This window comes from Girardinichthys multiradiatus, chromosome 19, assembly GCF_021462225.1.
Source record: "Girardinichthys multiradiatus isolate DD_20200921_A chromosome 19, DD_fGirMul_XY1, whole genome shotgun sequence".
In the NCBI taxonomy this organism is placed as follows: Eukaryota; Metazoa; Chordata; class Actinopteri; order Cyprinodontiformes; family Goodeidae; genus Girardinichthys; species Girardinichthys multiradiatus.
The window spans coordinates 36,308,579-36,425,289 of record NC_061811.1 but is presented as its reverse complement, the minus strand read 5'-3'; the positions used below and the strand labels follow the sequence as shown (position 1 = coordinate 36,425,289).

General features: G+C 40.4%; 1 protein-coding gene across 3 annotated transcripts; it reads left to right on the top strand.

Moving 5' to 3' along the window:
- The first annotated feature begins 20,494 nt into the window (after positions 1 to 20,494).
- LOC124855725 (protein jagged-2-like) lies at positions 20,495 to 107,021 on the top strand. 3 transcript variants are annotated; one of them, XM_047345745.1, is made up of 26 exons: positions 20,495 to 20,649; positions 22,483 to 22,794; positions 55,163 to 55,220; positions 65,116 to 65,370; positions 66,134 to 66,194; positions 73,814 to 73,944; positions 74,102 to 74,221; positions 74,327 to 74,440; positions 75,415 to 75,528; positions 77,952 to 78,065; positions 80,861 to 80,907; positions 81,840 to 82,013; positions 82,254 to 82,404; positions 82,518 to 82,682; positions 83,088 to 83,201; positions 84,827 to 84,940; positions 85,293 to 85,406; positions 85,531 to 85,644; positions 86,766 to 86,793; positions 89,733 to 89,818; positions 91,975 to 92,052; positions 93,450 to 93,565; positions 93,680 to 93,940; positions 96,243 to 96,374; positions 99,599 to 99,758; positions 104,052 to 107,021. In XM_047345745.1, exons 1-26 carry the CDS (start codon positions 20,581 to 20,583, stop codon positions 104,561 to 104,563), a joined length of 3,714 nt encoding a protein of 1,237 aa, XP_047201701.1. In that variant the 5' UTR covers positions 20,495 to 20,580; the 3' UTR covers positions 104,564 to 107,021. The 3 variants fall into 3 exon arrangements, with proteins under 3 accessions (XP_047201701.1, XP_047201700.1, XP_047201702.1); XM_047345744.1 differs by having other exon boundaries at positions 91,939 to 92,052; XM_047345746.1 differs by lacking the exon at positions 77,952 to 78,065 and having other exon boundaries at positions 91,939 to 92,052.
- The last annotated feature ends 9,690 nt before the right edge of the window (positions 107,022 to 116,711 follow it).

The window sequence follows — 116,711 nt, the reverse complement described above, 5'->3', positions numbered from 1 at the left end:
AGTAAAGGGATACATTTTAGCTTAGTTTCATTGTAAATCCAAGTTGTGTTGCTCAATGGTAGAGTGATTGTCTTCAAGTTGGAACATTTGGTTTAGATTGCCTGTAGCAATTCCTGTAGCAGACTGATGTACTTTTGTCAAACTATGAGCTTAAATTGGTAAAAAAAAGGAACATGTAACGTGTGTATACGTGGATATATACACACAGTACATAAATACCCCGCAGTGCAGTGCTGAGCCTCCAATTCAGACAGCCTCACCCCTTAAACTACAAAACAACTGTGAAGTGCATCAACAGAAAAAAATTTGTTAATGTGCTTAGCTGTTATAATAACTGAAAAGTGAAAAAGAAAATAGAAATTAAATCAAGCTGAGAGAGTCTGTTTGAGCATGTAAAATTGTGAAGAACTGTCTTTGGGTTTTGGTTCATGTTTTCTATGCCCTCTGCATGATTTACATGCGTTTTGCCTCGTCCTTATGAAGGTTTATGCGGTAATTATCCCATTTAAATGTCTAAGCTTAGATGCCTTTCAGACCAGATTGTCTAAACATAGAGGTAATCAGAATCAGAAAAGTTTTATTGCCAAGTACGTTTTTGGACATACAAGGAATTTGTTTTGGCGTAGTCGGTGCAATACAGTACAAATTAAACAGTATAAACATATCTACAATATAATATAAACATATGTGCACAGTTTTAAGTGAGTGAGAGTAAATATAGAGCAGTATTGGGTGCGAGAGCAGTACAACAGTGTAGATGATCAGTGTGCAAGTATGGCAGTGCAAGTAAAGCAGGAGTCCAAGCTGAGCGTTAATGTAACGCATAGAGTTACAAGTTACAAGTGTCCTGTCAGCAAAAAAAAAGGGGGGGAGGGGGGGGGGGGGGGGGGGGGGGGGGGGGGGGGGGGGTGTCAGAGTGGTTTCCGGGCTTTATTAACAAGGCTGGTGGCAGATGGGAAAAAACTGTTCTTGTAGCGTGAGGTTTTGGTCCGGATGGACCGCAGCCTCCTGCCAGAGGGGAGAGTCTCAAAGAACTGTGACCGGGGTGGGAGGGATCAGCCAGAATCTTCCCTGCCCGCTTCAGGGTCCTGGAGGTGTACAGTTCCTGGAGCGATAGTTGACTGCAGCCAATCACCTTCTCAGCAGACCGAATGACACGCTGCAGCCTGCCCTTATCCTTGGCTGTAGCAGCGACGTACCAGATGGTGATGGAGGAGGTGAGGATGAACTCAATGATAGCTGTGTAGAAGTGCACCATCATAATCTTTGGCGGGTTGAATTTCTTCAGCTGCCGCAGGAAGAACATCTTCTGCTTGGCTTTCTTGATGAGGGAGCTGATGTTTGGCTCCCTCTTGAGGTCCCAGGATATGATGGTTCCCAGGAAGCGGAAAGATTCCACAGTGTCAATTGTGGAGTCACAGAGGGTGACGGGGGCAGGTGGGGCTGGGTTCTGCCTGAAGTCCATAACCATCTCCACTGTCTTTAGAGCGTTGAGCTCAAGGTTGTTCTGGCTGCACCAGTCCAACAGATGGTCCACCTCCCATCTGTACGCGGACAAGTCACCATCAGAGATGAGTCCGATCAGGGTGGTGTCGTCCGCAAACTTCGGAAGCTTGCCAGACTGGTGACTGGAGGTGCAGCTGTTGGTGTACAGGGAGAAGAGCAGAGGAGAGAGAACACAGCCTTGGGGGGAACCGGTGCTGATGGTCAGGGAGTCAGAGACGTGCTTCCCCAGCCTCCCGCGCTGCTTCCTGTCAGACAGGAAGTCAGTGATCCACCTGCAGGTGGAGTCGGGCACACTCAGCTAGGAGAGCTTCTCTTGGAGCAGAGCTGGGATGCTGGTGTTGAAGGCAGAGCTGAAATCCACAAACAGGATCCTGGCATAGGTTCCTGTGGAGTCCAGGTGCCGGAGGATGAAGTGAAGGGCTAAGTTGACTGCATCATCTACGGACCTGTTGGCTCTGTAGGCAAATTGCAGGGGGTCCAGGAGGGGGTCGGTGATGTCTTTTAGGTGTGAGAGCACAAGGCGTTCAAAGGACTTCATCATCACAGAGGTCGGGGCGACGGGTCTGAAGTCATTAAATGTAAATTTGGGTTATACAGTGACTTAACATTGACTCATGTATAACGAAGTCTAACATTGAAATCAAGTCTATTGCTTAGTGGGGTATGTTGTCATGGACGTGTGTCTTTGTGGTTTTGGAAGGACTATAAAGACTCCGTATAACTTAGCAAAAACCTGAAATATTTGAGCTACAGATGATTAGTAAGGGGAGAAAAATGTTCGTACACATAGTGCAACATTCCTTCAGGTACCAACATATCCTCCCTCACCTCGCACTGCTGCAAGCAGTCCACACCCATCTCTAACCACAGACACTCAGATGCAGCAAACCTACACAGAGGCCAGAACAGGGCATGTTGCAGGTGAGCAGGTGCCAGGCTTCAGTTCCTCTGACCTCAGGTCAGAGTGAGAACAACAGCAGCAGGTGCAGCTGCCCTAATCCAAAGGTGTGTGTGTGTGTGTGTGTGTGTGTGTGTGTGTGTGTGTGTGTGTGTGTGTGTGTGTGTGTGTGTGTGTCTGTCTGTGTGTGTGTGTGTGATAATGTTGGGGCCATTAAGATTTACAGGCTTTATCAGCAGCAGCTCTTTCCCACCTGTTTCAATCCACACACCTCTCAGGGTGTCTCTTGCTGGCTATGGTGTAGATGTGGACCCACCTTAAGCAGAAAGTTACAGAACTTCAAAAAACTAATGAGTTTCAGAGTAGATAGGTAGAGTTTTGACTTTGAGCTCTGTTGAGTTTTTAGAAAATCTAAAACACACTGGTTTCTGAGGTTAAAGGGAAGAGATGGAAAGTGATGTTGGAATGCAGCTTTTCCTACAAGTGTGTGGAAGTTGATTATACACGGGTTGGACAATGAAACTGAAACACCTGGTTTTAGACCACAATAATTTATTAGTAAGGTGTAGGGCCTCCTTTTGCGGCCAATACAGCGTCAATTCGTCTTGGGAATGACATATACAAGTCCTGCACAGTGGTCAGAGGGATTTTAAGCCATTCGTCTTGCAGGATAGTGGCCAGGTCACTACGTGATACTGGTGGAAGAAAACGTTTCCTGACTCGCTCCTCCAAAACACCTCAAAGTGGCTCAATAATATTTAGATCTGGTGACTGTGCAGGCCATGGGAAATGTTCAACTTCACTTTCATGTTCATCACACCAATCTTTCACCAGCCTTGCTGTGTGTATTGGTGCATTGTCATCCTGATACACGGCACCGCCTTCAAGATACAATGTTTGAACCATTGGATGCACATGGTCCTCAAGAATGGTTCGGTAGTCCTTGGCAGTGACGCGCCCATCTAGCACAAGTATTGGGCCAAGGATATGGCAGTCCAAACCATCACTGATCCACCCCCATGCTTCACTCTGGGCATGCAACAGTCTGGGTGGTACGCTTCTTTGGGGCTTCTCCACACCGTAACTCTCCCGGATGTGGGGAAAATTGTAAAGGTGGACTCATCAGAGAACAATACATGTTTCACATTGTCCACAGCCCGAGATTTGCACTCCTTGCACCATTGAAACTGACGTTTGGCATTGGCATGAGTGACCAAAGGTTTGGCTATAGCAGCCCGGCCGTGTATATTGATCATGTGGAGCTCCTGACGGACAGTTCTGGCGGAAACAGGAGAGTTAAGGTGCACATTTAATTCTGCCGTGATTTGGGCAGCCGTGGTTTTATGTTTTTTGGATACAATCCGGGTTAGCACCCGAACATCCCTTTCAGACAACTTCCTCTTGCGTCCACAGTTAATCCTGTTGGATGTGGTTCGTCCTTCTTGGTGGAAGGCTGACATTACTCTGGATACCGTGGCTCTTGATACATCACAAAGACTTGCTGTCTTGGTCACAGATGCGGCAGGAAGACGTGCACCAACAATTTGTCCTCTTTTGAACTCTGGTATGTCACACATAATGTTGTGTGCATTTCAATATTTTGAACAAAACTGTGCTCTTACCCTGCTAATTGAACCTTCACACTCTGCTCTTACTGGTGCAATGTGCAATCAATGAAGACTGGCTACCAGGCTGGTCCAATTTAGCCATGAAACCTCCCACACTAAAATGATTGGTGTTTCAGTTTCATTGTCCAACCCCTGTATGTCTTCATTAATTGTTGCTGCCAAGGGGTATTGACAAAATGACAGATATTGTACTGTCAGCATGAGTGGAGGATAGTTTCTCCTAAGAGAGAGACTTGTCTGAATCTTTTAATGGAATAGAAGTGTGTTTTGTAGTGAATTGTAGTTTGACAGGAAATAAAGGTTTCATGTGCAGTTTTCAATCTATGTACCTGGGCAAAACACTTTTTAATCATCTTTTTTTCTTTGTTACTGAATACAAATTTGAATATAGTTTATCAAATATGGGGAGAATAGGAAAAGAATAAAATGGAAATATTACAAATAATCTCAGTTTGTATTCAGAGTTGTGTAAGAGTTGTAGAAAATATTTTTTTTCCAGTGCTTTTTATGTAATATTTGAATGAGCAGTTTGCGTTTTCTGCAGTCGCTAAAAGCCCATCTGCAGGTGCCCATTGCAAATTAGTGAAGGCTATAAAAGATATAGTGTTCAGTATTTGTTTAACACACATAAACAATCAAGTTTGTATCAGTACCAGTTCCATTACCTGTAGGGGACCACATTTGGAATTTGTAGAAAAGTGAAGAAATCCTCAGAGTGGTGAAAGGCTACTAGCTAATCAGACAGCTTTTGGTATTAATTTCTCATGGTCCAAACTGTTTGCAAGTTTTTTCAAACAGTGGGAAATGGGAAAAATTCCCCTTTTCTGTATTTTTTTCTGAATTGCATTTTTTCCATTCTGTAATGTAATTCTGAAATGGATGAAAAATAATTCAAAAAATCAACAGCTAACAACTTCTACTGTTATTCAGCTTTGACAAATATAAGAGTGCTGTGGTTCAGGAGAACACTGAGTGCCTTTGCAAGGTTTTTAAAAATATTTCCTCAATGTTGTTTGAATGAACAACAAAAACATTCTTTATGTGCAAACCAAATAATTTCATGTTTCATATTTCAAAAGTCTTTCTTCTAAAATTGCTTTAGAGTTGAATTCAGTGCCAAAATATCTCATAGACATCCAAACTGCAAACAGTAAAATCTTGCACAGTGTCTTGCTGCATTTTCTTATTTGCTGAATCATTGGCATACAGAGTGGTGTCATCCATGTAGAGGAGTTGGCTAATGTTAGCTTCATTTCTAGTCTGTATCGGTAGACACTGTTTGCGAGGATTTGGTTGAGGACATTCAGAGCTATACAGAACAGCATGTTCCGCACTTGGTGTTGACTGGAGCAATTGGATTTGAGCTGGCCTCCAGAGGTGTCTTCCATTTTCCCACTCAGCTCTCTATTACGGTTCTAAGTGCCCTGTTGATGTTGTACAGTCCCAAGCAATTCAGGATCCATGTGTGTTAGTCTTTGGCTTCCTTGTAGTTGGGCCAGGCAGTGCAGAGATTTGTATCTCTGGTACTGCAGTCTTGCTTTGTCAACCAGTAGCTGCTGCTTGGCTCCTTTGTTACTACCCTTCTGCACCTCGCTCATGTATTGACTAATGTCCTTGTTCATTTTTGCTGCTGTGATACATTACAGGACTTTTATGTAGTAGTTGGTAGTTGGATGGGACAGCAACTTTCTGGGAGCCCTTCCTAATCCAGATTATCTGACCTTGGGTCAACCACTCTGGTAGGGTCCCACTGATTAGCAGCTGATTCATCTGCTTCGCTAGTTTCACAGTGAGATGTATATTTATTTAGCCAGTGATGATGTGGTAGAACTTTTGACTGTCACCAGTTGAACTGTATTACTAAGTTATTATTGCTTTATTGAGAGTCAGGACAAGTTCTCTAAAAAAAGCAACATGTAGCAATTTTTAGTACTCTTTGTCAAAGTATGAGAAGTTACAATTCATCCTATTTCCTCAAGCTTGATATGAAACCATGTAGCTTGTTTCAGTTCACTGTCAGCAACAAACAATTATTGCTTTGTAATTATAGTTTTGCCTGTGCAGCTTTTTGATATGAATATTTATTTTATTAGGTCTTGCTTCAACAGGTGCTTCCACGGAGAGAGAGAAGTGCAGGCGTTTTGTAGGCTTGATTTCCTTGTTGGTATGCATAGAGGTGGATAACAGGATTCACCCATCAGTGAGCTGTTAAGTGATCAAACCTTCTCTGCAGTTCAGAGGTGAGAGCAGCTACAGACAGAGGTCAAACAGAGTTTCTTCCTTGTTTGCTATGTCCACCAGCAGCAGATCAAGCCACTCGCTCCCCATTTCAGGTTGCGGGGTTAAGAAGCTCAGAGTAGAAAGCGCATACTCCACACTAACATACCCAGGGTTTTCGGTTTCAGAACATAGGGTAACGCTTGGATTACTCAACTCTGAGTCAAAGTCGCCCGGAATTTAGCACAAGCGCAAATAAATAAGAAGCCCTCATCAATGGAAGGAAGATAACACGATTCACCATAGCAACGGGAGGAAATCGGAAGCCTTCAAGTGCGCCTTTCTCGCCAATAGATAATTAGTGAAGGCATATGGAAAATATCAGCACATATTTAAGAAAGAAAATCAGTAATGTTGCTGCTGCAAATTAGTGAGAGTTAGCGTTGCAGAGACCACCAAGTCAATGCCTGAGTGTGATTTGACAGAGAACTAAAGTTGTATCCTTGACACTACACTTATTCAACATCCAAAAATAAAAAAAACATTAAAAAAACTAAACCTAAAGTATTGGTGTGTGTGTGCAATACATGTGTGTCTAGGTGCAACCCAGTAGTCACAAAAAGGATGTGGCAACAAATCAATATGACATATAAAAACACAGTTAAATTTAGGTAAGATCCAGTTATATGCTTTTGTTCTGTTTACCTTTATCAACTGAATTACACAGCATTCACTGGCTATATTCAACATAAGACATACTCAGATTAATTAAATTAGAGGTGCAGCATAGTCAGGTGACATTGATAACAGCATCAATCTAAACACTTGTTGAACCGATTTAAAACTGTCCAATATATAAAACATACAAATAAAATATAATCTCCTTTATTTAGAGAAGGAGCAGTGAATGTACCTGTCATGTATGCAGCCAATTATGCCAGGAAAGCTAGAAATATGTGAATAGATAATGCTTGATTATCAGAATGTTTTACCCACTAAATTATTGATTGCACAATACCTGTAATTCTGTAAAATATTTCTTTTATTAGTCTTGTGGGCCTGTGACTAGGGAACACCACAAACAGTGGAGGTGCCAACAGTATCTAAGATTGCAAAGCTACTTATAAATGTCCATGTCACAGAGATCTACAGTCCAACGGTGGGAGGGAGGGGCTCCTGTCTAAAAGCTCAGTTTTAAAATTAATTTTAACTAAACATAAGCTATCAGGTAAAAATATAAGCTATTTATACCTGATGCTAATAACATCAAAAAACAGAACTAAACAACATTATCTGTGGGGTATTGTACCCTGCTATCCTGGGTGATAGGTAGGGGTGTGGACCACTCTGCTAAGGAGGACAATCTGACCTCAATAAGTGTTGAAATAAAAACATAGTTGCCTTTGAAGGATTTCTGCATCATCTATGTTATACAAACAGCTGGCGTTGGCATAAAAACGAAGTGCACTTATGGCTTTGAGATAAATTATTGACAATGATGAAAAACGGCAACGTTCAAAAATACGTTTATGCAGAAAATAGTACGACGTCTAATTGCAGTCTAATCACCCCCTCCTGACGGAGATTTCTGAGGAGTATTTGCGCTCCAACATCTCCAGGCTCCTCCAGAAAAGATCACACCATTTGTGACACTGTGTTGGACAGCTGTGTCATCTGTGTCTCGTCTATGCAGCTATACATTACGATTTCACCAGGTAAGGATGAACCCATTCAACCACTTGGTAAATGCTTAGAAGAAATCATTGCATGGATGTGCCAAAAATGTCTTCGGCTGAACCAAAACAAAACTGAAGTAATCATTTTGTTCGGATCAAAGGAAGAATGTTTAAAAGTTAGCACACAACTTTAGTTAATACAGCTAGAAGCCACCAATCAGGCTTGAAATCTGTGTGTAAGGATGAACTCAGACCTGAACCTTAAGAGGCACATAAAGACAGTAAAGAACATCTCCAGGATTAAAAGACTAATGTCTCAGCAGGACCTTGAAAAACTAATTCATGCGTTCATCTTCACAAGTCTGTCTTCACAAGTCTGCTTAAAAAATTGATTAGACAGCTGCAGTTGATCCAGAATGCTGCTGCCTGCGTCCTCACGAGAACTAAGAAAGTGGAGCACATCACCCCAGTTCCAAAGTCCCTACACTGGTTCCCTGTAGCTCAGAGAATAGAGTTTAAAATACATCTGTTAGTCTATAAATCACTGAATAGCTTAGCACCAAAATACATTACAGACTTGTTGTCAGTGTATCAACCACCCAGACCTCTCAGGTCTTCTGGCTCAAATCTACTCTGCATACCCAGAACCAGAACCAAACACAGAGAAGCAGCTTTTAGTTCTTATGCTCCACAAATCTGGAATAAACTCCCAGAAAACTGTAAAAGCGCTGAAACCCTAAGTTGCTTTAAAGCAAGATTAAAAACTTATTTGTTTAGACATTGACAGTGCCATCTAAACATTATTAGTTAGGTTTTCAGTCCAACTTTCCTTTCATTTTCTTATCAATCATTTCAACATAAAGTTTTCATTTTTTTATTTTTTACTATCATCTTATCAATTTAATTTTTATTCTCTTTATCTATTTGTGTTCATTAATTATTTAATTACCTTTATGCCACTGTAACATACTTTTCTTATTATATCTCTTTTTCTTTTTTTCATGTACAGCACTTTGGATTGTCTTGCTACTGAAATGTGTTATATAAATACATTTTCCTTGCCTTGACACTTTCCTTGTTCCAGATCTCAGCGAAAACATAGACCAAACACAGGGTTAGTTCAATAAACCCTTCTACCGAGCAGGGTTGGTTCACAGAGTAAGTTGCAGGGATAACTTGACTCAGGATAATTGCTACATGGCTTTCTGAAACCTAAAACTTAGTGTATGCACATACTTACCCCAGAACTTACTCTGAGTTCTCCCTGACCCTGCTTTCTGAAACGGGGTCCTGGAAAGCTGACAAGACACATTAAGCTGTCATAGGAAGGATACTTTTGAATGTCTTCTTCTTCTTTACCTACACCTTGGAAACTTCAAGCTTGCAAGAACTAACCAGCGGTTTCAAATCCACGTTCCAAAGCATGCAGGGCTCATAGCATAACTGTGTTTTTGTGTTGTTTCTCTGCTTGTGTGGATAACAGCTCTGATGATTACTGGGGTTTCTGCTTCCAGACACTGATTGGCATCTGACTATGACATGTTCACCACAAGCTGCCTGACAGCTTGTTTGACCAACACATCTGCCCCACCCAGTGAGCAACTATGATCTGTCATATAACGCATTATACTGTGTTTCTGATCCCCTGCTGGGAACTTCATGTGAGTCATATTTCTCTTCAAACTCCCTAAATAACAATCATCATGAGGTTCATAAGTGTGTGACCAAAGTGTTTTGTGTGGAAAATACTCCCCTTTAGATTCCATTTTTCTGGGCTTTAAACACAGGGATCCATTCTAGGAGCTATTATCTGCCATGTTGTATTTGTGGCTAAAAGACCACACTGGCAAGCTGGAACAAGACTGTCTAAAGTTTACTTTTTTGTCAGATAAGAGCTCTACTCACTTGTGTTTGCATTCTTCAGGACGGGACTTGTAAACGTTTCCATGGCAGCTCATTCAGCCCTTAGCTTGTTTGTGTACTGCTGTACTTGGCATTATGTGAACAAGCAGAGGGAGAAGGTGAAAGCAATCGTGTCCTTTCTTTGGATTTCCAGTATGAGCCTTTCAAGAAATAACAGCTCATGGATTATAGAGGTAAATAAGATGAGGAGGTTGTGAAGAACCCCAGCCAGAAGAAAAATGAAAATCTGAGGAAAAGTTCTCATTTCCATGAGTCAACAGCACAGCTTCGCTTACAGTTTTTATTTGGTAACACATCTGAGGAAGTAAAGCTGATTTACAAGATTTGCAAAAGTACGTCTCTGAATTCTCTTTGTGTCCTCAGTTTTAAAGATCTTTGCTTTTCCATTGATAGGGGATAAATATTAAAATGAGGCCTCAGCAAGCCATGGTTCTATGAATCTGTCATGTTTTTGTTGATATTGATAAATATACATTGATTTCTCTGTTCTCTGTATTTTGATGACATTTTTAAAAACTGAGCCATAATATAAAAAAACTGTTTTGTTACCCGTTATATTGTGATGTGTAATGTTATATTGAGCTCATCAGACAGAAAAACCCCATGTCAGGTTCATTGGAAATGGATAAAAAGAATCCTCTTCACTGAGTAAAAATATCAGAAAACAAAACCTGAAGATCAGCAATAATTGTAAACTTATTCCATCCTTGTTTGACTAGTTCACAAAACACCTTGATAAAATGTGTCCTAAAGTCTGGTAGTGCTAAAGAGAACTTGCGTCCAGTTCTCCAAATCCTGTCCAGATAGCTGGGAAAGGTTGTTGTAGAGCAACTATTATGTTATCTATTTAGATCCTTTACGGTTTGGTTTTAGACACAACCTTGGAATACTTTTTCCACTCCACTGTCACTACATGCATGCTCAGTATGAGGGATTGCTGCAAAGTCAATGCAAGTAACTGTCCACTGTCTTACATGCTCATCCAAGAGAAGTGAATACTGCAAGTGACTGATCTGCTGGGTTTCCTTAGATAGAAAAACGTTTTCACCAATTTGAATAAATAACTGAATCTGACTGTACTGTTGGATAGTTAAGATTAATTGGAATGTATGTACCTGACTTGAAATCTGTATGATTCGACAAATTGACTTTGCCCATTTTAAAGTTACCCACCTTTCACACAATCCAACGGGAAACAACAATCGCCAATTCGCCAACACTCAAATAACACATCCTAGATCTGAATGAGTCAAATATTCTTATTGAATACTTTGTTCTGTACAAAGTTAAATGTGCTGACAACAAAGTCACACAAAAATCATCAATGGAAATCAAATTTATTAACCAATGGAGGCCTGGATTTGGAGTCACACACAAAATTAAAGTGGAAAAACACACTACAGGCTGATCCAACTTTGATGTAATGTCCTTAAAACAAGTGAAAATGAGGCTCAGTATTGTGTGTGAACTCCACATGCCTGTATGACCTCCCTACAACACCTGGGCATGCTCCTGATGAGACGGCGGATGGTCTCCTGAGGCATCTCCTCCCAGACCTGGACTAAAGCATCTGGACAGTCTAGACAACTCCTGGACAGTCTGTGGTGCAACGTGACGTTGGTGGATGGAGCGAGACATGATGTCCCAGATGTGCTCAATCGGATTCAGGTCTGGGGATCGGGCGGGCCAGTCCATAGGCCCTCCAAAGAAATGCCGCCCCACACCATTACTGACCCACTGCCAAACCGGTCATGCTGAAGGATGTTGCAGGCAGCAGATAGCTCTCCACGGTGTCTCCAGACTCTGTCACATCTGTCACATGTGCTCAGTGTGAACCTACTTTCATCTGTGAAGAGCACAGGGCGCCAGTGGCGAATTTGCCAATCCTGGTGTTCTCTGGCAAATGTCAAGCGTCCTGCACAGTGTTGGGCAGTGAGCACAACCCCGATTTGTGGATGTCGGGCCCTCACTCCATCCTCATGGAGTCGGTTTCTAACCATTTGTGCAGACACATCCACATTTGTGGCCTGCTGGAGGTCATTTTGCAGGGCTCTGGCAGTGCTCCTCCTGTTCCTCCTTGCACAAAGGCGAAGGTAGCGGTCCTGCTGCTGGGTTGTTACCTTCCTACGGCCTCCACCACGTCTCCTGGTGTACTGGCCTTTCTCCTGGTAGCGCCTCCAGGCTCTGGACACTATGCTGACAGACATAGCAAACCTTGCCACAGCTCGCATTGATGTGCCATCCTGGATGAGCTGCACTACCTGAACCACTTGTGTGGGTTGTAGAGTCCGTCTCATGCTACCACGAGTGTGAAAGCACCACCAACATTCAAAAGTGACCAAAACATCAGCCAGAAAGCATCGGTACTGAGAAGTGGTCTGTGGACCCCACCTGCAGAACCACTCCTTTATTGAGTGTGTCTTGCTAATCGCCAAAGATTTCCCCCTGTTGTCTAATCCATTTGCACAACAGCATGTGAAATTGATTGTCAATCAGTGTTGCTTTCTAAGTTGACAGTTTGATTTCACAGAAGTTTGATCTACTTGGAGTTATATTGTGTTGTTTAAGTGTTCCCTTTATTTTTTTTTAGCAGTGTAGTTTAGGTTGAGGTTTAGGTATGTAATGGTAATGGTTAGGTTTAGGGTTAGAGAATAAAAACAAATGAATGAAAAATGAATGAAAGTCGATGCAAAGTCCTTGAAAAGATAGAAAGACATAATACATGTTTTAGTGTGTGTGTAGCGTGGGTAGATGGGTGTTTGCACCTGCCTTCCTGGGCAGAAACACCTGGTCTAGAGTGTCAGAAGCCATCTGCTGCACTTCATCAGGCAGCTAGCTGACTGACCTGTCTGCAGAGCTGGTTCAGTGTCTGCACATGTTTAAGCTGCAGGGTAAAGGTCTGTGTAAGAGCAAACTGCCGTCTCATTAGATTCTGTCATGCCCACCATTTGAGGGCATACAGTTTCACCTATAGGCCGGGGTCGCAGATGGCACTAAAAAGACCTAGAAAGCAACAGGAAATCTTTGCAGACTACAAATTCCAAATGCAGGGTTTTAGATGTATACAGTAAGTTGCAATGTTTTTTCCCTAAAAAAAAAGCCATAATAAGAATTATAACAAAGAGCTATCAGAATGATTCATAACGCAGGTCTTTTTGATCATAACAATACATTATTAATGGATTCCTGCAATTACACACTGCCATGTTTTGGTAGATTTTCAAACAACACAGTTGATGTTCAGAACTAGAAACAAACAGTGACCAGATAATACAGAAACTTTTCTTTCAAATACAGGTCCTTCTCAAAATATTAGCATATTGTGATAAAGTTAATTATTTTCCATAATGTAATGATGAAAATTTAACATTCATATATTTTAGATTCATTGCACACTAACTGAAATATTTCAGGTCTTTTATTGTCTTAATACGGATGATTTTGGCATACAGCTCATGAAAACACAAAATTCCTATCTCACAAAATTAGCATATCATTAAAAGGGTCTCTAAACGAGCTATGAACCTAATCATCTGAATCAACGAGTTAACTCTAAACACCTGCAAAAGATTCCTGAGGCCTTTAAAACTCCCAGCCTGGTTCATCACTCAAAACCCCAATCATGGGTAAGACTGCCGACCTGACTGCTGTCCAGAAGGCCACTATTGACATCCTCAAGCAAGAGGATAAGACACAAAGAAATTTCTGAACAAATAGGCTGTTCCCAGAGTGCTGTATCAAGGCACCTCAGTGGGAAGTCTGTGGGAAGGAAAAAGTGTGGCAGAAAACGCTGCACAACGAGAAGAGGTGACCGGACCCTGAGGAAGATTGTGGAGAAGGGCCAATTCCAGACCTTGGGGGACCTGCGGAAGCAGTGGACTGAGTCTGGAGTAGAAACATCCAGAGCCACCGTGCACAGGTGTGTGCAGGAAATGGGCTACAGGTGCCGCATTCCCCAGGTCAAGCCACTTTTGAACCAGAAACAGCGGCAGAAGCGCCTGACCTGGGCTACAGAGAAGCAGCACTGGACTGTTGCTCAGTGGTTCAAAGTACTTTTTTCAGATGAAAGCAAATTCTGCATGTCATTCGGAAATCAAGGTGCCAGAGTCTGGAGGAAGACTGGGGAGAAGGAAATGCCAAAATGCCAGAAGTCCAGTGTCAAGTACCCACAGTCAGTGATGGTCTGGGGTGCCGTGTCAGCTGCTGGTGTTGGTCCACTGTGTTTTATCAAGGGCAGGGTCAATGCAGCTAGCTATCAGGAGATTTTGGAGCACTTCATGCTTCCATCTGCTGAAAAGCTTTATGGAGATGAATATTTCATTTTTCAGCACGACCTGGCACCTGCTCACAGTGCCAAAACCACTGGTAAATGGTTTACTGACCATGGTATCACTGTGCTCAATTGGCCTGCCAACTCTCCTGACCTGAACCCCATAGAGAATCTGTGGGATATTGTGAAGAGAACGTTGAGAGACTCAAGACCCAACACTCTGGATGAGCTAAAGGCCGCTATCGAAGCATCCTGGGCCTCCATAAGACCTCAGCAGTGCCACAGGCTGATTGCCTTCATGCCACGCCGCATTGAAGCAGTCATTTCTGCCAAAGGATTCCCGACCAAGTATTGAGTGCATAACTGTACATGATTATTTTGAAGGTTGACGTTTTTTTGTATTAAAAACACTTTTTTTTTTATTGGTCGGATGAAATATGCTAATTTTGTGAGATAGGAATTTGGGGTTTTCATGAGCTGTATGCCAAAATCATCCGTATTAAGACAATAAAAGACCTGAAATATTTCAGTTAGTGTGCAATGAATCTAAAATATATGAATGTTAAATTTTCATCATGACATTATGGAAAATAATGAACTTTATCACAATATGCTAATATTTTGAGAAGGACCTGTAGAGGGAGGCTATGACTACAGGGACAATGTCAACTTTAGAACCTTGTGTGTTTAAACAACCATGAAAAGAATGTGCATTTTAGTAAGAGGTGTGAACCTCTGAGCTAAGAGCTGAAGCAAAGTCCAAGCATGAGTCTGTTTAAGAAAAGACCGAAGCTCGTTATTATTGAAAGGTAGAAGGATGAAGAGGGAGGTGAATGGTACTGGTACCTGGATACTGTTGATGGAACAGTGTGTGGTTCATGACATATATACTGGTCTGTATTTGAGTTTGTTCATGTATTTTTTACCCTACATGAAGATTAGCTTAAGAGGATCGCAAACTCACAAAACTATCAGGAAACAGGAGGATTATTCATAATTATGATTAAATGATGGTGAATGGGTAAGATTAAATAGGTTTTACTTCTTCCTACTCCTTTTCACTAATTGTGGTGGTGTGTGTGTGTGAATGTTTGTAGATTAATTTACTGTATGTACAGATATATAAATGCTATGTTGTTATCCATGTATCTACCTATGGTTTATATTCCGCACCAAGGACCATGTTGCATTATTTTGATATTTGGTCACAAGAAAGAAAGAATTATAACATTAACACTGATACAAAAGGACAGTTAGGAGAGGTTGCTTCCCAGGCCACTTATGAACTGTGTCATCATGTTCCCATCATGATGCAATGTTCCAAAATACACTGCTTCATATTAATGTAAGGCTGTTCTGTTGAAACATGCTACCTTGGAAGACTCAGAGGGCTTTGTAGTGAGATAATGTGAAACTGCTGTAAAAGCGTATTGCCGCATTAGCCCAAATTGAGTAAATAAGTGAAAGGCTCCAGGGCTGTGAGCAAACTGAGTCTCATTTTGCTAAGCAGGTTACAGGCTGTAGATTGATCAAAATGTTTCTAACTGATGGCATAAATGTTGACATCCCAAATAAACCAGTAAAGTAAAAGGCCTTGCATAAGTCAGACCCTCCACTGATTAGATGTCGGAATTTGATTGGGAGGGGGGGGGGGGAACCAGTCCTGTCCTGCAGAGCACTCTGCTGTCTGAGTGCCAAGATAAAGCCAAGAAGAACAGATTTAATTTGAGAAGTTGAGCATTACAGCTCTCACTATAATGTTCTCCTTGATATATATATATATATATATATATATATATATATATATAAATATATATATATATATATATATAGAGAGAGAGAGAGAGAGAGAGAGAGAATACAACATAACACACAAGACGTCCACTTCTACACCTGCAGAAAGAGTAAGCCAGGAAAAAAACACCAAAATAAAAAACTTGTTGGCCTGACTTTTTGTCTGGGTCTGACACTATCAGACTAAACAATTTATGTTTATTAGTGAGACACTGGTGCAGGCAACAACTACGGACAACAGGTGAAGGCTTGTGATTTCTTTTAAAATGGCAACTTGAATAAGTCCACCAGGCTCGGGAGTGGATTCCAGGATAACACTGAGGAGGAGACATTGTGATTATTAATCTGAGATTATTATTTAATATTTATTATTTTATCAAATAATATTTTGGTCTGTTAAGGGTTGTCCTGTGAATACCAGCCCAGTAAGGCGATGGTATTAGGACAAAATAGAAAGTTGTGAGATGAGCTGACATTATTGAACAGCATAAACTCTGCACACATGGAATGAATTCACACAATTTCTTAAAATACAAGAATTTAACAAAAATAAGTCAACTCAAAGTCAAACATATTTCAATCAACAAACTCTTTAATATGCTAAAACAAGTACAACAAGTTGATTAAAGTTGATTGAAAACCATGAACGAAAGAGTGATGCAAAATTACCATGCAATGTTATTTATGTTTGAGAACCAAGGATTATCTTGAAGAACCTGGAAATGAAGTTAAGTTAGTCTTGGAAATAACTTAAGCAATAATCAGCAAACGTTTAGACAACCATTCACAATGCAAGATCAGATAAAAGTTTAATAAAATGTCTGCTGAATGAAACCAAAATGTCTGCTGAATGAAACCAACCTTCTAGATGACTAATTCTCAACAGTGTCACATTAGCTGCCTTTACTTATTGAAATAATATTTGAAGAAATATTATTAAGGGAATATTTTGGAAAGAGCCAAATCTTTCTGGAGAAATGGGGCTTAATGATGTTTACTTAGTTATCAGATTTAGTGAAATAATGTTTAGGGACTATTATTCACTAGCTTGAAATTAACAACGTTTCTGTTAAATATTCTGTAGCAGCAAGCACGTGTTCTTACTGGTTAGCGTTGAGCTAACAAAAGAAGCGGATAGCTTAGCACCAGAATCAAACACACACCTTTAAAAATACCGTTAATAAAAGGGTTAAAATGCATAAGCGCGGACGGCGCGTTATGAGCAATCTTCTGTGTTTAAAATCACCCTTCAAGTAAAGTTTGACTTAACTTAAAAACACAAACACAGAACACAAACAGGGCACGTGTGGTGCAGATAGCCTGCTAGCACTAAGAAAGCAGAGTTTCACACAAACAAAACCAAACTTCATAGAATGAAAACGTTCAGATAATTTCAACCAAACTGTTAATCTGCCCAAACCTAACCTCTGACCATGGTGAGGAAATGTTGTCCAAGGGGCGAAGTTTGAAGAAACGTCCACAGCCAACAAGCGGTTAGCTCGGTAGCTTCGCGGGGGGTTGAAGGTGCGTGCGCTCTGTGAACAAAAGGCTTAGCTCCGGAGCTGTAGCTGGGCGGCCAGTCCTGTCCACCGACCACACGGGTTAACACAATGAGGCGGTCTCTGCTGTCTTCCTTCGAGACTGGGTGACCGCGTCTTTGCAGGGGTTTCTCTCAAACACCGTTTGCTTCTGTTGGTCTCGGAGAGAAATCAGCAATGCTTATACCTTAATTTCCCCTCTTTATGAATGAAATCACCGGGTACACAAACAGTGCTTCACTCATACTTAACTTGTGCATATGATCGCGTGATCTTATGACACTCTTGGATCCAGTTTGAAGAGTTTATGTCTTTTTGCCAGCAAAAGACATTAGCGCGCTGGGCCTCTCCTGACCGGTCCCACTAGAGGCCGTGTGGAAAGAGGGCGGATGTAGCAACAGCTGTGCTTTTATTTGGGTAGTGGCATCACAGGATGTCTGCAGTTATCCCGTTTCCTGGCTGTGCCGGAAGAAGGTTAATGCACTTTATTTTGAAAAGTTCCAGAAGAGTTCGTACCGGAGTTTGATGTTGAAATCCATGGCTGGGTCCCAACAAGTGGTTATTGCAGGAAACATTATTTAGATTTTTTGATGAGTTGAGGTTAGGCAGATGCTTACTGTGGATGGAGATGGCGAAGATCCAGGGGAGAGAGTGAATACATCTACAAGATTTGAGGTTGGCAGGTTGGATGTGTGTGGAGCAGTTTCTGATGATAATTGCTTCTTTATTTCAGGAGGAAATGAAGAGGCAGCAATGGAGCGGTGGATCGTTGAAGGGTCGACAGGCAGGTGAGTCATGGTAGGTTTGTGGTGAGGTCCAGGCAGCAGATCCAGGAGGAAGTGACCAGAAGAGTGGTAAGGAGAATTTACGGAAGGATTCCAGAAGCAAAACTGCCAAGGGGTTCCAGAGATTGAGGAGGCAAAGGACTGGAAACCAGATGGAGAACTACAGACTGGAATGATGCTTCTTCCTTGAAAGGCAACACACAGCAGGTAAGCCAAGGTTCATGAGAGGCCTGATTACCACTTTGAGAGTGAGAACTATCTGGTATATGCCTTAGGGAATCCACTCCTCTATAAACTTCTAATTGGCCAGAATGAGCTCCAGATGCGCGGACACACCTGCCAGTCGCACCCTGCAATCAGAGGAGGTGAAGCACACACACGTGCGCACACGCACGCAAACACACACCCGCACACACACACGTTTTGGATTAATTAGTATTACCTAAATTACTTCTTATTACAAAATGTAAAAACAATGAGACAAAGTATTGTTTTAGAAAACCAAATCTCCATGTCACTGATGAGCTCCCAGCTGCAGCAGTGGTTCAAGTAGTGTCTGATCAGAAGTCCACTTCCTGCTTTTTCCTAACATCAAAAGCTTAGTGAACCTATTATAATGTCCACATGCGAAGCATGGTGTGTTTAAAGCTTTGTTAAAATGGTATGGAAATGGGAAGTGAAAGCAAACTGTAATACTGGTATTTAACAGAAGCTTTGTGCTGATGCAAGCTTGTAGCCTTTAACATCTATAGGATCATATATTAGTGCAGTCTGGTCCCTGATAATGAGCTGCTAATCAATATAAAGGTTAATATAAACCCATGTGAAATATTTGTTTTTGGATACTGTTCATGTTTTTTAATGATTATTAGCTATTTTCTACATTGTTTGAAGATGCTCAAATGTATGTTGTTTAAAGCTTCTTACATGTCTTTGCAGGGCTTGTATATAGTTTTCCTAATTGATAATGCCAACTTCAACCATTTTTCTGTCTATAATCTTGTTTTAACGAGGTTTACAGAATATAAATATGTAAAATTTCCTAGAACTCAATTGAGCCTCTTATTTTAGGTCAAATCACTGTCCAGTCCAATCCTGGGCTACTCACATGCCAGCTTAAGAAATATCACATTATCACTGAACAGAAACAATTTTATAAAACTTTTAATTATTGTGAAAACACAAAGATGCCATTTTTAGATCTTTTTCAGTGTTAGGGTTTCAAAGATTTTAGTCCTTCCCAAAATATATCTAAAATCTCATCTGATCTGATGTATCATATCCTGTCGTCTACTGAGCTGAATGTATCACACTGGTCGATCTGAGGTCACAGGTTTACACTGTTATCCTGGTGTTTATGTACTCCTTTTGTTCTTACCTTTTTTCTATTTTCCGATTATTCATTTAACACCAATTCATAAGTGTCACCTCAAGTAAATTATTTATTCTTAGACAAATTATTTTAAAAAGAGAAAATGTAAGAAATGTTGAATATGTACATTTTAAAATTGCATTGAGTGTAATTAATGAATTTATTTTTTACTTGGTAAGCTCATATTTCTATTTAGAAATAGTGATTAAAGTCCTTCTATGTTTGTAACTTTGAGCAAAATTCAAACACGGTTTTTTAGTGTAAATGGTGAGCATTTACATGTACTCCGACTCACATTGTCTTCTATTAAAGCGTTTGCCAGCTGTCAATAGAGGGCGCTATCAGCCGTATTCAGCCTTCAGGAGATGAGAGAAAGGCAGCAACACTGAACTCTACATGTGTTAATTGGTTATTTATTCATTTAGAGGCTGAACCTTTGGTCAGCTTTCTATCATAATGGAAGCAAAGATTGTATTAGAAGCATGCTTAGATTCAGATTTAAATGAATTTTTTTTTTAAAAAGCCCAGTATTGTAAATAAATTAAACTTGACTCCATGCATAGGGTCGTTAAAATACGTGTAGGAACGCATCTGTGAGAGAAAAGTCAACAATAAATCAACTAACAGTCCCTTTCAGAGTTTCTGCTTCTAATTGGCTTCCAGCTGTAGATGTTCCACTCAGCTGTAGTGATTGGCCCGCTGAGCTGTCAGTCACAGCGGCCTCCCCTGATCCTGGTGTGGGCTGCAGAGACGCGCCGCTGCTGCGCTGTCCGACTGCTCAGAGCGCGGAGCAGCGGAGGGAAGCAGACGGTGTGCGGTTCAGTCAGCAGCGGCAGCAGAAGCGCGCTTCTCCTCTTGCAGCCGTGCATGCCCCAGACTATCAGGATACTTCTCCCCCCCCCCCATCTTCGGTATTCTGACCCTCTGAGGCGCACTTTTCCCTGATGATCCATAACACTGAGCGGACGGAGACATGTGGAATAACCTGGGAAAAGCGCATCGGTTCTTAATACTTTGTCTTCTGCTGAGTGTGTGCGCCAAGGTGAGAACCTTATCAGGTTGCTCTCAGAGGGAGGTGATGGCTTTGATTTTGATTCAGCCTATTCTTTGGACCTAGTTATTGTTTTCCATATTTTACTTTTTTGTGTTTGGAGCTTAAATTCCAGGCTGTACTCAGATCTATTATTTCTAAACTTGGTCTGTATTCCCTTCAGTGAATGCAAATGTGTCCCAGCAACATGAACTGTTTGTTATGATTAAGAAACGTCACTTTCAATCGGTAAACTTATTCTCCATGAAGTTAATTCTAAAATAGGAAGTCTGCCGTATGGCCAAAAATAATTATTTATCAATTCAGACTTCTTTTTTGTCCCTTTCTCTCATAATTTCACTGTTTTTGGGAGAGCAAAAAAAAAGTTGTGCAGCTGCAATCTGACCTGCACCTCCACAGAGTGCGCTAAACTGGAGCTTTGGAGCGCCACAACTACGGTAGGTGTGGAATTAATGCACCGTGCAAGTAAAGAAAAACTTAAAAAGGAAATTGCACGTTTTGCGACCACACAGCGCAGCAGGACCCGATTTAAGAAAAACTTGGTTGGTTTGGTGCAATGGTTCCTAAAACTGGGGTTCTGACCCAAGATTACAGGGGTTTCTTTTGAGAAATCTAGGTAGATAACATAAGCGATGAGTGTCAATGCATATGCCTCTCGGGGACAATAAAGTTTTTTGTTTTTTTTTCAGATGTTTAACATAAGAGATAAAAGGTGAATTAAAACATTTAAAACATTATGTATTGGTATGTGATACTGTCTGTTTAATTGACTTACATACTCAACAAATAGCTGTAGTCTTATGTCTCCTCCAATATTAGTTTTGGGTTTGGAAGGTGAAAAGTTTGGGACGGATTTAGAACCCTTTGTGATCCAAGGACCTTTCTGGCCCTGTTCTTCTCTAAATCCAGTTCATCTAGAGCTACAAAACATTCTTTGCTCTTAAAATCTATGTTCTTGCTGATGACAGAAACAGAACTATGCTGATCATCTTTGTTGAAATCAATAAAAGACATAAGGAATGAAACCCTCATACAACAGCTCTATTTTCAGTATAATTCTCAATATTTTGCTCCTTTTATTCTCTCATTAGAAGCACCCATTTGTTTGTCATTCATCTCATAAGGGGGATTCATTTCATAATACTTGATAAACAAAAATCAATTTTTAATAGGTGTGCAAAACATCCATTGCTGTTTCTGTGAAAATAAAGAAATGAAAGAATTATCTTGTTTTATGCATCCAAGCATAAATCTGTAACATTTGACTTTTTTATTAAACTTAAAGGCAAAACCTGATGTGTCAGATTCAGCACTGGGACAAAATGTATTTGGAATGTTTTACAGGCAGCCTGTGCCAGCTTTGTCTAACTGTTGTTATTTCTGAATGGGAATGCCATGCGACACTGGACAGTTAAATCACTTTTAATTATTACAGATGCACTGATCAAGCTTTTACTGACAGATTTCTAGATGTTTTGGAGGTGTGATTTGCCGATTATGATACTGAACGATTCCCATTTTTCTTTCAAAGGTTGATAAAACAAAAACGAAGAAGTGTGTTTCAGATGTTTTGCAGAAAGTGAAGGAATTACTAGACTGTCCTCTGGTGGAAGTCCTTAGGTTGGATGCTTTTAATGAATAACAGAAGCAAACACTTGATTTTTTGTTTTTCAATTGCTGAATCCCAATCAAAGCTGATCAAGAGAAACATGTCTAATTTGTCTGTTCAACCCACACTTTGAAAACCTGGATCTTAGAGTTAAAAAATCCCCAAATGAGAATACAGTTTGCAGCTTCACCCTTTTCACCCCGTCTGCTCCTCAGGTGTGTCAGTCCATGGGTTACTTCGAACTGCAACTCATCTCGGTGGAAAACCCCAGAGGTCAGCTACAAAGCGGTGACTGCTGTGACTCGGAGGGTGACGGGACAGACGGTACCTGTGGCCCAGATGAGTGTGACACCTACTTCAGGGTGTGCCTGAAGGAATACCAGCAGGAGGTGAAGACAGGCGGACCATGCACCTATGGGTTAGAAATCACCAAGGTTATCGGTGGGAATACTTTCCAGTTCAGGGGAGGCCAGAAAGGCGGGCACGACACAGGGAAGATCGTCATTCCGTTTCAGTTCTCTTGGCCGGTGAGTGGATCATGACATGGATCGTTAAATGGCTTGATGTGCATAAGTGATTGTTTCAGTTTGTTCTCCTCAGAGTTTCATTAAAAAAAAAAAAAAAAAAAAACTTTTCTGTAACAAGTTGATGCCCAGTGTTTTAACTTTGTCTGTGTCTTTGGCTTTGGCACCTTTGAATCCATTGGTGATATTTGACATGTGCCACATGGTTCATTGCCCAGGGTGGCAAAGGGTGCTACGAATATTCAGAAACAACTAATAGACTAGAAAGATGTCAGTGGCTTTGTTTCTCATCTGTTCTTGAATTTCTTTAGGTTGAGGCAGGATGTGATGCTTTTTTAAATCTTTCGGCCTGAACAAGGTTTCTATTGCTTATTGGCATACTCAGTCTGACCTGACTGTGAATGCCAATGAGGCCAAAGTATGTATCTGATTTACGTCTGTCTGTCTGTCTGTCTGTCTGTCTGTCTGTCTGTCTGTCTGAACTAACATTGGACAGCCTGTTTTATTAACATCTTAATATTTTTGACAGGTAATAAAAGGTTCTTCCCAGAATAAGTTAGTTGCTGTGTTTGCTTGTGTTGGGGGCTCGCCCAGGGCACCTCTGATTCAACAGCCTCCTCTGTGTGTATCATCAGTTAACTGTTTATCACATACTTCTTTGGGGTCTTTGGAGGTGAAGCTGAATCCCGAGCACACAAGACGTGGAACTTTGATGCTTGCAGTTGTGTCTTGGTTCAGCAATTTGTTTTGTGTGTATCTTCAGTCGCTGATGACAGAGGATGAGGGGCGTTTCCAATGTTTAGTTGAGGGGATAAAGGTTTCTTTTCAAAGTGGTGCTGATTAAGAAGTGGCAGGTAACTTATTATCTCAGCCAAACAGAGCAGCTAGCCAACCAAAACCTGCTCCCTCTCCTTACTTGGCGAGCCAGCGTGGGAAATGGGATCAGAGCTGGCAATCAGAGCTACATGAAACTGTTGTCACATGATGAGATCTTTATCAGGGGAGGTTTCATGGAAGATACGTCATTCATTTGATTCCCATAGTAGCTGATGGCTCTGAGTCATTTTGAGCCCAACTAAGAGGGAAAACAGAAACGATGAGAGTGGGAATAAACTGAGTAATCAGAAGGGTTCTGAAGGGTTCAGTCTGTTAATCAGTAAATCAACACAAAAACAAACTGCTAAGGCTTTTAATGACTGATTCTCTAAACCATCTGATCTGACTTCATACCAAACAGTTTTTAGCCTTGTTTTAAGACTTTTAACATTATTCAATCATTACTTCTAATGCATTCTATGCCAGAGATGGAGCACTGTGAAAAAAATGGCAATATCAGTGTGCAATATCGCAATTACAAAGGACTACTGGGACCCACTAGTATAGAAATATTTTCTATTATCTTGGCGTCAGACATTTACACTCTATCAATTAATAGGTTTGTCACTTGGATGGACTCTGACTGTCCTTAATGTGCAGTTGTGCACATCTGATGGATGTTTTTTCATTGCTGACATACTAAAGCTGCTTACGGTAAAGCAAGAGAAGTGTCTGGAAAATGTTGATTAATTGATTGATTGATTGATTAGTTGATTAATCAATATCATCATCACAATTTTCAGCAACAGTATCACAAATAAATATTTTCCTGAAAGAATGCAGTCCCGCCTTTTTGTCACGCAAATCAAACTACATTAACCAAATGTAAATATCAGGCAAAGAGAAGTGGTGTAAGAACAAAAAGTATTTTTACATAACAGGTAGTTCAATTACAGAAAACAAGTGTTGCATACCATCCTGACCCATTCAGAATTGTTTTGATTCAACTACATTTGAGTGTTGAAAAGGTCATGCCATCCAGACTTTGAATAGGCTATTCCAAAACCTTCATTTAGTGGTTTCTGAGCCTTTCAGAGGTGGACCTGCTGGTGACCTTTGGATCATCATACGGCTGTTTTGTCAGGACCTGAGTGCTATGTCTGTTTGCTGGTGCTGTTTACTGTGCTTAGCCTCTAGATGGCACTGGAGACCGTGAGGAGAGGTGACAGGTGTTCCCTATTTCCTTGATCATCCCTGGAGGGGTATTTAAGAAGGAGGCTGCCAGCAACTCATCGCCAGAGTGTTGCCCTTAGTGGCTGAATTACTTGAACCTGACTTTGCCCTCAGCATTGTGTGCTGTTTTGGATTTTTGACTTCTGGAGATGAGATCTCCAGCTTCATGGAAGAGATCTAAGTTTCCTGTTTCTTCATCTGATACAACCGGCTGACAGCTTCCTGATTCCATCATTCCTCGGACCTCCTCAAGTGAACCCTGTCTACCCTCCACCTACTGCAGCACCAACACCAGAGCCTCAGTACCAAACAGCTTGTATCAAGGACTCACCTTCTCAGGTCTCACCAGTGCACAACTTCTTGGTTTCTCCCCCCTCCTGGCAGATCTCACCACTATTCTAGTAAGACAGATTTATTGTTTAGAATATTTACTCTAGATTTACTCCTTACTTACCAGTTCTACTTACCTTACAGTTGGTATCCCGGTTCTGGTTCCCCGCACCGCCTCGTTTCCTGTAAATAAAATCCTTGCCGTAATTTTCTGTCTCCTGATTGCTTACTGCATGTGGGTCAAATATGTTCCTAAATCTACGACAGAACACTCTGGCCAACCTGACCCAGCAGAGGCAATCAGGAGAACCCTTTCTGAACAGCACAATCAAATTCAAACCCATGACTCCTCTCTTAGTTCCCTCGTTGAGCAGCAGAGACAGAAAAACCTACAAATCGAGCAGTTAGCCTCCTTGCTACAACACACTCTAAACAGTATTACCGCCCCGGTCATAGAGGGAACTACAGCTCCACCGGTTTCTCAGCAGCTTCCGCACTCACGTGATGTCACTTCCCATAACCCTGAAAAGTATTCCAGGGAGACAGTAGATTGTAAGGGTTTTGTCCTGCAATGTGCGCTTGTTTTCAACCGCTCCCCGCAGTCCTTCCCACATGACAATGTCAAGATTTCCTATGTTTTGGGGTTGCTAACTGGTAAAGCTTTGAGATGGGCTGAGGCGCGCTTTACTGACTGCAGGAATTTTAGTTGCACATTCTCGGACAGGTTTTTTTCTTGTGAAATTGACCAGACTGCTACAGCTCGAAAATTGTGGTCTTTAAGACAAAGGAACCAGTCAGTTTCTGATTTTTCTATTGATTTTCGTACCCTAGCAGCAGCCTCTGGGTGGGACGATAGCGCTCTCAGAGCTGCCTTTTTTCAGGCTTTAGATGATCCTTTAAAGGACGAATTGGCCTTAATAGACGAACCCAAGACTCTGAATGAGCTAATCAACTTAGCAACCAGACTAGATAATCGAATTAGAGAGAGAAAAAGATCCAGACTTGAACGTAGCATGTTTAGAACCCAACCCCTCCAGCCAGGCTTCTTTAGCTATTTGTCCCACCTCCTTTGCACAGATCTCTGAGGTTGAACCCATGCAGGTCGGGCGTACTCGTCTCTCCCCCAAAGAGAGACTGAGACGCCGCCAGACCAACCGGTGCGTTTACTGTGGCTCTCCTGAGCATTACCTTGCCGACTGCCCTATCTGCCCCTCTGGACCAAAAACATCGGGTCCGTCAGTAGTAGAGGGGAACCAGGCGGACCGTTTATTGGACCCCAGACTTAGCGTGCCTGCCTCATTAATATCTAACAGTTCAATTCAGAACCTCTCCGCCCTGATTGATTCGGGAAGCGATCAGAACCTAATAGATCTGAGATTGGTTAATGAGGCGCAGATTGAGACTGAGCTTCTTCCCACACCACAGTTAGTTTCAGCCTTGGATGGACAGAATTTACAATGTATAACCCATCGGACCAGACCTCTGACTTTAGTACTGTCTGGAAATCATAGGGAGGAGATATCTTTTTTTGTGTTTCATATTGCTCTGAACTCCATAGTTTTAGGCTTCCCTTGGCTTCAAAAACACAACCCTCATATTAATTGGGCAGATAGTCGAGTTGAGTCATGGTCCACTACCTGCCTTTCATCTTGCCTTCAGTCAGCTGTCGCCCCACTCCCTACTGACATTGCTCCTGCTGAGAGTGAAGATACCGATCTTTCACACGTTCCCTCAGATTACCATGACCTAAAGCTAGTCTTTAGTAAAGTCAAGGCTTTAACATTGCCCCCGCATAGACCTTATGACTGCGCTATAGATTTACTTCCCGGCGCTCCCCTACCGGCCAGTAGGCTGTATAACATTTCAGGACCCGAATGGAAAGTTATGGAGAACTATATTATTGAGTCTTTGGTAGCCGGCATAATTCGTCCCTCATCATCTCCACTTGGAGCAGGGTTTTTCTTTGTAGGGAAAAAAGATGGTTCTCTCCGCCCAAGTATTGACTACAGAGGGCTGAATCAAAGTACAGTGAAGAATAAATACCCTCTCCCACTCCTTTCTTCGGCTTTTGAGCCTGTTCACTGTGCTACAATCTTCTCTAAATTAGATCTTCGAAACACCTATCATTTAGTCAGGATCCGCCAGGGGGACGAGTGGAAGACCGCATTTAAAACTCCTTTGGGACATTTTGAATACCTGGTGATGCCTTTTGGCCTATGTAATGCACCAGCAGTTTTTCAGTCGCTCGTCAATGACGTTCTCAGGGATTTTTTGAATGTCTTTGTTTTTGTTTACCTTGATGATATTTTGACTTATTCAAAGGACATTGAGGAGCACCGCCGTCACGTCCATTGAGTCCTACAAAGACTGTTAGAAAATCGGCTGTTTGTAAAGGCTGAGAAGTGTGATTTTCATAAGGCATCAGTCATATTTTTGGGATACATTCTAGAGGGTGGACAGGTTCGCTCGGACCCAGAGAAGATCAAGGCAGTCTTTGAGTGGCCTGTTCCAGACTTCCGCAAGCAGCTACAATGTTTTTTAGGCTTTGCAAACTTTTACCGCAGGTTCATCCAGAACTTTAGTTTGACAGCCACCCCACTCAATGCCTTGACCTCCACGAACATTGTGTTCACCTGGACACCTGAGGCTGATAAGGCTTTTCTTGCACTGAAGGAGATGTTCTCTCAGACCCTCATATTGATTCACCCAGATTCCTCCCGGCAGTTTATTTTGGAGGTTGACGCCTCTGAAACAGGAGTTGGAACAGTCCTATCTCAGCAGTCCCCCACGGATGGCAAACTTCATCCATGTGCCTTTTTTTCCCGATGGCTTACCAACACTGAACAGAACTATGATGTGGGGGATAGAGAGTTGCTAGCCATTAAACTAGCCGTAGAGGAATGGCGACACTGGCTTGAGGCTGTTTGGTTAGCCGGACAATCTCTCTTATTTCTAGAAGATTTTGGTGGCCATCTCTTTATAAGGATGTCAGCGAGTACGTACAAGCATGCTCAGTTTGTGCTAGGCAAAAATCAGGCATCCAGCCACCTTATGGCTTACTCCAACCCCTCAGCACTCCCAAACGCCCTGGTCACATATAGCCCTTGATTTTGTAACTGGTTTGCCCATCTGTAAAGGGATGATGGCCATTCTTACTATTGTTGACCGCTTTTCTAAAGCCTGTCACCTTGTTCCCTTAAAGAAGCTCCCATCAGCATTTCAGACAGCTCAGCTGTTAGTTCAGCATGTTTTTCGGCTTCATGGCATCCCACAGGATATATTGTCAGATCGTGGGCCTCAATTTGTATCTTGTTTGGAAACAGTTTTGTTTGGCTCTTGGGGCCAAGACCTCCCTGACCTCTGTTTACCACCATCAATCTAATGGACAGATTAGAAGATGGAGTCCATTCTCAGGTGCTTGACTCCTACAAACCCTCTGGACTGGAGCGTTTACCTCCCTTGGGTGGAATATGCCATAAATTCACAGGTTTCATCAGCTACAGGCCTCTCACCATTTGAGGCCTCTATCGGCTACCAACCACCTTTGTTCTATGCAGACGAGAAGGACATAGCAGTTACCTTCATCCTCTTAAAAAGAACCTGTCTTACAGCCTGAAGTAGGCTAAAACATCTCAAAAAGTGACACATCAGGCCACAATCTAAAGAAATTCAAAGCAAAGTCACTAAAATCTATTATTCTGAAATGGTTAAGAAGCCAATTCTAAGGCTTTGGGACGCCAGAGAACCACAGTGAGAACCATTCTCCACAAATGGAAAAAACATAGAATGGTGTTGAACCTTCCCAAAATTACTCCATAAGCTCATCAACGACTCATCCAGGAGATCACAGAACAACCCAGAACAACATCCAAAGCTCCTCAGGCCTCTCTGCCTTAGCCAAGGGTTCGTCATTCAACAATAAGAAAGAGAGACTGGTCAAAAAAATAGCCTCCATTGGAGAGATTCAAGGCCAAAACCCCTGTTGAGCGAAAAGAACACCAAGTCCCATCTCACGTTTGCCAAAGAAAGATATAGATGGTCCCAAAGAAAATATTTTGTTGACTGGTGAGACACAACAGGAACATTTTGGAAGGTATGTGTCCTACAGTCAAACATGGTGGTGGTATGTGATGATCTGAGACTGCTTTGCTGCTTTAGGATCTGGACAACTTGATCTAATTAATGAAACAATGAATTCTGCTCACTAGCAGAAAATCTTACAGGTGAATGTAAATGGACTGAACTTATATAGTGCTTTTCCAGTCATGCAGACCACTCAAAGCGCTTTACACTAGAGCCACATTCACCCAATTGCACTCACTAACACTCACACAATCATTTGCATACGCAGATCGGTAGGCAACTTGAGGTTAAGTGCCTTGCCCAGGGGCACATCGACATATGGCAGGAGGAAGCTGGAATTGTACCCACAACCTTCTGATTGCAAGACGACTACTCTTCCTACTGAGCCTGGAAGGTGCCAGCCAGTTGTGTCAGATGAAGAAACAGGAAACTTGGGTCTCTTCCATGAAGCTGGAGATCTCATCTCCAGAAGTCAAAAATCCAAAACAGCACACAATGCTGAGGGCGAAGTCAGGTTCAGGTAATTCAGCCACTAAGGGCAACACTCTGGCGATGAGTTGCTGGCAGCCTCCTTCTTAAATACCCCTCTAGGGATGATCAGGGAAATAGGGAACACCTGTCACCTCTCCTCACGGTCTCCAGTGCCATCTAGAGGCTAAGCACAGTAAACAGCACCAGCAAACAGACATAGCACTCAGGTCCTGACATCACCCCCCCTCAATGGCCGCCACCTGGCAGCCACAAAGATGTGAAAGGTCGGGAGGAGACATAGTCCTTGATCAATGAAGGATCATAAATAAAACACCGGGACACCCAGGAACGGTCCTCCGGACCATATTCCTCCCAGTTCCCAGCCGGTCCAGGGTGGGTGGCGGGGCCTCGGCAGGAGGGCAAGATGCACTGGAAATGAAGGGCTTTATCTGAGAAACATGAAATACAGGGTGAACACGCAGACTGGAAGGCAACCGAAGACGAAGGGCAGAAGGACTGATGACGGACTCAATGACATGGGGGCCAATGAATCGGGGAGACAGTTTCTTAGTCACAGCCTTTAAAGGTATGTCCCAAGAGAACAACCAAACCTTCTGGCCTGGATGGTACACAGGAGCCGGCCGCCGGCTGCGGTCGGCATACTTCTTGTTTTGGTCTGCGGTGCGAAGGAGGGCTTTGGAAGAAGTACACCAGACCCGTTTACAGCGCATTTTAACCGATTTCCCAATTTCAGTTACCAAACTTTTCTTTTGCTGCTAGCTATAAAGCCAACTGTGATAGCTCTGTGCTACCGCTTATACTGAAGGGCCAGCAAAGAAACCAAGTTTTCGACCAATTAACTTTAAAAAACAAGGTTTTTTCAACTGAATCATTTTGTGTGCTTCGTATTAAGATAGAAACCAATTGCTGTTTCAACATATTTGTTCCTCTGGGGAAAAAAAGATTTGTTTTGAGAGTTTAACTTTGAAGTGCAACCTAATGAATGTTTAATGTTGTTCTGGCCTTTTATAGGTCAGATTTTTTTGGAGGATTTCATACTGCTGTGAAATCTGTGATGGCGAGCTACCCTTGAACAAGATAACTTTTTCATAAAGAATTACCCATGCCTGCTAAGTTGGTAGGAACTGTGGAAGCTTAAACCTCCTCAGCATAACTATCAAGGACTCTGTTGAAGATATTTGATTTGCTTGAACTGGAACTGAAAGAAACAGTGTATTGAAAGGCCTCATCACTTAAATCGATTTGTAGAATTGCTCATATAACAAATTGGTTGTATTTGTTTGTTGCTGTTAATTCCAATACAGTTTACTGCTCCTAAAACTTTGTGGTTGTGGTCGATAGCATCCTAGAATATTTGGTTTCTTCAGAACCTAGACTCTGAGAGTTAATCATTGTGTTTGATTAGGCAAGTTAGTAAGGTGGTGTATGTGGCATGCAGCTGCAGTAAAATCTTGCCTGTGGGTTCATGTCTGATTGTACATATTAAGAGGCTTGTGTGCTTGGCTGGCTACATGGCAGCTCTATTCATCACTCCCCATGGTCAGCTGTCAGCGAAGTGGAAGATGGAAGTAGTAAGTTGGGGCCCTGCGGGCAGATAGGGTTACCACTAAGTTGTATGTGACACAGGCGCTGGCTATCAGTAACACCAACTACTCAAACAAGCGAAGATCCCTGGTGAATGCGGGCTGGGGATGCCTTTACCTCGCAGCCTCTCAGGTTCAGGCTGTCTCTGTTATTGGGTCATTGTCTTGCCATTTTCCACTATCTGCATGGGAGGGGTGAATGCCGCTGTGTGCAGGTGTCAGCAGCCTCTTTTAATGAGGCCGTTAGCACCAAAGCAGATTGAGTTTTATATGTTCAGTGCTTTGCTATAATACTGAATGTAAAAATACTTCTCTTTGTAAAATAAAAATCTGTTAACAGGACAACAGCCATAATTCTAGCATTTTATTGAAAACTACCAGGACGATTGTTGTAGGAAGCAGTTTGCTACAAACCATGAGAATAACTAAATATTTTTGGACTACATGCAAAATAATCTGGGCGACTGAAACTAACTCACTTTCATAACGGTGGTAGCAACATCTTGCTGTGGGGATGCTTTTCTTCAATGTGGACAGGGAAGATTGATAGGAGGATGAAAAGACAATCCTGGAAGAAAACCTATAAGAGATGCAGATGATTTCAGAGATCATCATCCAACAGGACAACGAATGAAAGTTACAAAGCCTAAAAATGATATAGATCAAAAATCCAATAATCTTGAGTTATAAATAGGACTGCAGCATACCGGAAAATCCTGCAATAGCAATATTACAGATAAATATTGCGATCATCTAAATCCAAGTTTTTGTCACTGGTATCTTTGTAATCTGTTACTGTGGTGCTTAAGACTGTGTGTGGTTTAGCGTATTGGGCAGTATCATCTGTGCCAGGTGTGAGGGTGTAGGGGGTAGAGCAGCAAGGCTCCATCCAAAAGACTGGAAAAACTTTTTACATGCTAACAAGAAATCCTGACAGCTTGGAAATAATACCCAACAAATACAGCAATCTAAATGGTCCTTTGCAATAATAATATTGTAGATGTGGATATTAGAATGATTTGCAAAATGTTTTTCTCACAATTCTAATAAAATACAATGAAGTTTGTGGTTTTAAAGTGACAGAATTTGGAATGTTAAAGAGTTAGACCTTTATTAACTTTGCAAGGGACTGTATATGCTAAGGATTTAATTTATTATGTAGACACTTGTTTGTTCAGCTGGATTCTGGAGAAGAGGCTGGCTTATTTTAAGAACATCCTAATGGCTACAGAACATGATCAGGGCTAGGTTTAGAAGTTTGGAACATCTTTGAAGAGGTTGCAGAAACATCTACTGGAAGTCTCAAATGTTCTGTGTCTCTTTAAAGCCTGGTATATGTGTGTCATGTTTCCATCAGTGCTGGTGAGAGCTGCAGAGGGAGTTGATCCTGGATGTTAGTGGATGCTACAAGGTTTTCGTGTTGTTCTGTATGCAAGCAGCTTAAATCAGAACCTTCCTTCTTTTAAAGGAGACCTCATTCCTGGGTGGATAGCTTCAAAGTTCAAATAAAGCAAAGCTAATTTTGGAGATGCTCCAACCCAAATTTTGCGGCTGCTTTTTGAAGACATTTTATTTGAATGATTGATATGCCGATACTGATTCTGTTTTGTTTTTAAGGGCTATAATATAAGAATAGCTCTGAAAATAATGGAGAAGTTAGATATAATGAAGTCTCAAGTCCTGTGGTGGTTTTGGTCTGGCTTTGGCTAACAAGCTGTTGCTAATAGGATTGGTTTAGTAAAGGCCCGTGGCCTACAGCCTGCGGTGCTTTTGGAGTTCACTCCTTTGGTTGACCCCAGAATCTGGGCCAATAACCCTGACATAAATTTGCCACAAAAAGCCCCATTGTGCTTGCCTCCTCATGTCAACTTCCCTTCTTCTTTCTCTATCTCGTTCCCCCTGGCTGTTTGGGTAATAGCTGCATTTTCTATTCCGTGAAAAACAAGATTTTGCTCTACTGAGTGATAGATGAAGAAAAGAAGGGATGACGGTAAAAATAAATCTGAGCGGTTTTTGTAACAGTTGTAGATCTTTAGGAGGCTAGTACTTTTTTTATCAGCTTTGGTAGTTGTGTTACGCCCCTCTGACCCCAGCCTTGCCGCTACGTCTCTGTCTCCCTCTCATCTTATGGAGTATTTTTAGAGCTGCTGTCCTCTTTTCACCCCTCTGTGAGTAAATCAAGGATCAACAGTGTTTACTCCTTGTATACTCTTTCAGTTTCATAGCCCGCATTTGTATTCAGTCTGAAACTTTTCTCACCAAAGTTTTTCTCCTTTGCCTGGCAAAACTGCAAGAACAGAGTTGGGACAGCCTCCTCCTCGTGCTTGGATAAATGCTTTGGCACATTAGCATTATAAAACAGCCTAAAATTACAGCCAGCTGAACCTCCTATGGAGGAATGTCAATGAGCAACCAGAACATAGGACGTTGGACCCAAAGGTCTTATCTTTTAACATCTTTGGTCCTTGAGGGCCAGCGTCCTACAACTTTTAGATCTATCTCGCTGTCAACACATCTGGACCACATAATTAGGTCATTAGGAGGACTCTGTAGAACTTGAGTGCATAATGAGGTGATTCAGTCCTTTGATTCAGTTGTGCTGGACTTGAGACACATCAAAAAGTTGCAAGACACTGGCCCTCAAGGACTGAAGTTTGACACCCCTGTCCTAGTGCATCTAAACTAAGCGCAAAAATAAGAAAATGTGTTTGGTTCATTATATTTTGTTTCAACATTTTTTATGGCAATAAGTGTGATATTATTGGCAAGCCTATTTTTGGTCCAATTGTGCCCCATTTGTAAGGAAAATGCATTTGCAGGTTTAGCAGCAGAGCTGAGTTTGTGGGCTGCCTCTGTGAAAAACGTATTAAATCTAGCAGCTTTTCAAACTTGCCGATGCCAGGTGTAGGCAGTATTATGGCGTGAGACAGCATCTTCCTCAATGGAAAAACAAGGCTAGTCTTCATTGGAGGCAATGTTAATACAAAGAGATATTGAGATGATATTCTGCAACCAGTGCAAATCCCATATCTCCACTATTATGGACCAAACTTTGTTCTCCAAGATGTCCACGCTTACAAACAATTGACCAAGCACAAATTTCTTTACTTTTTGTGTTCTGTTTATGAGTCTGATCACATCTGCAGGATTTCTGCTCCACTACGAGACCTTTTGTAGCCCTGACCTCTCACCAACATATCAGTTCTTCTGATGTCCCACCAGGTTTCCTTGACACAAACTGTTACCTAATATATGACTAAAAAAGAATTACTTTTCCCAATAGTCAAAGGAATCTTTTACGAAGTTGTAAAACATCTCATATATGTAATTTGAGCAACAACCTCTACTCCTTTTCACAAATCAGGAATTTCCTCTTATGGTTTCTAACTGAAAATAGCAACGTTAAGAGAAGTCAACAAAGTAAAAATTATATGTTTTAAAGATGTATCAGCTGTAGAGATGTTTCCACTGTGTAAGTTAGTTATGCAATGACACAAGATAACATAAGTGTAATTCTTACTTTACTAACTTTATTTATTTATGAAGCTCTTTAAAACAAGCACAGCTGCTAGAAAGTGCTGCACATGTAATCAAAGAACATTTAAAACATAATTCAAGGAAAAAGCAATAAAAACAACAATAAAATCAATTAAACAATGAGACGGAGTACAAAACAAAAGGTCTCAGGTTGTGCCTAAAGCCAAGGAATATAAACACATTTTTAGAAGAGTTTTTAGTGACAACAAAGGGGGACATCTGATATGTAAAGTGAGATCATTCCATAAATTGGGAGCATCAACAAAAAAAAGTCTTTGTTGCCTCAGAGCTTCCTTTTAGACCTCTGCACCTCCAGAAGCATCTAATCAGCTGACCTGAGGCATCGAGCAGGAGAATATGTATGAAGCAGTTCGGAGAGGTAAGATGGGGCAACACCATGTAAACTTTTGAAATCAAGTAAGAAAATGTAAAAATGAACTCTAAAATGCACAGGCATCTAGGAGAGGGAAGCCAGAGTGGGGGCTGATGTGCTCCCTCTTACCAACTTTAGTTAGAAGCCTAGCAGCTGCATTTTGGACCAGCTGGAGATGTTTCAGGGAGGACTGGCTGAGTCCAAGGTAGAGAGCATTACAGTAGTCAAACCGGGACATAATGAAAGCATGGATTACTGTTTCAAGGTTTTGTTTTGACAGACAGGGCTTTCTTTACCTTTGCCAGCCGCATAAGATGATGAAAAACTGGACTTGACCACTGCTTCCATCTGGCAATCTCATTTAAAATCACTGTCATTTTTAAAACCTAAATCAGAAACGGTCTGCTTTAAATATGATGACAAGGAGCCCAAATCAGCAGAGGGAAGTTCAAAGGAGTCACCAACACCACCACTTCTTTTTTTATTGTTAAACTTTAGGAAGTTTCTTAAGTTAAGGCTGCATCACAGCATGCTTGAAACCTACAGGGACAATACCTGACAACAAACTGCTGTTTACAATAGAAAGGATCACCTTCCCCATGCTGGGAAAAACCTCTTTACAAAGTGAGTGGGACAGAACCAGAAGGCTTGATGTGGCCGACTACATCATTTAGGATGGTCAGAGTTACTGGTTCAAATTTATCAAACACACCCGGACAATGGATAAAGTAAGAGAGATCATAGCATCTCAGTACTGGCTGAGATGAGGGCTCTTGTGGTAACAATCTTATCTATAGAAAATTGCAGCTCTTGGCAGTTACTTATTGGGATCAATACCAATAGCTCGAGTTAGAACAACATCAGTACACTTCAAAGCATGAAAAATATGTAGTTCTTTGTTTTTATCTAACCAGATTTTGGTTACATTGTGGTTAGTATACTGGTTTAAGTGCAATCAGAAGAAGTTGACTTATCCTTTGCTCATGGTCCCATGTCAGGTCCTGATTAACTAGTTTTAGAGAAATTGTTTTATTATTGTTTTAGTTCACATTTGACAGTGACCTTGTGTGTTATTAAAACTGCTTGTAAATTAAATGTATTATTATTAAAGGTTCAGATTCAGTACTGATGCTTCTGAAGAATTTATCTTAATGTGTAGTTTAGGTGTTTCTAATGGTATCTTTGGGTACTTGCATCACTTTCACTGTTTGATGATAATGACAATCAGTCTTTAATAAGGCGAAGAATTACAAATGAGCTTTCAGTCAGTTTTTTCCTTTAGTAATCTTACCTTCTGGTAGTTTTTGTACCAGATGGGTGTGTAACAGGAAGCAAAAGAGAAAGAAAAACAAACATAAAGACTATGGAAAATACATTATTCCAATATTTTCTGCATGCTGCAGCAGCATGGAGAGTGTGCCTGCTGTTGAAAGGACTCACTCAAGATGAATTGGGTTGGGGGGTTTTGTGATGTTGAGGTAAAGTGGGCAACTCATAGATGGAGCTGTTAGTTCTCCATGCAGCTGTAAGTGGTTTGATTCCCGAGCTTGGGATTTTTGCTGCCTATCTTCTTCCCTTCTGTTTCTTCCTATTTCCTGTCTGATCACTGCAAATAAAGGACACCAGTGCCACAAATATCTTGGAAAAAAAAAGAAGTGGGTTAAGGTTCAGCGGGGTTTCTCAACTGAAGGAGGACTAAAATCTTTGGCAGTAATCTTTGTTACCCAACCTCCCCCTCACAGAGAAACTTCTGTAATCCTTGCAGATTTCAGGAATCGCAATGTGTAACAACTATTATCAGGACTGCTCTTTTTAGGGGTGAGTGTAGAGGTAAAACAACAAAAAAGCTGAGGCGGTGGTTGGTAGATGGCAGATAGATCCAGAGTTTCCCCTGTTGTTATATTACCCTTCCTATATAAAATGGGTCTGTACATTGTGCTTTTATGAAACAACAAAATGATCTTATTTATGTTAACAAGGTAATTGATTAAAAATAACTCCGAGTTCTTTTATGAGTTTTGCTGTTAATTTAAATTAAAATAAACACATGAAAATCAGATGTCCTTTAAGTGTTTCTAACGGTTGCACTCCCCCCCCCCCCCCCCCACCCCCAACCCCCAGACATTTTTTTCTAGAAGAAACGCTGAGATCCATCTTGGTTTGTTTCAATTTAGAAAATTATCTTATTTATTGTTGGAGAATGATTTTATTCAGTTCTATATTGGCCACTTTGTGAAATACCAAATCATATTGATGAAATCAAACTATTGCCTCAGAATTTTAACAGGTTTCCTAAAAAAAAAAAAAGTGGATACATTTAAATTCGTTTCTTTTGATTGAAACAGCAACTCTAAAACCGAGGTCGATACTGAATCATCGAATTTGTGTGCCTTTACACCCCTTTTAAATGTGTCACTGATACCAAAAATAAATAACTTTAAAATTTTCCTCACTCAGTAACAGCTTCCACACCAGTAGCACATTGGCTATGGTGTGTTCACAGCCTGGAAAATGATATGCATTTTGTGTTTTTGACTGACGAGCTCTGCGGTCATGTTCAATCTTTATAAAACTGAGTCGATATATTTCACCAGATGATTTATTAGCATCACCTGTTTTTATATTAGTTAAGTTTTTTAATACTAACACTTTCCCAAGGTTTAGCGTCAACAGAAACTTTTTATAACTGTTAAACTCACTGCATGCCTCCACCTAAACAATAGGAGTCACTGTTGACATAATTATTCGTCTACACTTATATTTTATTTATTTAACCTTTTTTTAAACATGTAGGTCCGTTGATAAATAATTCTCACTTAAAATGAAGACCTGGCCAGGGCCAGCATAAAAGGCAGATACAAATTAAAAACAAAAGAACAAGAGACATAGAATTTATAGATGAGTAAACTACAAAATATATACATACAGATGGTGACATGTATTAAAAGTGACAAATGGTTGAAGGGAAGTACAATGGTCTTGTACTATTGATTGTAAGATATTCTTGAAGGAGGAGAGTGGAATGAATGCACTGAGTTTTAGGTTTTGTTGTAGATAATTCCAGTCAACTGCTGCAGAAAACTGGAAAGAAGTACCACCAAATGAGGTACGGGCTTTGAGGATTGATAAGGCTACTACACTGTAGACTTCGGTTTATGCTATGAAAGTTAAGAAGTGGTTGTAAATATGGCAGGGGTTTTCAAATGAGGATTTTTTTAATGAACATATACCGGTATATTTGCCTACACGAATGGAGAGAAGACCAACTCTACAGAGAGTAGTGTTAAATCAAGCTCCAGTAACAAAGCGCATAACAACACTGTCATTTTGACCTTAAGGTGTTTTGCAGAATTAAAGAAAACCATTTGACCTATGCGAGAAGTATATTTATATGAGTTTCAAATGAAAGTTTACTGCCAGGATGTCCAGACAAGATGGCACCACCCGAGTGGGAGCCTGTTGCAGCAGTTCTGCCTTTATCTGTGTGTTTCTGGCTGTTTCTAGTGTGTTTTCACTTTTTCTGGCGTTGACTTTGCAGCAATCCTTCATACTGAACATGCATGTAGCGACAGCAGAGAGGAAAAACTCCCTTTTAACAGGAAGAAACCTCCAGCAGAACCAGACTCAGTATGAGTGGCCATCTGCCACGACCGACTGGGGGTTAGAGAGAACAGAGCAGAGACACAAAGAGAACAAAGAAGCACTGATCCAGGAGTCCTTTCAATGGGAAGGAAAAGTAAATGTTAATGGATGTAGCTCCATTAGTCGTTTCACCTAGAAAGAAAGAACAGATAAACTCTGAGTCATTTTTCAAGGTTAGAGTCTGAAAGAGAGCACATAGAGTTAGTCACAGTTAAGCTCAGTCAATCGCCATGTCTAGGAGAGAGAAACGGTTAAACACTAAAAGACAGGGCTATGTGGATCATCGATAGAGGGTGAGCATTAAGTTGTTGCCAGCAGAAGCTTGGACGATTCCCCTCTCCAGAAAGGTGTCACAGGTAGACGCAGAGCCAGGCCAGGTGTAGCTTCTAGGAAGAGAATAGAGAGAACAAAGTTAAAAGCTGAAATAACAGCAAATAATGCAAAATTGGAGAGTAGTGTGAGAATGTAGCGAAGAGGGTGCAAGTGGTCATTATGTCCTCCAGCAGCCTAAGCCTATAGCAGCATAACTACACAAATAGTTTCAGTTCAGATTATTTAGTTAAACGGTGCTTATTTACAACAATGTCATCTCAAGGAACCCCACAAAGGGTCCCACTGATGGTCATAGTTATACCAAAAACCACAAGGATTGGGATACCTCCCTCTGTCAGACTAATTATAACCATTGGAAAAGAGAAGGGGTCATACAGGTAGCAGAAATGGAAGGTGTGTTTGCACCTCAACCATAACTGAGCCGGTTTAGGCTAAACCTGGCACTAAGCAATTCACAGATACTCCAACTTGACAGACTGCGCATTCCTGTGGAGATAAAGAGAAGAATTTGGTGATGTAGAGCTGGAACCAAATTATCTTCCTAGATGTGTAGCATTTTATTCTTGTCTTGCTGCTGTGACAATTTAATTTCCCACTTGGGAGATGAATATAGTCTTCTCTCAGATACCCAGATATTTGTAGGTGTCGACATAGTCAACCGCAGAGCCATCTAAAGAGGAAATCTTAGGGGGGCAATCAGGTTGTGTACGTTTTAGCTTAAAATCATACTTTTAGTTTTGTTTGTGTTTAAAACTAAATGAAGGCTTCAGAGGCCATGTTGGATGCTGTGAAATCTGGTCTGCAATGAGAAAAATGCAGTGGTCAGGGAGGTAGTGGAACTATAGACACTGGTGTCATCAGCATATAGATGTATAAGGGAACTATCTGTTGCCTTGCAACAGATGTCATTACATTGTTCTACAGGAAGTACATTTAACATGCAGACTAGAGGTCATTTGATTTAATTGGGCTACCAATAAAATAGCTGAAATTTTTTCACTTTCAGCAATCAGCCTTAATAGCACACACTTGGCTAATTTTTAAACAGGCATGTTTTGGGATGCAGCATTGCTTCAACTGCACTGACACAGTGACTCATAAAGGGTGCTCCTGTTTGTCACAGAGCTAAAGCCAGACATCAGAGGACAGAGGTTACTTGTCTGTGGGCTAACATCGTAACTAGTAGTGGGTCTGACATTAATAACCCCATTCTTGCACCAGAAAAGAAGTGCATGTTGTCATGTTTAAAATAGTTTTGTTGCATTGTCCATGACATATATATAATCTTACTCAGATGGCTGTGTGCCAGGCAGAGCTGCTGCTTAATCGCTTCTCAGTGAAGGGAAAATTGACATGTCCCCAAAGAAGCCACAGACTAGAGCTGCAAGGTATTTCGCAAATTTATCTTTATTGCAGTATCACCTTATGCAAAATCATTATTACAAAGGACTACTTGGAGTGCAATACATAATAGATATTTAACTAATTACCATGCATTCAAGCTCTGTATGCCAGAAATATTTTTGATGATGTTTGTTTATTGCATCATATTATGTCGCAGGAAAGCTTTAGGATGATCTGGTGATGTCTTCAAGAAACTACAGTTAGATTTATGTGAGTCCTAATCATTGTCTGCTCCTCTGTGATATTCTCCTTATTGCTTGTGTAGTTCAACTGTGAGTTCAAAACTAAGGATTTTTTCTAAAAGGAAAAACTGATACAAAGGAAACGATATCAAATGTATGTAAATGTACTTTAACTGAAAAAAGCACATTTCTTCTCTGGGCCTCCCATGATGCTGTCAGAGACCCCCAGGCCATCCCTACACCTTCAGTCCCCTCCGAGTGGTGGTAGCCAGGGCACCATGCTGTGCTCTTCAAACACATCTGTACCCCCCACCATGGTGTTTCAGTGTGTCTCTGTGGTAATGTTGGCAAAATGTTATGAGTGCATTTATAGAAGTCTTTTTGTAAAGTGGTAAAATGAAGCAGGTACTTGTATCTGCCAGCTGGTTTATTTCTTCTGTAATCATACCTTATTAACAAAAAAACAGAAGATAAAAGGCTATTCTTTTAAACAGTAAAGGCACCTGTGATTCTCTATTAATGTCTAAAAGTAAGGGTCCAATGCTGATACCATCCACACATTTTTTTAAGGCTCCTACCTACCTGTGTTAATAGTTGCATGGTGCCTATCTCTAAACGTCAATGGGTGAGAGCCACTGTACAATCTAGACACTTTGTTCCTCTACAACTATTTGCTGGTACACTTGCTATAAAATGATAATTTAGCTATGCTTTTGACTGAACTTTGCTTACAGCTCAAATCTCCTTTCCCAGTTACCCATGCTACTCCAAGAACCATTAAAGGTGGTTGGAACTTCTTCAGACCCTGGCATGATGTCCTCATTTGACTCTATCATCAACTCAAAAACTACTTCTTGTTTGACCTCTTTGGTGGCCCGCTTAATGCAATCACCTCCATATGCAAGGCTGAAATAATACAGTAGCTTAGGGTGACGCAGCCATATGTCCCACAGCTCTGCTTCTCTAACTTTGTCTACCATCCTGTAAACATTCCCTCTTGCTGTTTGTGTTATCCTTCTGTTACAGATCAGCTTTGACACTTCCACTGCCATCCACTCCACCCTGGGCATGCTTTGATCTACCTCTCCTTTACACTGCCCGTTGCTTTAAAAAGTTGACCTGATCCTTGTTCACTACCTTCACTGTTCCACCTGTGTCTGTCTGTATTCACTTACCAGTTCTGTCTTGCTTCTACTTGATTTCATTTCTCCACACTCTCCAGAACATGTCTCCACCTATCCAGAACTTCAGATCACAGTGCCAAATCTGCCAACATGTTCATTACCTCTATAAACAAAAAGGCAAGTAGAAATCCTAAACTGACTAAGGAGAAGCTTCACTCTGAAAAAGCACTATGTACAAATTGAAGCATGCATGTCGGCTCCGCACACATTATCTTTACAAAAACCTGACGACTGGAGAGAGGAATTCAAAGGTGGAGATTCTCTGCTCGTCTTTGCTCTGTCTCCCATCAATAAACAAAAACAATCAGGCAGCAAAAAAAAATGCTCTGAGAAACCTGACAGTTTTAAGAGTTAAAGCCTTCAGTTAAAATCCTTGCATATGAGTCGGAAGCGAATGAGCTAGGTTTAAAGCTAGAGGAGAAGAAGAAGCCTATTACCAATATGGCTGTTCACCAAGCTCTGTTGATTGCTCGCAAAGACACCAGACACTTGAGCACGCTCCTTGTGGGGAACTGCTGCTGTATTTTCCAAAGTTTACTGATAAAAAATATAGAGTTAAATTATGTCCAAATGAGCTACATTGCCTTAATGTTCACTGCTTAAGGAACAGGGTTATTCAGTTTAAAGTTTTCAAAAATGTGATCTCCACTCAGTGATTGATAATAACAACTGTTACAACACATAGTAATTCTCTGTGTTGTTATGGGTGTTGCTGATGTCAAACATCAGTCCATTGGTAACATCAGATTATTGTGATAACAGCAAGAAACAATACATGTACATCAATTTCAGAGGGAGATATAAATATTTCTTAAATGGCTAAACTAATTGGTTTTTAATCCTCCTAGAGAGTTTCAGCAGATCAGAGCAGTTCCAGTAACATATTCTGGAGTGTCTTCTCTAGTTAAAGCAGTTTCTGGCCATGGTTTGATTTTCTTGTGGTCAATATACATGACAAACATTAAACTAATGATGATGTACTTCTCAAAAACATTAGACATGCATACCGGAAAGGCGGCATCATAAATCTCTATATCATTTGTGACAGAAGAAGGTCTCCTTAGCCCTCTTCTCTGTCATTTTCCACTTATCACAATCCCACCTCTAACTTGAATCCATCGGTACTAACTAACCACACACCTCACCATTGTCTCACTTCTGTTGTCCTGCACCACTCTTATTGTTCTTTGGCACCCCTGTCTTCCTCATGCTGCCAGATCTAGTTCAACCTAGAACGTGGAGTCTTTTGCAATCTTGTTCAGCACAGAAACTGATAACATGCTCATTAACACATTGTAATTTTTTACTTGTTACCTTCCAGTCCGGCTCAGTGTTGGCAGCACCTCAGGTAAGGTCTGCTCTAAATTTGTTTTACGTGCTCAGCGGACCTTTTCTTCTAATTTTCTCTAATTGTACTACGTCATTAAGTCTGCACTGTCAGTTGTCAATTAAAAGCTGACTTCCCAACAGTTGTGGTTGTACCACAAGATATATAATAGACCTAGACAGAACTGAGTTCCTGGCAGGTGAATATGATCCATGTTTTTGTTCTGTAATCCCTGGCACTGTGATGAAGTACAAAGTGGTGCCTTTTTTAGAGAACTGGATCTTTTGGCTTGGCTCAGCTCCCAAGCAACTATTCAGATGTTTCTGTTGTTTAAATTAATTAATAACCCACAATAATGTAAAATTATTTGCTAAATGAATTACTAATGTAAAACACATGTGTTAGGTTTTTTTTTTCTTTTATATGTTTATTATATAAATATGCCTTTTTTCCCATTGCCCTGATGGTGTTCTCCTGTACCTGTGCAGGTTGTCTAGACAGTTCAATAAACTATTTTATTCTTGCAGACTCTACACTCTGCCTTTGCAATGTTAATACAACAGAAATGGGTCCAGATTTTACTCCTTTTGCTGCTGTCACTCATGTTTTTAGCTATACCTTTTCAGCTTGTTCGTGTTGTCTCTCCTTCTGGCCCTTTGGTCTTCTTTTCTGTCGACTCCCCATCCCTCCTGTTTGTGTGTGCTGTGTGTAACTACTGACCCCTCCCTCATTTGCCCAACGTACACCACACATATTGACCAATCACGTGTGACTTGCAAAGAAAAAAACAGAGAGAAACAAGGGGTTGAGGGGTGTGTGGAGGGAGCGGCTCCCAATGAGGAGCCGGTTCCCATCGTTCACTACTAAGAGCCGGCTATCAGAGCTGTTTTATTGGCGATGATACATCATTAGTACAAAGTGGCAGCATCCGACTACAGATGATTTAATGACGTGGGGAAAAAAAACTGTTGTGCTTTGATTTTATCTCTATACATGCTAATACTTTGTGGTTATACCCATTGGCTCAGGAACAAACAGTTATGGTAGAGTCTAATATCTGATTCAAACTCCACGTTCTCCATACACACACACTTTGGACCCACTGTAAATTGTCAGCTCACAGAATTTGTCTGTTACCAAAGCGTGACCTGGAGATTTTCACACATTTGGTGTGGAAAAAGTGAATTAGGTCGTTTCACAACTCTACAGCCCTGTTTAAGGACCTGATTAGATTAACTTTGATTAGATTTGTCTCCCTATGGAGGATTGATGTAGCGAGGTCTCCTCAGAGACAAACGGTGCGGATGGGTAGAGGGGCAGTGGGCTGGTTCTGTTAATAACATGCTAAATTAACCATCCGAGCTCCTCTCTGCCGGGAGCGACATATTTTATTCATGTTAATAGACTAACAAGTGTAAGTTGACAGGTGTTGCTGCTGCTTTTTTTTCCTTCCTCTTATCCCACCTGAAAAAAACATGTTAATTGGGTCTCTGGTGCCGCTGTAAGTGTCAAAACTCTTATTTTGAAAAACTATTTTAGTCCAGCTTTGTGTGTAAAACATTTAAAGTGAAATGGTCCCATAGACTGTATGTAGGAAGTGAAATGATTCTATACATGGTCACTTCTGGGCTGGACGCTTGAGTGTCTAAATTATACCATATCTTGACCATGAGGCTTATGTCATTAAATTAATGTCATTATTACTGGGGTAACCCTAAATGACATCATCAAAATGAGTTACAGTCAAATATATTTACATCTGGTTTCCTGAGACAAATTCTGCTACTTAAAACAAATCCAACCTCAAAAGGTTTAGAACAGTTTATGCTACAAAATTTCATCAACCTGTGAGCAATTGTAACATTTGTATTGGACTGTTATTTACACAGAAGTCAATACTTTTTTACACGGAAATGGAGGTATAATCTTGAGCTCTCTCCACAGATTCTCTATCAAATTTAAGTCAGGATTCTGGCTGGGCTGCTCTATAATGTTAATATTACCTCTAGTCAGAAGAAACATGTTGGTCACATTAAAAGATGAAATCTTCCAGAGGTATGAGTAGTTTTGGATCAGTGAATTTAAATTTGAATTAACTTTAGGACCGACGAGGTGATCTGCAATGCTTTGCTTGTCTGTATTTGTAAACTACATGAAGACACCAGGATGGTTCTCTGCTGTAATGTTTTAACAGAACATTATTTCATAGATTTTGAACTTTAATGATTTGTGTTAAGTTAGTTCACTTTTTTAATGGCATCATCTCATTGTCCATCTAGCTATATCCATTTATTTTAGTCCCAAATATTGTCAATGTAACAGTTGTTTCCCTTGTCTCCATGTAAACCTTTATTTTTTTTTAGGTAAAAAGGCTTTCCAAAGCTCAGAGTGTAAAAGTGTATGTAGCCTTTTTCACACATGCCAATTAAAACTTTACTCACTAGAAACCACAGCTTATAAGAGATGCATTTGATTCCCATATGTCACACTTTGTCCTGACCTTGTTGCTTTTAAACTATAAACAAAATCCTAAAAATGTAAGAATTTAGGAAAAATTGTAAAATATCAACACAAACTAGTTATTTTAGAGAAATCTCTCAGTGCAGCTAAAATCTCTGCAGACCCCACACACCCTGCACATAAACTGTTAGGCTTTTACCTTCAGGGCAGTGCTACGGAGTGCTGTTGGCTAAAACCAGCTGCCACAGAGACAGTTTTTTCCCCCCAGACTGTTTCTCTGATGAACACTTGACAGTCAGAGTTCCTGAACAACACCATGCATACTTGGACTGATCGAACATTATCTTCTCTTGTAAAGTAACTTGTGTATATATGTACATTTAAAATATTTTTTTATATATTTTTTCCATTTATATGGAAAAAAATAAGGTCCTCAACACTTCCCCTGAGATTGTGCATCTCGCTCACAAAGGTCTAAATACCAAAACTAAACACAAAAACTAAGGATGTTTGTGTTTTGCCAATTATTTCTTTGTTGTAACAATGCTTCTTAGTAATACAATATTATATTGTTTGGTTGTTGTCATTTTTTGGATTGAAAGATTGAAGAATTAAGAAGCCAGACATGTTGGCACTTTAACAGTGTATTAATTTAAGAAACAGGGGCTTCAGTGGTGTGTGGGAGAACCGTACACAACCACAACAGCTTGGCATCTCCTCCTCATGCTGTTCTTCCTTTTGGTTGCACAATGCTGTGCAATTCCACTGTCCATACAGCTAATTTATTCTTGACAAGCAGAGTTTGAAAGCATGGCAATTGAAATGTTATAGCGCCTCCAAGCGGGAACTTATAAATTGCATTACTACACAATTTGATTTTGCGACAAAGTGCGATTCAGTAAATTGCACACCAATACTTTGGACTCAACAGCTGTGAATGCTTGTGGTTGCTTCTTTATTCTACAGATGCTAAAATGTTACAACATCAATGTTTTTCTCATTACTGATTGAGAACTTTAAAACTACAAGCTGAATCCCAAACAGTTGACATGGGGTCAACCTCCAACTAAGATGTTGCTACACTTGATCTATGACTAGGAATTCAAAAATTGTAAGAGACATAGATGTCGATGACCGACTTTGCTAGCTCAGTTTTTTTTTTTTTGATTAATGTCGAATGCTTTTGTTGGCAATTGAAGGATGGCAGGAAAGCAAGCACTGGTATTCCTGCTCTTATTAAAATCAGGCTCAAGAAACTGAGAAAAAAGGAGGAGCTCTTGGAAGTTTGTAATACTGCTAGATTGTGCTTAGTCAGGTGACTCTCAAGGGACTCAAATCCAAGTTAGAGAAGGACGCTGTCATGTAACTTTTAGACGTCTCCCAGGTCCAACATACCTGAATAAAATGGCTGACTAACCTCCTCAGCATGCAGTGAACCTTTGGAGTCGTGTTCATGACTAATTATTTGATGTTGGTGAGTTGAGGCAGAGACATATCTAGGACCTAAGATTCATGTCTGTGATTTATTTTGTGTAATTGAATGTTATTTAGATGTGATAAGAATAAAGTAAAGTTGGAGAGGTTCCACAGAGACATTAACCTATTAACGTGTGACAAACCAAATCTTCCTGAATGGGAAGCAGCTCCAGACTGCACAGTATAATCCATGTAGAGCTGTTTGTTGCCGGTTGCTCGTCCTGCTGAGTTCAAATCAATAATTTATTCATTGAACAGGTGAAGGCAGTGGATTGGTTTATCTTCATCTAATGAAAACTTAAATCCCTCTGACTTCTGCAAATTGGTTGTGAGGTGTCAAGTTTCTCCTGGCTTGCCTCGCCTTCTCTCTCTCTCACATGAACTGTCGCACTGTGAATAATATGGACTAGATGCTTTGTACCATTCTAATGCTAACTAGGGCTGCATAATGTTAAGAAAAACATGATATGTGATAAAGTTGGGTCTCAATGATGGAATGACCTGTGATAATGATGGTTGATGTCTTTCTGCTTTGGGTTCACTGCAGCCATTGACCCCAGCTAGTGAGTGGTTTGACAAGCAGGCATTCACACCTTCCACCAACTCGTCCACATCACATTCAAATACAAAAGTTTCCTATGCACCAACCAACCTCCTCTCCTCAGTTCCCCTGCCTGGATTCAAGATCTCAAAGGGAGATGTAAATAGAAGGTCACCCAGCTCACAGTGCCATCCTCCACCTATCAGTGGGTCTCTAGTTTCCTGACTGGCCAGTAGCAGCAGGTGAGACTAGGGAATATATTCTCCCACACTAGAATCATCAGCTCCTGAAGCTCCATCAAACTCCTGAAATTGGAAGATGACACCACTGTTATTGGTCTGATCCAGGAAAGTAACACGTCTGCGTACAAACAGAAGTTGGATCGGCTCGTCCACTGGTCCGGTCAGAACCACCTGGAGCTTAACCCACTCAAGACTGTGGAGATGAAGGTGGACTTCCAGATAACACACCCCACCCTCCCTACCCTAACCATCCTCAACAACAGTGTATGTGTGGATCACTTCCAGTTCCCAGGAACCACCCTTTCATGGGACTTGAGGTGGTCTTCACAAATAGACAAGGTTCGGAAGAAGGACCAGCAGAGACTGTACCTCCTGGGGCATCTCAAAAAGTACAACCTTCCACGGGAGGTGGTGGTCATCTTCTACACTGCCATTATTCAGTCTGTTCTGTGATGGTGTGATACTTTATAATATTGATTTTGTTCAGTACTCTTAAATATTGAATAAAAACAGCCCGAAAATTAGGCTTTGGGGAATTTACCAAATGATACAAAGTCACCCCAGTCTGCAGAGTAACATTTGAACCAATTTACTACAAGCTGGCAGTACTAACACCAGTACAAGGCCAAAGAATAAGGATGGATATGAACTTATGTTCTTGTAATGATGAATATAAATTTTCAGTTGAACTGGAACTGTGCTTTTTTCAAAATCAGGTATTAAACATTGTATAAAGGAGAGGTCTCTCTTGTAAATGAGAACTCATGTCTCAATGAGACTACCTGTCTGAATAAAGGTTAAATAATAATAAAAATAATGATAATAATAATAATACCACATACAGACAATGAAAGCTTTGTAGCTACCCTCATTGGTCCTTATGTTAATTCAAATTCCCTGTTCATGCTCATTTAAATATTAGACAGTTAAGCCCAAGATTAAAATAACCAGTGGCAGATCAAGATTTAGTCATGTTGTAATTTGACCAACATGTTTCTTCTAGTAGTAATATTAATGTTTTGAGAGGCCCAGTCAAAGTCCGGACTTGAATCTGACAGAGATCTCTAACAATGTCCTGTCACAGTGTTTCAGGTAGACCATATAGAGCAGATGGTTGCATATATCTGCCAGGGCAGTGTACTTCAAGAAAGTATCCTAACTGCAAGCAGTGGAGATCCCCCAGAGCCCCCAACACATCGGGCAGGCGTAAGCTCACTGCAACAGCTGCTGCCCCCGCCGCCCTCAACCAGCCCAACACACCTCTGGGAGCCATAGGCCACCAGATGGGGGCCCACCAGAAGGGGGCCCACCTCTCTGGGTGTGTGCCATTCTGACCCTAATTTTTCCAGTTGAGAGTTGTACTATGTTCATGGGTGTTTAGTTACTTACTCTGCTTGATGTTGTTGACGCATCCTTAAGCAACAAGTACTAATATCATGAGCTCATATTTGGTTTAGGGCTCTTTTCAACATATGTGAACAGTTTCCAACCACTAATCTGTCTGTACGTAACATTCCTGGATTCTCTGGTCTCTGTCTCTGACATCAAGCAGCTCAACTTTGTTTCCTCCTCTGCAGCCTTCAGTCACTCTGCGTCAGACTTGGGTCATGGGAACTCACAGCTGCTTGTGTGACCCCATGCAGCTGACAGACAGCGAGGTCCATCTTAAGCTTGTTTGCAGATGCCGGTGAGAAAAAAGGGGAGAGATAAAAAGGCCTGCACCTGAATCAATCTAGAGTTGTAAGTTTGTTGTTGGTCGATGGTGGAGTGCATCTCTGGAAAGTAGGGCATAGTGTGCAGCCATGCTGGGCTTCAGCACAAAAGATAAACATAATGTTGTAAAGATAACTTCTTGTTATGAAATACTGTAAAATATGATTGTATTAAAACAACCCTGTGTCATCAGGGAATAAACATTAACATGCATACAAAAATTTGTACTTCACCAGCATGATGGGATTGTACAGTAAATAACAGACTGAAAGGTTAATGTGAAAATGCATGCAATCCTTGCATTGTTTTAAATTGAACAGTGTTTGCTAAAAATCTCTTACAATGAGCCTTGCAAAAATATCCCAAACATTTCAACATTTTGTAATGTTTCAACCACAAACTTCAGTGTGTATTATCACAGTTTTATGTCATAGACCAGCACAAAGCAGCACATACTTGTAAAGTGGAAAGAAAATAAGTGGTTTTTGATATTTTGTATAAATAAATCAAATTGCATGCATTTGTTTTCTACCCTCCATAGTCAATACTATTAGCTTTGGTTTAAGTTTAAGTTTTTGCTCATTCTTGATAAAACAGCTCAAGCTCAGTCAGATTGGAAGGAGAGTGTCTGAACAGTTTTCAAGTAATGTCTCAACTGGATTGAGGTCTGGACTTTGACTGGGCCATTCAAACGCATATATGCTTTTATCTAAAAAACAAAATCTATGGCAATTCTGGCTGTGTGTTTAGAGTTTAGAGTTGATGTCTCAAGTGTCAGGAGTGTCGTCCTCCATCCATCTTCCTGTTAACTCTGAAGACAAGCATCCTGACACTATGATAAAACCAACATTTTAAAAATTCCAGGAGGTATTAAGTTATGTTTCTGTTTCTGCATTTGGCAGAAACTTACAAATTACGAAGTAATAATACAGTTAAAATCAAAGCTACCAATTAGATACTTAGAAGGAAAACCACTAGTCAGTTTCTGTCAGAGGTGACAGTGTAGAAGTAGACTGCAGGCATAGACAAAAGTGCAGAAGGAGAACGTGCAGTAAAGGGGGTAGGAAAGTACAAGGTAGGTGCTAGGGTAGGAGATGCTCTCTGAAGAGCTGGATCTTCCAGAGTTTTATGAAAATAGACAGGGACGCACGCCCCTGTTCTGGTTGCACTCACTAGGTCATTCCACCATCATGGAATGACACAGGATTGTCTTAGGCAGGGTGTAGGCAATAACAACCGGAGTGTCCGAGTTGTCATATAAGCTTTCTTGAGAGCATTCAAGTAAATTCAATTCAATTTAATTCAAAAATACTTTATTAATCCCAAAGGGAAATTAAATGTTGTTGTAGCTCATTATGAAGGTTTCCTCAAAGAGCCGTTGTAGATGCTGATGGCTGTGGGCAGGAAGGATCTCCTGTAGTGCTCCGTCTTACAGCAGATCTGAAGAAGCCTCTGACTGAAGACACTGTTGTTGTAGGACAGTCTCATGAAGAGGATGCTCAGGGTTCTCCATAATGTTCTTCATTTTATGAAGAATCCGTCTTTCCACAATGGTCTCCAGAGGTTCCAGAGGAGTCCCCAGAACAGAGCCAGCCTTCTTTATCAGCTTGTTGAGCTTTTTTAAGTCCCTGGCTCTGATGCTGCTTCCCCAGCAGATGATGGTAGAAGAGATCACACTTTCCACAACAGACTTATAGAAGATATGCAGCATCTTGCTGCCATCACCAAAGGACCTAAGCTTCCTCAAGAAGTACAGTCTGCTCTGTCCCTTCTTGTAGATGGCTTTACAGTTGCATCTCCACTCTAGTCTGTTGTCCAGGTGAACACCAAGGTATTTATACTCCTCCACCACCTCCACTTCTTCTCCCATGATAGAAATAGTTTTTGACTTATTTCTGTTTCTCTTAAAATCTACAATCATCTCCTTTGTTTTAGTCACGTTGAAGATTGTTTCCACACCATGCCACAAAGCGGTCCACCACCTTCCTGTACTCAGCTTCTTGTCCATCTCTGATCCACCCCACAACTGCAGAATCATCCGAGTATTTCTGCAGATGACAGGAGTCTGTCTTGTACTGGAAGTCTGAGGTGTACAGAGTGAAGAGGAATGGTGAGAGTACAGTCCCCTGTGGTGCTCCTGTGCTGCTGACTACCTGGTTAGACTCATAACCTTTCAGTCTCACAAACTGTGGTCTGTTTGTCAGGTAGTATTTGATCCAGGAGATTGTTGAGGCGTCCACCTGAGTCTTCTGGAGTTTCTGATAAAGCAAATCAAGTTGGATTGTATTAAATGCACTGGAGAAATCAAAGAACATGATCCTCACAGTGCTACTGGCTTTGTCCAGATGACAGTGGGTTTGTTGAAGCAAGTGTATGATGACATCTTCAACTCCAACTCCACAGCGATAAGCAAACTGAAGGGGGTCCTGATGGTTTACTGTTTGCTTACTCAGGTGGGCCAACAGGAGTCTCTCTAGGACCTTCACGATATGGGATGTCAGGGCAACAGGTCTATAGTCATTGAGGATTGATTGGTGAGTTTTCTTTGGTACCGGAACAAGACAGGAGGTCTTCCACAACACCGGAACCTTCTTCTGGGCCAGGCTAAGGTTGAAGAGGTGCTGCAGAATCCCACAGAGCTGCTCTGCACAGGCCTTCAGGACTCTAGGGCTGACATGATCTGGACCTGCAGCCTTATTCCTATTCAGTCTCTCCAGTTGTCTCTTCACCTGACTTCTTGAGACACACAGGTGGAAGGGGGAAGCAAAGGAAGTATCAGCATCTTCTGATATGGTTGAAGGCAAACATGTAGAAGCAGAAGGGTCTAGGGCTGAGGTGGAAGATACAAAATGTGAGGTGTTACTGGACAGCTGTGGGTCTTGTGGGTAAAAGGAGGGTGGGATGTCTGTTTGGCTGTGAGCAGGAGAGGAGGATGCGAAGCTTGTTTCTGAACTGAACCTATTGAAGAATGTGTTCAGTTCATTGGCTCTGTCCAGACCTCCATCGGTCTGATCATCCTTCTGCTTGAAGCCTGTGATCTTCTTCATCCCTGACCACACGTCTCTGATATTGTTTTGCTGGAGCTTGCTCTCCTGCTTCTTCTTGTACACCTCCTTGCTGTCTCTTATCTGGACTTTAAGTTGCTTCTGTAAACTCCTCAATAATTCTCTGTCTCTCTCTCTGAAGGCTCTTTTTTTCTTGTTAAGCAGGTCCTTCAGGTCACTGGTGATCCAAGGTTTGTTATTGGGGAAGCATCTCACGGTTCTGGTGGGGATTATGTTATCCACACAGAGGTTTATATAGTCGTTACACACTCAGTCATGGCATTGATGTCCTCTCCATGTGGTTGGCACAGTGCGTCCCAGTCTGTAGCCTCAAAGCAACCTTGCAAAGTTTCTTCAGCTTCCTGTGACCATTTTCTCACAGTCCTCTTCATTACAGGTTGCCTCTGAACAAGGGGCTTATTTTATATTTTTAAATGGGAGCCGTTTCATTAAGTACTTTGTATGCTAACATCAGTAACTTGAATATGATGCGGGAGACTAAGGGTAGCCAGTGGAGCTCAATGAACAGAAGGTGCTAATTAAAGACGAGACTTGCCATTGCTGCTGTGAAACCTTTGGACAATCGAGCAACAGAGGCAACATTATCTTTAAAGGCGAGCTCATCATCGATGATGACAACCAAGTTTCTAGCTCCCTTTGATAGTGCAGGAGGGAGCGAGTCTGTTTAACTGAACCAGGCCAGGATATGTTGAATAACCAACTAGTGAGGTATGAATTAAACCAGGAATGTGTCCTCCCTGTGATGCTCATGCTAGATAGTATTGACAAAAGGATACTGTGGTTGACAGTGTCAAACGCAGCTGATAAGTTGAGCTGGATAAGCACTGAGGACATGGCTGTCCGTCTGGCTTCTTTAAAGGCTTCTGTCAAAGTCAGCATAGCCGTTTTGGTGGAGTGGCCACTTTTGAACCCAGATTGGTCTGGTCAAGGAGGTTGTTTTGTAAGAGGTATTCTGTTACCTGCTTGAAGATCTTCAGGGGTTTTAGATATAAATGGGAGGGGAGCGACAAGCCGATAGTTCTTAATTTGAGTCAGAGTAATGGAAGGTTTCTTGAGCAGTGGTGTTACTCAAACATGTTTGAGTGTGGTAGGAAATGTACCTGATGTTAGTGAAGCATTAATCACAGATGGTACTGCTACAGTTATCATAGGAGCTATGGATTGGATTGGATTAGTGGGAATAGGGTCCAGCAGGCATGTGGTAGGACGGCTACAGTAGTGAATTATGTACATGTAGAAGATTGTTTTGTACCAGTGACAGTGGCAGAGAATGATGACACTAGTGCCTGGAATTTAACATTAACTGAGGATGATGCCTCCTAACCAGATGTCGCTTACAGTGTGACATCATAGAGCTGTATTTTATGAGCAGACAAAAATCTGAAATGAGAGGCAAAAAGAAAAGTCATTCCCACAGCATGATGCTGCCACCACCATATTGTTATGATCCTGTCTACGTTTTGGTCCGGCTCCTACCTCATAACCCATGACTCGTGTAACCACAGGCATTGTGTGTTAAGAGTAATGTGCAATGTTAGCTTCCCTCCACACATAACATTTTTCCTGTAGGCTAAATTCTTGTAGGTTTTGGTGTCTTCTGATTAGAGCAGTTCCTTCTGCATGTTTGCTGTGTCTTTTACATGCTTCTGGTAAAAGGCAAACACGTGTTCTTGCAACAAAAGATTTCTTCTTGCCAGTTGTCTATAAAGACCAGGTTTGTATAGCTTTAATGTAACCAAAGGTTTAAAAAGTACAGGAGGTATTAATACTTTTGTAATGTACTGTACATGGTCGTCTAATAAAAGTTGTGCACTTTGGATGTATTATTGCACTGTGATTACATAGACAAGTAAACACAAACGGAAAGATTATGTGACCGAGAGAATAAACTAGACATCAGTTTTGGCTCTAATACTAGATTATGATAGTAGCATGAGATATGAACTTAAATGAAAATGATTTTTGCAAAAGTGTAACACAGACCCAAATTAACTTGAATATGAAAACATCTTCTGGTTTCGAGGTGAGTGTTGCGCTGTCTATAGAACTGTGGCAGCACTAGCCCAGTAGTCCTGAGCACATGGGAGCTAATGAGTGACAGCAGTGTGGGAACAACTCCTATTTTCCCACCATTATTCACCATCAGAGTGTTTCTGCATGAGAGTGTGTCTGAAAGTGTTCATGGGGAGGTTTGAGTGTCTAAACTTGTTGTGTTTAAGCCAGGTCATGCAAATGTCTCCATCTTACAGTGGGCATGTCTGAGTGGCAGCAGGACTGTGTGTGTGTGTGTGTGTGTGTCATTTTTGTATTGATGAGCCCTGTGATAACATCTGCCTTCATCTTTTTCTTTTTCAGCAAGATTACACTCTGATAGTGGAAGCTTGGGATAAAGACAATGGCACCCACAGCACTGGTAAGGTTCTTCTCTTTGTTCTGGTCAAAACTGTAGATTATTAAATCTAAAGATCCAAGAAAAAACACCCCTGGAGAAGGATGCTGTCATTCCCATTCTTCACAGTTGGAAAGCTGTTCTCAGGCTTGCAAACTTTCCTCTTTTTCCTCCAAATGTAATCATGGCCAAACACCTTAGTTTTAGTTTTAGTTTTATAAGGCCACAAGACATGTCTCTAAAGATTAAGGTCTTTGTTACTTTCTGAGTGACGGCTTCTTACTCACTGAGTGGCATTAACTTCTTCAGCCAACATCTTCACAAGGTGTGCCTCCATTTAACTCAGATGTTGTGAACCCATGACATCATCATCTGGGCTTTTCCAAACTTCAAAGGTAAAATAATCTTAGTTTATGTAAACATCTGAATTCAAAGGAAGTTGTGAAAAAAGTCTCACCCATTATTTTGGCATTTAGCAAATACAAATAATTTTGTTAAATCTAACTGAGCTGAAACTGAAGTTTAGTCTGATTTCATGTCAGACAGTGAAAAAAAATTTGAATGTTGCTGAAACCGATCTTCTGCTCTATGCAACTGTTGAAAAACTGACAAAAATATCTGTTGCTGCGTAACAGTGATTAATAATTAATGAGGTACATCTGTTGTGATGGGCCTCAGGGAGTTTTTCGGCAATCTAAAATATTAAAACCCTGACATTAACAAAGCATATACTTAACTTTTTTTTACTATGACTGTAGATGTTTTCCTGCTAAATAAATGTGTTATCTAAGCGCCTTGGAGAAGTCTGAGTGTGGTCATGTTGTAATCTTCTCTCTCTTGGCATCCTGTTTACACAAAGCTCCTCTGATCTCAGTTTTCCACTAGAGCTGGGAGGAAGAAAGGCTAATGGAGGCATGTGATTCATGTGATAAGACAAAACTTCGTTAGGTGTTTGCTAACTCTCCCAGCAAGGATTTAGTTCCCAAGCCATTTAATGGCATATCTGACCTTTGTTAACATCAGTGTAGACTCACCAGGACAAGATCCAGCACCGTGGGTTCAGATAACCTATAGTTGATGATATCATACTCTGATCTTCTATAAGATCTTGTAATTGAGCATCAGTAATGCAAAGCACAAGCATATATTTGCTTTATGAAATCTACTGAATCAGCTCATTGGTTTTAAGCGATTGGCATCAGTTTCAGTGAAACACAGTGGCTTTTAAACCCAAGTTAAATGTCTGGTTTTCTTGATGTAAAAATTAGATTTTATTAATTTATTGATTTATAATTTATTGCTTTATTTTAATTTTATTTGCTCAGGAGGGACATTGAGTAACACGTATTTTGAAGAACACAAATGTAAATGCACCCAGTTGCAGCAAAGGCTGATTTCAGTTGTTTGTATCCCTGCCAGGTGTTACAGACTGAATAACCTAAAAATAAGAAATTAGTCACTAAAACACATAAAAATATTTCGAATAATTTAAAACATAATGTGATATTTATATTGTGTAATTGAACTATGAAAACCCAAAATCTGTCAGAAGGAAAACATATAAATGGTTAAAAAAAAGACAGTTTAAAAGCCAGTGGGATGTTTACTGTTTTTTTATCAATATGTTGGGGAATGTTGTTTTACTCTTTTATGCCGTGGAAGCTGTGATGCCCCAAACAGAATTCTGATTCTTTTCACTGTTGCCATCAAACAATGAGATCCTTGTTATCTGTTATAACCTTATTGCCAAAATATAGCTTTTGCTAAAAAAAAGTGCAAATATGGAAAAGTCTAGAAAATCAAAACAGCACATATGATCAATACAATTTATTTGATGTGAGGTGTGAACCCTAGAAGACTGAATGCTGAAATTGAATCAACTAAGTTTTAGTTTGTTGGTGTGCACATCTATGCAACCAGATTATTGCGCCTTTTTAATTATGTACATTCCCACCACAACAAATTGGTACAGTATGTTTTTCAGTTGCAGTATACAGAATAAATGTCATGTTACATGGGGAAAAGTTTCTCATGGTCTCATTTTTTCAGCACAAAAACCTGGTATTTTAACAGGTTGCTTAGATTGACATCAGTATTGATATAACAATATTAAAGCAGCATGACATGTATTGTAAAAGTGAAGTTGCTCTGATTAACCGCATCCCAGTTGCAGTAAGCTTGGGTCTATGTCTGGTGAAATAAAGAGCAGAACAGAGTTGGGCGTACTTCTACGTAGACTCAAAGCGGGAGTCCGCCAGACACGTTCGTGCAAAGCTCAATTTTTATGACCGCGTAGTGATGTTACACAAGAAACTGCTCGGCAGAAAAAGTCTCTACATCGAACTGTTTTATATGTGACACACTGCTCTGGGCAACCAGTTGCGAGTACACATAGAGTCACTGCCACTCTTGTTTTTCCAAAGCTACACGACAAATTAGCTCTGCCTCCCTGTCCAATGATGCTATGGCAGAAAGTGTGGGAAATGTAGGAATTTGTTACTAGAAATGTAGGAAATTGGTATGCTCAACTATGAAACCTCAAACGAGTGCGGACAATACGCGCAGAGTCCATGCTGCTCACAGTACACCCAACTATGTTCTGCCCTTTAGTCTCCCTGTTGTGTTAATGGAGTCGGGTAATAAAGACCGCTCATTAGGCTGACTAACAGCACTCGGTTACAGTAGCAGTGAAGACTCCTGTTTCACCATTCATCTGGTAGCACTTTGGGTTCACAGCAGAACCTAACAGAATAGAACCAGCAGGGACAGACAAGATATGGACAGTTTATTATCACTGTAAGTGGCTAACCGTTGGCAGCTAATGGCGCTAACATTGGCATCCACATTGAAACTTTTTAAAATAAGTTTGGACTGCGTTTGATCATCTTTAGCTGAAAATATACAATCTTTAGATTAATCAAATCTGAGATATTCTTTAAAGTATTGTTTGAGATTCATGAAACTTTCATTCTGTTTTGTGAAAGAAAAAAATAATATTCAGTGTTCTTTTTGGCATTAAGACCACATTAGAATGAGTTAAGCATAAAAAGACCGAAAAGAGGAAATTCTTAGTTTTCCCAAAAATAAAAATAAAATGTCACCTCTTTCTCATGAACTCAGTATCATGTATCAAGCTGGATGTATAATAAAAGCATTTAAGACAAGCACAGAGAGAAAGCCAGGAGGCTTGAACAGCTCCTCCTATGAATGAGTGAAGTGAACTGAAATGAATCACGGGAGGTGTGTCACTGCAGAAAGATTGTCTGTCTCAACATGCATCTTGATCATAATATCAAAGAAAACGAACAGCCGTCAAAAAAAGAAATCCAACCTCGAGAGCCCGCTGTGACATGTACAAGGCAGTTGACAATTTTTGCTCCTCCATCGCCTATCCCCTTTTTTTCACCATTTGTATGCTTTCTCAGGCTGTTTTCAGTTCTTGCAGTAGCTCATTAAGCCATTAATTACAGTCCACTGGCCCTTCTGTGCCCTTGTGCTCTTCCCTTTGATGTTTGATTCCTAATTAGCCTCCCTGCAGCTCCCAGTCCGGCTAACACATGCCCCCTCATTACCCAGCCTGCCGTGCCACGGCATGGACAGTAGCTGTGCTGGTTCTTTAGTTGCTCACCTTTGCATACACACTGCATTTTCATGGCTGAACGTCTCCATATCCCATCACGTCTACACTGAATCTGTCAGCACTTAGCACCCCCTGAACTCTTCCACTGTTTGTCATGTTACAACTACAAATTGTGATGTGTTTTAGTATGCACAAAGTGGTGCATAGCATTGAACTGGAAGGTAAAGGGCACATTTATTTCAAAATTTACGGCAAAACAAATTTGAAAAGTGTGGTGTGCATTTGTATTAAGCTTAACTCTGACTTGCCTAAATAGAATCTAGTGCAACCAATTCTCTTCAGAGGCCAAACAATTAGTAAGGTGTGTTAGAGAAGATTAGAGGAAAAGCAGCATCATGAAGACCAAGGAAGACAGCAGACAGGTCAGGGAGAAAGTTGTAGAGAGGTTTAAAGCAGGTTCAGGTTGTAAAACAATATCCCAAGCTTTCAACATCTCCCAGAGCTCTGTTCAATCCATCATCTGAATATGTCCACCTAAACTCGTCACAGAACAGCCAAGATACCCATGGTAACTCTGGAGGAGCTATGGAGAGCCAGAGTTGGGGGAACAATCTATTAACAGGGCAACTACTGGTAATGTACTCCACAAGAAAGTCATGAAAGGTCCTGTTTGTAGTTTGTGTAGGAGACACAGCAAACACGCGGATAAGGGTGATCTGATCAGAGGAGACTGAAACCGAACTTTTATATATATGTATATATATATATATATATATATATATATATTTCTTTTTTTTTTTCCTCCGGCACTAGAGGCTTTTTATTTTTCATTTTTCATCAGTAGGTAGACAGGAAAGAGGGGCAAAGAGAGTGGGAGACATTCGGCAACGGTTGGCAGGTCCAGGACTCGAACCCAGGACAGCCGCATCAAGGAGGGGGGCTGAGCTTTTTTACAAAGAAGGTTTTCCAAACTTTCAGTCAGTAGATGTTGAAAGCTGGTAGAGACATACCCCCAAAGGACCTGCAGCTAAAAGTGGTTCTACAAAAGATTGATGATAGGGCTGAATAAGAGTGTACACGATTTATTGACTTATGTTCATAAAAGTTGTAAACCCTGTATCTTTATCTTACCAGCTCACAATCATGCACTACTTTGTGTTGGTCTGTTACATAAAGTCCCAATGAAATTCATAAAAGCTTGAGGTTGTAAAGTTGCAAAATTTAATTGCTTTTGCAAAGCAGTTCTTGCCTGCTGCAGATTGTCCAACCCAAACCCAAAAGCTTATTTAAGTTGTGTAGAGAAGTTTCACCCAGTTTGTGTAACTACAGTGAAAAAAAGGTATTGGTGATTGTGTCATTTCCTTCTTGTTGCGTGCAGATATTCTCACATTATTTTCCACCTCCTCTGTCAAGGAATTCCTTCATTTTCCAGAATTGTTTTTGACATACGTCAGAGAGCAGGCAGCAACCTGTAGCGTTGAGTTTTACATATGCAGGTGGAGCCCACATTAGTGAAGTGGTATCATAATTATAGAGAGGGAAAGTTCTCATCTGTCCAGGTGTTCACAGAAAAAAGTATCTAAAGACATACCAGTGAAGTTTTGTTTTGCCCCAGAGCTCAGTGTGAATCCTCTGGTCTTTTGCCAGCATAGGTCCTGATGACATTATCTTACACAGATTCATGTGGAATACAGTTCCAGTGGAAAAACTGTATTAAAGTTAGATATCTGCTGGAGGCAATGTTCTTTCATGTAACACTGCTGACTGCCCTTGTTCAATGATACAATACCCCTGTGTTTCAAATTTAGTCCCAGGTTGTGAAGTCTTTTAATTTTGAGACATAAGTGTGACTCAAGTTCACGTTTTAAACTCGAGGCTCCATTTGTAGTTTTATATGACTTCACATGCTGAATGGTTGTTGGACTGTATTCCCTTTTATGAATAGGCCAAGAAGAGGCCATAACAGGTTGAAATGAAATTAATAGTGGTTTTAAAAAGCTCATAAATATATTTTCCATATCCATTTCAGGCCCATTATTATTTATAGTTTGCATCCTCTTTTTGCCAAAAGTTTTATTATTTTAACTTTTAATTCATGTGGATTTAAGAGTGAACAAGATGAGTCTCTGCTTAGTTTTTCTTTCAGTTTGTTTCATTTATTTGCTCCTTTTACATAGAAAAAATGGGAACAGAGCATCCCTGTTTTAATTGAAGGGCCATTTTACTGAGCCATTAAAATGGTTAAACCTTTAAAGTTTTTTAAACGCCCCTAGAACTGTAATTTTCAAATGCATTTTAATTTTATTTTTGATAAACCATTGCTACATATTTGACTTTTTAAAAAGGCCAGTTTAAGAATAGCATCAGTATATTTTAAAGCTGTCTTATGCAGTTCAATTGCTAGAAGTTGTACAAAAAAATATTTCATGAGAAATATGTTTTACCGAGAGTTTGAAAACCTCCAATCTGCATATATAAACCTTTAATATACTATATAAACAGTTGTTGTCCATTAACATTTGAGATTGGATTGGGACACCAAAATGACTAAAGCTGGCTCTGGTTAGTAGGAGCACCTCTGTTGGCTTCTGTCTTTCAACCATTTTGTTGTAGATTAGCTGCTTTGTTTTGGATGATTGTCCTTTTGACGACCCTGTTTGGACCAAACTTCAGCTGTAGGACAGATGGCCTCACATGTGACTCTAGAATACTTCATGGTTCACTCATTGACTGTTCAGGTACTATGGTCCCAAAACAAGCCCAAATCATCAGCCCTCCACCACCGTGCTCGACCATGAAATGCTTGTATAATATGCTTCTGCTGATTTGCTTAAGATCTAAAATTTTGTAGCTTACTAACGTTATCCTCAACAAACAGAGCTTCCCTCAACATGGCTGGTCAGTAGAAGTTAAGTACTGCAAGGGTGAAGCTCCTGGAAGAAGATCCTTCACAAAACAAAGTCAAACTGAGTGAATCAGAGTAATGTTTTGGCACACTTTTGCAATCCAGGTGTTCACCTTGAATTATTTTAACTGTCATACTTGGTTTATCAAACACAAGACAGCATGAAAGGTTAGACCCCATGCTGCTATGCTAATCAGTTTACACATTGATTCATGGTTCACAGTGATTATAAACCTTGGAATACTGGATTCATTCATTCAGCTGTTTATTTGATGTTTTTATCCATAAATAGTTAATAGCTAACTAATATTTAGATGATAAATATTAATTATTAACTACAGTAGGCTGGTGTTTACTGAAATGGACACATTTAGCCTTGATTACAACCCTTTCTGTGCACTTTTTAAATGCCGAAGTAATCTGCATCAGAAAAGTCTTCAGCTGTTCAGAAACATCTGATGTTAGGTGAAGGTAAAGGCCTTGGCTTCATGTCAAGGGTCAGCTCTGTCTCAAACAACAAGTTGTAAAGATGTCAGATGCTGAAGCCCCCCAACCAAGCCCTTCAGTCACACTGGGACCTAAAAACCAAAATCAGAACATCAACTTGTCAGTCTGCTTTTAAAAAAGATCTTCCTTTAAATCTTGACATGATCAGCTGCTCAGATTGGAGCCCCTCACAGTTTATGTAAGCTGGTCTTAAGTACCCCCCACCTACCCTCCTGCTCTCCCTAGTAACAACCGCCTCTCTTAGTATGGCTCCTCCACTTCAGAGGGAGCTCATGATTGGTCTATATTTTTATATCTAATTGCTGAAGATGAACAGCTTTCAGGTGGTGGGTGTGGAACTGAAATCTGTGGCAGTGTGTTAACTCTCAGTGAGACTCACTAAACCAGGACAGTGGGAAAATAGATTCTCTGTGCTTTTTGTGAAGGAACTGTGCTGATGATGTTAAACACATAAAGGAATGCAAGCTCACTTTCAGACATTCTACGCACTCTTTGTAAAATTGACTTTTTGGTTAATTTAGTTACATCTTAGAGTTTGACATAGAAATAATTAATTTCAACAATATTTAAGGGTTTATCTTCTGCAGTTTTATTTTCCTACTTCCTAATTTTAGTATTGAGTTAAATTGCAAATGCTCAATGCTAATCCTTCTATTATAATGGGCAGACAAAGTAATTGCAGGATGTGTTGGAAAATTCCATTCAGTATCGGTAACTAAGCATAATAAGCATTTTTTTCACTTCATTGAAGCTTTGCAAACTACCTTACAGCAAACGTCTATGGATTTTATGGGGATTTTATGTGACAGTTCAACATAAAATAATGCATCACTATGACATGAAAGGAAACTGAATTACAATTTTCAACATCCAAACAGTATTGCTGCAGATTCTAAAATGAATTTAGGTCTGGACTTTGACTAGGCCATAATAACACATGACAATGTTTTGATGTGAACCATTCCATTGTAGCTCTGCCTGTTTGTTTAGGGTGGCTGTCCTGCTGTAAACCTCCACCACAGTCTCAAATCGTCTTCAATCAATAACAGGTTTTCTTCCAGGATTGTCCTGGATTTAGCTCCATCTATCTTCCCATCAACTCTGACCAGCTTCCCTGTCCTTGCTGAAGGAAAAAATCCCTACAGCATGATGCTGCCACTTCTATGTTTCCCATCTGATGGTGCAGTATTAGTATTCCCCCACACATTATTTTGCAAGCAGGTCATAAACCTTTCTGCTGTGTTCCTTGGTCGTCATGATGCTGTTTGTTTTCTAATGCTCTAAAACAAACATCTGAGCCCAGAAACAGAACAGCTGCATTTTGATTGGGTTTCAATTACAGCCAGACTCTATTTACTAATTAGTTAACTTCTGAATGTATCTGGATTTTATTTAGGAGATTTCAGACAAGAGTACTGAATACAAATGCACACAACAAATTTTTGATTTTATTTGCAAAAAAATTGAAAACCATGAATCACTTTACTTTCACTTCACAGTCATAGACTATTCTGTCTTTGTCTGTCATAGTGCCTCATTATTGAAGTTTGTGGAAACAGGGCAAAATGTGAAAAAGTTCTAGTTGCAATGCACTGTACACTTTCACATTTTAGATTTTTGAGTAGGTGCTTTTTAGTTCATTGTTTTGTTACACCGTACTTGTATCGTTTGGTCAGACCAAGCGTTTTGTGGCAGATTTGAAGATTGGCAGTATTAAAGATGATGAAAAGAAAAAAAGAATTAATTGTTTCATGTATAAAAAACTGAAAAGTCATGGATTCTTCAAATACTGCATTGTTACAAGCTGATTTCATCTTTTATTAATTTGGATTGATTTGGATGGATTTTGTTCAGTGGACATTTGAGAAAGTATGTTAGGGAAGATACAGCCTGAAAAAGACGTAGCATTAACTGGTTATCTAAATTATTAAAATTCAAAATATAAAATGGTTCTGCAGCATTCTGTGGCTTTACCCTCTGAACCCCCAAGTTAAATGACAAGGCAACAGTAGCAAAACCTGCTGGGTCATGGTGCTCTCTTCCTTGAGAACAAACTAAAAGGTCTTTCCCTATATCGTCCTTCCTTGCCTGTTCCTCGGCTCATATTATTTCCTGCTTGGTTCCGATGAAGCCAGGACTGAATATCCTGAAAGAGGGGAAGATGGTGGAGGGGGAAGAAAAGCATTTTACTGAACAGGAAAAAGCTTTTTGGTTATCAAGCCAGCGCAGGCCTCGCTGCAACACCCTCTGTGTGTGTTTTCTTCATTTTCCAATTATTTTCCACATTCTTGTAAAACATGGAGATGTTTGATAGGAGGTCCCACACCCCTCTTTTGATGTGCACTAACAACCGGCATTTTGCAAAGCTTCCTGGATCCATTATCTGGAGTTAGACCTGTTCCGTGTAATCTCTTTCAAAGGTTTAGATTGATTACCTGTAAATACCTTTAATCTTGTTGCTCATTTTAGTATTGTTCACTTAAATTTTTCAGGCTGATAGGAATGGTAAGCACTGCTGTCATCATTGTAAATCTGTTACCAGAAGCAAAATATAGGATGTTTTCTTGAGCTTTTATAAATATACCATCGTTTACTTAAGTTATCAACTAAGTTAAATATGTTATCTGTTTTTGGGGGGGGGGGGGTTTGTTAATCATATACTTTCAAAACTTAAATCAAAATTGTCTTCGGCAGTCTTACATTTTCATTCCTGGATCTGACAGTAACCCTCTATGCAGATGACACTCATCCAAATGTACCAAGCTTAACAAAGGCAGACAGAAACTTTAAAACATAATGAGACATAATGCCTAATTTACATATTTTTCCATTCAAAGAAATTCACAGAAGAATTACTCCATATTTTAACACACAATATCTTATCAGGTTATGATAATTTCTGTGTACCTTTATTTTTTTGTTTTCAGACGATGAACTGCTGATTGAGCGAAGCATCTACAAAGGAAAGATTAATCCTGGCGAAGACAAACAAACAGTGGAATATAAAAGCTACATTGCCACCATTAAATACACCGTGCGTGTGCGCTGTGATGAACACTACTATGGCATCAGATGCAAAATCGTTTGTCGTCCCCGCGATGACTATTTTGGACATTATGTGTGTGACCAGTTTGGGAAGAGACATTGTATTGACGGCTGGAAGGGAGAGGACTGCAAAACAGGTGAGGCACTAAACATACAACACAGATACAGAAGAATACAATCTACAAGGACATAGTCATTGGCTATTTATCCATTTAAAAACCTCTTCACCTATAAAAATTAAATATACATAAAAAATATTCAAAATATAAAAGATTATTTTGGTCAAGTTTGACATGTCAGATAAATGAATAAAATTGGAAAATTGCAAAAATGCAAGCCAGAAAAATAGATTTTGGGTAAATGCCAACAAAACAATAAAAGTAAATACAAGAGTAGCTAATTTAATATACACATTACTGCATAGTCTATGATATTTCCTAAATCAAACTCAATGCTCTTTTCTTCCTTTTTTTTCCAAAAGAAATTAAAAGGTTAGTAAAGTAGGCAGCAGAAGAGAATAGAGCAGAGTCATAACTAGAGCAGATGGATAGAATGAAAACGACACACAAATGCTTTCTGGGGTCACGTAATCACGTAATCTCCTTAAACCTGACGTCCTCCCTGCCCAGTTTGGAAGAAGCTTGGAGGTTTACGGAAGTTCGTGTATAGTGTCACTTCAGAAGAATCCTAAGAATGCTTGGAAATTCCTGTCAATGTTGGATGGCGCCCCCAACTCTTTCACAGTTCCTTTGCCATCCACAGCAAACAGAGCAACATCTTTGTCCCACTGCACAAGCAAAGACAGAGTCAAAATTAGGTTTGAAGAGTTTAAAAAGAAGCTAACAAGAATAATGCTTTGCAGGTCTCACAAATATGTTTTCTTTCTGTCTCTCTTCAAAGCCATCTGCAAACAGGGATGTAGCCCCTTACATGGGACCTGCAGCATCCCGGGGGAATGCAAGTAAGTCAGCTCTTCAGTTTTTTTCTGTGTTTTTGTACCTCTTTGCTCCCCTTACCACATTCTGTTGGTGCTCTATTGAGAGCAGAATAGTTAAAGTTGCTATTGCTGGCAACGGTGCATCCATCAACAAATTGGACCTTGTAGGTTAAGAATAGGATGTCATCAAAGTTCATGTACATGTAAAACTAGACAGACAAATACTTTTGGCAATATAGTGTATTTCCTTATGTTAACAAAACAATATATTTTATATTATTTAAATCTGAAAGCAAAAATGAGTAAATATTAGCTTTCTTCTAGAATATTGCAAATATCTGGAGCTGTTCATGTGAAAACAACATCATGCATCATCATTGTCTTGTGAACTCCTGGAAATGAGATATTAATTTTTGCGTGGACACCAACTATTAATGTTGTTTTCTTGCCTAAATATGTTTCCTTAACATTGTTCATTGTAAATTAATATTTTTATTTATCAGAAAGCTCAGTCCCCCCTGTCTCTTTTTTGTCTGCAACACTGAAAATAAAGGCCACTAGCACTACAAAATTAATGTCTCTGTGCTCAGTTTATTCAGATGCAGGATATGTAGGGGCATAGCGATATTCTCAGCTCACACAGAGACGAAAATCAAATGCAGTAAAGGTTTCATAAATAACCAGTTGTCATGTTTTAAAGAATCAGTTGTTAGTATCCTAGTAAAGATTAGACTAGTACATGTTGGGGTTTCATTTTAGTCTAACTTTCAGGTGTTCCTAATGCTAACTAAAGACATAGAAAAAGCTTCTATTTAGTGTCTGATAGATCATAAACAGTTCAGTTTAATTATCCAATTCAGGTTTGATCAGTGTAAGTATTTTAAATTTTGAACTACAGTGGATAGAATGCAGGCCAAACTTAACAAAAAACCCTTAATATAGCACTACTGAAAAGCTCCAAAGCAGATGCTAACTTTGGCATTGTTAACAGTTATCAATTAGCCATTCACGGCATTCTGACAGTGTTGACAAATTGTTTTTACATTCAAGTTTGTCACTTGATCCTAGCGTCGTCAGCCCGACAAGCCATCTATTAACAAATTCGGCGACATAACAGGGCAACTCCAGGGAACTACTTCCTTTCTTAGTACTTCAAAATGACAGTTTGAAACATAGATACAGCAGGGTGTCAGGCTTAAACCATACATCTTCAAATGTGGGGCTTATAGCAATATCATAAGCTTGTTTGACTAGACAAAGTCAAATGCTGACAGCTTCTTGGTAGCACTTCCAGAAACACTTGACTTTGATGATAAATATTGTGGTGTTTTAATATTGCAAGATCTCTGGCCACAATAACTTGGTCTCAAGCTAAATTTAATGTAAAACCTTTACGTTCTAAGCTCCAATCCTTTTTGTTGTGCAGTTCATTTACTTTCTGTTTTAAAAAATGCAGACATGGCGCTCTCCCTGCAGAAGGAAAAGACTAACGTCAAGAGAGCAATGGAAAGGAGGGGTTAGGGTGTTTTAAGGATGCAGGTTAGATTTAGTTAGGAACTCATAAATAATGAAGTTGACATTTCTATTGAAAATGGCCAGAGGATCAGTGGAGAGAGAGGAACACCCAGGAATGTGCCTCAACATGTGATCTGAAGCTTCATGGCTGTAAGGGAAAACATACACAAACTGACTCTTGTGAAAGAAGAAGAGAGGAAAAGAGCTTCTTTATTATGGATTTCTGGGTCATTATCTAAATTTAGGAAAACGGACACAGAATAAGGTTTTTCTTATAATGCAATGGGAAAACCAGATTTTTGTTGGGTCTTTCAAGCACTTGGTTCAGGTATTGTTAAAAATTAGAAAGGGAAACTGTTTACAGAGTATTTACGATATAGAAAGGCTTTTTTCAGTTCATGTCCTTTTTCCTTTGTTTTACACTCAGAATTAGAATTTTTCAGATGTATCTTAAGGTTCCACTTTCTTTTAATTCATGTGACATCACTAAAAACATACAATTCTTATACATAATTAAAATGTCTCAACATTTTTGTTGTTAACCTTGAAAATGGACGACAGTGATTGTGACTCAAAGTCCACATACTTGTTTCTTAAAAAGAGCCAGATGGGTTTGCTCTAGTTTCTGACACAACCTACACTCTTGCGTTTGACACTACTAAACCCGTAGTCAGGCAACAACAGGCTAAGTCCGTCTGCTGGATTTGGGTGTGAGACCTGCCTGTAACTAATTCAGTGTTGCCACATGCACTCACAGACTGTACAGCAGCCCCCTCTACCTCTGCTTCTGCCCACCTGGGCGTGGTGCATCTGAGGGGTGGGCGTTGTGGCCAAGCGGGGTATTTTAGGCTCTGGATGGCCCCCAGGGCCTCCTCTGTTGATTGGACTGCGACAGGGCTTGTGGGTTATGCCACCCCTTGGCTTGTGGCTGCCTGAAACCATTTCTATGCTCTCCCTCACCCTCACTGCAGCCAGACAGACTGTCCACACCGCTGCTGCAGAGGCTGACAGTGTGCAGCGCACTGCCGCTAACCGCGGAGCTGGACAAAACCACTCCGTCACTCTCCAAACTCTGCTACATATTTACTGACATCAGATTCAGGTTATTTTCATGCACCTTGGACAGGCTGTATGCACTGCCTTGAAAGGTTTTTCAACTTTATCTCATTTCATCACATTATAATTACAAACTTTAGTGTATTGAATTGGGATTTTAGGTGACAGGCCGATACAAAGTAGAACCCAGAAATGAAATGGAAGGGTAAGGATGTATCATTTTCAGATTTCCTTTTCAAATAAAACCTTTAAAATTTGGCATGCAAGATCCATGTTTAAAAAAATAACTGTAATCATATTACATAATATTTCAAAGAGAGGGTACCCAGGGATTCCCAAACTTTTCAGCCTGTGTCCCCCAAAATAACAGTGCATGAGACTGGTGACTCCCTAAAAATACAAATAATTTTTACACTCTATATTTATTTCTAAAATATAAAGTGAAAACTCACTCGTATATTAATATTTAGTTTTTTAAATGACATTGGATTATTTCATTGCATTATATATTATTTAATGATTTAATGGGACATTTCATGGTACTTTATTTCATAGATCATGCATATTTATTTTTTCATATTTATTTTTAAAATGTTGTTCCTTTTGGCCCTCCATACCACTCAGCGGTCACATCACAATGATTATAAAAAAATTATCTGGCGACCGCCTACTTGATGTCTTGCAACCTCACAGGGGGTCCTGACCCCCACTTTGAGAACCCCTGGGGTACACCATAGACAGATCTCCAGACCAGAGCTGGCTGGCCCAATAGGCAATTTAGGCAAATACTAAGGGTGCAGTGGCCTCTAGGGGGCACCATAAAATAGGGAAAAAATGCAACTTTCAATATAAGTAGATTAAATATAGCTATTACTAATAACACTTAAAATGGAAAAGTTAACACAGATTCAGATGTATGTATTATCATTATTTATTCATTTATTTACAGGATTTTTATTTTGTGGTCAGGGAATTTTTATTTTTATCATTATGAATTATTGGTTGGTACACTCTCTGAGCCAAAGCTTTGCAGACCCCACTGCAATTACAGCTGCAGATTATCTCCGAGCAGCTTCCCTGTCCCTACTAAAGTAATATTTCCCCATAGCATGATGCTGCCACCATCATGTTTCAGTGTGAGGACGGTATTAAGGATCATGTGCAGTGTTTGGTTTCCACCTCACACTGTTTTTCATGGAAGCTGAAAATGTAAGTTTTGCCTCATCAGACCAGAGCACCGCTTTCCCTACATGGAAAGGTGCCAACCTGCAAACAAGAATTCTCCTGGCTTTCCTTTCAACAATGGGTTTTTTGTTTCCACTTTCTTCCACACAGGTCAGATTTGTGGACTGTAATGCTAATAGTTGTTCTGTTGACAGATTCTCCCACCTGAGATGTGAAACTCTGCACACCAACTGAGTTAGCATGGGCCTCTTGGTTGCTTCCCTGATTAATGCTCTACTAGAGCAGCCTGCCAGTTTAGGTGGACCTCCATGTCTTGATAGTTCTGCATTTGTTCCATTCTCTTTCCATGTTCAGATGAAGGATTTAACAGAGCCCTGCGAGATGTTCAAAGCTTTGAATATTGCAACCTAAGCTTGCTTTAAACCTCTCCCCAACCTTCTCCCTGACCTGTCTGCTGTGTTCCTTGGTCTTCATGATGCTGTTTGTTCTCTAATGTTCTCTAACAAACCAGAAACAGAACAGCTGCAATTACACATGCATCTAAACTCTATTCACTAATTAGTTGACTTTTGAAAGCAGTTGCTGTCCTGGTGGGGTATCAGAATCGGGGTGGTTACACAAATGTATGTGAACAATTTTAATAACCCTGCATACCTTTCCTTCCACTTCACTGGTAGGTACTTTGTTTTAGACTGTCACATAAATCCCTAATAAAATACTATGACGTTTGTTTTATGTGATGGAATGTGAACAGTTTTTATGTGTATGAATACTTTTGCAACCTGTGCATAAAAGCCAACTTTCTGGGCATGTGTGGTTGTTTTTTTGACAGGGCCCCAATTTGGTCCGGGTTCTATTATGTGAAGCTTTAATTGTAAGAATTGCAGCAATTCTAGCAACACTAGGTACGCAGATAAATGACAGACAACATGTAAAACAGCTCAATCATCAGGCTGGACTGTTATGTGTCATTATTCAGTTGCAGTTTAGTGATTAAACTAGGGCCTCCAGTTTTTCCCTGTTTCTACTGTGTACTACCCTCCTCACAACAGCTTGCTACGGTAAATCGCTGCTGTTTGATCAGCATCTATTTTGAAGTGTTTGTGGAGGTAGAGGGGGGTTAGGGGTGAATTGGCTGGGGTGTACAGGGAGGTGGGTCTTTTCCAAAGATAGACCCAACAGAGAAATGACAGGACAGGTGGGGGCAATGTTGACCAGTGGCCTTGAAATAACAGAGAGCTGGCATAAACCAACAGATTAGCTAACCCTGTGCAGGCCTCCCCTTCAAGACGACAAACTCTTGTTCCACACAACTAACCGGCACACACACACACACACATACACACACAATAAACAGTGTCTGTTTTGTTTAGCAATGTCCTCTGTTGGTATGTGTTCACTCAGTTTGATGATGATGATGTTCTGGAAGCAGATCACTGTTGTGACGCTCTGCTTTGTCAGCACTCGTCTGTGCAGTCTGTGCATCAATATGGTATCCAGCACTCTTCACTGGCTCCAAACAACGTCGACCTATGGTGTCACATTCCTGCCAAAAATCAGAGGAGCATATTAAGCAATCACAACAGCGCATCTTTTAATCGAGAGAGCGCATAGCTCTAATCGAGGGCGTGCACCTTTATTTGAGAGCCTTTGAACGCGGCACAGTGAGCAGTAAAACATACCCCATGCACCCATCTGTTCGTTCTCACGGAAAAATTATGCTCTCTCGCTCTGTTTAGTGGGCGTATTTGTCAGTTGGGGGCAGAAACTCTTCTGATTGATCTGATTGGCCGGATTTTCACCTCATATGCGGTCGCAGCCGGCACAGGACATTGCCTTATAGGAGAAGAAGAAGAGTAGGGAAGGTGATGTGGATTCAAAGCGTTGAAGAAAACAAGGACTAAATAAGAAGGTAAGGAAAGGAAAAGCTGGTTGTTGATTGCAACACTTTTTTTTACCAGTGACATTTATCTAAAAAGAAATCAAGATTATTACAGATGTTAAGAGTGGTGTGAGACTCACTTCCTCTGACATCTCACAATGAATTCTTTAATGCTGTCCTCAACTGTATCAAACAACAATGTCAATAAAACGTTTATTATAATCAGCATCCAGAGTTTAGAGAAAACCTCCTCTCAGAGACATACTGTTAGTGTTGAGATTTCGACATTTACAATTAGAAATTGTCTCAGGCTAATTAATTTAGCATATCTACAGCTAACCGATTGCTAATAAAGTAATCAATAATCATTCAAGAATCTTTACTGTCATTATGAGACCATAATAAAATTTTGTTGAGACATCCGGCTCAGAATGCAACATAGGATACAGTCAGAAATTTCAAACACTTAGAAACACATAGAAAAATAAACATCCTTAGAGGACACCCTTGAAAAATATAAATAAAATAAATATCACCGGTAAAAAAGTGTTGCAATCAACAACCAACTTTTCCTTTCCTTACCTTCTTATTTATTCCTCGTTTTCTTCAACGCTTTGAATCCACGTCACCTTCCCTGCTCTTCTTCTTCTCCTATAAGGCAATGTCCTGTGCCGGGTGCGAAAATCCAGCCAATCAGATTAATCAGAAGAGTTTCTGCCCCCAACTGACAAATACGCCCACTAAACAGAGCGAAAGAGCATAATTTTTCTGTGAGAACAAACAGATGGGTGCAGAGGGTATGTTTTACTGCTCGCTGTGCTGCGTTCAAAGGCTCTCGAATAAAGGTGCACGCCCTCGATCAGAGCCATGCGCTCTCTCGATTAAAAGATGCGCAGTTATGATTGCTTAATACGCTCCTCTGATTTTTGGCAGGAATGTGACGCCATATAGATCCATTAAAGTTTTTATTGGGCTGGGCAAGAAGACGATTAATCAGAGAAGCAGCCAAGAGGGCCATGGTAACTCTGGCGGAGCAGATAGGCAGTTTACCAAAAGCTATGTAGGGGACACAGCAAACACGTGAAAAAAGGTGCTGTGCTCAAAAGAGACCAAAACTAAACTTTTTGCCAAATGCAAAACACGTTGATTTAGCAGGGACAGGGAAGCGGATGGGAAGATGGATGGAGTTTAATCCAGGACAATACTGGAAGAAAACCTGTTAGAGGCTGCAGAAGACTTGAGATTAGGGTGGAGTTTCACCTTCCAGCACAACAACCCTAAACATACATCCAAAGCTACAACCAAAACATATTCACAACCAAAACATATTCACTTGTTAGAATGGCCTAGTTAAAGTCCTGACTAAAATCTGCAGCAAGTCTTTAATGTTTTTGTCCACAGACACTCTCTATTGAACCAGACTGAGCTTGTCCTATTTTTCAAAGAAGAATAGGCAGAAATGTCTCTCTGCAGATGTTCTGAGCTGGTAGAGACAAACCCAAACAGACCTGCAGTTGGAACTGCCTATATATATATAGTACAGACCAAAGGTTTGGACACACCTTCTCATTCAAAGAGTTGCCTTTATTGTCATGACTATGAATATTGTAGCTTCACACTGAAGGAATCAAAACTATGAATTAACACATGTGGAATTATATACTGAACAAAAAATTGTGAAACAACTGAAAATATGTCTTATATTCTAGGTTCTTCAAAGTAGCCACCTTTTGCTTTGATTACTGCTCCACACACTCTTGGCGATGAGCTTCAAGAGGTAGTCACCTGAAATGGTTTTCACTTCACAGGTGTGCCCTGTCAGGCTTAATAAGTGTGATTTCAAGCCTTATAAATGGGGTTATCACAATCAGTCCCAACAAATACAGTGCAGTTAAAGAAGTTGGTGGTTGTAACATGACAAACGGCGTAACGGGTGCAGGGGTGTGAATTCTTTTGAAGGTGGTTTGTATGAACAATATCCAATAATAATGCACATGTGTTCCAGGTGTAACTATGGGTGGGATGGCCCGCTTTGTGACAGGTGCCTGCCATACCCTGGATGTGTTCATGGTACCTGTACTGAGCCCTGGCTGTGTACCTGTGAGAAGAACTGGGGTGGACTGCTTTGTGATAAAGGTCAGATTTATCTTTGATTTTATTTAAACAGATTTATAAATACAGTTCAGTTCTTTTTGAACATAAACAGGTTGTATGTGATTGTCCCATTCCAGAAGAGAAACTGCACAAAGCTGCAGTGTAATTTATAAAGTTCATTAGTGTTTTTGGTGCACAGATCTGAACTATTGTGGAACCAATCAGCCCTGTAAGAATGGAGGAACATGCATGAACACAGAGCCAGATGAATACAACTGTGCTTGTCCTGATGGCTACTCTGGCAAAAACTGTGAGATTGGTAAGTATGTTAATAAAACCCACTAAAAACTAATCAGTGTGATGGTTCTACTGCAGCAGAGTTCCTTAAAACAGAATTAATTTGAAATAAGAACTCTCTTTCTAGCGGAGCACGCTTGCCTTTCTAACCCCTGTGCCAACGGAGGGACGTGTCATGAAGTCCCTTCAGGGTTTGAGTGTCACTGTCCTGCTGGCTGGTCTGGACCGACCTGTGCCGAAGGTGAGAGGCAGAAGAGATGTTTGGGCCCCCCTCAGTTCAGACATAAAGGACCAGATAGAACGAGCTAAGTAACCAGCAAGTGCTTTCCATTGGTGGGAGCTTGTGTAGTGTACAGCAATAAGGAACAACAGACAGGAAACCTAAAGAAACCTAAATGACTGAACAAACATTTCATCCCCTTTTATTATACCAGCTTGATGCTGCTCAGGGTCTCGGAGGTTCTGGCGGCCAACTCCAGCAGTCAAATATGCCCTGGGTGATCCCCTCCTTCTCTAACCTCCCTCTCAAATGGTGGTTTGAAAAATACTTGTGCACAGTTGAATTATCTAGTTTGGCTTTTAATGTTCTTTTTAAATTTTATACAAAAGATCATCAAATGCAGTCCAGTTGTCTTAAAAAAACTAAGCTAGTCGCGGCATTCTGAGACAGTGTGGCTCCGACTCCCCACTGACTGAACATGCAGATAGGTAATCAATAACTCATAAAACAGCATGTTCCATGACAGATGGACAGGCTTCCCGTTATCTGCTAACTCATGCCCCAAAGCATTGGCAGACATGTCTCTACATGTTGTACAAAATACAGTTACCTGTTAAAGCTTCCTCACTGATAGTGAGAATAGCTGACTTTGAGTCTTCTCCCCTTAGTAACAGCGTCCACAACAAGAGTGTTGTTGTCAGCGTGATGTGGTAGTGTTTAAGTGTAGTGTGTCCACTGGTCAGAAAAAGGTCACTGGTCAGGGCCAGCCAAGCTGAAAATCGTTTGATTCTGGTCAGAAGCTGTTTTCTCAGTGGATATCTACAGAACTCTCAGAAATGGAAAACAAAGACAGACCGAAGAACCACTCAGCCCATGCCTTTAATGTACCAGCTCCATAGTGATAGTACATCTATCCCTTAAGCATATTGTGTATTTGATCAACAGATGAACTGATGTGATTATGACCATGTCTTTAATGCTAGTCTTTGTTTCAGACACAGATGAATGTGCCTCCTCCCCCTGTGCTCATGGAGGGACCTGCATCGACATGGAAAACAGCTTTGAATGCCTCTGCCCTTCACAGTGGACAGGAAAGACCTGCCAGATTGGTATGTTTCTGTCATCCACAGACAGACCAATACCAGCAGAAGACTTTTTTTCCTGAATAAAACACAGGCTTTCAGAGACAGCCTGGACAGTTTAAGCATTGTATTGCTAACTTGTGCATGTGAGATGACCTTTTGCTGTGACAATGCTGGTGTGCATCAGTGTGCGTTGCACCAACAGTGACCTGCTATGTTGGTTAAGATTAAGTATTTTTACAGAAGGGCATTTCATTTCAAAGCTGCACAGTGCCTTGGAAAATTTTTCACCCGTCCACATTTTGTCACATTAAACCAATACAAAGTATATAACTGAAGTAGAAGGATAATTATCCAGTTTTCTAAACATTGCACAAGTACAAATCTGAAAAATGTGGTGTGCATTTGTATTAAGCCCCTCTGATTCAATATTTAGTAGAACCAGTTCGAGCTGCAGGTCTTTTGGGGTTAGTTTCTGCTTTGAACATCTACAGACGGAAATCTTTGATCATTCGTTTGTGCAAAACAGCTCAAACTCAGTCAGGTTGGATTGAGAGCATCTGGGAACGTTTTTTAAGTCTTACTGCAGATCCTCAGTCAGATCTGGACTTTGACTAGGCCATTGTAACACATGAATAGGCTTTTATCTAAACCATTCCATTGTATGTCTGGCTGTATGTTTAGGGTGGTTGTCTTCTATCCCAGTGTCAAGTCTTCTGCAGCCTCTGACAGGTTTTCTTCCAGGATTTTCCTGGATTTAGCTCCATCCATCTTCTCAGTAACTAAAAACAGCTCCCCAGTCATTGCTGAAGAAAAGCATCCCCACAGCATAATTCTGCCATCAATATGTTTCACTGTGGATAGTGAGTCCAAGATTTTGACCAAAAAGTTCAATTTTGGTCTCATCTAAACAGAGCACCTTCTTACTGTTTACTGTGCTCCTAAAACGAATGTCCTATGATTGTTTTTAATGACCTTCTTCTTGCCCCTCTTACATACAAGCCAGATTTTTGTACTGCATAATAATAGTTATCCTGTCAACAGATTCTCCCACCTGAGCTGTGGGTCTCTGTAGCTCCTCCAGAGTTAACATAGGCCTCTTGGCTGCTTCTCAGGTTAATGCTCTCCTTGCCCAGCCTGCCAGTTTAGGTGGACGTCCATGTCTTGGTAGGTCTGCAGTTGGTCCATCCTCTCTCCATGTCCCGATGATGGATTGAACAGAGCTCTGTGAGATTTTCAAAGCTTGGAACATTGTTCTAGAACCTAACCCCGCTTTGACTTCTCTACAACTTTCTCCATGACCTGTCTGCTGTGTTCCTTGGTCTTCGTGATGCTGTTTGTTCTCTAATGTTCTCTAACAAACCTTTGAGGCCAGAAACAGAACAGCTGCAGCTACTGCAGACTGTGATTTAATCATACACTGCTTGACTCTTTTTACAAGTGGGTGACTTCTAAAGGCAGCTTTTTGTACTGGATGCCATTTAGGGGTATCGGAGTAAGGGGGATGAATCCAAATGCACACCACTCTGTGTGTTTGTGTAAGCGTGCGTGTGCATATAAGTTGGTGACTTAGTGGTGTGTGTTGTCTGTACCCATCCCCATCAGAGGTATCATCTGCAACCCAAGCCAGGTGACTTGAGTAAAGCTAAAAATAACCTCCGGCTTGGCAGCTGCTGGCCTTGAGAGCAAATATTGTCCGTCCTCCGGGGGCGGGGGGTCCTGGCTCCAGATAGGATGTAGCAGAGGAGCAAATGCTCTGCGGTGAGGCAACACCTCAATCTGCCCATTCAGCCTCACCACGGAAACACTAGCAAGCAAACAACCCCTAGCAGCAACTTTCCTATGTGTGCAGAGGGGTACCTGTGGCAGACAGAGAGATGGTTTGGTGGCAGAGGGTGAAGGAAAGGGTTCTGGGTGTTTCATTTCAGTAGGCCAACAGGTGTCACTTACCTCTTGGGAGTACTATTAATGCACTGTGTTGGTTTTAGTTGATGAAGCGGCGCAGTAAGTGCTGCCTCTGAAACTGACCGCTTGGAATGCCACAGGTTGGCCTTTAGGGAATGCAACAGAGACACATTAACCCTGAGGGAGAGGGGTCAGCACCATTCAACATCAACTCAAAGTTGTACCAAAATCTCATACTACATAACTGTAGTATGAGACTTACATAGCATTGACCAATCTCTGATCAAAAAAGAAAATCTGGAGAGGAAACGTATATTTGTTTTCATTTGTAATTGGCTACTAAATGTGTTTAAATGAAAGATCTGGATTGCCAAGACATATCACTAAACAGCAGAGGTGAATATAAGCATTAATGAAATGTGAAGATATGTAAAACTTTGATTTCAGTAAAGTATATGTAATAAAGCTGTGCTTGGTGATGGGGCTTCTTATCAGGTTCTCAGCTCTCATTCCCTGTCTTTGTGTCTCTCGTCTCTGCTTTGCAGACGTTAATGAGTGTGCGGGGAAGCCTTGCCTCAATGCTTATTCTTGCAAAAATTTGATTGGTGGATATCACTGTGCCTGCTTTCGTGGATGGGTGGGCCACAACTGTCACATCAGTCAGTATGAATTCAGAAATGTATTGGTCTTCAGTCTGTTTCCCACCTGGCTGTATCACTCCAAGCTGAAACGCTGTGCCTTTACTGACTAGCCTCTGCTCCACTGCCATCACATTATATGTCTGGGTTTTCTCTCTCATACAGTTTGTTTCAAATATAGGAACATATCATGGAATTTCTCTAATCCCAGCCGCATAAATTGTACATGCAGGATCAAGTATATGCATACACCATCATTAATCTTTTGTTAAACTTCCCTTAGCAAGTTACAGAAAAATAGACTTTTATTCTAGCCATAAACAAGCCTCAGTTAATTTGGTTGGCTTCCTGGCTCAGACATGGTTCATGGCTCTGTCCAAAGATTTTAAATATAGTTGACGTTTGCTATATTCTGTGTTAGCCTGCTTTACCCTTTCCAAAACCAGGGATATGCGTTTAGGATTACTGTCCAGTGGTGTCCAAGTTTCAACTTCTAGCTTTTGGTTTGAAGTTGAAGAATGTGGAGGCAGACCATTTTTATTTTTCCATCCAATACATTAGCACCACTGACAGTGAAACAGGCTGTCAGCACCATGCTTGACAGCAGGTGTTCTTAGTGTGAAAAGCCTCACCTTGACTCCTCCGGCTTGATCCTTGGTGGCATCCGAGTTGACATTCACCAAATTAGGAGAGAATTTTATGTATATATATATATATTAATCAGTATGCATCATTTTCACTATATGGATTAGAGAAAGTCCAAAATAAAGGTAATGTTATGCTCCAATTGCTATTTTTTCATTCATTTAATTTGCTTGTGGCGTTGTCATTCTACCTGATGAAAGAATGCTTCAAATGCATCATAAAAAAGCCCCAATTTAATATGACATTAATGTTGATGATCAGTGGATGTAAACTTAAAAACAAACAGGTCAGTAAAGGTTGCTGGAATTTCTTTTTCTGACTTTAGTCTCATACCTTTGTGCTGGCTGTTTACACACATCAGCTGGGCTCCAGGGTCTCTGACTAAACCTACAGGTCCTTCTCAAAAAATTAGCATATTGTGATAAAGTTCATTATTTTCCATAATGTCATGATGAAAATTTAACATTCATATATTTTAGATTCATTGCACACTAACTGAAATATTTCAGGTCTTTTATTGTCTTAATACAGATGATTTTGGCATACAGCTCATGAAAACCCAAAATTCCTATCTCACAAAATTAGCATATTATTAAAAGGGTCTCTAAACGAGCTATGAACCTAATCATCTGAATCAACGAGTTAACTCTAAACACCTGTAAAAGATTCCTGAGGCCTTTAAAACTCCCAGCCTGGTTTATCACTCAAAACCCCAATCATGGGTAAGACTGCCGACCTGACTGCTGTCCAGAAGGCCACTATTGACTCCCTCAAGCAAGAGGGTAAGACACAGAAAGACATTTCTGAACAAATAGGCTGTTCCCAGAGTGCTGTATCAAGGCACCTCAGTGGAAAGTCTGTGGGAAGGAAAAAGTGTGGCAGAAAACGCTGCACAACGAGAAGAGGTGACCGGACCCTGAGGAAGATTGTGGAGAAGGGCCGATTCCAGACCTTGGGGGACCTGCGGAAGCAGTGGACTGAGTCTGGAGTAGAAACATCCAGAGCCACCGTGCACAGGCGTGTGCAGGAAATGGGCTACAGGTGCCGCATTCCCCAGACCTGGGCTACAGAGAAGCAGCACTGGACTGTTGCTCAGTGGTCCAAAGTACTTTTTTCGGATGAAAGCAAATTCTGCATGTCATTCGGAAATCAACGTGCCAGAGTCTGGAGGAAGACTGGGGAGAAGGAAATGCCAAAATGCCAGGAGTCCAGTGTCAAGTACCCACAGTCAGTGATGGTCTGGGGTGCCGTGTCAGCTGCTGGTGTTGGTCCACTGTGTTTTATCAAGGGCAGGGTCAATGCAGCTAGCTATCAGGAGATTTTGGAGCACTTCATGCTTCCATCTGCTGAAAAGCTTTATGGAGATGAAGATTTCGTTTTTCAGCACGACCTGGCACCTGCTCACAGTGCCAAAACCACTGGTAAATGGTTTACTGACCATGGTATCACTGTGCTCAATTGGCCTGCCAACTCTCCTGACCTGAACCCCATAGAGAATCTGTGGGATATTGTGAAGAGAACGTTGAGAGACTCAAGACCCAACACTCTGGATGAGCTAAAGGCCGCTATCGAAGCATCCTGGGCCTCCATAAGACCTCAGCAGTGCCACAGGCTGATTGCCTCCATGCCACGCCGCATTGAAGCAGTCATTTCTGCAAAAGGATTCCCGACCAAGTATTGAGTGTATAACTGTACATGATTATTTGAAGGTTGACGTTTTTTGTATTAAAAACACTTTTCTTTTATTGGTCGGATGAAATATGCTAATTTTGTGAGATAGGAATTTTGGGTTTTCATGAGCTGTATGCCACAATCATCCGTATTAAGACAATAAAAGACCTGAAATATTTCAGTTAGTGTGCAATGAATCTAAAATATATGAATGTTAAATTTTCATCATTACATTATAGAAAATAATGAACTTTATCACAATATGCTAATTTTCTGAGAAGGACCTGTACAGCTTCTAGAAAAAATGTAAATCTCTGTTTAGTCATTTGTGACTCAGTTGCACATTCTTCTTCCTCTCAATCTTACCTCTCTTCTGGGTATATCCCCCTGCTCTGACTGTTCCCTATTCTTTCTTGTAGCAGCTGCATGTTTCTCCAGCAGTGTGTGTTCTGTCTCCTTCTCTGTTGAACTGCATTTGAAAACTCTCGATGTTTCCACAGATATGAACAGCTGCCATGGACAGTGTCTGAATGGAGGTACCTGTAAGGTGAGACCCACTTCTCATATTTTATGAACATTCTGTTGGTGCTTTTTTTTTTTTAAATGAATACAAGAACAAGCACTGGCACAGCTTTCAACTGGCTTCAGCTGTTACCTAAACCTAACATGCCTCTTAATTAACCTACCAGGCACTACTATGTGTTAAAACTGCCAACAACTACTACATTATACTGCATTTTATATGAATTATGAAATAATTAGTATTATTAATAAATTATTGTTGACCCTAAGCTGGACTTTTGTTGAGTTGCTGGGTCTGTAAAGTTGTTTTGAACTAAGTTCATTGCTACTGGAGGACTGAATTAGACGTGGGTCAGAATAAGCTCCTCACAGTCCGATAATATAAAGAGTTACTTTAGCAGGATTTTTATGTGGTGAATCTTTAGTTTAAATTAAGTGATCTGATTTTTTTCTCTCTAGTAACTAAGTGAAATGTGTAGGAAGGACAGCAGGAAACTCAACTATAAAGTGTGGGAATGATAGAAGATTTTAGTGGATTTGAAATTGTACCATACCTTGACACTGGAAGCAACCCATCTTTAGACTGAACTGCATGATTTGGGCTGACTTAAATTCTAGATATTTAAATATGAATTACACCTTTGTTGTGAAGTGCCCTGAGATTACTTCTGCGGTAAACTGGCTATATAAATAAAGCAAATTTAAACGAAAACTGAAATGCAATAATTTCACATTTTAGGAATATTCAGTGAAAAGATTCAGATTAAAAGATCAAGATCTCTAAAACAGAAACAAATGTTTGTCTGTTCCTTTCTTTTGAGTTAGAGAACTGTGTTAAAAACAGTTTCTGAATGTTTACATATTTTTTTTCTTGGAAGCTAACATTCAGTTAGTTTTGGCAGCTGTTAGATCTGGTGACTGACTTGCTGAGAACCTCATTTCTTGTCTTCGTACCAGAATACGGCCAGAGGCTACCAGTGTGTTTGCCAGGCAGGCTTTGTGGGTCGCCACTGTGAGGTTGAGAGGAATCGTTGTTCTAGCAGTCCGTGCAGAAACGGCGGCCGCTGTCATGCCCTAGTGGAGGGTTTTGTGTGTGACTGCCCACAAGGCTTCACTGGGACAACCTGTGAGGTGAGGACCATGTAAAATATTGGGGATGTAGAGACAGTTTATAAGAACGAGGCAAGACAAAATTTTAAGAATATTTTTGAGAAGATTACAGTTTATGAGCTTCAACAAAGCTCTTAGCTGCTAACTGTTAGACCTATTAGACCTATGCAATAGGGTGTAAAATATTTTTTTTTTATGTTGACTAACATTGATTCTGAGGGAAGTTCGAATTTCTTTCTGTTTTTTATTTCTTCTCTGAAGGTGCAGAATGATCGTTGTAATCCAAACCCTTGCCGAAACAAGGCCCAGTGCCACAGCCTAAAAGGTGACTTCTACTGCAGTTGTTCTGATGACTATGAAGGCAAAACCTGTTCTGAGCTAAAGGACCACTGCAAGACTAACCAGTGTGAAGGTAGCAAAGCTCCTACTACATCATTTCAGAAGAATTTCTTTCAAAGCCAGTGGCAGATGCCTTCACCTCAGCGCCTAACTGATTTTCACCTTTTTCTTGTCTGTAACCCAAAGTTATTGACAGCTGCACTGTTGCCGTTGCAACCAATGACACTCAGCAGCAAGTGTGGCACATTTCATCAAATGTTTGTGGACCACACGGTCGCTGCATCAGCCTGCCTGCCGGGAACTTCAGCTGCTCCTGCGATTCGGGATTCACTGGCACCTACTGCCACGAGAGTGAGTCATTATTAGCTTGACACTCACACATGTTCTATATTTGTCACCAGTTACCATCACTTGGAACCACAAGCCTTATGGTAATTCAGGCTCATGTTTCGCTTGCTAATCATCACCATCTCAGTTTGGTTTATAGCAGAAGTAAGAAACCCAGAGGAAAAAACTGTTCTTGTTCTGTTTACACAAGTTTTTTATTTTACCACTAAAAATCTCTATTCTGTTCTAGAATACGGACACGTGCTTATCTTGAAATGCCCAGTGGTCAAACATTGTTTTTGACCTGCTAAAAAACTGAAACCAGTTAATGCAATTCTTTTCTTCTTAAAAAAAAGGAACGTCTTTTGTATGTTATTTTTTTTTTCTTTTTAGCAACTACCTTCCCTAACATAGTAACTCTGTCTACAGACATCAATGACTGTGCTTCATACCCATGTAAAAACGGAGGCACCTGCATTGATGGGATCAGCTCCTTCGAGTGTGTCTGTCCCGCCGGTTGGGAGGGCGGCCTGTGTGATGTTGGTAAGTGTATGTGGCTGTACAGAACAGAGACAAAATGTGGGTCTGGTTGTCAGGAAAAGTTCTGCTAGCAAAGTAAAACAGGTCCTGTAGGAATTTGAGGAAAAATGTTGTTTTTAAGTTACATTAAAAAGCAGCTTTCTTCTAAAGACCTGCATCAACTGCCTTCCCAATACATGCACATCATCTGGCTTCAGTAGTGATGCTACTTGATAATTTGTTCAGGAATTACTTTGAATCCAGCAAGTCTCTCATATGCAATTTATATTGTGCCATAAAATCTAATATGGTCTCTCTCCAAAAATATCAGGTGTTTTATTATATTTGATGTGGTGCAGGAATTGCTAACTTGTTCCCTTCAAAACCTGGTATTGCAGTACATGAGCTGTTAGGGTTGTAGTCTGTACCTCACATACCAGCTTGCATCCACTCCTGATTAGATGATATAAAGATTGTTAACTTAAAGATTGTTAAGACTTATGTCAAACCTTCAGTTTAAGTGAAGTCTGAAACCATTTTTGCATTTTAAGTGTGACTGAAGTCACTTTGGATTTTTTACACTATGTCCTATGTTGTTTTTTCTGTTTTTGACTTGTATATAGCACATCATTTATGTGTGCACATTTGCAGATGATTCCACTAACTCCACTGTATGAGGAACACTAGGCTCTGGGATTATATGATGATAAAAATGCTAAAATCTTATTTATAATTTAATTTAATTTTACATTATTTTCTGAAAATTTCATTTAACACTTTATTGCCATTTATTTTGGTTCTGATTCCAGTTTGGACTAGTTGAGTTCAGAAGTTATGATAGATTATGATCCTAGAACAACACAAATAACTTAGTGACCTCTTGCTGGTAGTCATTATTCAGTGGAAACCTGCAGTGTGACTCCATTTCCTTACTGTAGACTATGAGCAGTTTATAAAAAAGATATTTTTTATTCAAAGGTCGGGCTGCCTGGTGGCACAGTTAGTAGCACTGTTGCTTTGCAGCAAGATTGTCCCTGGTTCAACTAACCAGCTGGTGGACTTTCTGCATGTAATTTGCATGTTCATCCCATAAATGCGTGGGTTCTCTCTGGGTACTCCTGTTTCCTCCCATAGTCCAAAAACATGACTGTTTGGTTAATGTGGTCTCCCTCAATTGCCCTTAGGTGTGAATGGGTGTGTGCATGGTTGTTTGTCCTGTATGTCTCAGTGTTGCCCTGTGATAGATTGGCGACCTGTCCAGTGTGTACCCCGCCTCTCGCTCATAGACTGCTGGAGATAGGCACCAGCTTCCCCATGACACAGTATGGAAGAAGCAGGTATAGAAAATTGATGGATGGATTTCAAAGTGGGTGCAAAATGTCCCCCTGGTGGGTTCAGATACATGGTCTGTACAAAATGACCAAGAGTAGGGGGCATACTTTTATACTAAAAGTAGTCAGGCACAAAATAACCAAAACTTCAAAGGAATGAGATGGCGAAGAGGTGAAATGAGTAGAACCCATATTAAATGAGAAAACTTAAAACAAAGAGGAATATTTGTCCATCTTTTCTAATCGCATTATCCTTTTTAAGTCTCCACATTCTTCTCCATAACCCAAAATGATCTTTCATTTCCCCTTTCATTCCAGATGTGAATGAGTGCAGCAGCAACCCTTGTCAAAATGGAGGCCAGTGTGTGGATCTATTTAATGATTTCTACTGCAACTGTGTAGATAACTGGAAAGGAAATAACTGTCATTCACGTGAGTCAAGCCTGTCTCAGTGACTGCATTTAGTTATGCACATGTTGAACAGCCATTTCTGGGATTACCACAAACATTAAAACCTACCACCTACAAACTTATTAGTGTCAGTCATCACACAGAAAAATATGCAATATATTTTCCATCACATTCCTTGCATGTCAGGTGTCATATTTTTGAGCTATCAACTAGCTACTTAGTCTTTGGAGTGAGGAAGGATACCTGTACTGTTTACATGTCTACAGACATGTTTTCCCTTTCTATTCTTTCCTTGTCATATTTGGAGTGGATGTAGATGCGTATCAACACTGGCAGAAAGGCAAATACCAACACCGTGTCTTCTGCTTTCCAGGTGAGAGCCAGTGTGACTCCAATACGTGCAGAAACGGAGGAACTTGTTATGACCGCGGAGACTCTTTCCTGTGCAGCTGCCCATCAGGGTGGGCAGGAACCACCTGCAACACAGGTCCGCCATTGTTTGTACCCTCATTGTATTCATAAAACCCAGTTAGTAATGATGTAGTGTAAGGTATTGTTGCTAGACATAAGTAAATCAGTGGATGAGATGATAAAATCTTGTTTTGTTTTAGCTAAGAACAGCACTTGTGATTTGGATCCTTGTGAGAACGGAGCAACATGCGTTGGAGGAGAACCTTTCACTTGCATCTGCAAGGATGGCTGGGAGGGGCCCAGTTGTGCACAAAGTAAGTGACCATGTTTAGAGGCTAACTTCCAAACCACTGCACTCATAAAAAATGAGCGTAGCGGCCTAATTTCAGCGTAGCCCCGACACTTTCCAGCGCATTTCAGTGTAGCGGGCCGCTACGCTGAAATGCGCTGGCGAGAACCCTGGGTAACACTATAATCACTCAAAGAAACTAAAAACTAAATTCAAATAAAATATGAAAAACATGAAAGTGTAATCGTAGCATTTTCTATAGAATTTTGCTATTCCTTTGCAAAACCTATTACACCAAATCATAAAACTTGTCAAATAAATTAGAAATTTATTTAAATTTTTGCATTTATAGGTAGACCAAAGAATGACTGATTTGGGTTGCCCTTAATGTAAAATAAGAGTGCATACATCGGACAAATAACAATCCATTCACTCAACTCAAATCCTTTCCAAGCAGGCTTTTACATTCACCTAACAGTCAGCCTAAAACATTAAATGAAGGCTATGAATCTTCCATAACATAGATAATGGTATACCACAGTTCTGCTGACCATAAATATGCCAACACAATTTAAAATACAAAAGTGAACACATCCTACAAAGGCCAACATGTATCCAAAAATTTTATTTGGCTCAAACTATCCAAGTCATTTTAACGTTAGCATCTATTCTATGCTATTAGCTCTCCAATCACATGGTAAGGGGAATTAAGAGAACCCCGATTAAAAGTTCAATATCAAGTTAAAATAGGCTCACAAAATGACAAAGGTTAAAGAAAATTGCAAGATGGATTAAATGACTTTTAATTCACAGATGTGTTCAGTGTAGATTAAGTTGGATATCTGCTGACAAGTAAAACGTTTGCTTCCACATGTCACAATGTCTTATCGAGAAATACGGTAAATTGTGTTATAACAGGCTTTCTAACTGTTAAATCTGAAATATTTCCCATAATTCAATACTGTTTACAGTATATTACAGTATCTCAAATGAAAGAGTAAATATTGCCCAGAATGCATTGTATTATACAGTTCGGTATGGTTTTGATAAAAGTACTACTGTTCCATTTTCAATGTTTTTTTACAGCATTTTGTTACAGTGTAGATAAAATTATCTGAACCTTTATTGTCATCCTCTCCCTTGCAGATATCGATGACTGCAACCCACACCCATGGTAAGACAGAACTGAATTACATTACATATATTTATGTTCTGGTTACTCCTGTTATTTAGAAATCTACCATTTGAATTTATAATATTTATCTTCTTTTAAATTCCAGGTAGCTTTCTCTTTAACTCACACTTTGGTGAAGTACACATTGACATAGAGTTTGGGTTTAAACTAATTGTTTCTTTTGTTATGAGCTTTATGTTGGCTACTCAGAAGATATTTCAGCTTTTGCACACATTTAGATGTTTAGATTGTTAGGGTTAACCCTACAGTTGAACGCAACATGTCTGCAAATCTGATTAAGGCACCAAACCTTGATACTACAGTGCAACTCCAGAACTGTCCTTTCTTATTGCAAAATAGGAGTCTGAAAGAAGGATAAAACAGTCATCTGTGACATATAAAAATAGCTTAGGTTAGATTCTGTTTTTGGTCAGTCTTTTACCTCAAAACGATGAGGAACTGACAATTTCAGGACATGTCAAGAATGTGGAACATATTAAAACAAAGTTGTTCTGTTTTATTCATTTGCACTTTAAGCAATCATGGGACATCCTACATTTGGAAATGTTGGCAGCCTTTGGACATCTCAGAGTTAAAAGAAAGGTCTTCCTGGCAATACACAAAGAGTATCCTAGGGACTGCTGCTTTGTGTATAAAAAATGGCAGATTCATCTTTTGAAGTTTTCATATTTCATTTATTTAACAATTCCATTAGTGGATATAAAATCCTTTTTATTTTTAAGAAGGGAATTTTTTGTAGAGGGGATTTTTTTTGGCAAAGTTAAAGCAAAAGCCTCCTTCAAACCGCTCCCCTTCCCACCCTGGCGCTTCCTGACTGTCAGGTGGATTAGTGGTGGTTAAGGTTTAGACAGCGAGAGGAGGAAAAGGGAGAGAAGCAGAACAAGGTAACGATAAGCCTCCTAAGCTATTCAGAGCCCAGAACCTGGGGTGGGGTGTAAGAAGTGGAGCTGTTCACAGATGAGGGTGTGACACTCTATGGTATGTCACTATATGTGGTATGTCAGGATTTACGCCAGCTTGAGCTTACATCTCATCCAACCCAAAGGGAAGACCAGTAGCAGAGTTTATTACATATAAAAAGACTTAACCCTCCTATTACCTTCAAATTTACAAACATCTTTTTTCTTCGGGGTCAATTTGACCCCAGCAATTTAAACCTCCAGAAATTATCAAAATTAAAATTGTTTCCCAACTTTATATGTCAAGTACTTCGTTTGTTTCTTGGCTGCTCAAATAGGCCTTTAAACAACCCCCCACTCCCGCCTTACCTGCCTTATACATCTAGACTACCTTTATCATGACTATGAAGAAATATGCAGATCACTATGAAATCTCATAGATTTAGCTAAAATAGGTAAGAGTTATTTATTGTTGTTCTAGTGGCTTTATATTATTACATATTTTTGTGATATATAATGTTTTCGTATGAAAAGCAACTTCTATTATCAAGAATAGCAACACGCTTTATTTTTAGGGTTAATTTGACCCCAGGAAAAACAAACACAATTGCTGCAAGCTTCTCACGGTATCGTCGGCCTTGCCTTGTTTTTCTGTCATCAAAGCGTGTGACACGGGAGAAAACATGGAAGGTATTTATAGACATAGCTGATGGAGAAATTGCCCTTCCTGTGTCAGCAGTCCAAAGACTTGCTGCTGCTTTTGGCCTTTTGTACACTCCTGCCCTAATGAGTAATTCAATGTAGGCTTGTAAGTTAGTTCCATCCACTTCGTTCCATCTCCATACACCACCTACCCTCTAAATTTGTCATCTCAAGTTTATCATTTTCAACTAATGGTGTTCTGAACAGTTCAGATGCTGGTTTTACGACTTGGACATGCCTGACAGCATATCTGGTGGGGCCTGGAACCATTTTGGTGACAGCATTATTGCGTAAGTCTGCCATGTTGTGGAAGTGGGGAGACACACCACAATAACTTTTCATTTTTACAAAATAGTGTTTGCTGGCAGTTGAGAGAGTATAGGAGGGTCAACTGAGGGTGTCATTCTCATCAAAGGAGGATGCCTCATAATCAGGGTCCTCCTCAGTGTTATCCTCTGTCTCAGACACGTTCTCCTCTATGTCACCTTCATGGTCAAAGAGTTGGACAGCACTTTATTTAGAGAAAACCTTTCCATAGAAGTCATTTTCAGTTTACCAGAGAGCAGAAATCAAAAGCACACACGGCACCAAAAGAGATGGCTCAGAAGGCTGCCGTGCAAGCTTTCATATGTTCGCTCCACCCCAAACTTGTGTGAAGTACCAATATCTTCATGGGAACAGTATTTCCCCGCCTCCACAGTATAAGAAATATCAAAGTTCTCGCAGTGTTTCCCCTTTTCCATGCCATGTGAGCTATCAGTGGTTCTCGCACTACTGTAGTTATGGTTATGTAGCGTTCGGACCCTAAAGTTTCTTGAAGATTAGGAAATGTCATGTTATAGTGACCTCAATATCATCCAAACCATATCTATGTAAAATATGACCATTTCTTTCTCTTTATGAGGCTAAAACAGCCTGGAGGTAAATAGATCCCAAAGAACACTGACGCATACATGTGTACAGGACAAAATAAACATTATCATTTAAAATTTATGTTTACCCATATTTTTCCATTTAATTAGGAAAAGTCACAAAATATGAAGCCAACAAAATTATGTCAAACATTTTATTTAGAGATGTCAAACATTGAATGGGATCAAATTGACCCTAAAGCTAATCGGAGGGTTAAGAAAAAGAAAAAAGCCCCCAAAATTAGCTCCTAATTTCCATGTTATTTCCTGCAGTAGAAGTTGTTTTTAAAGTATTATTATATCTTCTAGAAGAGACCTAATAAGCTTTAACCCATTTAGGAAAAAGATGCAAAAAAAAATAAAAACAAGTGTCTGAACAATGGTTTTGCTCCTCTCACCCTTGCAGCTACAATGGTGGCATCTGTGTTGACGGTGTGAACTGGTTCCGCTGTGAGTGTGCATCAGGATTTGCTGGACCAGACTGTCGCATCAGTGAGTTCATGGGAACTGTAATTGCTTGTGGCTGGGGTCAGGTGGCACAGAGGTTGGAAAGGGGAATCAGGGGTGAAAGGCCTTAGCAGGGGAGCATGAGCCGATTGTTTCTGGGCAACAGATTTGAAAGCATTTTAGGAAGAAGGTGTTAACCTTTCCCCACTGTGCTGAGGTCAGAGCTTGTGTAGGTCCGACACTCTCAAAACGTCTCTGAGGAGACAGCCTTTCAAAGAAGCTTTTGCAGAAGCAGGGGGTTATCCATTCAAAGAGTTTCAGACCAAACTGGGATCAAACTGAAGGAACTTCCTAAAGATTTTAAAATAAACAGTAAAATGCACCCAAGCTACAGTTGTTTTTCAGCCCAAGTTGGGGGCCAGAAATTACAGTTGTATAAAGGTGTTTGTTCACTTGCAGATTTATTCTACCATTTCTCCTTTAGTCACATCAAAATATTTCATCAAACAAATGTTTGATAAAAATGATATTGGATAAAGACAACCTGAGTAAATCCAAAAAGCTGTTTTTTTAATTATGATTTCATTCTTTAAGTAAAACAAGACCCACATCAACTTGTCCCTCTGGGAAAACCTAATTTTCACCCAAACCTAATAACTAGTTGTGCCACCTTAGCAGCAACAGGTGACAGTTTGTGATGCCTGGCCAAGAGTCTATAACATCACCACTGAGGAATTATGGTTGACCCTCCTTTGAAGAAATGTTTTAATTCAGCCACATTGAGTGTTTTTAAGTATGAACGACATTTTTAAAGTCATAGTAAACTATCTGAAACTCCAGACTTTGGCTAGGTCACTCCAAAACGTGATTTTTTTCCCAAGTCATTCAGAAGTGGCCTTGCTAATGTGCTTTGAATCATTGTCCTGCAGCAAAACCAAAGTGTGACTGGGCTTAAGGTCCTGCACCGATGGCTGGACATTCTCCTGCAGGCTTTTGTGCTAGAGAGCAAAAGTCATGATTCCATCAATTATGGAAAGTTGTCAAGGTATTGAGAAAGTAAAGCAGCCCCAGACCATCACATCATCACCATGTCTGACTATCAGTATGATATTATTTTTAGGTCAGATCCATTGCACATTGGGCAATGTGCAATGGGCCGTTGAGTTCTTTTGTGTCATCAGCAATTCTGCCCTTGGAACTCTCCCATGAAGGCTAATTTTGCCCAGTCTCTCAGGCAGTGAGGCCTGTTGTTCTGGGTTCTTCTGTGACCTCCTGGATAAGTCATTGATGAGCTCTTGGAGTAATTTAGTAGGTCGGACAATCAGGGGAATTGCACCCCTGCTGCTTGCTTTCTTCATTTGTGAATTTGGCTGTCACTTGGGTTCGTTGATGTCCCAAAGGCTTGGAAATGGCTTGGTAACCCCGTCCAGACTGATCGATGTCAAAGACTTTGTTTTTCTACTGTTTTTGATTTTTGCTTTAGATGGTATTATGGTTTTTGAGAAATTTCAGTCATCAAAGAGATTTTGGTTAAAGGAGTTATTATTTCTGCAGGTCAGGTAACAATCAAACCTCAGTCTGGCTGGTGAAATTGAGCTCAGGTTTCTAAAAAAATTTAGTTTATTTCAAGGTTTTTTTTAAAGACTTTCTTGGGACTAGTGGCTTTTATTGCACAGTAATTTGTCAGGAAGGGTGACGAGAGAAGGGGAAGACATGCAGCAAATGGACATGCGGCAGCTTTACTAGATAGCTTTTTCCCTCAATAAATTAAATAATTATTTGAAAATTGCTTTTGTATTTACGTAGGTCATCTTTATCCAATATTAAAATGATTTGATGATCTGTAACATTTTGTAACAAAAATGCCAAATCAAAAGAAATTTGTTAGGGGGCATATACATTTTTACACCACTGTAGATGTTACTCAAGAAAGACAGTTTCAGAATTTTGTGCAGCCCCTTTGTACCAACGCTGAATCTGTTCTAGGCATGGTTTCACTTGGTTTACTTGAGAAATGCTTATTTTATAACCAGAACAAAAGAAAGTGTTGTTGTTATCCGTTTAGAGTTTGACTATCAATCCTTAATTTGAATTTATGTCTTTTAAAAAACGTTTATTTCATGACTTCATATTTCTATGTACGTTCTGCAAATTTGTCTCTTTAGATATAAATGAGTGTCAGTCCTCTCCCTGTGCTGAAGGTTCTACATGCATAGATGGGATCAACACCTACCATTGTCTCTGTCCTCCTGGACAAGCTGGACCTCGGTGTCAGCAGAGTAAGTCAAATAAATGGAAATGGTATTTGGATTAGATTTTTTTAAATCTCCACAAAAGCTATATTTTAAGGCTGCCGTCACACAGGATTTAGTGGTTTCTTATAAAAAAAATAATCTACAACATGGATAATCTTTGCAGACTCTTGCTGAGGTCTTGGTGAGGTTTTCCAGGACATTTATGCCCCTTTTCCACTAGTCCCTACACAGCACAGGTGTACAGCTCTACTCACTTTTTAGGCTTTTCCATTAGTAACGGTTACGTGGACCCGTTACTATTGTTAGTACCTGCTTGCTTGCTGTTCCAAGCAAGCCGACCCATGTTGATTACGTAGCGTCAGGCTGTTAGTTGCTGATTCGGTAGGGGGCTGTGTCACTAGTTACAGCATATTTTAATAACTAATGTCTTCAACCATTAAGCTGTTGTACACTGGACTTATAGTGTATATGACCACTATAGCAAGCTAGCATTAGGTAGTGTTACCTTACTTCACATGTCCTCTAGCTTGTACCCTTCAGTTTGATAACTATACTTATCCAGGCCTGTACAAATCCAGAGTGCTTTGCTTGCTGCCTGCAGCGTTCTCTGGCTCTCTTCTTTTACTCTGAGTCTGACAACAGCCATAAACTGAGCAGCAGTCAAGGCTGTTGTTATGTTACTACAAATTACATCACGATACTTTTTTGGACTATGGGAACATTTTGCTACTAACAATCCTGCCCACATTGAGATGGTACTCAGTTGTTATCGAAAACAATCCAAATCGTGTAGAGCTGACCCGAGTCGCGAACTAATGGAAAAGGGACAATAAAAAATGCGGTAGGTCTCAGTTTTCAATGACTGAATCTATTGAGCATGTGCAATACTTGTGAAGTGAGGTTGTGCTTGTTTACCATGGTGGTAGTCCCAAATCCATGGAAAAGGAGATCTACTTAATTGTTGCTGTTACATATGCTCCTTGAAGTTGACGGTGTGGTCATAGCTAGGGCTTTGACATCATTTTCAAATAGTTGGTCAACTAATTAAAACACCTATCCTGATAAAGGCTTATAGGTTTTCTTTAGAAACATAAAATATTATTTGCAAATATCTATTTGTTAAAAAACTAAATAATTTTAATTAATTAATGAATGAAGACCCCTACCACCTCATGGGCAGTGCATCTGCCCTTGTAAGACCTTTTAAAAAATCTGGCCCAGATGGCATGGTAGGAAGCTTTGTGATACTCTTTAACTAACAATTTCAGTAAAATATCTGATTCCATTGTGTGAAAAAGAAAACAAAAAGAAATATATTTAAAGAAATTACATTACACATTGAATATTTCAATGAGCTTCTGTTTAAAAATCACATATAGTGATGAATTTCTTCTTAATAAAGCTGCCTTTCATCTTTTCAGTGGTTGGATTTGGAAAGTCATGCCGTCATGCTGACCTGCAGTATCCTCATGGTAGTCGCTGGGAAGAGGAGTGTAACACCTGTCAGTGTGTCAATGGCGATGTTCACTGTTCCAAGGTTTCACTGATGAACCTAATATTTTTTTTTTAATATATGCAGACTGAGAGTACTAATCAACTTTAAATGTTTGTGGCATCTTTTAAATCACCCAACTCAACTGTCTACTTCCAGGTGAGGTGTGGTCGACGCCCCTGCATCCTCCCGAAAGCTCTGTCGCCTTCAGACACCAGCCATCAGTCCTGCCCTGGAGGCCTCGAGTGTGTCAAGCACCCGTTCCTCACATGCCTCACTCCACCATGTCATCAGTGGGGCATGTGCTCAACACCAGACCCCCCCACTCCAGTGCATACCCAGTGTGAGCCCCATAGTGGCTATCTGGACAACAGTTGTGCTCACATCACTCTTATCTTCAACAAGGACAAAGTGCCGCAGGTATTTAAAACTTACAGGTGTTTGCTGGTTTGGACAACATTAATCAGGGAAACACCCAATAGACTAGGGTTGTCACTATTAGATAAATTCTAACCACCACCATGCCGCCTCCATGCTGCCCCCCTAAAACTGACCCGTTTTCATTTTCCCAAGTTGTCGCCCTTTTTCAGACAGGAGCACTACAATAACAGCCCTTCCCTTCTGTAGAGAGATTCAGTTGAACATTCATGGCTGAATATAAAACTGTGAGCTACACCGGGAAGTTTTAAACTTTAGACCAAGTGTGACTGACAGGGTAAATACAAAAGTGTAGTTTAGAGGTTGTTTGACCAATGAGACAGATAAAAAGCAAAAATGAAGAAGGATCCCAGACGCTAGCGGCACTTATGCCAAAGGTCGGCACTCTGATGACCAACCTACCCTCCTTACTGTAGTTGACCACAAAAATGGCCCACATCTACAGTATGTTTACGCTGAAAAAAGAATAGAACACAATAGAATAATCCTTTATTCGAAAGAATGCTGTGTCTTCAAAAAGGGTTGCCACTTTACCAATAAAGGTAACAGGCATTGAGTATTGTTGTTAGTATCAGTATTGAGTAAAAAATGTTAGTATCGTGAAGACCTTACACAAGACTGGTAAATCCTCATGAATTCTGTCTAGTATCACTGTTCCAGCTGAAAAAAATCATCCTTACAGCGTTAAACTGCCACCCCAGGCCCCGTTCACACTGCAGGCAAATGTGGCCCAAATCAAATTTTTTGGGGTCAAGTGATCAGGTCAGGCTGTTTAAAGCAAGTGGGAACGCTCAGATCTGGTCCGTATCTGATTTTGTCAAGTCACATTTGAGCCACATTTATATGTGGTCCTGAATCCAACTCGTATCTGATCTTTTGGAATGTGACTCCAGTTGGAACAACCAAAGCGCATTAGATGTGACTTTGACGTCACTTTCTGTCGCATTCGTCACAATTTTGCGCTGCCCAGCAGGAAACGGTAGCAGTTAGCAAAACAGACGGGAGGCTGGAATAGAACTGCACAGTGGTGAGACAGCAAGACGTTAGAGCTTGTTAATAAACAAAGATAAAACTTGGTTCAAACTTAATTGAAAGGCTCATAGGAACCGTCTGGATGTGGGACGTTGTTTGTATTGTAAAATTCGTATACAATCGTTCAAACAGAGGATTTGATGATCTGCCCCTGCTGCAGTCTGATACACTGGACTGCATCAAGTCTTCTGCCTGTGGAGGAGAAGCGCTGACATATATGATTAAAAGTTGCCCTCGTTCTAAATAAACTCGGTCTCGGTAAAGTTGTTAACATCCCTGCCCCACCATTGCAACAGTTTGTGGTGCTGAATAGGCAGTCAGATCTCCCTAAAGCAAAACAAAGAGTTTCACTCTACTTTTATTCACGTGTTTCCCAAACAGCACCCGCTGACAATAAATGGCTTCTTTTGTGCACTTAAACCATAACACCTATTTTTTCGTGTTTGTGCCGTGCTTGTCAACGCACTTATTGTTCTTATGCGCATGCAGGTCAGTTTGGAGCAGCAACATTTTCTAAGTAATGGGAACGACTACTGTGCTACATCACTATCACTGTCACAAGACCAAACAAATACCACATGGCCAACCCTCTCCCCTCCCAAAACACATACGCAAATGCCAACAAGATGGAAATAACCATCGCATATTAATATCGCCTCAGTTTTGCTTATCAGACCAATGCCAATATGTTTAAAAACGGCAAACAGTGACTAATACCGGTGTTAATGCCAATATATCGTGCATCCCTGGCTGTAATTGATGGAAACATGAATTCTGTTCTCTAGCAGAAAATTCTGTAGTAGAATTCAAGCTCACTGGTTATGTAGCCAAACAAAGATCCATATAACACTAGCAAGTCCATCTCTGAATAGCTGAATCAGCTTATTGGTGTATGAATGTATGTGCATTTGTGAATGTGATTGAGTAAATATGTAAGGCACTTTAAATGATCAGTATGACTAGAGTGACAGTATACAAATTAAGTCAGTTTTCCATCCATTAGGTAGGAGGTCGTTACTTTTTCACCAGATCGGTTTGGGGCTTTCATCCCTTATATGAGATAATCTCATGATTACTGCTATTTTATTTACTCATGTTATCTTGGTCTGATTAACATTTGTTTGATGATTTGAATCATTTAAGTAGGACATAAAGCAAAGGCAACTGTAAGGGTGTAATTGCTATTTCACACCACTGTAATTTAGAAATGTAGACAATGTGTATAGTAATCAGCCTACCTTGTGTGTGGCAGGGCACTACTGTAGAGAACATCTGCTCGGAGCTGAGGTATCTTCCTGTGACTCAGACACTGGCTGTGGACCGAGCACTGATCATCCTCTGTGACCTGTCCTACTCAACAAGAGATGCTGTGGAGGTTGCCATGGTGATTACTACACATATTTACCCTCACACCTACATTTTCAACACTGTTGAGCCAAATATAAGAGGTGCTTTAGAAGGTATCTCAATAATTGTAGCCACATATTGGATGCAGATGAAAACAGATGTATTTTTCTTTAAATCTCTGTGGACGGGGCTTGTTTTCATTGCTGCTATCTCTCTAGATGTACTTTTAGAGGCTCCTTATTATGACCTGCTGTTTAAATCAGTAATTGGTAATCATTAAAGATATAAGAACAACCTTCAAATAAATTCTTTCTAGCCTTCCTGCTTTCAGGGGTCATTGTTTTTAGCAGTAGAAGCAACAGCATGCAGTCTGTATGAGATAGCATTCACTGTAAAATAGGTTCTATAAGCCGTCTTACCAGTTTTATTACAAACTAGCACAGTTAGCCTGCCTAGCACTCTGTTTGCCTCAAAAATCATTGTCCATATGTATTATACCGAGAATGTACATCCTAAATCTATTTCAGAGACTTTCAAAAAGCTCCAAACATTTCTGATCCCAAAATGTTCCATGACAGAGGCTGAAATCTTTAAAGGTTAAAACAGAGCTCCTTTACTGTAATATGTTCAGCCTTGTCGTCATCTGCTTAAAGTCTTGCTCTCCCTCACACAACCGGAATGAACTGCAGAGATCTTTACAAAGTGCAGTTTTTTTTTTTTATTGGCATCTTACATCTTTGTGCTTCCTCTGACTTCATTTCAAGCAGCTTATTCATACTGAATTAGTTAAGTGAGTTTTTTTTCACTCAGTCACACCTTACACACTGAAGAGTGTTGTTGTTACTTCAACCTGTTAGTGCTAATGTACAGTGAATTTATGGACTGAAAAAAAGATTTTTGAGTTTCCGACCTTTTGGCTGGTTTTGACTTAATCTTCCTTTTATTAGGATTTACAAAAATAAAAGGAACAGGAACAACAAACATGAGTATTAATTTTGCTTAGCAACTTCTAGATGAAATGTGTATTTTCTTTTAAAACACCTTGGAAATTAAAATTTAATTTCTCTGACATCATCTCTTTTTCCCTTATAATCACTGCTTTTTGGAAATGCATTATTTAGAGACTTTATTTAGAGACAGACTTTGTCTCTAAGAACTACAAATAATTTAAGAGTTTCTGGACGACCTCTTGCTGGTAGTCATTATTCATTGGAAACCCGCAGTGTGACTCCATTTCCTTACTGTAGACTATGAGCAGTTTATAAAAAAGATATTTTATATTGTCGGTTTCAAAGGTCGGGCTGCACGGTGGCGCAGTTGGTAGCACTGTTGCCTTGCAGCAAGAAGTTCCTGAGTTCGATTCCCGGCCAGGGGTCTTTCTGCATGGACTTTGCATGTTCTCCCCATGCATGAGTGGGTTCTCACCGGGTACTCCGGCTTCCTCCCACAGTCCAAAGACATGCCTGTTAGGTTAATTAGTCCTCCTGGTTATGAGATTTAGACTGAGTTACACAGCTCTGCAGTAAACTGCATGAGTATTATTCAAAACAAACAGAAATGATTAGAGTTGACATTTTAAACTGTTTTTACATCAGCATTTAGCATGCTTATCACTATTAAAGAGATTTGTCATGTTCCATAATCAATAGAACTGGACTCTCTAAAATGAGAGCAAAACAACTTTTCTGTTATCTGCTGAAGTCTCAACCCATTTAGAAGCAGCAGCCTGAAAGAACAGCCCTCAGGCCTCAGAAAATTCAGCTTCCTTTGCATAAGATAAAAATGGCAGAGTTGTCTTTACACGGCAACACCTTCCACACCAAGGAGTGTTGTCAGCACAACTAGACGCATTAATCAGCTCGTTACCAATTAGGACTGATAAAATCATTTTATTCGGGGCACAGACAAATTTCCTGTGCATCTTGATTGCTTTTTGTTTGCTATTGTTTTTTTCATTCCTTCATTCTCTCTTGGCCACCCAGAATTGAGGGAAATCAGCCTTTTCGAGATTAAAGTGCTTTTTAGAGGGGGTTGGCTCTTGTTCCTCTGATGATTGCAAGGCAACTTTGAGAACCATATACAGGAAAACGAGTGGTGAGCCTGATCCACAGCAAGGCTTTACAAACACACAACAAATACAAAAATACTCCTGGTTGATGTGGGCTCATGTTGCAGCAAAATGTCAGCAGTTATTTCTAAGGGTTTCTTTCAGTGATAGGTTTATGTCTTAAATGCCTTATGTACAAGAAGGATGGACAGATCTCTTTACGAAAGTATTTTCAACTTAAGCCCAAGTTAATTCAAACCCCTGATAGATTTAGATTTAATGTTATTTTTTTGTTTTCTTTTTGGAAATAGCACACGCATTTACCAAAAGATAAAGTAGAAGGGGCATCATTGTGGAAAAAAATATTTCTGTTTATATTTACACGTGGACACAAAAATGCCATGTCTAAAATTATTCATACCTTTGTTGGCTATTACAACACTTCTTGTAGTTGCTAATAACATTTGAATGTCTCCACTAAAATTTAAAAGCAGTTATCTTTAGTTTGGAAGGCCTCTTTGCCATCGTCCTAATCTATAGCTGTGTCTATACCATTTCTTCGCCACGTTAGCTGTGTCTTTTGGGGCATTTTAACTAGGATCAATTGGAATTTATGTATTTGCCTTGATTTCAAGGCACTTTACAAAGTAAAGTGCCTATAGACTGCTGGAGATGGGCACCAGCTCCCCTGTGACCCACTATGGAATAAGCGGTAGAAAATGACTGACTGACTGAATATTGTTTTGAATTTAAAGTTCATTGCTGCACTTTTATCCGTTGTTATAAAGTTCAACCATCCCTGTTTAAAACCGCCCAAACAACAAATAACGCAGTTGTGAGCGAGGACTAGAAAAGCTCTTATTTGTTTGTTTCTCATCAGGGTTGTGAAAAATCCAACATTATGATAAACAGTAGTAGTAGTAGTAGATATAGAGGCGAATTGTGACCAAATAATTGCTCAATATCATTTGAGATGGTTGCCATCACCAACTAGTAGATATCAGGAACTATTGCACATTGATTCTTTAAGTTTCATTTTAGCATGAGGTATTTTGTTTCTTTCTTGCAATTTGTTACACACTGTAGCTTTGAAGATAATCTTCAAAAGAAAGTCTCAGAGTTACCAAACTAAGAAGCTCAGTTCATGAAGCATTTGGGGAAGTGTTTTAAGTTAAAATGTGTTCATTTCTTTCTTTATGTCCCCTTCTCTGCAGTCTTTTGAAAAGGATGGACAAGCGAAGGAGAGTGACTGTGGATATATCCAGAAGGCAGCCAGTGCCATTACTGGCGCACTGTCAAAATACCACAACACTACCACCCTTCACGCTGTAGTGGAGGCCAGTGTGGAGATACAGGTTGAATGCCCTGCTGAAGGTGAGTCTAACATCTATGGCAACACTGAATAATTATTTATCCTGTTCTTTCTCATATTATCTGCTGTCAATGCCAGCAATGTCAAGTCGAATAGTACCAACAAATGGTATATGGAAAGGTCTTCTGCATTAACCGTAGGTTCTACATCAGAGGTCACAAATTAGCGGACCAGGGACCGGATCCAGACCCACGCGCCATCCAATCCGGACCCAACCTGATTTTAAACATTTATATATTACTGCATGTTGTCCAACAGTGATTAACTTCACTTGCGCCGCATGTCGGGTTAACATGGTATAGCCCTGTGGAGTATCTGGCCCCGGGATGCACGTGATGGAAGTCAGGCAATGAGCTGCTTCAGTCAGGGCTGCTGCTGCTACCCTAACCGCAAAGCATTTACTCATTTACTATGTAGATATTAACATTTTATTTCTGCCGTCGACTTTTGAACAGGCGTGACGGATAGCTACAGGTCCTTCTCAAAAAATTTGCATATTGTGATAAAGTTCATTATTTTCCATAATGTCATGATGAAAATTTAACATTCAAATATTTTAGATTAATTGCACACTATCTGAAATATTTCAGGTCTTTCATCGTCTTAATACGGATGATTTTGGCATACAGCTCATGAAAACCCAAAATTCCTATCTCACAAAATTAGCATATCATTAAAAGGGTCTCTAAACGAGCTATGAACCTAATCATCTGAATCAACGAGTTAACTCTAAACACCTGCAAAAGATTCCTGAGGCCTTTAAAACTCCCAGCCTGGTTCATCACTCAAAACCCCAATCATGGGTAAGACTGCCGACCTGACTGCTGTCCAGAAGGCCACTATTGACACCCTCAAGCAAGAGGGTAAGACACAGAAAGAAATTTCTCAATGAATAGGCTGTTCCCAGAGTGCTGTATCAAGGCACCTCAGTGTGAAGTCTGAAGGGAAGGAAAAAGTGTGGCAGAAAACGCTGCACAACGAGAAGAGGTGACCGGACCCTGAGGAAGATTGTGGAGAAGGGCCGATTCCAGACCTTGGGGGACCTGCGGAAGCAGTGGACTGAGTCTGGAGTAGAAACATCCAGAGCCACCATGCACAGGCGTGTGCAGGAAATGGGCTACAGGTGCCGCATTCCCCAGGTCAAGCCACTTTTGAACCAGAAACAGCGGCAGAAGCGCCTGACCTGGGCTACAGAGAAGCAGCACTGGACTGTTGCTCAGTGGTCCAAAGTACTTTTTTCGGATGAAAGCAAATTCTGCATGTCATTCAGAAATCAAGGTGCCAGAGTCTGGAGGAAGACTGGGGAGAAGGATATGCCAAAATGCCAGAAGTCCAGTGTCAAGTACCCAGAGTCAGTGATGGTCTGGGGTGCCGTGTCAGCTGCTGGTGTTGGTCCACTGTGTTTTATCAAGGGCAGGGTCAATGCAGCTAGCTATCAGGAGATTTTGGAGCACTTCATGCTTCCATCTGCTGAAAAGCTTTATGGAGATGAAGATTTCATTTTTTAGCACGACCTGGCACCTGCTCACAGTGCCAAAACCACTGGTAAATGGTTTACTGACCATGGTATCACTGTGCTCAATTGGCCTACCAACTCTCCTGACCTGAACCCCATAAAGAATCTGTGGGATATTGTACATGATTATTTGAAGGTTGACGTTTTTTGTATAAAAACACTTTTCTTTTATTGGTCGGATGAAATATGCTAATTTTGTGAGATAGGAATTTTGGGTTTGAGCTGTATGACAAAATCATCCGTATTAAGACAATAAAAGACGTGAAATATTTCAGTTAGTGTGCAATGAATCTAAAATATATGAATGTTAAATTTTCATCATGACATTATGGAAAATAATGAACTTTATCACAATATGCTAATTTTTTGAGAAGGACCTGTATGTACTTCAGCGACCTTCGGGTCCACACTCCACGCCAGCTGGTGGCAGTAATGAACCTCATTGTTATATGCCAACCGCCAGAAAACAACAAAGAAGAAGCAATGCGGGTCCTTCAACGCAGGTTGCTAAGTTACTAGCTTTGGATTGGAGCTTACCCTTGCTGATAGTACAATGACTTGGTGCACAGATGAGTGAGTAAAAGATGGCTTCATTGAAAATACGTAAAGTGGACTATGAAAATAACACATTTAATAATGAATGGACAAAAGCATACAGTCTGACAGCACAACAGTGGATTTTGGGGAAAAACGAAAAGCCATTCACTGACTAGAATGACCTAGAAGCTGAGACAGAAAGACTTTAAGATGAATAAAGAAGGACAACAACATAAGGAAAAGGTTAAGCAAATTACCAGGCCTGCCACAAGCACAGGGAGAGCAGAATTATACCAAGTTGCACAGACCCAGCTCCCAGAGGGAGTGGACCTCCTGCTATTTTAATTGGGGACCCCTGTTCTACGTGTCATAAAAGTCAAGGATAAAACGGTTCTTGTTGGGTCATCTATGGTGATGTTGGAATATCTCTGAAGAGTTGAAATAGGACAAAAGTAGAAAAACAGAAAACTGTAAACCCAACACTGTGATGTGGCCCAAACCTTTAATAGTGACACATGTATAGAGTTAGGAAATGTAGTTTAATGTGTGAATAGCTTCTTCACTGACGTATTGACAATCCAACGATGACTCGATTTACTGGCAGCAACTCAACTGACTTCACTCACACAAAACTGGCTTATTAACCACTACGAGTGGAACGAGATCTCACAACATCAAAATGCCACAACATTACTGGTCAGTGTGAAGACCTTGTTGTCTGCGCGTGACTTCCTCTGGTAAAGTGGAAGCTATTGTCATGAGCCATTGATATGAAGCTTTGTGCCTTAAATTGGCACGTTACCAACAATTAGTTAAAACAAACAATCTAAAGAGTAATCTAAGAATGTCAACATTATGCAACAATTGTGTGTAGGGTAAAGATGAGAACAGCACATTTTAAATGCTGAAAATGCTTTAAATTTATATTGAAACCTGTTAAAAGTGGGTCTCTGAATCACTAAAATAACTTAAGACTTTTTATGGACTGCCATGACACAGTCAACCAATGTTGTCTGATAAATGTAAACCTTCACTGGTTATAATTGTTTTGTAACAACCATTTTATTAAGCTAAATGGTCAAATCTGCTACTGTACAATATAATGTTTTCACTATATAAAACCATAGAAAACACTGTGCCTTTGAACAAAAATACACTCAGCTTGAATTGTCTTTCACATGAACAATTTTTCTAAAATCTTGAAGTTAAGATACAAATTTTTCCCGTATTTTAATGGAAATTGGATAAGTGCTCAAAACATACAATTTTTGGTGCGAAGACAGATGCAAAGTTGTAACATTTTTAACTAACTAAATAAACTGTTAGTGTTTAATTGGTTAAAAATGTTACCTGTCAGGTAAACAGTTTTTAAGACAAAAATTCCAGCAGTAAGCCCCAGTTTTGTCTCTAACAGGAATCAAGAAAGGGATAACGAATTATATTTTTGGAATTTTACATTATCATGAGAAATTCTCGAACTGCAACCCACAAAACTAAACGAAAAGTTGTTTTTGGGGGATAGCACAGCCAGTGATAAAGTCTCACTGATGGCAACACACCTACTGTAAGTTTGTCAATCTGTTGTATCTATGTTTGGGACATCAGGTTGTCTGACAACACTCTGTTAGCAGGATTCTGGGATTTTAAAAAAAGAACACAAACAGGGATTTGATTCCCTATGAAAATGCTGCAACTAGCTAACAATTAGCTGCTGATGATGCATCAACAGCATAAATGCATCAGCATCTGCTTTGGAGCTTCTTAAAGGGCTTTCACAGTTTTTTAATGAGTCTGGACTACATTTGATCATCTCTCATTCTAAATCTAACACACTTTGTGATCAAACCTGAACTGGATAATTTGGCACTAAATAAAGATCTCTGAGAACAAAGTTCGAAATTTATGAAACATTTATTCCATTTGTGAAAACACAAAAAGGAACATTTCCAGGCTTTTTTAGCATTAGGACTTAAGTTTATGGACAGCTCAAACACAAATATCACAGTTCTCTATTTTTCAAACCTTTACTCTGGAACCACCAAACTGAGTATTAGTTTTCCCACAAAAATAGGTAAAAGCTCATCTACCTTGTGTGAATCTTATATCGCCTGTCAACGGGGTGTATTGTTATACCCCTACTTACCTAAAGTGGATTTATACAATAGAAATCCATCCCATAATGAAATGTGCAAACCAAAATGTAAAGTCAGTTTTTAACATGTTCTGTATCACTCTCGTTCAGGTTATTTAGTCCCTCTGCTGGGGGTTGTCTTCAGCATCCTCTGGATATTCTGCCTTGTTGTTTGCATTTGGTGGACTCGCAAAAGAAAGAAAGAGCGAGAGAGAGCCGCCCTGTCTGAAGACGGCACCACTAACAACCAGCTGGAGCCACTGCGGAGCAATACCCCAAAGGACAACCGCGACAAAGACATTCAATATGAATGCAAGAAACTTATGGGCCCCTCTGACAGAACATGTGATGGGCCTGATGGTGAGGAGGAGCGGCAACTGGAGGGGGTGCTGGAGGAAGACAAGGAGAGGGCCCTGGACTTGGGGGATAAGTGTCTGCCCCATAAGGGGTCCATAGCAGGAGCTCAGGACAGGAGCATGAACATAAAGGGGAGGGTGATCTGCACGACGCGCAGCCGTATGGTGAAAGCACCGCATCGGACGGCATACAGCCCCAAAGACAACCGGTGTAAAAACCTAAATGCCGCCAAGCTTAGCGAAGACATTAAAGACCACTGTGTGTGAACCAATAAGAGGAGGGACCTTCAGACTTTAAAATTCTCTCACAACAAGTGAAGACTAAGGATGCTTTAATTTTCCGTTTGTGTTTATCAGGCCTTATTTAAGTTTTTTATTTGCAGCATGGATGCTTATTAATATCATGAAACACACAAAACAAAAATGGCATGAAAAAAAACCAAAAGCGCTTCTGGAGTCCTCACAAACCTTTCTCCTTTTTGCTTCAAAACACCACAGGACAGCTGAAGCTTTTTGTTTTTCACATTTAGGTAAAAGTCCACAGTTGCTGGCTGTTTGCCTTCAGCTCAAATCCTGACTTCTCATTAAAGATGTACAGAAACATTTACATTGTGTATTGGTTGGCATAGAAACCTGGATGATTGTGACACCCAGCATGACTATTTTTTTGGTTTACAGTTCTACATATGTCTTCTTTTTCCTTCCCGTTTTATGTTTTAAGTCTTTTGCCCGTTCAAAATAAGAGTTGTTGCCTTCAGTTTTTCTAAACAGTAGTCTTTCACAATTTTTTTCTTTTTTAACTAAAGTGCCTCGAATGAACCTTTCCCTTCTTTCTCACTCTTTCAGATTCTTAATACATATAAAGGGATGCGAGTTTTAGTAACAAACGTCTGCCTGCAGCAAATGCTTGTTTCATTGTGATGTACAGAACACATGTAAATAGGACAGAAATGGCTATGTATATTTGATTTTAGTAAGTTAAGTGATTTTGTTTTTGTTTTACAGTAATTCTAAGGAATAAGGTTGCCTGTGGGCTTTGATTTAGTTTTTTATGTCATTCCGTTTATTACTGGCTGGTTTTATTTTAATGATATTAAGACTTTGAGCGACGGAAATGATATTTTGTATAAGTGATTATGTTTTCAGCCCTTCCTGAATCTTTGTTCGAAAATGTACTGCTTTTTTTTAAATCTTTTTCAAAAATCACTGAAGACGTAATTTTTCACTGTTCTATCACTGGTCCCAGTATTGCTTTATTTTACCTAGCCAAGCCCAACATAAAAAAAAAAACAGATATAAATGTTGTTTAGTACAAAGCTTGGACTTACACATCCTATGACTTTATTGTATTGGTTTTGTACCATCATGTAACATGATAACATGGTACATTATTTAAGTCCTGTTAAATTTTATCCAAAAGGGATTGCCCAGTTAACCACTGATGACATCCCTTTACGTCCATGTTGCCCTCTTTCCTTTATCTGAATCCAGATCCTGATCAAATCAATAGGAGTTGTGTCTGAAAGCTTTTTTTTTATTATTTATTCATGTATCTTGTGCTCCCTACACTATAAAAACACTCTCAGAAGTGGATTTTTGACACTTACTTATCAACGGTATTCGCTCAGCCAATATAATGACGACTGACTATGCACAGTTAAGCCATTGTAGATAGTGGCTCCCCTTTACATGGTTTTATGCAGGCCTTGCAGTATGTTACAATAGGTGCAACATGACATGCATAATCGAAAACGCTTTAAAGCTGCAGTAGGGAGTTCTGAGAAAACAGTGGACTTAGCCCAAAAGTTTGAACAAGCACACCTTACAGGTCCCTCCCCCTTGTAACAGTTTTAACAAAAAATTTTAAAATAGATTTTTACAAATGTTACCTACTGCAGCTTTAACCCTCATTGTGAAGTGTGGTGGAGGCAGCATCATGATGTGGGGATACTTTGTTTTAAGTGGGGAGAGGAAAGCTGGACAGAATTGATGAGAAGATAGATCAAGATGTTAACTCGTGCAGGGTGTTCTGCTGCATGTTGTCCTTTTAGTTTACTGGACTAAAAGTGGCACAAAGAATATGTTACGTGAACCAGCTTAGAGTCGGGTCTTACATGCAACTGGTTTCTATTTTCAATACACACTTTATGGGTCACAGGGTCCAGATAGGTGACTCTCAGCACCACTGGGAGTCACTTATTAGCCTCCTCCTGTTCCACTTCCAGGTCTACAGTTTTACACTCAGTTGTCAGTGGAGATGTTTCAGGGTGCCTGAACCCTCCCTGCCCTTTAGCAACTTCCTCATCACAGAATAACAAAGGCTTCATGATATGAATGGGAACGTTCATACTGTAGACAGTAGTGTCTGCGCATTTTGTTTCCCTGTGTTCTGCTTTCCTGGTTTAATGAAGGGAACAAGTTGTATAGTTGTTAATGTTCACTGTTGTGAACGTTTACAGCAATGATGGGGAAAATTTCAAAAGTTGTCACTATTTGTGTATGAAAATTGAGTTTTTTAAAACATTTTTTTGTTAATGTTGATCATAAAAGATAACCTAAATTTAATTTCTAATTGTAAATTTTACATTATGTTTGCCCTAGAAGAGGAACTGAATGTGCAAAACTTTGTAATAATTCTGTAAAAAGAAAAATTGAAAAGAAAAGTCTTCGTTTGTTAGCTCAGAAAAATCCTATTATTTATTAAAGTATTTTATACCAAACATGATTATATTGACTCTTTGTTGATGTTATGTAGGATGCTGTCTAACTTTCAATCATAGCTACTGTTGCTATTCTTTAATCCCTTTATACATGCAAATCAGAAAAACTTGAATCGCAATTAAATAGAACAAATAAAAAACTACAAAAGCTGAAACTTTCCTTTTTATTTTCTTTCAACTATTTACTTTACTGTTGCCAATATGAATCTAAAAGGTTTTTGTTATCAGTGCATTTGCTTTTGTATTTATGCATTCCATGTATTTAACATATTTAAAAAATATTTCAGAAATTTTTATTAAAGTTCAAGGTTACTTTATTTGCAAGCGTAGGAGATTTGATTTTGCAGTGGCTTAAAATATGCTTAAACACACTGAAAAAAAAACAAAGCATCTTTAACCAGAACCATAAAATATAGCAGTACAGTAATAAAACTAAATTAAAAAAGACTCGGATAGAAAATAAGTAAAATAACAAATAAAACATGACTACAAAAAAGAAACAGCTGTCAAATACTAAAGTTAAATAAAATATGAAATCCATAAAAATTAAAATCCATTAAAAATCCAATTGCAGTCCAATGAGATAGTCTTTATTTAAACCTGTGATTTACAGCAGCAGAAAAAAAGCTGTAATGCATTAGACATCTTGTCCTACATTTTGGGACAAAAACTTTCCATCAAGAGGGAAGGAGCTGAAAGTCTCAAGAGTTGTATTTTAAAACAGAAGAGACAATCAGACTCTCCAATCAGTCTGGACGACACTTTAACTATCTGCTGGAGCGAAGTTCTCTCTTTCAAAGTTATATGACCAAACCATGACACCAAAGAAAAGGATAAAACAGATCTGATAAAAGCACAATAAAAGAGGGTCATTATGGTTCGGTACATATCAAAATGGCAGTTTCCTGGGACAGAATAGGCGCTAATGACCCTTTTATGCACAAACCTAGATTCAAAATTCAATTTATCATCTACAAAAATTCCAAGATATTTGTAAGAATGCGCACTCTAAATGGGCTGGCCTTTAATTAAAATGACTTCATGCTTGTGAGGTGTCCTATCAGCGTTCAGCTGGAAGTAAGACTCACACCATTGAACGAGGTCATCAGCCACTGGACCATGTCTGCAGTCATTCTGGAAAAGGTAGACGACAACAGAATCATCCAAATACTTTTTTTTAATGAATTTTCTTTCTTTTCTTTTTATGAACAAAATAAAAAGGAATGTGGCAGCTTACAGCCCTGATGTGTCCCAGTGGAAGTATATTTTAAATCAGAAAGACTGTTGTTTAATCTCAGTCTCTATGTCCTGTTAGAAATTCAGAATCCAACCCAGCAAATTGTTACTTAAACTATTTGTGGAGGTTTTTGATTAAAATATGGGGTTTTATTGTATTGAAAGCAGAAACCAAATCCATAAATAAAAGCCTGGCATGTGTGACATTAAAATCCAAGTGATCTAATGTTCTAAACAGTTCTTTAACAGTTTTAAGACAATTGGATTTAAGGACTGAAACGCCTACAGCATTTGTCCAGATAGCAGGAACACATTGTGTTTGTAGAGACTTATAAATATCATGAAAGACAGAACTTAGCTCTTCAGAAGAAGAGTTCACTGAACGGCCACATGCATTATGAACCATAGTGTCTATTCCCTTTTACAGTGTGAAAAGCCTTTTTGACCTCCTTAAGGTAAATGTTAAAATGCTACGTTCATAAACAAGTTTCTGGATTTCCTTGCTAAAATCACAAATATTAAAACCCAATAAAAATAATTAAAAGCATTAGCCAGGTCAGAATTAAAACCATGTAAGGAGACATGGGTACAACTATGTGGTTTCTGAAGGCCTGCAATAGTTTTCATAGTCGCCCAAGCTGAACCAAGTTGGTTTGTGGCCATTTTTTCTCAAATTCAGATTTGTACTTTAGTTTGCTTTTAAAAATGTACTTCTTTTCTGCCCAAAAGCAGATTCCAGACCGTTTCTTAGAAGCAAATAATTTCTTCTGTAAACAACACCTGACAAGTTTTGGAGCATGTCACATCCACCAATGAGTCCAAATCAACACTGTGCTTCCTCAGGATGACCTTCGGGTCACCCGCCTAAACTCTGGTTTTCGTTTCTTGCCCTCCTTCCTAGGCCCCCTTCTCCCACCTGATCTGGGGTTGTTGTTTATGGATCTTTTGGTTCATGTGGAGACACACCTGTACGGTTAGGGAGGGGGTTAATGTTGTTATCTATTAAACTTTGGGTCTAGTTTGGTTGTTTTAGTTGCTTGGTGGCATTATGTGTTTCATTTTTCCTGTCTTTTAGGTTACCAGTATTACTTACATTCTCCTTGGGTCAGTTACTTGTTGTCAGATCCTCCGTTATTATCATCTTATTCTCGCTGGTCTGTTCTGTTTGTTAAAGCATTTTCTTCACCATGGTCATCTCATGGTTTTTTTAACCGAATGGCTTGAATGTACGGTCATGGTTTTTTTAATGGATCTGACCCACATACAGAAACACTCAAGACACCGGAGAAAAGTTTATTGAGTTTATTGTTTTACAGGAAAGGGATGAAGTGGACCAGGACTGGAACACAACAACTGTAAGGGGAAGGTTGAAAGGTAAGTTGGGAGAATTTTCCAAGTGAGATCAGGGATGTTTTGGCTCTCAAGGCAGAGCAGAACTGTTTCCAGACTTGTGAGATGAACTGCAGGCCTCTGTCTGATAATATCTCCTGTGGAATGCCATGCAGCCTGAACAAGTGTTTTGTTAACAGTTGGGCGGTTTGGAAGGCGGATGGTAGTTTTCTAAGGGGAATTAAATGGCAAGCTTTAGAAAAATGGTCTATTATTATGAGAATGGTGGTCATACCTTGGGATCTTGGAAGGCCGGTGACAAAATCTAGAGTGATATGGGACCAAGATCGTGTAGGGACATCTAGGGGTTGCAGAAGGCCAGCAGGGGGTTGATGAGATGGTTTGCATCGAGCACAGATGGAGCAGGCTTTGACGTACTACATCCTTGTGCATGCCAGGCCACAGGGGTGAAGTTTTCCATCAGTCTTAGAGTTTTGGGATAACACAGTACCTACTTGAATCCACTTGAATTGAGTCTTTGTGGAGGTGAGTGCTGTGAGAGGGGCTGCAGTCTGGCTGAAGTTCCTTATGAATCTTCTGTAAAAGTTGGTAAATCCTAAAAAATGCTGGAGTTGTTGACGAGATTTGGAGATTGGGCCAGTCGAGTACGGCTTTGATTTTCACTGGATCAGACCAAATCTGCCCACCCTCTAGGATGAACCCCAGGAAGGTGATTGAGGGCTGGTGGAATTTGCATTTCTCCGCTTTGACGAAGAGTCGGTTCTCCAGGAGGCGTTCCAGGACCAAACGAACATGACTATGGTGTTCGATGAGGTCTCGGGAGTAGATGAGGATGCCATCGAGGCACACAAAAACGAAGTAATTTGGAAAGGACCGGAGGATGTTGTTCACTAGTGCCTGAAATACTGCTGGTGCATTACCTAGTCCAAACGGCATCACCAGATATTCAAAATGGCCTAAAGGGGTCTTAAATGCCGTTTTCCCCTCGTCCCCCTGGCGGATGCGGACAAGGTGATGAGCATTTCTGAGGTCCAGTTTGGTGAATATCGTGGCTTTGTGAACTGGTTCAAAGGCAGACGTAATTAGTGGTAGTGGATAATTAATTTTTAACGGTGATTTGCTTCAAACCTCTGTAGTCGATGCATGGACGGAGGGAGCCATCCTTCTTCCCCACAAAGAAAAACCCTGCCCTGATGAGTGACCTTCTGGAGGGTCTTTCCGTTAATAGCCACTACTTGCTGAGGTGTGGTCAGAGGTTCAACCTGTATCTGTGCTTGGTCAACAAGGTCTTGGTCTATTAAAATCTGTTCACTTCCGGAGTCAATTAAAACCGTTAAGTTGAGGGTGTCTTGGGAGAAAATGATGGTTGCAGGTAAAGGGAGTCTAGGGTTTTTGGAACGATGCTTTGGTCCATCGGTCCCCCTCTCAAAACTGACGGATCTTCTCTTTTGGCAGGACTGGACACGAAACAATAAAATGATCAGGGGAACCACAGTATAAACATTGTTTGAATCTCGGCGTCTCTGCCTTTCCTCGGGGGGCAAAAGAGCTCTTCCAATTTGCATTGGTTCAGATGCTGAGGAGGATTTTATTGTTTTGTGGTGGGAGCGGTTGGTTTTGCGGTTTAGGTTGAAATTGTGTATTGGCTGGAATCTAGGGTCTCACAATAGCTCTATCCTCACATAATTTCCTTCTATCCCTCATACAACTATCTATTCGGGCCGCTAAGCTGATTAGCTCATTCAACTTTTTGGGCTCATCTAGAGCGAGTTCATCCTTTAAAAACTCATTTAGTGACTGAAAGAAAGCTGCTTAAAGAGCACAAGCCTCCCAGCCGGAAGCGGCCGTTAAAGTTCTAAACTCTATAGTGAAATCTGATACGGACCTACAGGGGTTGGACAATGAAACTGAAACACCTGGTTTTAGACCACAATAATTTATTAGTATTATGTAGGGCCTCTTTTGCGGCCAATACAGCGTCAATTCGTCTTGGGAATGACATATACAAGTCCTGCACAGTGGTCAGAGGGATTTTAAGCCATTCTTCTTGCAGGATAGTGGCCAGGTCACTACGTGATACTGGTGGAGGAAAACGTTTCCTGACCCGCTCCTCCAAAACACCCCAAAGTGGCTCAATAATATTTAGATCTGGTGACTGTGCAGGCTATGGGAGATGTTCAACTTCACTTTCATGTTCATCAAACCAATCTTTCACCAGTCTTGCTGTGTGTATTGGTGCATTGTCATCCTGATACACGGCACCACCTTCAGGATACAATGTTTGAACCATTGGATGCACATGGTCCTCAAGAATGGTGGAGGGGAAAGATGTGGGGAAAACAGTAAAGGTGGACTCATCAGAGAACAATACATGTTTCACATTGTCCACAGCCCAAGATTTGCGCTCATTGCACCATTGAAACCGATGTTTGGCCTTGGCATGAGTGACCAAAGGTTTGGCTATAGCAGCCCGGCCGTGTATATTGACCCTGTGGAGCTCCCGACGGACAGTTCTGGTGGAAACAGGAGAGTACAGGTGCACATTTAATTCTGCCGTGATTTGGGCAGCCGTGGTTTTCTGTTTTTTGGATACAATCCGGGTTAGCACCCGAACATCCCTTTCAGACAGCTTCTTCTTGCGTACACAGTTAATCCTGTTGGATGTGGTTCGTCCTTCTTGGTGGTATGCTGACATTACCCTGGATACCGTGGCTCTTGATACATCGATTAAAAACTAGAGAACATTGCAGCAGGAAGCCTCCACAGTTACCAATTTCACCAGAAACCTTCTCCGGATTAGGGGATGCGACGTCACAAGAGTGAGGAAGTAGCTGAGTGGTAGGATTTTCGGTGGAGACCTCTGGTGTTATGGCAGATGAATATCACAGGGACTGCTGTGAAATGGATGGCATCTGCTCGAGCTGTTGGTTGGTGTGAAGTTGTTGTTCTAAAAGAGATCGGAGAGAATTCCAATGAGACTGAATCTGAGCACCATGTTCGGACAGAGTTCTAAAGAGTGATTCTGCTGGGTCTGAATGGCCTGAGTGTTCTGTCATGGTTTTTTTAAGGGATCTGACCCACATGCAGACACACTCAGGAGACCGGCAATAAGTTAATTGAGTTTATTGTTTTACAGGAAACGGGTGAAGTGGTCCGGGACTGGAATGCACCAACTGTAAGGGGAACGCTGACAGGTAAGTTGGAAGAATTTTCCAAGTGAGAAGATTAAGTTTTGCTTGCTTTCAGTTCATTTGTTCTAATGTGCATCTGAGAGCAACTCATTTTGGTGCGTCCTGCCCCCCTCCAGGTAAAGGAGCGTTCTATTCCACCCCATTTTTGTAGTTTGATAACAGAGATGCTGCAGAAACAAAACAACAACCGCACAAACAATGCAAAACTGTTTATGTAATAATAACATTCAAAACACGCAGTACAGTTATGTCCTCAAAGAGCTAAAAGCAGCACATAGCACTAACATAAGCAGAAGGCACGATGCTACTGCTATCAAAACAATGACCTGGATGTCATATTTACACACAATAAATTCATGTCTAAAATAAAGTTTGCTGTTATTTTAGCGATATTTGCAGCTTACCGCTTTGCTGTGTGTCATTTCCATAGACATAAGGTACTGATCCCTTAATGAGTGTAAGTCATTAAGGAAATTAAGCAAATCCTCCTCGATACTAGCGGAAGTAGCTGAAAAACTCGTTCTTGAAGTGCTTCGCGCAAACAAAAAAGGGATTTCCCCACTCTTGCGGGAACATTTCCATGACAAATTTAATTTAACTAGGCACTTCGAAGAGGTTCTGACGCTGGGGGATGGTGTAATGAATTATGGCAGTTAATGTAACACCCTGAAAATATGTTCAGAATGTAATAATGCCTAGGTCATGGTGTATTGATGTCATGGGTCAAGCACTCATTTAATTTAGTAGTGGTCTGAACAGTTTATTTAGTTTATGTTTAAATATACACTTAAGTTACCTTATTCTATTTCATATATTTTGATATATAGTACTATTTATTTAAGAGCAACATGACGTAGAAAGTTCAAGACCAGTTTTGTTGGTTAAAAAAAAAAAAAAACTACACACGCTGTACGCTCAAACCGTGGGTTTTGTTCTAATAAAGTTGCACAAAAATGAAGATCTGCGTGGAATCTCCTTAAGTTGTTTTAAGGGTGCAACATAAATGTTGGTGTTTCCGCCCGGTTCAGCGAACGTTCTCTGTAATGAGAAGTTTTTTTTTATGAAGAGGATTACTCGGCGGAGCAAGGTGAGCTAAGCAAATATGCTAAGCGGCTAAGCTAAGTAGCAACGCGGCTGTTCCGACGCATAGCCGGAGGAAGAAACAGACATACATCTTTTCAAGTGGTGGATCGAGCAAAGCCAAAGCACCATGAACAGTGAGTGGGAATCTCTACTGGCTGACATTGAGAAAAAGCTTTTGACCTTGTCACGGGACGAGCTAGAGGCCCTAAGCGAAGCGTTAGGCCTACAGCTGAGTGAGGAGGCAAAGTCGTCATGTCGGTTAATAAGAAGGCAGATGCTTAGACACCTGGAAAGCGAGGATGTTACGTCTTTGGAGGACAGTGGATTATCAGTGCTGTTAACCATTAATGATTTAATAGACGACATGGACAAGAGAACTGGCACAAGCGACTTGGTGGGTGCTACGTCACAGAGCACCGCGACCGAACCACAAGTGGTTGTTGAGCAACCTCTGCCGGCAGAAACCGGTATTACACCGACAGTTGTACTACCGCAGAGGTCGGGTGGCTCATTGAGCTCTGAAAGGGAGTCGTGGCAAGGTAAAGACAAACTGAACTTACACCCTATCTACAGAAAGGACTTTCGGATTATTGGACAAATCGGTGATGTTGGACAAAAGGATAAACTGAACTTTACAAGCCTTGAAAGACAAATTGAACGTGGACCAAAAAACGGATATGATGAGGATGAAATTGTTGAAGCAGTGATCCAAGCCATTGCACCTGATGTGAAATTAAAAAGTTATCTAGAGAATAGAACAGAACTATCCTTAAACTCTCTCAGGCAAATGCTTAGGACACACTTCATAGAGAAAGATGCAACAGAACTCTATCATGCCTTGACACGTGCAGTGCAAGATCCCAAAGAAACTCCTGTTCAGTTTCTCATACGCACAATGGACCTTAGGCAAAAAGTGATGGCTGCATCTGACAGAACCAAAGTTGGACTGAAATACAATCCTGAGCTGGTGCAGACACAGTTTTTGCAGACTATTCTGACTGGGTTGCAGGATGATGCGGTGAGGATGGACATTAAACCTTACCACAGGATATATTTGTAGAGGACGAAATACTACTGGAAAAAATGAGTGCAGCCTACAGTGTTGAACTTGAAAGAAGGAGTAAATTGTCAACCAGACAAAAGAACATTAAAGTGGCTTCAGTTCAGGAAGGCGACGACTGTAAACATGAAAATAATGAGAGCTCAAAAAGAAACAAAAACCAGACAGTAAAGTCAAATCCTATTGTGGAAAAGCTGGAAACCAATAACAAAGTTATTTGTGATGCCATCCAAAATCTTTCCGCACAAGTCGCTAATCTGACTCAGACGAAAGTGAAAACTGATGACAAAGACATAAAACGCAAGCAATACTATCCAAGCGTTGCGAGAAGGAGCCCGAGAAAATGTCGTCAATGTGAACAGTTAAACCCAGAAGGAAAATGCACACTTTGCTACAAGTGTGGAAGCGGCGAACATTGGGCTATTGGTTGTCGAAAAAAAAAAGATGCAACAGTGAATGTCAATAAAATTGAAGTCCATACTATAAATTATATTGACAATGTTGTTCCACAAAAGGAAGTGCCCATGTCAAAAAAACAAGAAAAGACAGCAAAACTAATAGGACGCAAAAACCTTGTCCAGTGCAACATTGGAGTTGTTCCTGTCACAGCCCTCTGGGATACAGGATCACAAGTATCAATTGTGGATTTAAACTGGAGAAGAGAACATCTACCGGATGCCGAGGTTCGATCAGTGGAAGAGCTTCTTGATGAGGGTATGTTAGATCTCTCCGCAGCAAATGGGACTGAGATACCTTATGAGGGTTGGGTGGGAGTAAAGTTCAGCCTTACAGAGGACAGAGACAGTGAGCTGTTAGTGCCATTTCTTGTAAGCTCTCAGCCAATCACCAAGCCAATAGTGGGGTTCAATGTCATAGAGGAGCTCGCCAAGACTAACATATCAGCAGATAGAACGCTCTCCCACAAGTTTCTATGTAGTCTTGGATCAGCATTAGATGTAAGTCACAAAAAGGCATGTTGGTCAAAGTCTTGGCTAAAAACTAAAACGTCATCAAGGTAAGGCACGCACACTTCATCCCTGAGATCCCCAAGGCAACTTTCCATATACCTCTGGAAGGCAGCTGGGGCATTTGTTAGTCCAAAGGGTATCCTCAGCCATTCATAAAGGCCCCATGGCGTGATGAAGGCAGTGCATGCTCGGCTCTCCGGACTAATAAAGCCCTGATGGTAGGCTTTGCCTTGATCTAAAACTGTGAACCAGGAGTTTCCACCAAGACTTTCCAGGATTTCTTGTATCCCTGGAATCGGATGTCTGCAGGGTGTGTCTTTTAATTTAATTGCCTATAGTCCACACAGAGTCGAATGGTAGAATCTTTTTTTCTCACTATTATTATTGGTGATGAGTACGAAGAAGTTGACTCCTGTATCCATCCTCTACTGAGTAAATCTTGAATGTGTTTTTTCACTTCTTGGTACAAATGTCGAGGGATTGAATTGTATGTTTTTGTCACTGGAACACTGTCTTTGAGATGTATTTTCATCTGCAGGTCGGGTATGCACCCTGTATCCCACTCATTTTGTGCAAAAACATCACTTTCCTCCCTTAGCATCTTTCTCACTTTGTCTTGTTGTTCTATTGTTAGGTGTGAAATATCAACTGGTGGATCCCATGTTTGGTTATAAGGTTTCCCTTCATTTTCTGGCGTCACTTTCATATCTTTGGTATGTGAATGTCTATTTTCACTTTGTGGACTCTTTGTGACTTATTTTGCCTCTTGTATTTTATCCACAGTGTATAATGAGCCAAGTATTGTCC

Coding starts and splice junctions, on each gene's coding strand:
- LOC124855725 (XM_047345744.1), top strand. CDS start 20,581: ATGTGGAATAACCTGGGAAAAGCGCATCGGTTCTTAATACTTTGTCTT. Junction 22,795..55,162: donor CGTTTCAGTTCTCTTGGCCG/GTGAGTGGATCA, acceptor TTTCTTTTTCAG/CAAGATTACACTCTGATAGT. Junction 89,819..91,938: donor TGGACCAGACTGTCGCATCA/GTGAGTTCATGG, acceptor TTGTCTCTTTAG/ATATAAATGAGTGTCAGTCC.